Source organism: Pleurodeles waltl, chromosome 4_2 (genome assembly GCF_031143425.1).
Source record: "Pleurodeles waltl isolate 20211129_DDA chromosome 4_2, aPleWal1.hap1.20221129, whole genome shotgun sequence".
NCBI classification, from domain to species: domain Eukaryota; kingdom Metazoa; phylum Chordata; class Amphibia; order Caudata; family Salamandridae; genus Pleurodeles; species Pleurodeles waltl.
The window spans coordinates 1,056,761,713-1,056,905,891 of NC_090443.1; the positions used below are offsets into that span (position 1 = coordinate 1,056,761,713).

General features: G+C 45.7%; 1 protein-coding gene across 2 annotated transcripts; it reads left to right on the forward strand.

Moving 5' to 3' along the window:
* The first annotated feature begins 35,117 nt into the window (after window positions 1-35,117).
* LOC138293746 (glutathione S-transferase P 1-like) lies at window positions 35,118-94,488 on the forward strand. Of its 2 annotated transcripts, none has more exons than XM_069233084.1 (7): window positions 35,118-35,559; window positions 66,670-66,705; window positions 75,332-75,444; window positions 76,578-76,665; window positions 77,031-77,134; window positions 91,140-91,241; window positions 94,147-94,488. In XM_069233084.1, coding segments are annotated over exons 1-7 (633 nt in total). In that variant the 5' UTR covers window positions 35,118-35,558; the 3' UTR covers window positions 94,336-94,488. The 2 variants fall into 2 exon arrangements, with proteins under 2 accessions (XP_069089185.1, XP_069089186.1); XM_069233085.1 differs by lacking the exon at window positions 35,118-35,559 and adding an exon at window positions 52,095-52,203.
* Window positions 94,489-144,179: the final 49,691 nt, after the last annotated feature.

Consider the following 144,179-nt stretch of genomic DNA (forward strand, 5'->3'; position numbering starts at 1 on the left):
TTGCCTGATGACTGCAGAGTCGGTAGAGCACTTTCTGTTTTTCTGCCCAGGCTATGTTCAGCCTCGAAGAAGGTGGCTTCTCCCCATTTGCAAAGGTTTGGGCACAGTACCTCACTGGGAGGGCTACAGGTTCCTTAGATCAGACACAAAGGAGCAAGTTGTATTTGCCGTCTTCAGGTTTATCCTTTGGGTATGCAGGATTGTGAAAGAGAGCTGAAGGTTAGATGGGGATAGCCTGCTGGCTCCTACACAAAGCACCTTTGCTACACTCCCCCCTTCTGCATTTTATTCATCTTGCTGCTATTGCAAATAGGATTGTCTAGAAGTGTCTTTTAAATCGTGATCTTAGCACGGATAATTGCTCTTAGACTAATATGTTTACATAGCTTTTATAGTTTTATCAAACTAGAATAAAACAATACCAATTTAGCTAGGAAATCAGGAAGAAAGTTGTTCTTACACTGCAGAATCAGTCAACCAAACATCACCAATGGAGCAGTCCCAAGTAACTGAGCCTCTATCTTTTTGGTTTATTTTTATTTATAAGTCGCACAGGAACTACATTTCTGCACTTTACACAATAGCGATTTAAGTCTTAGTACCGTATCACCTGACTCCCCCATTTTGTATGATACATTAAACGCAATAACTAGATGTAACTCTCATGCACTTTAACCTAACAGCGGTTTAGTAGTGACAGGGTATGAATTCTCTGGAATCGAAATTACTCCCTTTCTTTCAGTTGTAAATTTGGGTAATCACTACACAGAGGAAGTTACGCCAAAGAATATGTACAAATTCCACCACAGAATATGGCGGGCCATAGTAGGTTTTTGTCTATGGTTGTGTTTTACCTCCTGACTGTGTCATTGTGATATCAGAGAATTACTGTACACAAAGTAGCTTAGGAAGAGGATTACTAGGGTGCATACTCACAATGCTAATGAAATGTATCTTATGCTTGTTCTTTGTGTATCTTTTATGGCCAAAGGCCGAAATACAGTTTCAAGAGAGAGAGAGAGAGAGAGATATCCTAGTGCTTGAGTTGCCCGTTCGGAGACAGCTTCCAACATCTAGACATATCATCGCATCAGAGCTCTGTCTCTTACACAGCGTCCCTTTGATTACATAAATAATGCACTAACCCGAAAGGGGCAGAGGGGCACTCTAGCCGCAACCGTCCTGGCACGAATGCTGTGTTCGACATGCAGCTCTGCTGCCGCTAATCTACCAGCTTCCCGATAGGATTGCCATTCACACTACAGGCTGAAACCTGATGCATGTTCAATGCTTCTTACCACCAAAGCCACTGCCTCAGAAATGGGCTGGAAGTAGAATTCCTTAAAGGTCGATTCAGACAACCAATCTGCAGCATTTGTTATGTCCTCCAGTGTACCACTTACCTGAACTGCTTTAGAAGCCATAGCTCATCTTGTGAAGTGGGCCCTGAACATTTTGATATCTACAGCATCCTACGCCACGATCCACGTTACCCATCTGGTGATAGAAGGGGAGGAAACCACCTTGAGTGGCTTCTTCACTGAAATGAGGAGTTGCCATTTTCCCAGTGGCCTCAGTTCTTCTGTCATGTCCTTGTCGGCCTTGATACATCGAATCACACAAAACTTAGGGGTATCATGAACAAACAGGTACAATATCAACCTGGTGTTTGTTTTAGTCCTCCTAGACACCGTAAACGTCACACCCTCTGGTGTGAACAAATGTGCAGACATAAAAAAATAAAAATACTCAGATGTAACCAAAATATCACAATATCAAATCTTTAGTTGTTGTTCTTTATTCTTTCTTTCTTTAATCACTTATATTTCTTTTTACAGCAAATTCAGCCACCATGTGTTTCATGCACATAGCGCTTCTCCAGGGCTGTTTATAAAATACAGAAATTGTACATCAGTGATTTCTTTATCACAACAAAAGCTATCATACATAAAACAAGTTCTAATCAGAAGAACAATTTTCATAACTAATGAACCCACTGATGATCCATAATACTTTCTCAATAACTGTAGGTACATAACTATTATACTGCATAACACATATACTACTCAGCAAAAATAATAAAATAACATAGCAAAATAAAATGACGTAGTCATATTAGCCTTCCCAGGGGACACAAGGTACTAGTTATACTTGGCAATTGCAGCAAATGTCCACAGTTGACAAAGTTTCTTAGGCTGTATCTCTTATACACATCAATGCCATATGTCTAAATACAGACAGTTACCTCAAAAGTAATGCTTCTTTTTTTAATATATACATTCCACGAAAAGCAACTGTACATCTTCAATCCATAAAATTATTATAACATTCATCTATAATCCAAATTCCTGTGAAGCAATTCACGAGGTATTTAATTTTCCTACAACCAATTCTATACAGAAGATACCACTTCTGTTACTAATAGGAGAGACTTACACCAATGTTGAAAGATAATCTATTCCTTCATATAAAATCTGTTGAAAATATTATGCAGATGAGTTATTTACTAAAAGGAAAAGTTTTTACTTGTAATATTCTGTATTTAATACCTATATTATTAAGCCATTGTCTCACCTTGGCTAAACATCTGAATTGCAATGTGTTGTTCTTGCTCATAATTTACATTTCTGGTCATCTTCATATGCTCCCCATGATACGGGATCCTTTAAAATTAACCTACATGTGTCCTAAGTTCTTAGCATTTAATTAAACCCTTTTTTATTTTATTATGCCCATTCATTTTATTGCTAGTGAGGGGGATATATACCTATCACTACTCAAAGTTGATCAACCAAAACAAAGCACTAAGGCACAATTCCAATCCCAATTCAACTATGTCTATATGCTCACACTCCCCTTACCATAACCCACTGCACGCCATGAGGAATCCAAACTAATATCTACAAGCCCAATTGGGTTTGCCTCTTAAAGTCGCCTTTACAATCTGCTGTAATAGCTCCAAACCATATTACACAATGAGCTGCATTTTATGTTTCCCATACCGCCATAGCCTGTACAGCATTTTCTTTAACCCGATCTGCCTCACTCCCCGAGTCTTTCCTCCACAACCGACTTGACTCACAGGTAAAACCTCTCTCTTCACACCCATAAGTCAGCAAAAATACTCTGTTACTCGAAATTACCTTGTAGGCGGCTGGCCTGGTATGTAGTGGGTACCTTGGGTACTTACACCTTATACCAGGACCAATTATCCCTTATTAGTGAAATGTAGGCAGTGTTCTAGCAGGTTAGGCTGTCTAGAGGTAGCTGTATCAGAGCAGCTTAGGCTGACCCAGGAGACATGCAAAGCTCCTGCAATACCACTATAGTCACACAGTACCATACACAATAAAAGACAATACTCTGTGTTACCAAAAATAAAGTTACTTTAATTTAGTGACACAACGCCAAAAATATCTTAGAGGCAATACTCCTTCTGGAGGTAAGTATTATACACAATATATACAATAGAGACCAAAATTGGGTGAGTAAATAGTCATAGAATAGTGCAAACAGTAGAAACTACAACAGAATGCAATAGGAAAAAATAGGCCTAGGGGCAACACAAACCAAATACTAAGAAAGTGGAATGTGAATCACAAATTCCCCCCTAGACAAGTGTAGTGTGTTAACTAACATGACGATGTGTTCACACGTAGTTGGTGTGTGGTATCACATTGGATTTTAAAATTCACTTTTTGGTGCAAGATGGTAGATTGGTCAAAGTATTTATGTAAAAACAAGTGATATTAAGAAATGATATGATTTGTTTTATCAGCCTTGATAAAGTCCCGTTTGGGACGAAACACGTGTCGGCTGAATTGGATTATGGCTGAATTGGATTGTTGATCTACAAATTAATTTTCTACATCGGTCTGAAATGGATTATTAAATTACATGTTGATCTTCCACATTGGATGACAAGAACTTTCAGTGCAACAAACCAATGAATTGGACATTACTCGGCCACTGATGAACTTATTGCAGCATGAGGCTTGGACATTGCCAAAACACAAAATAGGAGGCTGTGACTAAGTCATAGGTCTTGGGACAAATGTGTGGTGTTCTTGCTTATATTTGACTTGGCTTTATTATACATTTTTTGTTGATCCTTCACAAATCTTTTGTTGTACACATGCACATTTTATAGATATGCTTGGTATTAAAAGTATTGTAACAGTACAGTCTCGGATACATCATACACCATTGTCTTACAGCGTAGGTCTATTTTTTTCTCTTAAATTACAGTACGACTATTTATCAAATTTCTCAACAGTATTATGGATTCCATGTATTGAACTAGAAATTGTAATCCCTTTTCACTTGTTTAGGTGTGCTCCATTCCTAATTTGAGCTATAAGTTGTTGGTACAAGTTCTCTTGTCCCAGAATACATGTTTGACAACAGGCATGTTCAGAATGTATTGAGCACCAATACTACACTCTATACTAATGGGAATGTGAGGCCATATAGCAAGGTTTTCTGTTGTCATGTTAGTTAATTGATTTCTTAAACCGGCCAGCACTTCTCTTATTAGAGGATATATAAAAAATTATTTACTGAACTATCACTCATAAAATTGAACATACTTAGAAAACATGGACCAGTTCAATGATGACAGAGAACAAATCTTCTCTACAATGTTTTCAGAACAAATGGAGACATTTGCAAACACAGGAACAAGGAGCAATCAGTCAGAGGGAATGAGAAAGAAATACATTAGATTAGAAAAATTGAGAAAACAGGAATTGTCCCGTTGGTGGGACGCCACAGTACTAAAGAAATACATAAACGATAAAAAAGTTCCAAGAGGTCTTAGAATTGTAATATTTCCATCTTTTGAAGCTAGATGGATAATCAGGCTAAAGAGCATACTACTAGGTATGAACGTGGATCATGAAATGTACTATTTCCTATGAAGCTATATGGCCAGAGTAATAACGTACTTATGTATGCCTCTCATGTTTTCTAACTACATATGTCGTGACTCTTACTCCGTTATGCATATGAACTGTGAAAAACTAATATGTATCTTAATATGGTTAAAATATGGTTTGCATGACACTTTATAATCTCCACCAACCATTGATACTTCTAATTCACTTCACAATATAGACTAACAGCACTGCAAATAGCCGCTATCTACATTGAGAGACATAATGTGACAAGTGCGTCCAAATCCTCGTAGTCGTATAATAATCTAATATTGCCTTTTGGAGTTCCCTTAACCTTTAGGTCGATACTAGACATTTGCGTTTCCCTGTAATGGGCCGTGTGTGCTAACGAAATATTCGTTGCACACTCTAAGATGGCGGCCGCGGGTAGTCCTATTTCAGTTTCTAACTACTACTAAAGACGCAGTCAGGAGACATTCCGGTTCGCGTTACATACACGGAAGGACTTTCGACACAGTCCGAACGGACTACAAACTAGGTAGGAGACGGCATTAAGGGTTCTGTGTGTGAGGACTTATTGCGTATATGCACTGTATAGCAATTAGCATACACATGTACTTAACAATCTTAAACTGTTTGGATGCCGAGAATTACTTTGACAGTAGGATTTTCTGGCTCTTTTCTATTACTTGCTACAAGACTTTGCGTGATGAACATCCGTTAAGTTTTCTGTTTGTACAACTTATTACAGGTTACGCAGTGTATAAATCACCCATACCTGTGAACTGCACATTCGGATTTTATTGTATAAACAACTACAGGTTAGTGATACTCTTGGGCTTATTGACTTCGGGACACCTTTGTTGCTATCTTCATTTGACATGGTTTACTGACCTTGTCCTTTTGTAGCTCTACAGTGCTGCTGCATCTAAATTGATTCACCCAATCTGAAACAGGACATTCTATTTACAAAGAATACAGAAAAATAAGGTACAGGATACAAACATCTAAATTTTCATTTTACACCACTCAGCTCTTTATTAGAGCCATTTACTCATGGTCAGAATAGATATTTCCTTTCACTTGAACATATGGTGACAGGATATCGTGTTGCTGATTTACTTGGTGCAACAACTAACATTAACTTGCATGAACATAGCATGCACTTCTTTCTTCCCTCTTTCTACCTGATAATTATTGTCTTCTTTCTGGCATTTCAATTAATACAAAAGCTACTTTTTTAGATATATTGTGTAAGTTTGATACTACTTTGAATACATAGAATTTTGTTGGCATGTTGACTGGTGTTTTGATGTAGAGGTCCTTTTCTTATCACACTTTTAGGTGCTTAGATGTGTTCACACGTAGTTGGTGTGTGGTATCACATTGGATTTTAAAATTCACTTTTTGGTGCAAGATGGTAGATTGGTCAAAGTATTTATGTAAAAACAAGTGATATTAAGAAATGATATGATTTGTTTTATCAGCCTTGATAAAGTCCCGTTTGGGACGAAACACGTGTCGGCTGAATTGGATTATGGCTGAATTGGATTGTTGATCTACAAATTAATTTTCTACATCGGTCTGAAATGGATTATTAAATTACATGTTGATCTTCCACATTGGATGACAAGAACTTTCAGTGCAACAAACCAATGAATTGGACATTACTCGGCCACTGATGAACTTATTGCAGCATGAGGCTTGGACATTGCCAAAACACAAAATAGGAGGCTGTGACTAAGTCATAGGTCTTGGGACAAATGTGTGGTGTTCTTGCTTATATTTGACTTGGCTTTATTATACATTTTTTGTTGATCCTTCACAAATCTTTTGTTGAACACATGCACATTTTATAGATATGCTTGGTATTAAAAGTATTGTAACAGTACAGTCTCGGATACATCATACACCATTGTCTTACAGCGTAGGTCTATTTTTTTCTCTTAAATTACAGTACGACTATTTATCAAATTTCTCAACAGTATTATGGATTCCATGTATTGAACTAGAAATTGTAATCCCTTTTCACTTGTTTAGGTGTGCTCCATTCCTAATTTGAGCTACAAGTGTAGTGTGTAGAGGGGCGCTGGGGGGTGCAAGAAAACCACAAAGGTGAGTAAAATACCCCACCTCAGAGCCCAGGAAAGTAGGAGTAAAGTACTGCAAGTTTCCTCAGGACACACTACAAGTTGTGATTAGAGTTATTGCAAGAACCAAGCAAGACTGCAACCAACACATGGTGGATTCCTGGACCTGAAGACCTGTGAAGAGAGGAGACCAAGTCCAGAAGTCGCAGAAGATTCCAGGAAGAACAGGAGCCCCTGCCAGCCTAGAAGATGGTGCAAAACAGGATTCTCCGGTTAGAAGAAGTCTGCAGAAGAGCACCAAAGAAGATGGCTGCAGGTTCCTGCATGATGCAAAGGATGTCCCATGTGGAGATGTTGGATGCAGACGAGCTGAAGCGCTGGATTCATCCAATGAGCCTTGGTTCAAGCAATGTTGCAGTTTGTGTCAAAATTGCGCTGCCTGGACCAAGGAGGCATCTGGGGCTTCAACTCAGACTGATGAGGCAGAGGGGGCTCCCAACACTGGAGGGAACCCACAGATGACCAGGCAGCATCCACGGGAGTCCCAGGACACAGGGACAAAGAAGGTGCAAATTGCAGTTGCTGCATCACTACAAAAAAAGGTCCCACGCCGCCGGATGACAACTCATCGAGTTGTGCGTTGCAGGATAGAGTGCTGTGGACCTGAGCCACGTTGTGCACAAAGGATTCTTGCAAATAGTACACAGAGCCTCAGGAACTAGAGATGACGTGGTGCACAGGGGTACTGTCCCAAACCGGGAAGGCAAGCTCTTACCTCCTCCAAATTTGGAAAGCTGGACCTTAGGACAGTTTGGGTTGAAGGGGTCCACCACCTGTGTTCCAGGGAGCACGCTCGTCATCAGGAGAGGAGTCCCAGAGAACCAGTTGTTGTCTTAGAAGGTGCCTACTGGAGCAGGGAAGGGACTCCGTCACTCCAGGGGAGAATTCTTCAATCCTTCTGGTGCAGCGTGAAGACAGGGAGTCCCCAGAGCATGCACACCGGGGAAAATGTTGCAGTTGCTAGCTGGAGCTGAAGTTGCAGGGTCGCAGTAGCCTTTCTGGATACTTTGTTGCAGTTACAGCAGTTCCTGGAGCAGTCTGCGGTTGATCCAATGGTCAGAGGATGAAGCAGAAGTTTCAGAGGATTCCTGGTGGAAACTTGCAAGCTGAATCTGAAGAGGAACCCACAGGAGAGATCCGAAATAGCCCCAAGAGGCTACCTAACCAGTTATGCACCTATCAGGAGGGGTCTCTGACATCACCTGCTGGCACTGGCCACTAAGAGGCCTCCAGAGTGTCCCCACACCTTGGAAAACAAGATGGCTAACCCAGGGACACACTGGAGGAGCTCTGGGCACCAACCCTGGGGTGGTGATGGACAGGGGAGTGGTCACTCCCCTTTCCTTTGTCCAGTTTCACGCCAGAGCAGGGACTGGGGGTCTCTGAACCGGTGTAGACTGGCTTATGCAAGGAGTGCACCATCTGTACTCTTCAAAGCATTTCCAGAGGCTCTGGGAGGCTACCCCTCCCAAGCCTGGAACACCTATTTCCAAAGGGAAAGGGTGTAACTCCCTCCTCCCAAAGGAAAGGCTTTGTTCTGCCTTCTTGGGACTCAGCTGCTCAGACCCCAGGAGGGCAGAACCCTGTCTGTGGGGTGGCAGCAGCTGTAGTTGCAGTGCAAGCCTTAGAGAGCTGGTTTGGCAGTAGTGGGGGTCAATGGTGGAGCCCCAGGATGCATGGGATTACCCCCCCCAATACCAGATTTGGAATGGGGGCAATTCCATGATCTTAGACACCATACATGGCCATATTCGGAGTTACCATTGTGAAGCTACATAGAGGTATTGGCCTATATGTAGTTCACTCGTGTAATGGTATCCCCCCACTCACGAAGTCCGGGGATTTGGCCCTGGACAGCGTGGGGGCACCTCTGATAGTGCAAGGGTGCCCTCACACTTAGTAACTTTGCACCTAACCTTCAGCAAGTGAAGGTTAGACATATAGGTGACTTATAAGTTACTTAAGTGCAATGAAAATGGCTGTGAAATAATGTGTGCGTTATTTCACGCAAGCTGAAATGGCAGGCCTGTGCAAGGGTTTGTTTGAGCTCCCTATGGGTGGCAAAAGAAATGCTGCAGCCCATATGGATCTCCTGGAACCCCAATGCCCTGGGTACCTAGGTACCATATACTATGGACTTATAAGGGGGGTCCAGTGTGCCAATTGAAATTGGTAAATGAAGTCACTGGACTATAGTGACAAATTTAGAAGCAGTAAGAGCATAAGCACTGAGGTTCTGGCTAGCAGGGCCTCAGTGACACAGTCAAGCACTACTGACAACACACACATAGGCCACAAACTATGACCATTGGGGTCCTGGCTAGCAGGATCCCAGTGACACAGTAAAAACACACTGACACACGCTCACAAACAGGCCAAAAGTGGGGGTAACCATGCTAGAAAGAGGCTACTTTTTCTCATACTATCACTGCTAAAATAATTGTAGCCCAAATAATATAATTACTCTTACAGTGTTCCCTAACCCCGTCACTCACCGCATCTCACATGGCCCGCATCCTCCCTCCTTCCAGATTTCAATGTGCGGTAGTATCCCATACCTGAACTTTTATACGTTAACACTTACTTAATTGAACCCACCTAATTACAATCTGAGCTACTATTCAAATAAATACCCAACTGCACACCTAATGGCAATCAGACAATCACACCCTACAGGCGATCTCACTGTGAAAAGACTGTAAATGAAATATGATCACATATGATTAAAATACATAGCCTTGTCTTTGGGGCCCTCTAACACCCTCCTTTTACACAACCTCATATTGAAATTAAATAAATCAAAATGTACTGGATTATAAAAATCCTACATACTTGGTACTCAAACCTATGATACTTGAAAAAAATATTCTTTAGTGACGCTTTCCCTCTCACTATCCCTCTCCTTTGTGTACTTCATGACCCATTCAGGTTCAGTTCAAATAGTTTCAGCTGTGAGATGAACAAATAAATATAAATTCAGGTCAGTCTCCAGTCCTGGGAATTAAACCCTTGTCTGTATGGATGTCAAACTATCCTCATATTCCCTCACACCACCCAGCTTCTTCTTCTTAATAATCCCTGTATCCTTTGACTAGATGAGCATATTATATGTGTTCCTGACTTCCTTCTACTGGTAACTAGACATAATTAATAGTATTCCTTTAAGTCTTATTTTAAATTGTCACTACTCAGTCAAGCAAACCAGGTTATAAATTTAAGGTTATGTATATATAGCAGAAGATACACTTACCCCAATATCTCCAATGTTGTTTCATCATGAAGTTACTTCACCTACCACAAGATAATACGTCCTCTACACTCCCGACCAATAGGTATTAAAAATTGTGGGTGGCCATCCCATGGAAACCTATATAATAATCTACATCATAGTATGCAGTTCCCTGTCAATATTTTATCCAGAAGATTTCCCTAATTCTTATTTTCTTGTCTAAATCTCCTCCTCTACAATATAAAGTCATGTGTTCAATTCCCATAAAGCGTATACCACCCACATCTGTAATTCTATGATTATCCCTGAAATGTATCACCTTCGGATAGATGTCACAATTTTTATTGCCCTTAAATGTTCCATCCAACGAACCTTAAGTTTTCTCACTTTGGATCCCACATAAATCCTTCCACATATACATGTCATTGTATATACGCAAATACATATGTTACAATTAATAAACAAAGCAATCTCATACTTCCTATGGTTTCTGCTGTTACTAAATACGTTAGGATGGTCTATTACATGTTTGCAACAAACGCAATTGTTGCATCTGTGTGAACCTTTAAGAGGGGCTTTACCCCTCCCCTCTTCTGTGTCAGTTTCAATATCATATAACACCATATCACTAGGGCTGAGTACATTCATAGCTTAGGTGCTTTCCTGTAAACCACCAATGGATTAGGTGGTAAAATCTGCCCTACTAAAGAAACCTACGGCTGACCCGAGCGACCTGAAAAACTTCCGCCCCATCTCTCTTCTGCCTTTCCCAGCCAAAGTAATAGAGAAGACCGTCAACAAACAGCTGACCACCTTCCTGGAAGACAACAACCTGCTCGACCCCTCACAAACCGGATTCCGAACCAACCACAGCACTGAAACCGCCCTCATCTCAGTCACAGACGACATCAGAACCCTGATGGACAACGGTGAAACAGTCGCCCTCATTCTCCTCGACCTCTCGCCTGCCTTTGACACCGTCTGTCACCGCACCCTAATCACCCGCCTCCGCTCCACCGGGATCCAAGGCCAGGCCCTGGACTGGATTGCCTCCTTCCTCGCAAACCGTTCACAAAGAGTTTACCTCCCTCCGTTTCGCTCAGAACCCACCGAGATCATCTGCGGCGTACCTCAAGGCTCATCACTCAGCCCGGCACTCTTCAATGTCTACATGAGCCCCCTTGCCAACATCGTACGCAAGCACGACATCATCATCACCTCCTACGCCGACGACACCCAACTTATACTCTCCCTCACCAAGGACCCCGCCAGCGCCAAGACCAACCTACAAGAGGGTATGAAGGACGTCGCAGATTGGATGAGGCTCAGCCGCCTAAAGCTGAACTCTGAAAAAAAGTCCTCATCCTCGGCAACACCCCATCCGCCTGGGACGACTGCTGGTGGCCCACGGCCCTCGGCACCGCACCGATCCCCACAGACCACGCCCGCAACCTCGGCTTCATCTTGGACCCTCTTCTTACCATGACTAAGCAAGTCAACGCCGTGTCCTCCGCCTGCTTCCTCACCCTCCGCATGCTCCGTAAGATCTTCCGCTGGATCCCCGCCGACACCAGAAAAACCGTGACCCACGCCCTCGTCACGAGCCGCCTGGACTACGGCAACACCCTCTACGCCGGGACCACAGCCAGACTCCAAAATCGCCTGCAACGCATTCAAAACGCCTCGGCCCGCCTCATCCTAGATGTACCCCGCAGCAGCCACATCTCCGCACACCTGAGACACCTGCATTGGCTCCCAGTCAGCAAAAGGATCACCTTCCGACTTCTCACCCACGCACACAAAGCCCTCCACGACAAGGGACCGGAATACCTCAACAGACGCCTCAGCTTCTACGTCCCCACCCGCCACCTGCGCTCCTCTGGCCTCGCACTTGCTGCTGTCCCTCGCATCCGCCGCTCCACGGCGGGTGGGAGATCTTTCTCCTTCCTGGCGGCCAAGACCTGGAACTCCCTCCCCACCAGCCTCAGGACCACCCAGGACCACTCCGCTTTCCAGAGACTCCTAAAGACCTGGCTGTTCGAGCAGCGTTAACCCCCCCTTTTTTCCCCTGGCGCCTTGAGACCCGCACGGGTGAGTAGCGCGCTTTATAAATGTTAACGATTAGTATCTGAATCTAAAGTAAGTATTTACCAATGTTTCTGTAGAGTCTTATTGACTCTCCTATTTCCTTCACTATATGTAGTAATACATCTTGGAGTGTCTTTATTCAAGGATCTGTTCTTTGTCCTATCCCTTAATAGTTCTTCTCTGATTATATTCTGGACTTTTCTTTTAGTTATATTAATTGTAGTCAAATTGTAACCCTGTCTCGAAATTCTTAGTGAAATCTGTTCCGCCACTTTTTCATATTCCTTAACTTCACCAGAATTACTTGGCCCTTAAAAAATCCTCAAATTGAATATTGTCTATTTGCCTCTTTAGATGCCCAGATTCCACATGTAAAATTGAATTAACAGATGCTGTTTTCCTAAATAATATAGATTCCAACCTCCCTTCATGCACAGACAAGTCCAAATCCAAAAAAACTAATTTTATGTCTACTGAATTCCAAACTGAGGCAGATATTAAGGTGATTATCATTAAGATGTACATGGAAAGCTTTCAATGCATCCTCACTCCATTTCAAGATTACAAAGATGTTGTCAATATAACGACCCCAATACACTAAATTTTCTTCCAAATGCTCCTTGATCCTCCAGGCATGCTCCCCCTCATACAATCGGATAAATAGGTTTGCTTAAGAAGGAGCAAACCTGGAACCCATCGCTGTTCCTCTTATCTGATGATAAAGATCCTTTCTATAGAGAAAAAAGTTATTTTTTGAGAACTAACTCTACCAAATCCAAAATCATATTGGAGTGTTCAAAGTAACTCTCCGATTTCATGTATAGGAAGTATTTGACTGCTTCTAAGCCTTTCTCAAGTTGTGCAGATATATCTAATGCTCTCACATCAGAAACTCCCTTACATGATATCTATCAAACACAGCAGAATCACCAGCGTAGCTGATAATTCTTTCGGTTAAAATACTGATTATCTTGCCAGCACAAAAAGGAGTCTTAGAATGAGATTAACATTCCACAGTCCAGAATATCAGGCCTTGGGGGGTTGTCATCTCTATACCTTTCATCAATTTACATATTCAAGGTTGCTACATCATTAATGGAACATGGACCGTAGAGATAGCCAATCTGAAGAAGTTCATTGTGCAGTAGGCCCAGCCTGTCTGGGCCAAATCTGCAAGAAATTTCAGGGTACACATAACCAAGCCCCCCAAGGGATCCAAATGTCTCTGCATACACCAACGAGCCGATTATCTCCATGTCGAACAGTATCTCTTGATGGTGCCAGAGGCCCAGTTGTGCTGAATGAAGTTTGCAGTGACTTCTGAAAGTTGGTTGTCTTCCCGGCCTCCCCTGAAATCCTCTATACCATGAATTTGAGATGACCTTGCAGAACCAGCGGATGCAGACAGCCTTGGCAATCCTGCAACATGCTGGGTGATGACTGCAGTTCTAATAGTAGGTCCCACGATAATTCCATCAGAGTCAAAAACCTGGCCTGTGACCTCCAATTCAATGTCACTAGAGCCAGTGATGCCTTTTGACGTCTGACTTGACACACTGGTCTGGGTTTCATCATGCAAGAGAGAAAAGCATACAACTGTCCTTTTGACTGGATCCTGGGGTGGATTCGCTTTTGCCCCAGAATCCCGTTGCTATCTTACATAGACTGTAAGTTGATTGTTCAGCCTGGATGTGAAAAGATCCAAGTCAAAAGGTCCCTATTTGTTCAGCAGGGCTTTGAATATCCTGTGGTCCAATCACCAATCGCTGTTGTCTGTGATATATTTGGAGTTCCAGTCCATAATCCTTTTCTGGGCTTCTGGAAGATATTCTCTGTAAACCAAAATCTCTCTCTTCAGGCAATAGTGCCAGAAGTCTTTTGCTAAATCCCACAGGTTCTTCAATCCCGTACCTGCTATGCGTTTAGGTATCTAACTGTCGACACATTGTCCATTTTCAGTAGAGTGCAGCAGGCGAGTCTGTCCTTGGTCATGGATTTGATCGCAAAAGAGCCTTCCATTGAGATGTTGCTGCATCTGGAATCTCAGGCCCAATGGCTAGCACCCAATTCTATGATTAAGTCCGGCCATTCTTTGCTTCTGGCGACAACTGAATCACTTCCGAATAGGTCAACCCTCTCCTGCGGTGGGATGCATTGAGTCTCTCCAGTGCTCTGTAGTGGAGTGGACCCTGTAGCGATTAAGATAACAGTCCCACTATCCTGGCAAACTTTTTGTGTGATATCCTGCCTTGTTTTATGACCTTCCTCCTCTCCTTTTACATTTTTGTGATTGCCATCTCTGGAAGACTCAGCGTGGCCTGGGTCAAATCTATCACAAAACCCAGAAAGGACATTATCTGGTTTGAAAACTGAACCAATTTTCTTTTGTTGTTCCCAGGTCTTGCACAAAGGCAAAAGTCATGTTCAAATGGGTTGCAGCCAATAGTGGCATTGATCCATCAAGAGGCTATTGTCCAGATGTATTATCATTCTGATGCCTTTCGTTCTGAGTCACTCCACTACTAGGCGTAAGAGTTTTGTGAAACATAACAGGGCGTATAACCTGAATGGGATTGCCAGGAACTTATGAATTTGTTCTCTCCAAGAAAAGTTGAGGAACCTCCTGTGGGGTCATAAATAAGGATGGTCAGTTAGGCGTCCTTTCGGTCCTACCTTACCATCCAGTCCCCTGCCAAGAGGATGTCTCCCAGGAGGTGGATTCCCTCCATTTTTAATTGACGCTATACCAGCCACTTGTTGAACTCTTTCTGAAACACTTCTCTTTCTTCTCCACAAAGAATATATTGCTCAAAAAAACTATTGGGGGAGTACTGGTGGTAAATCGCTCCTTTGGATAAGAGCTCGTGGACCTCATCATCTATCAGACTCATTTGCTGAACAGAAATTCTCAAGGGCCTTAGTTGTGAAATCTGCGCTGGGAGCCGTAGAACTCTGTGTTGAAACCTCATGCTGTTTCTATCACACATGAATTTAAAAAGATCTCCTTCCAGTTGTCTACAAAACCAGTGTGGCCTCCCTCCTAATTCTCGAGGGGGAAAAGGTAGTACCTACCAGTAAATCTCCTGGGGCAACCTCTGTTGTCTCAGCCGGAGCCTCTATAGGGGAAGAAGGTCCCTGCTTGGCATCCATCATGCCATCCGTTGTTTCTCTTCCCCTATCCTTTAAACAGGCCTTGTTGATCAGGACGGCTGAAGGAGCGGCCATTGCGTTGTGCGACCTTGGGAAAACCTTCCCTGTGAAGATCTTCCTGATGGACATTTGAGCCTTGTCCAAGTCAGAGAAGGTTGAAATTGATTTGCCCAACTTCTTTACAAAAGGTTCTCCAAAGAGATTCCCCTGGGAGATGGCTCTTGCCTCAGTTGTCACCAGATCCCCTAGTTTTGGATCTATTTTTATGAGGAGGGATCAGCATCTTTCGGCTGACAAGGTGCAGTTGGCATTGTTCAAGAGGCAAATTGCCATTTGCGCCCACCCTGCAACATATCAGTAGGCACAGAGGAATTGTTAGAAATGGGGTTTCTGGTTGGCTAGGGTATGCACCTAAGCCAGGCAGAACCCACCCACTCTAGTCAGGGCAAGGGAGTTACATGTCCAAGATAACCCCTGCTCACCCCCTTGGTAGCTTGGCACGAGCAGTCTGGCCTAACCCGGAGGCAATGTGTAAAACGTTTTCACAGCACACACAACACACGTGACGCACTATCCCCACCACAAAGGAAACACAACCAAGTTATATGAAAATATACTGTATTGTACACAATGCAATTATTAGACCAAACATCACATATCAGAATATCCTGCTACCTTAGCAGTTGTCAGAACGTTACACATTAATTACTCTGCAAACTAGCAATAGTCACATATAACACACAGGTTACACAGTATTCTGCAATATAAGCAGTAGTCAGGAAACACGCTATTACACTAAAGCACTTGTCATAAGAATATCATAAATGCCCATATTAGGAACATTATAAAGCATATGACAAGTCAGAAAAACATATTAGCATGTAATGCTCATAGAAGGAACATTTGCATACACATATAAAACATCATGAAACAGGTAAGCAACATATAGATCGATAAAAAGTCACTAAAAAGAACTTATGATGTACATATTGTCCTTTGGTAGTACCTGGTTTTCTGATGAGGCAGCTCCAGTGCCAAGGAACGAAGAAGGGGCCCCTGGTGCTCCTCTGCGCAACGTGTCGGAGTAAGCCTCAGCAAGGCCTACTAGTGCAAGGGGTTCGCCCTTCTTTGCACAAAGTCCTCAGACCATATAGGAAGAAGTTGGCACAGAAACTGAAATAAAAGACTCTGGGGGTCATTCTTACTTTGGCGGGCGGCGGAGGCCGCCCGCCAAAGTAACCCCGTCAGAACACCGCACCGCGGTCGAAAGACCGCTGCGGTGATTCTGAGATTTGCCCTGGGCTGGTGGGCGGCCGCCAAAAGGCCGCCCGCCAGCCCAGGGCAAATCAACCTTCCCACGAGGACACCGGCTCAGAATTGAGCCGGCGTAGTGGGAAGGTGCGACGGGTGCACTGGCACCCGTCGCGTATTTCAGTGTCTGCATAGCAGACACTGAAATACTTTGCGGGGCCCTCTTACAGGGGCCCCGCGGCACCCCTACCGCCATCCTGTTCATGGCGGGTTTCCCGCCATGAACAGGATGGCGGTAGGGGGTTTCTGAATCCCCATGGCGGCGGAGCGCGCTCCACCGCCATGGAGGATTCAGAAGGGCAGCGGTAAACCGGCGGGTGACCGCCGGTTTACCCTTTCTGACCGCGGCTGAACCGCCGCGGTCAGAATGCCCTTCGGAGCACCGCCGGTCTGTCGGCGGTGCTCCCGTGGCCGGTGACCCTGGCGGTCACCGGCCGCCAGGGTCAGAATCAGGCCCAAAGTTTATTAAACCTCATGAGGTGGTACTACAGTTCAAACAGCACCCTTGGGTAATGTTTGAAGTAGCACACTGAACTAAGAGAGCATGGTCCTTTTATACCCACACAGGGGCTAACAGAAGGAGGTACAATTATAGAAGCAAGACTTATATACATATAAGGTCATATGGAAATGCACAGTCGACAGGTAGGAGGGGCTAACAGTTTTCAAGGACTAGTAGACACATTACTGTCAGTTACTAATTACTAACAGCTGCAGACCTTACTGGCCATGTGCAAAATGGGAGATGCTAAATAGAACTTGTCACTAGACAGATTTTCAAGAGTAGTTAACAGGAAGGTAGGACAGAGCACATGGCGAGCACTTGGCAGCATGTGGCAGAGAAAATGGCTGCCATGAATACAAATGGATTCCGCGAAATGTTCACAATAGTTGCTAAATACAAGATGTCTTCTGCTAATGCTTCATCTAATCGCTACTAAATTACGACAGATGACCCTTTCAGCATTAGCTGAAGACATTCGTCTTTCTGGGATAATCTAAATATTCATCTTGTATATTTATGCTCATCATTTCAGCTATTTCCCTATCTAACATGTTTTGTGCTTTCATTTCTGTAATATTTCTTTTGGTAGGAATACAAGCAGTAATACACATGGAGCAGAACATTGGACCACACTGAATACAGATACAGCATGTGAAAAATATTGCAATCATTACACACAGGATAGTCAGTAGTTTCCAGCCCCAAGCGGAAACAAGAGCCCAAAACCATCCAGAAAAAGTCCAAGTACCAGTCTCTGTGAGAATTTCTGCAGCAATTTAATGCAATTTAGATATTGCATCATATACTGAAGGTGAGTGATCTGGAATGAAAACGCAGCAACTACTACCGATGATGCGACATGCATCACCTCGATCAGCTAATATCACATCTAGTACCATACGATTTTGGAGCGCTACAATCCTCGCAATTTGGAGCTCCTCAGTAATATTCCCAAGTGCCAGAGCTGCCTGATTAGTAACAGCTTCCACAACCCTAGTCAATCGTCTCACTTTCCTACTGTTTAAGCACCCACAAAGGAAAACAACCCTAAATTAAAATCAACATGTTGTTGCAGGCTAGTGTCCGTTTGGTCTACCTCGTTTGTACTTATTGTCCTTTTATATCTATTTTTAATGATGTAATTGAACAGTTTAAAATCTCAGTGATATGATGCAGGTGCCAAAAACATAGGGGGTAATAGAAAAGATACATAACACACACGTGACCACCCAACAGGTAATTGGTAATATCCATAGTTACCACAAACAAAATATTTATTATGTGAAGCTGTAAAACTACTATTATTTACACCCTCAATAGTTAAAATCAAGGTACAATCGCTTGTTCCCACTGGAATTCGCCCAATGCTAACTATACATAAATCTGCTTTAGTTTTTGTAACAGAAATAACACATTGTCCTTTCTTGTCAGAGTCTCTTATATTTGTGAAGACATATGGTATTGAAACATTGTCCAGTTGATACTCTTCCCATTCCCATTTAGTTCCTTTGGCTTGGGGATACCCATCTTTGTCTTGGTAGCACACTTTATTAAGGCGAAAAAGAAGTCCGCCCTCTGTACGTTTTCCAGATGCAAACAAAAGCGTATACCAAGCTTGACAAGAACCATTGTGTGAAAAAGGAAGAGGAATGAAATGTGTTCCTCCTTTCTTTTGATGCGCAGGTATCATTCCACATACCCAACAGTTAGTAGTATTTGTAGCATTATGAGTATGATGCAACATCTGAATGAAAGTATTATTGAAGTACGATTGACGGTGCTTCTGCTCATGATAGGGAAGCGTAAAGTAATAGTGATCCTCTGGTACTGGAGTAGTGGCAACAAAAAACTCACGAGCAGGAGCCTTCTTTTCAACAAACCAGGTGATTATTGCTATAACCACCAAAACAACAACAAATCCCATAGTACTAATGATCAGTTTGTTATTCATTTTAGCAACAGTGATAATCGACCCTTTCAGAAATTAATAAAAAACAATAGTTGGAGCTCTTATCCCTAGGCAGCCGCTGATTTCTTCACCATGGGCCAAGACGGGTGTCACTACTCTAATGCATGGCTGATCACCCCCCCCCCCCCTTGCCACATTGGCTCTCCGTTTCACTAACCCAGGGCGGTAGCTCAACCAGTTTTCTCCAGCACTGCAGATTCTTTCCTCTGTCTCAAATTATATCGCGATACTCCAGAAATCGTATGGTCCAGGAAGAACTCCGCAGATTCGTCAGGTGATATAGCATGGCCTTTCTCCGTAGTCAAAATCTCTCGATGATTGGTCAGCACAGCAGGTTCCACCAAGGTAGGTAGCACTCTCTTGCAGTGAGTACTATGGACCCAATTCTTTCGGTTCGTTACTCGAATTGCCGGCCTTGTCGCAAGGAGCACCTGCTCTGGGCCTCGCCACCTTGGTTCCAAGCTGCTTGATCTTTCAAAGGACTTAATCATCACCTGGTCACCAGGTCGGAGTTCCTGGCCTTCACCTGTAGATCTGTCAGGAAGTGCTTCTCAAACCTGTTGATGAATAGAAACCAAATTGTTGGTTAACTGTGCCAAATAATCATTCATCAGGACACAAGGTCCATCATATACAGAATTTGGCTTAGGAACTCCCCAAATGTTCATTGGCCTTCCAAATACTATTTTATACGAGGTAAGGCCTGTTCGAGAGTGTGGCACTGACCTAATAGACAATAATGCCAATGGTAATGCATCCGACCAAGTTAAAGATGTGGAAGCCTGTATCTTCGCTAACTTCAGCTTCAAAGTAGCATTATACCTTTCCACCAACCCTGCTGATTGTGGGTGGAAAACCGCATGGAACTTCTGTTTGATCCCTAATCCTTTCAGGACTAACTTCATAACTTCCCCAACAAAATGAGGTCTGTTATCATTCCATAAAAGTCTGCAAACACCAAACCTAGGAAAACATTATTTCAAAAGCACCTTCGCTGTGGTAATGGCAGTATTATCCTTTGTGGGGTATGCCTCTATCCATTTACTATAGGCACATACCACCACCAAGACATACTTTAAATTGTTGCAGCGTTTGAGCTGAATATAATCCATTTGTAGAACTTCAAAAGGTGCAGTTGGTGTAGCAAACCCTCCCGCAGGAATACGTGTCCCTTTTCCAAGATTGTATTGTAAACAGATCAAACAAGACTGTACTACTCTCTTAGCTGTACTGGAAATTTCTGGATGCTCCCAAACTTGCATAAGCAACTTCCTTATTGTTGAAGCTCCAACATGTGCCAGCCCATGTGCCATCTGAACCATAGGTTGTACAAAAGCTATAGGCAATTTCCATTTATCCATCTGCTTATTCCGCCAACAGCCCTCATCATCCAATTTTCCTTCTTCAGACCATTGCTCACGTTCTTTCACAGAAGCAGATTTCTGTATATCTAATACGTCTTGTCTAGCATTATGCCAACGTTCAGCTTGGGACTTCACTACATACATAGAAGTAGTACTTCGCTGCATCGCAGTCTAACGTGCTATGCGGTCCGCAAGGGCATTACCTTGCCCTATCTTATCGGTCACTCTCTTGTGTGCACTACATTTCACAATAGCTATTTTCTTTGGATATGTCAATGCAGTCAAGAGGTTATGCACTAATTCTCTGAGCATTATCTGCATCCCGTGGAATGTGAGAAAGCCTCTCTCCTTCCAAAGCAAACCAAAATCATGAGCCACTCCAAAAGCATAGCGGCTGTCTGTATAAATGTTCACACATAAATCAGTACTAAGCTCACATGCTTGTGTCAAAGCTATTAGTTCAGCTGCTTGAGCTGACTTCTGTGGTATACGAGCTGTCTCCACTACCGTGTGTATTGTGGTGATTGCATATGCAGCTGAGGTCGTACCGTCTGGCAACTTCAAACAAGACCCATCAACCCACAATTCCCCGTCTACATCTGGAAGGGGCGTATCTTGCAAATCAATACGACCCTTTGTCTGTTCTTCGGTAAGGAACATGTGTTTCTTGTGACTGAGGCTGAGTCACCGGATATGGCAACAAAGTGGCTGGATTTAGTGTTGCATATCTCTTCAGTGTAATGTGAGGAGCCAGCAATGTCAATTCATATCCTGCCAGGCGAGCGCTAGTTAAATGTTGCGTCTTTGTTTGATTTAAAAGAGCATCAACTGCATGGGGTACTAACACCAACGGCTTATGTGACAAAACTATCCCTTCACTCTGACGTATTGACACAGCTGTTGCCGCAACTGAACGAAAACACCCATGCAATGCTCAAGCGACAGGATCAAGTACTGCTGAAAAATATGCACAGGGACGCTGCTTATCGCCATGTGTCTGTACTAAAACTGACAATGCACATCCATCTTTCTCATGTACGTAAAGTGCAAAAGCCTTCGTGTAATCTGGAGTACCTAACAGGTACCTGGTGCTGAACAAAGGGCTTGTAGTAGCTGCCGGAAAGCAGTCTCACATTCATCTGTCCATGGGAGGGGCATTGGAGTATCTTTAGTCAAAAGTGCTAGCAAAGGTTTGACAATGTGTGAAAACCCTAATATCCATTGCCTACAAAAAGAAGTAAGACCAAGGAATGCACAAACATCTTTCTGAGTAGAGGGTACTGGTGTGTCTAAAATTGCTTGAATACGATCTGATGTAAGTGCACGGCCCTCCTTAGACAAAAGGTGACCTAAATAGGTTACCTTTGGTCTACAATATTGCAATTTCTTTCGTGACACTTCATGATGGTGTGAAGCAAGAAAAGAAAGTAAGGACAAAGTGCACTTTTCACATTGCTCAGGGGTATTAGCTGCCAACAAAATATCATCGACATATTGTATGAGAGCCACACCTTCAGGCAAAACAAAAGAATCAAGTTGTTGTTTTAACGCTTGAATATAAATACTAGGACTCTCAGTATAGCCTTGAGGAACTCTGCAAAATCGAAATGATCGTTTATTCAAAGTAAAACCAAACATATATCGGCTGTCAGGATGAATAGGAATCGAAAAAAAAGCATTCTTCAAGTCTATCACAGAGAACATAGTTGCTGTCGGGGGAACCAAAGTAAGAAGTGTTGTGATGTCATATACCACAGGATATTGTGGTACCACAATCTTATTCACTTCTCGTAAATCAATAATGAATCAGTAAATCCTAGTATCAGTATCCTTTTTCAGAATAGGAAGAATCGGACTGTTACAAACATTATACGGAACTTCCTCAACAACTCCAACTGCAATAAGATCATGCACAATTTGTGTGAGTGCTTCTTCGCCCTACTGTGAAATTTTGCATTGAGGCAAACGTGGCAATACAGCTCCCTCCTTGACACTAATATGTACCGGTAGAATAATCATTTGTCCCACATCAGTATCTGAAGTAGCCCACAAAGTACTAGGGAGTGAAGCTAATGCAATATCCTCTTTACCAAGACAAACTCTTTCCATCACAGGATGATTATCATTCAAAATAACACGCACCCCTTCAGGAGAGCATCGTATTGTAGCCCTGAAATACTTGAGCAGACAGGGGAGCCCTTGGAACCAATTGTTTAGACAAGGTGCTATGAGTAGCTCCTGTATCAACCAGAAACTGATCAGTAGAACCCAAAACATGTGCTGTAACTTAGGGACCACTCTGATCTACTGGAACTTTAACTGATTCCTTACCCCATCCTAGGCAATCCTATGCATAAGCAGAATCTTGGAAATCAGGCTGTACATAGTTAGACATCTGATATTGGTTCCGTCTATCAAAAGTGTTAAACCCATCCTGCCTTCGTACATTAGCATCAAACCTAGCATGATCATTCGTGCTTCTTCGAGGCCCTGAATATCCTGAGCGATTTCTCATTTGTCCCCGACCACGTGAACACATCTGAACATGTAGTGCTGGACAATCGGCAGCCCAATGCCCAAATTTCTTACAATACGCACACTGATCAACAGACAAATTTGAACGAGTGTAAGAAGAACCATAAGATCCACGTCCACCTCTATCACTACCTCTAAAAGGCGGACCATAAGCGTGAGCCAAAATAACCTTCGTCTTTAATTCTTTAATCTTTTTATCCTCGCTACCTTTTGCTTCTAATTCCTGATGAGAGGGGGCCAAGGTCAACAGTTACTTTTTGTAAAAGAGGGGGCCCCGCTATGCACCCCCTCTGGTTTCAGGACAGGCCCCTCCTGGGGCCCGCGATCACTGGGGTCCCCCCTAGGCCTCCAGCGGCCCTCACGAGGGGGAGCCAAAGTCAGGGAGAAGTCTAAATGAGGAGGGGGGTGACACCTCTCCCCTCCATTTCAGGAACAGGCCCCTCCTGGGGCCCATGATTGCTGAGGGCCCCCCCCGGGCCTTCACTGGCCCTCCAACGAGGGGTGATATCCAGGTACTGGCCCACAGGGGGCCACAAAAGGGACCGGCGGCGCCCCGCCCATTGTCCAACTGAACTCCGTCAAGGCTCGGAAGGGCAGGTAGAGGCTTCCTTCTCTCCTGCCTGTTTTGGGCCTCGTCCGGGCCCAAGTAAGGGCCTTCTGGTGCCCCGGGGGCGCTCCTCGGAGTGATCATTAACCCGGGGGCACCGCTAGGAGCAAGTGTGCTCCAAAGTCAATTTTACGGTTTTCTTTGTGCCCCGGGGGCACAGAAATCAGCGCGACTCTGGCGCTGTACTCCCTACAGCCCGGGTTGTGGCGGTGATCTTTTTTTCCTGCAATACAGGGCTTTTCCAGCGCTAAGAGAGCAAAAGAGGCAGCGCTTTTCTTCATCAAGCGCTAGGCCTCAAAAATACAAAGTGCTTTCCAAATCGCATAGTCTTGTAGAAATATAGAAGCACACCTCGTGCTTTTGAATCTTTACAGGGGTCAGGGGCCACTGCACCCTGCCCCTGGGGGACAAGAGTCCGAGGAAATGGCCCACAGGTGGAGGGGCCCAGCAACAGGCCAGCACACAGAGGGTGCAAGCAGGTGGCAAATCCTTTCAGTGACCAAGCAGGTCACAGGTCAGCACAGCAGCAGCAGTCCATGGCAATTCCTGGTGAGTCCTTCCAGCCTTTTGTGTCCAGTTCCAAGATGATTCCAAGAGTCTCCCAACTATGGGGAAAACTCCCCTGTACTTATACCCAGTTCTTACAGTGTTTTATAATGGTGGGGGAGAGGAGGTTCCAACCCGTTACAACTGGTTCTGGGAGTGCCCCCTCTCTCCTCCAGCACAGGCTCCAAACATTAGTTGAGGGTAAACAACCCTATTGTGTGATACCAGGGCACAGCCTTTACAAATGTAAGTGTGCCCCGCCTCTCCCTTCTCTCAGCCTAGGAAGACTATTCAGTATGCAGATGCACCTCTGTGACACCTCCACCCTCCCTGTGTACAGGCTGTCTGAAAAGTATGCACAAAGCCCAACTGTCACTCTGCCCAAACGTGGATTGGAGTCAAGCTGCAAAACACCAGAGTCATCAGCACAGAGAAATGCTCACTTTCTAGAAGTGGCATTTCTGTAATAGTAATAAAAAATACACCTACACCAGTAAGCAGCATTTATTATCGCCATCACCATCACAACCATACCAAACATGCCTACGCTTCCCCTCATAAATCAGACAATACCCCTTACACATAAGGCAGGGCATTTTTAATGCAATCCTACGAGAAGGCAGCACTCACAGCAGTGAGACACCAAGGTAGGCTGTTTGTCACTACCAGGACATGCCACGCAACCTGGCACAAGTCCTATCTTCTACATACATGGCACCCTGCCCATAGGGCTAGCTAGGACCTACCTTAGGGGTGACTTACATGTAGGAAAAGGGGAGTTCTGGGCCTGGCAAGTAAATTTAGATACCATGTCCATATGGCAGAAAACTGTGCACGCATGCCTGAGACAGGTTTAAAAGGCTACTTCAGTGGGTGGCGCAAGCAGCGCTGCAGGCCCAGTGGTAGCATTTTATTTACAGGCCCTGGGTATAGAGATACTGTTATGCTATTAATTGTGTTTGACCAATGACAGTAGCACATTACATGTTGTATTCAGTTTAGCTGCCTATTGGCTTTAACATGGCATTAGACATTACATTTGGTATTTAGGTTAGCTGCTTATTGGCTTTAACGTGGAGTTAGACATTGCAGTTGAGACATTGCAGATGAGCTGTGTTTTTCCAAGCTGTATTTTTCCACATGGTTGACCAAGCTGTGTTTTTCACACCAAACCCTAGCTGATAAGAGAGCGTAGATTTTGTGTTTACCTCTCAATCCTTGGAAGTCTTGGAATGAGTGAAGTTTGGAGAACTGGCCACTCTCCAGGTTCATTCTGTTCCCACAATGAGCTTGAAAGATGGCCCTGGGCAGCAGCGAGGGGAGAGGGATCTTGACTTCAGACAGGAATGGACGTCAGTTGTCTGTCTCCCGTTTGGGTGGAAAATCTCTTTCTCGCAGTTGAACCGGAATCATCAACTTGCAGCCCTTAGAAAGATGAAGCGGAGTGATAGGCCCTACGGTAATGCAGTTTTGACTTTTATGCTTTGCTTTGAAGTTATGCTATAATATAATCACATGTATTTGCTGTGTACATTGCAACTGAGAAGTAATTTGATATATTTTGCTTTCATTGCTGCGACTACTTTTAAACGTGTGCTTCCAACCTACTAATCTCATCTTTCAGGAACCTCGTGGTGAAGTAATAATAATAATAAATGTCTTCTTTAAACTAAGAAGTGCATTCCAGAGAAGTTTTGTCAGCTCGGTCATAAGATAAGAGAAGGAAAGCAAAACATTTTGGCGTTAATCGGCAGTCTGGGAGTAGGAGTTAGAGATTGGAAATGCATTATTTGAAAGTGTCATTGTTTTTTGTTGTTTAGAGAATTAAAGTAGCACGGCAGACCGTGTTTGAAAATGCATGTGAAGTGAAACTGCATTATGGTGCTGTGAGAAACATGTTTTCTTGTTTATCAGGACTTTGTGAGTCTTGGGATGAGTGCTTTGTGCCTTTTGAAAGAAATGATGTTCCTTTTGTTCTTGACAGAAGGGTTTGGATACTTTTGTCTGCTTACAGAAAACTGCAGGAGAGATGTAGGCAGTTAGAACATGAAAATAAGAATTTACGTGGGCAAATTAGCCAGAACACATTATTGCAAGATCATTGTGAAATCTATGAAACTGCTGTTTTAGAAGAATCTGGCTTTTCCCATTCCAATAATGAGGAGGTTAAAACAGGTGTGGGCCAGTGTGAGCAGAGTGCATATCTGCAGAGCAGCCCACAGTTTTTGGCAGGTGAAGTGCATTCCTTAACAGATTACACTGTGAACACAGTTGAGAATGTTATTTTCAGGCCGCTTTTGCGAAATATGATGTTTAAAATTAATTCAGACAAGGCAGCATTACTGTCGCAAAATGTGCAGTTACTGGGAATTCAGTGGAATCCAGAAAACAGACAGATGTTGTCACAAGTAAAACAAAAGATTTTAGAGTTTCTTACTATTTGCACTAAGCAAGAGACACCGAGTTTCATGAGCTTGTTTGATTTTTGGAAACACTGTAGCCCTCATCTGAGTGAAATCTTAAAACTTTGGTACAAAGTAACTAGGAAAAAACATGAGCATCTGCGTGCTTTTGATTTGGCAAATGAAATAATTCAGACTTTAGGTTTCTGCACAGTGCAAGAGGGAAACACTGATTTACATGTAAATCAGAATCAGGGGAAGACAAAAGTGCCCCTGGAACTTTGGATTAAGCTTTTGACTTGTTATTTGGCTCTAGTGAATACTGAGCAAATGACATTAAATGATAATGTAATTCTGAAACCTGAAATATCAAGTATTCAGTGGGTGATGAGTTCACCTGAATCTCACAGTATAGGACAGGCACAGGAGGCTAGTATCATACATTGGATCTGGTACATGCAAGACATGGCAAGAGTCACTGCAGCCCTACATGAACAGGTGTCACAAGCCCCTTTTCAGGATGAGGAGAGGGTGCAGGGAGTACCACAGGAAAAGAGTCACAATTGAAATTGAGTGCACCATTTGAATTCCTGTCCCCTGAGGATAAAAAGCGTGTGTGTTTGACTAATGATTACAATCTAGTTACTGAAAAGTTGTTGTCTACCACAGGAGAAGGAACAGAGTTGTACAATGAGTGTCAGACTTTAAAGCAAGAGCTGCTTGAGATGTGTCATTTTTACACTGATTCTTGGTTCACTGCCAATGGTTTAGCCATTTGGTTTTCCACATGGCTTGTACATAACTGGTTCAATTCCCTTGCAGATGTTAAAGAGAACAATTTAAAGAGAGAAGTGTCCACCCAGAAGTCTGACGTAGTGGGGATGGCTAAGTGGGTGCACCAGAAATGTGGACAGCTGGGAGAAAAAGCCACTTACAGGTGGGCAGAGATTAGAGAGATGCACATTCCCCTAGATTTGATAAAAACTGTGCAGCACGCACAACAGCAATCTGTCCCACAAACAGTCAAAGATCAGTTGGGGAGAGGAAAGTTACCAGGACAGATATGGCAAATTGATCAGGTTTTAGGGTGAGTGATTGCTGCGGATTACCAAGGGGAAATCAGAATGATGCTGATAACTAGAAGAGAATCTGATTCATTCATACAGATTGGAGACAGAATGGCCCAACTTGTCAATAGTGCAGTGACTGGAGGTTTGGTAAGGAAGGAGTCTGCCCCAGCCCTTCTGGCAGTGCAAGGAAAGGGAAGCTGTGGTGCAGCAGATAAAAACCTCAGTGCTAAGGCGTGGGTTGAATCCCCAAATGACCCTCCAGAACCTGCAGAAATTATAACAAAGGACCCCAAAAACGTCCTGCTGATTATAAAACAGGGAAAGGAAGAAGAAGGGCACATTTCAGATGACAAATGTTTTTTGCAAGAAAAGTCATGCTTTTTTCTTTTGCAGATCCTACCACGATTCGCCACTGACCATGAGTGTGCTGTGTGGTCTCCCTTCGGGTGTGTGCGTGTGGGGTCGGGGGAGGGACCAAACCCCCAACCTGAACCTGATTGATTAAAGTACAAACCCCATGGATCCATTTTGCGCAACTGACACGTTCAGTTCAAGTTCTACATGGGATCAATATAAAGTTTGTCAACTTGTTTGATTACATTCTTCCACTGGAACTAAGCAACCTTACCAGTTAACTGTCTGTTTTCTTTCGTGTGGAACTCTGACTTTCGCTTACATTCCAGCAAACCTTTCAGGTGGACCGTGCACCTTTACATGAGTAGAACTCGTGCTTCATCCACTTGCTGTTTTAGAGACTCTGCTCAATCAGTTATTATCTCAATCAGAGTATATAAGCTTCAGTCTTTTTATTGTAGATGTATCTGATTTGAAAGGTTGTGCGATCAATATGTTAATCTACTTCCATTGCTTTACAGTGATTGCTTTTATCATTCAAATCTGATTTGCTTATAATGTTTTTTGTTGTTGTTGATGTTTTTGTTTTTTGTTTTTGTTTGAAATAAGAGGTGTGTAAACAAAAATTCATTGGTCATAGGTCATAGGGTGGAGTGTTATGCTATTAATTGTGTTTGACCAATGACTTTGTGTTTCACTACTGCACCTATTAGTTGCTCAATGTTCACCAGTAGCACATTACATGTTGTATTCAGTTTAGCTGCCTATTGGCTTTAACATGGCATTAGACATTACATTTGGTATTTAGGTTAGCTGCCTATTGGCTTTAAGATGGCATTAGCCATTACATTCTGTATTCAGTTTAGCTGCCTATTGGCTTTAACATGGCATTAGACATTACATTTGGTATTTAGGTTAGCTGCCTATTGGTTTTAACGTGGAGTTAGACATTGCAGTTGAGACATTGCAGATAAGCTGTGTTTTTCCACATGGTTGACCAAGCTGTGTTTTTCACACCAAACCCTAGCTGATAAGAGAGCGTAGATTTTGTGTTTACCTCTCAATCCAGTCTGGGAATGAGTGAAGTTTGGAGAACTGGCCACTCTCCAGGTTCATTCGGTTCCCACACTGAGCTTGAACGATGGCCCTGGGCAGCAGCGAGGGGAGAAGGATCTTGACTTCAGACAGGAATGGACATCAGTTGCCTGTCTCCCATTTGGGTGGAAAATCTCTTTCTCGCCCTTAGAAAGATGAAGCGGAGTGATAGGCCCTACTGTGATGCAATTTTGACTTTTATGCTTTGCTTTGAAGTTATGCTATAATATAATCACATGTATTTGCTGTGTACATTGCAACTGAGAAGTACTTTGATATATTTAGCTTTTATTACTGCGACTCCTTTTAGTGTGCTTCCAACCTACTAATCTCTTCTTTCAGGAACCTCGTGGGGAAGTAATAATAACAATAAATGTCTTCTTTAAACTAAGAAGTGCATTCCAGAGAAGTGTTGTCAGCTCGGTCATAAGATAAGAGAAGGAAAGCAAAACAGATACCACTCTATAAGGGACTTATAGGTAAATTAAATATGCCAATTAGGTATAAGCCAATAATAACAACTTTAGTGGGAGAGCACCTGCACTTTAGCACTGGTCAGCAGTGAAACAGTGCTCAGAGTCCTAGAGCCAACAGCTACAGGTCAGAAAAAAATAGGAGGCAGGAGGCAAAAAGACAGAGGGTGACCCTGCATAAGGAAAACAGTCCAACAGGAATACTAAGGGGGTCATTCTGACCCTGGCGGGCGGTGACCGCCAGGGTCACCGACCACGGGAGCACCGCCAACAGGCTGGCGGTGCTCCCGAGGGCATTCTGACCGCAGCGGTTCAGCCGCGGCCAGAAAGGGTAAACCGGCGGTCTCCCGCCGGTTTACCACTGCCCTTGTGAATCCTCCATGGCTGCGGAGCGCGCTCCGCAGCCATGGGGATTCTGACACCCCCTACCGCCATCCTGTTCCTGGCGGGTCTCCCGCCAGGAACAGGATGGCGGTAGGGGGTGCCGCGGGCCCCTGGGGGCCCCTGCAGTGCCCATGCCCATGGCCTGGGCACTGCAGGGGCCCCCATAAGAGGGCCCCGCAAAGTATTTCAGTGTCTGCTAAGCAGGCACTGAAATACGCGACGGGTGCAACTGCACCCGTCGCACCCCTGCAACTACGCCGGCTCAATTCTGAGCCGGCGTCCTCGTTGCAGGGGCATTTCCTCTGGGCCGGCGGGCGCTCTTTTGGAGAGCGCCCGCCGGCCCAGAGGAAATGTCTGAATGGCCGCCGCGGTCTTTTGACCGCGGTGCGGTCATTCAGCGGCGGTACCTTGGCGGACGGCCTCCGCCGTCCGCCAAGGTCAAAATGACCCCCTAAGTCTTGGATTGTTCCAGAAGCTCAATGATCTTAGTGAGAGGGCCCACCACATCCAGGAGTATGTCCTCGCAGGCCATTCACAAGCAATCGATTCCTTTCTTGGGGTCCCTCAGGTTGTACATTTTCAAATCAATCTCCAGGGTGGCTGTCGCTTCCCTAAGTGAAGGTCTGGGGCTCTCAAAGAAGCCTTAACAACCTTTTCTATAGATTGCCTTGTCTTGTTGGTGACATACTCTGCTACATTTTGTTCAGGGACCCGCTCAGAGGATGGGGGGTAATACAGGCCCTCAGGCTCCAGTATATCAGACTGCCTTAAGTTCCCTGCTTGTGAACTTTTTGTAATCGTACCAGGGCCTCCAAAGTCTGCTGCAGCCTGGTGCCTCCTGGGAGGAGCCATCGATATCACCCTCTCCTGATTCAGGAAATCCTGAGTCAAGGTTGGAATTTGGAAGAGCTCAGCTGCCCAGGAGGGAGATGTAGAGACCCTGGTGAATGCTGAAGAGCACAGCTGCCCAGAAGAGAGAGGTGTTGAGACCCTGGTGAGTGCTGAAGAGCAGAGCTGCCAGGAGAGAGAGGTGTTGAGACCCTGGTGAATGCTGAAGAGCACAGCTGCCAGGAGCGAGAGGTGTTGAGACCCTGGTGAGTGCTGAAGAGAAGAACTGCCCAGGGGAGGGGTGTTGAGACCCTGGTGAGTGCTGAAGAGCACAGCTGCCCAGGGGAGGGGTGTTGAGACCCTGGTGAGTGCTGAGGAGCACAGCTGCCCAGGGGAGGGGTGTAGAGACCCTGGTGAATTCTGGAGAGCTCAGCTGCCCAGGGGAGAGAGGTGTTGAGACCCTGGTGAGTGCTGAAGAGCACAGCTACCCAGGAGAGAGAGGTGTTGAGACCCTGGTGAGTGGTGAAGAGCACAGCTACCCAGGAGAGAGAGGTGTTGAGACCCTGGTGAGTGCTGAAGAGCTCAGCTGCCAGGAGAGAGAGGTGTTGAGACCCTGGTGAATGCTGAAGAGCACAGCTGCCCAGGAGAGAGAGGTGTTGAGACCCTGGTGAGTGCTGAAGAGCACAGCTGCCCAGGAGAGAGAGGTGTTGAGACCCTGGTGAGTGCTGAAGAGCACAACTGCCGGGAGAGAGAGGTGTTGAGACCCTGGTGAATGCTGAAGAGCACAGCTGACCAGGGGAGGGGTGTAGAGACCCTGGTGAATTCTAGAGAGCTCAGCTGCCCAGGGGAGAGAGGTGTTGAGACCCTGGTGAGTGGTGAAGAGCACAGCTACCCAGGAGAGAGAGGTGTTGAGACCCTGGTGAGTGGTGAAGAGCACAGCTACCCAGGAGAGAGAGGTGTTGAGACCCTGGTGAGTGCTGAGGAGCTCAGCTGCCAGGAGAGAGAGGTGTAGAGACCCTGGTGAATGCTGAAGAGCAGAGATGCCCAGGAGAGAGAGGTGTTGAGACCCTGGTGAGTGGTGAAGAGCAGAGCTGCCCAGGAGAGAGAGGTGTTGAGACCCTGGTGAATGCTAAAGAGCACAGCTGCCCAGGAGGGAGAGGTGTTGAGACCCTGGTGAATGCTGAAGAGCACAGCTACCCAGGAGAGAGAGGTGTTGAGACCCTGGTGAGTGGTGAAGAGCAGAGCTGCCCAGGAGAGAGAGGTGTTGAGAACCTGGTGAATGCTAAAGAGCGCAGCTGCCCAGGAGGGAGATGTAGAGACCCTGGTGAGTGCTGAGGAGCACAGCTACCCAGGAGAGAGAGGTGTTGAGACCCTGGTGAGTGCTGAAGAGCACAGCTGCCCAGGAGAGAGAGGTGTTGATACCCTGGTGAGTGCTGAAGAGCTCAGCTGCCAGGAGAGAGAGGTGCTGAGACCCTGGTGAATGCTGAAGAGCACAGCTGCCCAGGAGAGAGAGGTGTTGAGACCCTGGTGAGTGCTGAAGAGCACAGCTGCCCAGGAGAGAGAGGTGTTGATACCCTGGTGAGTGCTGAAGAGCTCAGCTGCCAGGAGAGAGAGGTGTTGAGACCCTGGTGAATGTTGAGGAGCACAGCTGTCCAGGAGAGAGAGGTGTTGAGATCCTGGTGAGTGCTGAAGAGCACAGCTGCCCAGGAGAGAGGGAGGTGTTGAGACCCTGGTGAATTCTGGAGAGCTCAGCTGCCCAAGGGAGAGGTGTTGAGACCCTGGTGAATGCTGAAGAGCTCAGCTGCCCAAGGGAGGGGTGTTGAGACCCTGGTGAATGCTGAAGAGCTCAGCTGCCAGGAGAGAGAGGTGTAGAGACCCTGGTGAACGCTGAAGGACACAGCTGCCCAGGAGAGAGATGTAGAGACCCTGGTGAGTGCTGAGGAGCACAGCTGCCCAGGAGAGAGAGGTGCTGAGACCCTGGTGAATGCTGAGGAGCACAGCTGCCCAGGAGAGAGAGGTGCTGAGACCCTGGTGAGTGCTGAATAGCACAGCTGCCCAGGAGAGAGAGGTGTTGAGACCCTGGTGAGTGCTGAGGAGCACAGCTGCCCAGGAGAGAGAGGTGCTGAGACCCTGGTGAGTGCTGAAGAGCTCAGCTGCCAGGAGAGAGAGGTGTAGGGACCCTGGTGAATGCTGAAGGACACAACTCCCGGGAGAAAAAGGTGTGAAGTCCCTGCATGGTGCATCCTAGTGGTGAAACACGGTCTCAAGCAAGTGCCCTCAGTGATTTGAGTGACTGCACAAACCCATGGTAGGGGCACAATCACAACCTCCTTACCTCAATCACACAATGTAGCTATTCAGCTAATTTGCTTGTTTTGTTTGGTTTCTCCTCTGCCTGCTGCTATTGTCCGAGATGTAAGAACCTGCGATGGGGAACAGGACAAAACCCACAATAGACCCAGTTGTCCCTCAAGCAATGAGGCGACTGACGGTTTCGATTGTTATATTGAGAAGACTAAAAGGATTATGTTATATTATGTCGACATCTATCTGGGATAACACTAAGGTCAGTTGTTGGATGTCTAGTAATTATTGTTCTTAAATATTTCTAGATTATCTCACCCTTCACCTTGCACTGGTCTTTACCATTGATTTTGTTTTGCTTAACTCCAGCTGTTTTCTCTTATTTTTCTATAGATAGTTCCAGTAGAAGAATTCCTTGCATGGACACCTTAAAGCTTCTCCACACTGCGGACATGTTGTCCACACTGCTATTTTTTGACTGAGTACACATGTGACTTCTAATACTGATATATATTTGAACTCTGTATCATTCAGTAATGACAAGTTTACCCTCCAGACACAAGTTCCTTCTTATTTTTTGGCCTTGGTAATTATCACTGTTGCCGGAGGAGGGTCAGACAGTGTCATAGGGCCTGATTCACAAAGGTGAAATTACACGTTTGTGTAAGTTTACTACTTTTCGGTATTCACAGAACTAAAGTTAGACCAAAAGTCCACCTTCACTACTTTTCGTTATTCACAAAGGTAAACTTAGACCAAAAGTCTACCTTAGGCCAAAGGTCTAACTTTACAAACAGTAACTTTCTTTGTGAATACCGAAAAGTAGTAAAGTTAGACTTCTGGTCTAACTTTACCTTTATGGATCGAGCCCTCAGGCCTAAAAAACAAGCCCCTACAAACGTGCAAAATGCTCAATGCATGGTGGGCGTAAGGATGTGTGAAAGGGGGGGGTTTGTGGAAGGAAGATGGGTTGAAGGGATAGGTGAAAGGGTGATGGGTGAATAGGTGGGTGGGTGAAGGGCTGTGTGGGTGGAAGGATGCATGGGTGAGTGAAAGAGTAGATGGATGAAAAGATGTCTAGTGGATGAGGTGAAAGGATGGATGGGTGAAAAGATGGATGAATGGATAGATTGATGATAGTTGTAAAAACCTGATCAATGGATGAAAGAATGAACGGCTGACAGAATGTAAAGGAGAAATTGTGGATATCAGTGAGTCTATGGAAGGGTGAAAGGATGAATGATGGATGCTTAGATGGAAGAGACAAGGGAACTCTTCTGGGGAGGGTCGGACGGACTTCCTTAGCTTGCTTGGTGCCATCAGAGCTTAGTTAAACGTGGGGGGTATTTTAATTTTCTGGCTACTCCCTTGCTTCCAGTTCCCCACCCTCTCTCTCCTTCCCCCCTCCTCTCTCTCTTCTGATCTCCCTCCCTACATGGCTCAGCTCCCAGGACAGATAAAGTCAGGCACAAGGTCACACACACACACACACACTCTCTCTCTCTCTCTCTCCCTCTCGCCCTCTATCTCTCTCTCCCTATCTCTCTCTCTCTCTCTCTCTCCCTCTCCCTATCTGCCCTCTCTCTCCCTCCTCCCTGTTTCCCTTCTCTCCCTCTCTCCCTCTCTTTCTCTCTGCCTCCCTCCGTTCCCCAATAACATAGCTCCCAGCAGAGTTCAAGGCTGTCACAGAGTCTAGGAGCTGCAGTCCACTCTCACTTCTCTCTCTCCCCCCACCCCTCTTCCTCTCTTCCTCCCTCCGTCCCTCCCTCTCCCCCTCCCTCCTCCAATAACACAGCTCCCAGCACAGATATAATCTGGCACAGAGTCTAGGCGCTGCACTCCTCTCTCTCTTTCCCTCTCTCTTCCTCCCTCCCGCCTTCTGTCCCCCCTCCACCACTCAGCTCCCAGGACAGATAAAGTCTGGCACAGAGTCTAGGCGCTGCACCCCTCTCTCTCTTTCCCTCTCTCTCCACCCCTCCCTCTCTCTCTCTCCTTCTCTCCCTCTCTCTCCCCCTCCCTATCTCGCTCTCTGTCCCTCTCCCTCCCTCCCTCACCCACTCTCTCTCTTCCTTCTCCCCTCGCTCCCTCCCGTCCCTGTCCCTCCCTCTCCCTCCCTCACCCACCCTCTCTCTTCCTTCCCCCCTCTCTCCCTCCCCTCCCTGTCCCTCCCTCTCCCTCCCATGACTCATCGCCCAGTATAGATAAAGCCTGGCACAGAGTCTAGGCGCTGTACTCCTCTCTGAGAGTGCAGGGGTTGGACGGGTCGGAGAGCCGCTGCTCTGCTCATCTAGAGACCACAAGTGAGTGACCGACCCTTACAGTTGGAGGGGGGGAGGGGTCCTGGACTGTTTTTTAATTGAGTCAGTTGCTATTTAAAAAAACATCCAGCTCACAGGGTCTGTATAGGTGTTTGCATTGGTTGCACCGTGTCATGTTTAATCATTATTTAAGCAAACAGGGGCAGACCTGCCGTGTTAAAGAAGCACTGGCAAGGCCAATAGGTCTCGCCTTTTGTCACCTTTTTCCTTTCTCAATGCAGAACTATTGGCTTTGCCAATGCTTTCTAATGATGCTTTTCCGCCCCGGAAAAAAACACAGAAGCATGATGAAGCCTCCCCTTCCCTCGCTCCGCCTGGCTCCCTCTCTCCAGCCCCCCTCTCTGCTTCTCCCTCCATCTCCCTTCCAGTATCCCTCCCCCTTCCTCCCTCCTCCTCCCCCTCGCTCCCTTTTCCCCTCTTCTCTAGGCATTATCTCCCTCTGTAGGAAGGTAGCCTCTTACTAGCCTTGTTACCCCCACTTTTGGCCTGTTTGTGAGTGTATGTCAGGGTATTTTCACTGTCTCACTGGGATCCTGCTAGCCAGGGCCCAGTGCTCATAGTGAAAACCCTATGTTGTCAGTATGTTTGTTATGTGTCACTGGGACCCTGCTAGCCAGGACCCCAGTGCTCATAAGTTTGTGACCTATATGTATGTGTTCCCTGTGTGATGCCTAACTGTCTCACTGAGGCTCTGCTAACCAGAACCTCAGTGGTTATGCTCTCTCTGCTTTTAAAAATTGTCACTGCAGGTTGATTGGCACACTGGAACACCCTTACAATTCCCTAGTATATGGTACTGAGGTACCCAGGGCATTGGGGTTCCAAGCGATCCCTATGGGCTGCAGCATTGCTATTGCCACCCATAGGGAGCTCAGACAATTCTTACACAGGCCTGCCACTGCAGCCTGAGTGAAATAACGTCCACGTTATTTCACAGCCATTTTACACTGCACTTAAGTAACTTATAAGTCACCTATATGTCTAACCCTCACCTAGTGAAGGTTAGGTGCAAAGTTACTAAGTGTGAGGGCACCCTGGAACTAGCCAAGGTGCCCCCACATCGTTCAGGGCAATTTCCCCAAACTTTGTGAGTGCGGAGACACCATTACACGCTTGCACTACATATAGGTCAATACCTATATGTAGCATCACAATGGTAACTCCGAACATGGCCATGTAACATGTCTAGGATCATGGAATTGTCTCCCCAATACCATTCTGGTATTTGGGGTGACAATTCCATGCATCCCCGGGGCTCTAGCATAGAACCCGGGTACTGCCAAACTGCCTTTACGGGGTCTCCACTGCAGCTACTGCTGCCTGCCAACCCCTCAGACAGGTTTCTTCCCTCCTGGGGTCTGGGCAGCCCAGTCCTAGGAAGGCAGAACAAAGAATTTCCTCTCAGAGAGGGTGTTACACCCTCTCCCTTTGGAAATAGGTGTGAAGGGCTGGGGAGGAGTAGCCTCCCCCAGCCTCTGGAAATGCTTTGAAGGGCACAGATGGTGCCCTCCTGCATAAGCCAGTCTACACCGGTTCAGGGATCTCCCCAGCCCTGCTCTGGCGCGAAACTGGACAAAGGAGAGGGGAGTGGCCACTCCCCTGACCTGCACCTCCCCAGGGGAGGTGCGCAGAGCTCCTCCAGTGTGTCCCAGACCTCTGCCATCTTGGATGCGAAGGTGTGAGGACACAATGGACAGCTCTGAGTGGCCAGTGCCACCAGGTGACGTCAGAGACCCCTCCTGATAGGTGTTTACCTCTCTCTGTAGCCAATCCTCCTCTGAGGGCTATTTAGGGTCTCTCCTGTGGGTTTCTCTTCAGATTCTGAATGCAAGAGCTCACCAGAGTTCCTCTGCACTTCTCTCTTCGACTTCTGCCAAGGATCGACCGCTGACTGCTCCAGGACGCCTGCATAACCGCAACAAAGTATCAAGAAGACTACCAGCAACATTGTAGCGCCTCATCCTGCCGTCTTTCTCGACTGTTTCCTGGTGGTGCATGCTTTGCGGGCTGTCTGCCTTCACCCTGCACTGGAAATCCCGAAGAAATCTCCTGTGGGTTGACGGAGTCTTTCCCCTGCTACTGCAGGCACCAAACTTCTGCATCACCGGTCCTCTGGGTCCCCTCTCATCTCGACGAGTGTGGTCCCTGGAACACAGGAGCTGGATCCAAGTGACTCCCATAGTCCAGTGGTCCTTCTGTCAAAGTTTGGTGGAGGTAAGTCCTTGCCTCCCCACGCCAGCCAGCAATCCTGTGTATTGCGTGACAGCATCTGCTAGGGCTTCTGTGCACTCTTGCAAGGATTCCTTTGTGCACAGCGTAGCCCAGGTCCCCAGCACTCCGTCCTGCATTGCCCAACTCGCTGAGTTGACCTCCGGCTTCATGGGACCTTCTTTTGTGTTGCTGAGTCGACCGTCATGTTCAGCTCTCTTGAACGCCTGTTCAAGTGCTGTTGCTGGTGCTGCTTGTTTCTGCATGGGCTCCCCATATTGCTGGGCGCCCCCTCTGTAGGAAAGTACCATCTTGCCTGGCATGTTACCCCCATTTTTCACTGTATATATGTTGTTTTAGTTGTATGTGTCACTGGGACCCTGGTAACCCAGGGCCCCAGTGCTCATAAGTGTGCCTAAATTTGTTACCTGTGTAGTGACTAACTGTCTCACTGAGGCTCTGCTAATCAGAACCTCAGTGGTTATGCTCTCTCATTTCTTTCCAAATTGTCACTAACAGGCTAGTGACCATTTTTACCAATTTACATTGGCTTACTGGAACACCCTTATAATTCCCTAGTATATGGTACTGAGGTACCCAGGGTATTGGAGTTCCAGGAGATCCCTATGGGCTGCAGCATTTCTTTTGCCACACATAGGGAGCTCTGACAATTCTTACACAGGCCTGCCACTGCAGCCTGAGTGAAATAACGTCCACGTTATTTCACAGCCATTTTACACTGCACTTAAGTAACTTATAAGTCACCTATATGTCTAACCTTTACCTGGTAAAGGTTAGGTGCAAAGTTACTTAGTGTGAGGGCACCCTGGCACTAGCCAAGGTGCCCCCACATTGTTCAGAGCCAATTCACTGAACTCTGTGAGTGCGGGGACACCATTACACGCGTGCACTACATATAGGTCACTACCTATATGTAGCTTCACCATGGTAACTCCGAATATGGCCATGTAACATGTCTATGATCATGGAATTAACCCCTCTATGCCATGCTGGCATTGTTGGTACAATTCCATGATCCCAGTGGTCTGTAGCACAGACCCTGGTACTGCCAGATTGCCCTTCCTGGGGTTTCACTGCAGCTGCTGCTGCTGCCAACCCCTCAGACAGGCAGCTGCCCTCCTGGGGTCCAGCCAGGCCTGGCCCAGGATGGCAGAACAAAGAACTTCCTCTGAGAGAGGGTGTGACACCCTCTCCCTTTGGAAAATGGTGTGAAGGTAGGGGAGGAGTAGCCTCCCCCAGCCTCTGGAAATGCTTTGTTGGGCACAGATGTGCCCAATTCTGCATAAGCCAGTCTACACCGGTTCAGGGACCCCTTAGCCCCTGCTCTGGCGCGAAACTGGACAAAGGAAAGGGGAGTGACCACTCCCCTGACCTGCACCTCCCCTGGGAGGTGTCCAGAGCTCCTCCAGTGTGCTCCAGACCTCTGCCATCTTGGAAACAGAGGTGCTGCTGGCACACTGGACTGCTCTGAGTGGCCAGTGCCACCAGGTGACGTCAGAGACTCCTGCTGATAGGCTCCTTCAGGTGTTAGTAGCCTTTCCTCTCTCCTAGGTAGCCAAACCCTCTTTTCTGGCTATTTAGGGTCTCTGTCTCTGGGGAAACTTTAGATAACGAATGCATGAGCTCAGCCGAGTTCCTCTGCATCTCTCTCTTCACCTTCTGATAAGGAAACGACCGCTGACCGCGCTGGAAGCCTGCAAACCTGCAACATAGTAGCAAAGACGACTACTGCAACTCTGTAACGCTGATCCTGCCGCCTTCTCAACTGTTTTCCTGCTTGTGCATGCTGTGGGGGTAGCCTGCCTACTCTCTGCACCAGAAGCTCCGAAGAAATCTCCCGTGGGTCGACGGAATCTTCCCCCTGCAACTGCAGGCACCAAAAAGCTGCATTACCGGTCCCTTGGGTCTCCTCTCAGCACAACGAGCGAGGTCCCTCGAATCCAGCGACACTGTCCAAGTGACCCCCACAGTCCAGTGACTCTTCAGCCCAAGTTTGGTGGAGGTAAGTCCTTGCCTCACCTCGCTGGGCTGCATTGCTGGGAACCGCGACTTTACAGCTGCTCCGGCCCCTGTGCACTTCCGGCGGAAATCCTTCGTGCACAGCCAAGCCTGGGTCCACGGCACTCTAACCTGCATTGCACGACTTTCTAAGTTGGTCTCCGGCGACGTGGGACTCCTTTGTGCAACTTCGGCGAGCACCGTTTCATGCATCTTCGTAGTGCCTGTTTCTTGCACTTCTCCGGGTGCTACCTGCTTCAGTGAGGGCTCTTTGTCTTGCTCGACGTCCCCTCTCTCTGCAGGTCCAATTTGCGACCTCCTGGTCCCTCCTGAGCCCCAGCAGCGTCCAAAAACGCCAAACGCACGATTTGCGTGTAGCAAGGCTTGTTGGCGTCCTTCCGGCGGGAAAACACTTCTGCACGACTCTCCAAGGCGAGAGGGATCCGTCCACCAAAGGGGAAGTCCCTAGCCCTTTTCGTTCCTGCAGAAACCTCAGCTTCTTCTGTCCAGTCGAAGCTTCTTTGCACCCGCAGCTGGCATTTCCTGGGCATCTGCCCATCTCCGACTTGCTTGTGACTTTTGGACTTGGTCCCCTTGTTCCACAGGTACCCTAGATTGGAAATCCACAGTTGTTGCATTGCTGGTTTGTGTCTTTCCTGCATTATTCCTCTAACACGACTCTTTTGTCCTTAGGGGAACTTTAGTGCACTTTGCACTCACTTTTCAGGGTCTTGGGGAGGGTTATTTTTCTAACTCTCACTATTTTCTAATAGTCCCAGCGACCCTCTACAAGGTCACATAGGTTTGGGGTCCATTCGTGGTTCGCATTCCACTTTTGGAGTATATGGTTTGTGTTGCCCCTATCCCTATGTTTCCCCATTGCATCCTATTGTAACTATACATTGTTTGCACTGTTTTCTAAGACTATACTGCATATTTTTGCTATTGTGTATATATATCTTGTGTATATTTCCTATCCTCACACTGAGGGTACACTCTAAGATACTTTGGCATATTGTCATAAAAATAAAGTACCTTTATTTTTAGTATAACTGTGTATTGTGTTTTCTTATGATATTGTGCATATGACACTAAGTGGTACTGTAGTAGCTTCACACGTCTCCTAGTTCAGCCTAAGCTGCTCTGCTAAGCTACCATTATCTATCAGCCTAAGCTGCTAGACACCCTATACACTAATAAGGGATAACTGGGCCTGGTGCAAGGTGCAAGTACCCCTTGGTACTCACTACAAGCCAGTCCAGCCTCCTACATTGGTTGTGCAGTGGTGGGATAAGTGCTTGAGACTACTTACCACTCTTGTCATTGTACTTTTCATAAGAGAAAAATATACAAAACAAGGTCAGTGTATATACACATAGCCAAAAAGTTTTGCATTTCCTCTTTTCACTCTTTTCTAAGTGCTGAAAAGTACTCCTAAACTTTCAAAAAGTTCTTAAAAGTTTAAAAAGTTTTTTTCTGTCTTTCCAAAAAGTTCTGAAAACTTTTTTCTCTTTTTCTATCACTTTAACTCTCTCAAAATGTCTGGCACAGGAAAAAATGTTGAACTGTCCAAACTTGCATATGATCACCTTAGCTGGAAAGGAGCAAGGAGTCTCTGCATAGAGAGAGGTTTGAGTGTAGGGAAGAATCCTTCTTTAGAACTGTTAATTAATATGCTTAGAGTACAGGATAAGGCCATAAGTGCCCAATCTGTAGAAAAAGTAGCTAATGGTTCTCAATCTGATCCAGGGACTCCCCCAGGAAAAGGTTCAGGAAAGAAACTTCTCAGCCTGCCCATTACTAGACAGTCTAGCATAGTTGGTACAGAGGTTGAATCACACCATACTAATGGTGTGCTCTCACATTATACTGGTAGCCAAGCTGTTAGGGTGCCCTATGTAAGGGACAGGTCTCCTTCTGTTCATTCCCATCATACCTCTGTATCTAGAAATGTCCCTCCCACCCACCCTGATGACAGATTGTTAGAAAGGGAGCTCAATAGATTGAGAGTGGAACAAACCAGACTGAAGCTCAAGAAGCAACAGCTGGATTTGGATAGACAGTCTTTAGAAGTAGAGAGGGAAAGACAGAAGTTGGGTTTAGAAACCCATGGTGGCAGCAGCAGTATTCCCCATAGTCATCCTGCAAAAGAGCATGATTCCAGGAATCTGCACAAGATAGTTCCCCCTTATAAGGAGGGGGATGACATTAACAAGTGGTTTGCTGCACTTGAGAGGGCCTGTGCTGTACAGGATGTCCCTCAAAAGCAGTGGGCTGCTATCCTATGGCTATCATTTACTGGAAAAGGTAGGGATAGGCTCCTTACTGTAAAAGAAAATGATGCTAATAATTTCCAAGTTCTTAAGAATGCACTCCTGGATGGTTATGGCTTAACCACTGAACAGTACAGGATAAAGTTCAGAGAGACCAAAAAGGAGTCTTCACAAGACTGGGTTGATTTCATTGACCAGGCAGTGAAGGCCTTGGAGGGGTGGTTACATGGCAGTAAAGTTACTGATTATGACAGCCTGTATAACTTAATCCTGAGAGAGCATATTCTTAATAATTGTGTGTCTGATTTGTTGCACCAGTACTTGGTGGACTCTGATCTGACCTCTCCCCAAGAATTGGGAAAGAAGGCAGACAAATGGGTCAGAACAAGAGTAAACAGAAAAGTTCATACAGGGGGTGACAAAGATGGCAACAAAAAGAAGGATGGTAAGTCTTCTGACAAGGGTGGGGACAAATCTAAAAATGAGTCTTCATCAGGCCCACAAAAACACTCTGGTGGGGGTGGTGGGTCCAAATCCTCCTTTAATCAGAACAAGGAAAAGAAACCATGGTGCTATTTATGTAAAATAAAAGGCCATTGGACAACAGATCCCAGTTGTCCAAAGAAAGGCACCACAGCTCCTACCACTACAACCCCTACTGCTACACCTAGTGTCCCTACTAATAGCAGTGGTGGTGGGAGCAAACCTACTAATAGCCAATCCAAGGGAGTAGCTGGGCTCACTTTTGGTAATTTAGTTGGGGTTGGTCTGATTAGGGAGACCACAGAGGCTACTTTAGTCTCTGAAGGGGCTATTGATTTAGCCACTTTGGTTGCTTGCCCCCATAACTTGGAGAAGTACAAGCAACTAACCCTAATAAATGGTGTTGAGGTCCAGGCCTACAGGGACACAGGTGCCAGTGTCACAATGGTGATTGAGAAACTGGTGCACCCTGAACAACACATACTTGGACACCAGTACCAAGTAACCGATGCTCACAACATAACACAAAGCCACCCCATGGCTGTTGTAAATCTCAACTGGGGGGGGGTAACTGGTCCAAAGAAAGTTGTGGTAGCTTCAGATTTACCTGTAGACTGTCTATTAGGGAATGATTTGGAGACATCAGCTTGGTCAGATGTGGAGTTGGAGGCCCATGCAGCAATGCTGGGCATCCCAGGGCATATTTTTGCTTTGACAAGGGCTCAGGCCAAAAAGCAAAAAGGACAGGGAAGCTTGGATCCTGGAACAATGGACCAAGTGCTCCCTAAAGCTAGGGCTAGTAGAAGCAAACCACTTCCTACTATCCCTCCCTCTACAGTGGATTCTAATTCTGAGGAAGAAGAATTCCCTCCCTGTGCAGAACCTACACCAGAGGAGCTGGAAGCAGACACTGCTGAGCTTTTGGGTGAAGGGGGGCCTGCCAGGGAGGAGCTGAGTGTGGCACAGCAAACCTGTCCCACATTAGAGGGTCTCAGACAGCAAGCTGTCAAACAGGCTAATGGGGATGTCAGTGACTCTCACAGAGTTTACTGGGAGGACAACCTCTTGTACACTGAGCATAGGGATCCTAAACCTGGAGCTGCCAGGAGATTAGTGATTCCTCAGGAGTACAGAAAGTTCCTCCTAACACTGGCACATGACATTCCCTTAGCTGGGCACCTGGGTCAAATGAAAACTTGGGACAGATTGGTACCATTGTTTCATTGGCCTAGGATGTCTGAGGACACAAAAGAATTTTGTAAGTCCTGTGAAACCTGTCAAGCCAGTGGCAAGACAGGTGGCACTCCAAAGGCACCCCTTATCCCACTGCCTGTGGTTGGGGTTCCCTTTGAAAGGGTAGGGGTTGACATAGTTGGCCCCCTTGACCCTCCTACTGCTTCAGGCAATAGGTTTATCTTGGTGGTAGTGGACCATGCCACAAGATATCCTGAAGCTATTCCTTTAAGGACCACGACAGCACCTGCAGTGGCAAAGGCCCTCCTGGGAATATTTTCCAGGGTGGGCTTCCCAAAGGAAGTAGTATCAGACAGGGGAAGCAATTTCATGTCTGCATACTTAAAGGCCATGTGGAAGGAGTGTGGTGTAACTTACAAGTTCACAACACCCTATCATCCACAAACAAATGGACTGGTGGAGAGATTTAATAAAACTCTCAAAGGCATGATTATGGGTCTCCCTGAAAAACTCCGCAGGAGATGGGATATCCTTCTACCATGCCTCCTTTTTGCCTACAGGGAGGTACCCCAGAAAGGAGTGGGCTTCAGCCCCTTTGAACTTCTTTTTGGACACCCTGTTAGGGGTCCACTCACACTTGTAAAGGAGGGTTGGGAACAACCTTTAAAAGCTCCTAAGCAGGATATTGTGGATTATGTACTTGGCCTCAGATCAAGGATGGCTGAGTACATGAAAAAGGCCAGTAAAAACCTTCAGGCCAGCCAAGAGCTCCAGAAGCAATGGCATGATCAGAAGGCTGTTTTGGTTCAGTACCAACCAGGGCAGAAAGTGTGGGTCTTGGAGCCTGTGGCCCCAAGAGCACTCCAAGATAAATGGAGTGGACCCCACACAATTGTTGAAAAGAAGGGTGAAGTCACCTACTTGGTTGACTTAGGCACTGCCAGGAGTCCCCTTAGGGTGCTCCATGTCAACCGCCTGGAACCCTACTATGACAGGGCTGATCTCACCCTGCTCATGGCAACAGATGAGGGACAGGAAGAAGACAGTGATCCTCTACCTGATCTCTTCTCTTCCACAGAACAAGATGCTCTTGTGGAAGGTGTAGTTTTGGCTGATTGTCTTACTGCTGAGCAGAAAGATAATTGCATAAATCTCCTAGGACAATTTTCAGAACTCTTCTCTACTGTGCCAGGCACCACTTCTTGGTGTGAGCACACTATAGATACTGGAGACAGTTTACCTGTCAAAAGTAAGATCTATAGGCAACCTGACCATGTCAGGGACTGCATAAAGCAAGAAGTTCAGAAAATGTTGGAACTAGGAGTGGTTGAGCACTCTGACAGTCCATGGGCTTCTCCTGTGGTACTGGTACCAAAACCCAATTCTAAAGATGGAAAGAAGGAAATGAGGTTTTGTGTAGACTATAGAGGTCTCAACTTGGTAACCAAAACTGATGCTCACCCTATACCCAGGGCAGATGAGCTTATAGATACACTGGCATCTGCCAAGTATCTAAGCACTTTTGATTTGACTGCAGGGTATTGGCAGATCAAATTGTCAGAAGATGCTAAACCTAAGACTGCATTTTCTACCATTGGAGGACATTACCAGTTTACTGTAATGCCTTTTGGTTTGAAAAATGCACCTGCCACTTTTCAGAGGTTGGTGAACACAGTCCTGCAAGGGCTGGAAGCTTTCAGTGCAGCATATTTGGATGATATAGCTGTCTTTAGCTCCAGCTGGGATGATCACCTGGTCCACCTTTGGAAAGTTTTGGAGGCTCTGCAAAAGGCAGGCCTCACTATCAAGGCTTCAAAGTGCCAGATAGGGCAGGGTAAGGTGGTTTATCTGGGACACCTTGTTGGTGGGGAACAGATTGCACCACTTCAGGGGAAAATCCAAACTATTATTGATTGGGTTCCCCCTACCACTCAGACTCAGGTGAGAGCCTTCCTAGGCCTCACTGGGTATTACAGGAGGTTCATTAAGAACTATGGCTCCATTGCAGCCCCTCTTAATGACCTCACATCCAAGAAAATGCCTAAAAAGGTATTATGGACAGCAAGCTGTCAGAAAGCTTTTGAGGAGCTGAAGCAGGCCATGTGCTCTGCACCTGTCCTGAAAAGCCCTTGTTACTCTAAAAAATTCTATGTCCAAACTGATGCATCTGAATTAGGAGTAGGGGCAGTCCTATCACAACTTAATTCTGAGGGCCAGGATCAACCTGTTGCTTTTATTAGTAGGAGGTTGACCCCTAGAGAAAAGCGTTGGTCTGCCATTGAGAGGGAGGCCTTTGCTGTGGTCTGGGCTCTGAAGAAGTTGAGGCCATACCTGTTTGGCACTCACTTCATTGTTCAGACAGACCACAAACCTCTACTTTGGCTAAAACAAATGAAAGGTGAAAATCCTAAATTGTTGAGGTGGTCCATATCCCTACAGGGAATGGACTATACAGTGGAACATAGACCTGGGAGTAGCCACTCCAATGCAGATGGACTCTCCAGATATTTCCACTTAGACAATGAAGACTCATCAGGTAATGGCTAGTCTTATTGTCCTTCGTTTGGGGGGGGGTTGTGTAGGAAAGTACCATCTTGCCTGGCATGTTACCCCCATTTTTCACTGTATATATGTTGTTTTAGTTGTATGTGTCACTGGGACCCTGGTAACCCAGGGCCCCAGTGCTCATAAGTGTGCCTGAATGTGTTACCTGTGTAGTGACTAACTGTCTCACTGAGGCTCTGCTAATCAGAACCTCAGTGGTTATGCTCTCTCATTTCTTTCCAAATTGTCACTGACAGGCTAGTGACCATTTTTACCAATTTACATTGGCTTACTGGAACACCCTTATAATTCCCTAGTATATGGTACTGAGGTACCCAGGGTATTGGGGTTCCAGGAGATCCCTATGGGCTGCAGCATTTCTTTTGCCACACATAGGGAGCTCTGACAATTCTTACACAGGCCTGCCACTGCAGCCTGAGTGAAATAACGTCCACGTTATTTCACAGCCATTTTACACTGCACTTAAGTAACTTATAAGTCACCTATATGTCTAACCTTTACCTGGTAAAGGTTAGGTGCAAAGTTACTTAGTGTGAGGGCACCCTGGCACTAGCCAAGGTGCCCCCACATTGTTCAGAGCCAATTCACTGAACTCTGTGAGTGCGGGGACACCATTACACGCGTGCACTACATATAGGTCACTACCTATATGTAGCTTCACCATGGTAACTCCGAATATGGCCATGTAACATGTCTATGATCATGGAATTGCCCCCTCTATGCCATCCTGGCATTGTTGGTACAATTCCATGATCCCAGTGGTCTGTAGCACAGACCCTGGTACTGCCAGATTGCCCTTCCTGGGGTTTCACTGCAGCTGCTGCTGCTGCCAACCCCTCAGACAGGCAGCTGCCCTCCTGGGGTCCAGCCAGGCCTGGCCCAGGATGGCAGAACAAAGAACTTCCTCTGAGAGAGGGTGTGACACCCTCTCCCTTTGGAAAATGGTGTGAAGGTAGGGGAGGAGTAGCCTCCCCCAGCCTCTGGAAATGCTTTGTTGGGCACAGATGTGCCCAATTCTGCATAAGCCAGTCTACACCGGTTCAGGGACCCCTTAGCCCCTGCTCTGGCGCGAAACTGGACAAAGGAAAGGGGAGTGACCACTCCCCTGACCTGCACCTCCCCTGGGAGGTGTCCAGAGCTCCTCCAGTGTGCTCCAGACCTCTGCCATCTTGGAAACAGAGGTGCTGCTGGCACACTGGACTGCTCTGAGTGGCCAGTGCCACCAGGTGACGTCAGAGACTCCTGCTGATACGCTCCTTCAGGTGTTAGTAGCCTTTCCTCTCTCCTAGGTAGCCAAACCCTCTTTTCTGGCTATTTAGGGTCTCTGTCTCTGGGGAAACTTTAGATAACGAATGCATGAGCTCAGCCGAGTTCCTCTGCATCTCTCTCTTCACCTTCTGATAAGGAAACGACCGCTGACCGCGCTGGAAGCCTGCAAACCTGCAACATAGTAGCAAAGACGACTACTGCAACTCTGTAACGCTGATCCTGCCGCCTTCTCGACTGTTTTCCTGCTTGTGCATGCTGTGGGGGTAGCCTGCCTCCTCTCTGCACCAGAAGCTCCGAAGAAATCTCACGTGGGTCGACGGAATCTTCCCCCTGCAACCGCAGGCACCAAAAAGCTGCATTACCGGTCCCTTGGGTCTCCTCTCAGCACGACGAGCGAGGTCCCTCGAATCCGGCGACACTGTCCAAGTGACCCCCACAGTCCAGTGACTCTTCAGCCCAAGTTTGGTGGAGGTAAGTCCTTGCCTCACCTCGCTGGGCTGCATTGCTGGGAACCGCGACTTTACAGCTGCTCCGGCCCCTGTGCACTTCCGGCGGAAATCCTTCGTGCACAGCCAAGCCTGGGTCCACGGCACTCTAACCTGCATTGCACGACTTTCTAAGTTGGTCTCCGGCGACGTGGGACTCCTTTGTGCAACTTCGGCGAGCACTGTTTCACGCATCCTCGTAGTGCCTGTTTCTGGCACTTCTCTGGGTGCTACCTGCTTCAGTGAGGGCTCTTTGTCTTGCTCGACGTCCCCTCTCTCTGCAGGTCCAATTTGCGACCTCCTGGTCCCTCCTGGGCCCCAGCAGCGTCCAAAAACGCCAAACGCACGATTTGCGTGTAGCAAGGCTTGTTGGCGTCCTTCCGGCGGGAAAACACTTCTGCACGACTCTCCAAGGCGAGAGGGATCCGTCCACCAAAGGGGAAGTCCCTAGCCCTTTTCGTTCCTGCAGAAACCTCAGCTTCTTCTGTCCAGTCGAAGCTTCTTTGCACCCGCAGCTGGCATTTCCTGGGCATCTGCCCATCTCCGACTTGCTTGTGACTTTTGGACTTGGTCCCCTTGTTCCACAGGTACCCTAGATTGGAAATCCACAGTTGTTGCATTGCTGGTTTGTGTCTTTCCTGCATTATTCCTCTAACACGACTCTTTTGTCCTTAGGGGAACTTTAGTGCACTTTGCACTCACTTTTCAGGGTCTTGGGGAGGGTTATTTTTCTAACTCTCACTATTTTCTAATAGTCCCAGCGACCCTCTACAAGGTCACATAGGTTTGGGGTCCATTCGTGGTTCGCATTTCACTTTTGGAGTATATGGTTTGTGTTGCCCCTATCCCTATGTTTCCCCATTGCATCCTATTGTAACTATACATTGTTTGCACTGTTTTCTAAGACTATACTGCATATTTTTGCTATTGTGTATATATATCTTGTGTATATTTCCTATCCTCACACTGAGGGTACACTCTAAGATACTTTGGCATATTGTCATAAAAATAAAGTACCTTTATTTTTAGTATAACTGTGTATTGTGTTTTCTTATGATATTGTGCATATGACACTAAGTGGTACTGTAGTAGCTTCACACGTCTCCTAGTTCAGCCTAAGCTGCTCTGCTAAGCTACCATTATCTATCAGCCTAAGCTGCTAGACACCCTATACACTAATAAGGGATAACTGGGCCTGGTGCAAGGTGCAAGTACCCCTTGGTACTCACTACAAGCCAGTCCAGCCTCCTACACCCTCTGCCTCCTCTTCCATGTGGCGACCTCCTGGTCCATCCTGGGCCTGCGCAGCACCATTTATCCTCAACTGTGACTCTTGCAGCTAGTAAGGCTTGTTTGCAGTCCTTCTGCGTAGAAACAACTCTGCATCCTCCAGCACTTCGTAGGATATCTTCTGACCAAAGCAGAAGTTCCTGGCACCTTCCATTGTTGCAGAATCTTTGGCTTCTTCCACCCGGAGGCAGCCCTTTTGCACCTTCATCCGGGGTTTAGTGGGCTCCTGCCCCCCCTGGACACTTGTGTGACTCTTGGACTTGGTCCCCTTCCTTTACAGGTCCTCAGGTCCAGGAATCTGTCTTCAGTGCTTTGCAGTCAGTTGTTGTCTTTGCAGAATCCCCTATCTCGACTTTACTCTCTTTCTGGGGTAGTAGGGTAACTTTACTCCTACTTTTCAGGGTCTTGGGATGGGGTATCTTGGACACCCTTAGTATTTTCTTACACTCCCAGCGATCCTCTACACACTACACTAGGCCTGGGGTCCATTCGTGGTTCGCATTCCACTTTTGGAGTATATGGTTTGTGTTGCCCCTAGGTCGCTTTGTTGAAGACATGGTGGGGGCAGGGGGCAGAGGGAGATCCGGAGTGGATGGTGCTCACGGTTTTTGCGGTGTCCTCGTCGTTGATGTGGGTCCAGGAGAGCAAGAGGTTGGTGCGGCTAGGTGTGTGGAGGTTGGTGGTGGTCGTGGTGGGGGAGGAGTTGAAGCTGTTGTGGATTTCCGTGATCTTGCAATGGAAAAAGGTGGCGAGGAAGTCGCAGAGGTCTTGCGATGGAGGGGGGTCGATGGAGCATGACCTGGGGTTGGTGAGTTCTTTGACGATGCTGAAGAGCTCTTTGCTGTTGTGGGCGTTGTTATCGATGTGATCTTTGTAGCAGGATCTTTTGGTGGTCTGGATGAGATGGTGGTGCTTGCGGATGGCTGTCTTGAGGGCTGAGTGCTTGCTCTCTGTTGGTTAGCGGCACCACCTCTTCTCGATTTTCCGGCACTCCCGCTTTGAGGTCTGAAGGTCGGTGGTGAACCAGATGGCCTTGGCGCTAGTGCGGTTGTTGTAGGATTTCCTGAGCGGGGTGAGGGTGTTGGCGCAGTTGTCTAACCAGTGACTGAGGTTGAGGGCAGCTGTGTTGGGGTCAGTGGTGCTGGGTGGCGGGGCCGAGGCGAGGATGGAGATCAGTTGGTCTTCCGAGATCTTTTTCCAGTTGCGGCGTTGGATCTGTTGAGGGCGGTGGTGAGTGGCGGGTTTCTGGAAGGTGAAGTGGATGCAGCGGTGGTCGGTCCAGTGGAGTTCGGTGGTATGGCTGAAGGTGATGTGGCTGCTGGTGGGGTCTAGTGTGTGGCCGGCGGAGTGGGTGGGCGTTGTGACCAGTTGTTTGAGACCGAGGTTGGCGAGGTTGTCGATCAGAGCAGTGGAGTTGCTGTTGTTGGCGTTCTCGAGGTGAAAATTCAAGTCGCCGAGGAGAATATAGTCTGTGGAGGCCAGGGCCTGGGTGCTGATAATGTAGTTTGTAACAGTCTTTAATGAATGAACTGAGGGCGGGGTTACATGAATTCAGATACATTTCTGCTTAGCAGGAGTAAGTGAGATGGTTTGCTCAGAATCACACAATGTTGAGCCAAGGCCGGGATTCAAGCCCCCTTGTAGGGTTCTAAAGTAGACAGTTCTGGTCTCTGGGACCCACCCAGTTTTCGGCACATGTTCAGAAACTTTGTTTTGCAGTTGGACATCCACATCTGTTTGTTACCACGGTCTGAGCGGGGGGGAAGAGGGGGTTTGTACATTAATTAAACTGGTGTGTGGTTTAGTGTTTAGGTCTTCAAATCCGTGTAGATGCTTGGCTGAGATATGAGCTTCTGTGATATTTCATCAGACAATCTCAGGCATTGTGGTAATGCGGGAGAATTACCGAAAATGCATCATTTTAACACGAGATGCGTGACACTTGAAAGGGCTGCTCTCCCTCTCTCTCACTTCCTGATCCTGGCTCACTTTCTCCCTCTCTCCCTTCCTCCTTTTCTCCTCCCTCCCTCTCTCCATGACTCAGCTCCCAGGACAGATAAAGTCTGGCACAGAGTCTAGGCGCTGCACTCCATTCTATCTTCCTCCTTCTCTCCTCCTGACTTCCTCCCTCTCCCTGTCTCCTCCAATCCCTCTCTCTCACCCTCTTTCTCTTCTCCTGACTCTCTCTTTCACTCCCTCTCTCTTTCACCCCCCTCTCTCCCTCTCTATCTCTCCCTCCCTCTCTCTTCTCTCTCTGCTCTCTCTCCCCCTCTCTCTCTCTCTCTCTCTCTCTCTCTATGTCTCTCTCTGCCTCCTCCATCTCTCTCTCTCCCTCCCCCCTTCCCTCCCTTTCCATGACAGCTCCCAGCACAGATAAAGTCTGGCACAGAGTCTAGGCGCTGTACTGCACCCACTCTCTCTGTCTCTCTCCCTCCCTCTCCTCCTGGCTGCTTCCCTCCTTCTTCTTCCCTCTCTCAGTGACTCAGCTCCCAGCTCAGATAAAGTCTGGCGCAGAGTCTAGGCGCTGAACTCCACTCTCTCTCCCTCTCTCTCTCTCTCTCTCTCTCTCCTAGTACCTCCCTCTCTCTCTTCCTCTCCCTCCCTCTCCCTTCCAGCCCCCCTCGCTTTCTCTCTCCTGTGACCTCCCTTTTTCTCCCTACTCCTCCCTCCCTCTCACTCTCTCTCTGTCCCTCCTTCCCTCTTTCTCCCCTCCCTCGCTCTCTCCATGACTCAGCTCCCAGCTCAGATAAAGTCTGGCTCAGAGTCTAGGCGCTGCACTCCTCTCTGAGACTGCAGGGGTTGGACGGGTCGGAGAGCCGCTGCTCAACGGGGGACCACAAGTAAGTGACCGACCCTTGCATTGGCGGGGGGGGGGGGGGGCTCCTGCACATTATACTACTGACACAGCTGGGAGTTTACTGTGGAGACCAGTACAGAACTAATGGAGAAATTATCAAACAAAGAAACCATTTCAAATAGGATTGTTTGCATTAGTCCTAAATAATTATTGAGGCAAACTAAAGCATAAGTGCAATGTTAAAGGTGCATTGGCAAAGCCTGGAGGTCTCACCTTTTGGTCTCTTCTCTGCAGAAATATCGGTTTTGCAACTGCTTTTTTTTGAATGATGCTACTCAACATCGACAAAAAATGTGACTATCAGCATCGGCAAAAAAAGAAGGGTGATGATACATACGCTTCATGCATCATCCATGCGTGTGTTGCATCATGGTTGTACCGCAGCCACCACATGATGATCGGAACACATACATGAACACACGAAGACATGCATACTACATGACAGCGCTCATTTTTTAGGGTCGAGCGCACACGCTTTCTGGCCTCTGTTGAATCTCTCTGGGCTTTAAACCACGCCCATGCCACGTCAGTCACTTCCATTGGTTCCTGGGCTTGCCTTTTAAAATTCGCTTGATTTCATGGTGTAAGGCACGCAAACGTCATGCCTTTTCCAGTGTTTATCCCGCCTCCAGCGCACCGGCCAACTACTGAAAACTTAGGAGGCTCCATGTTTTCAGCCTGGCTTATGGACTACTTTATCTTTTTATTTTCCAGGCAGCGGCAGCAGGAGCTCTGGGCACCTCCCAGAGGAGGTGCAGGTCAGGGGAGTGGTCACTCCCCTTTCCTTTGTCCAGTTTCGCGCCAGAGCAGGGCTGGGGGATCCCTGAACCGGTGTAAACTGGCTTATGCAGAGATGGGCACCATCTGTGCCCATCAAAGCATTTCCAGAGGCTGGGAGGAGGCTACTCTTCCCCAGCCCTGACACCTTTTTCCAAAGGGAGAGGGTGTAACACCCTCTCTCTGAGGAAGTCCTTTGTTCTGCCTTCCTGAGCCAAGCCTGGCTGGACCCCAGGAGGGCAGAAACCTGTCTGAGGGGTTGGCAGCAGCAGCAGCTGCAGTGAAACCCCGGGAAAGGCAGTTTGGCAGTACCCGGGTCTGTGCTAGAGACCCGGGGGATCATGGAATTGTCTCCCCAATGCCAGGATGGCATTGGGGTGACAATTCCATGATCTTAGACATGTTACATGGCCATGTTCGGAGTTACCATTGTGAAGCTATACATAGCTAGTGACCTATGTATAGTGCACGCGTGTAATGGTGTCCCCGCACTCACAAAGTCTGGGGAATTTGCCCTGAACTATGTGGGGGCACCTTGGCTAGTGCCAGGGTGCCCACACACTAAGTAACTTAGCACCCAACCTTTACCAGGTAAAGGTTAGACATATAGGTGACTTATAAGTTACTTAAGTGCAGTGGTAAATGGCTGTGAAATAACGTGGACGTTATTTCACTCAGGCTGCAGTGGCAGGCCTGTGTAAGAATTGTCAGAGCTCCCTATGGGTGGCAAAAGAAATGCTGCAGCCCATAGGGATCTCCTGGAACCCCAATACCCTGGGTACCTTAGAACCATATACTAGGGAATTATAAGGGTGTATCAGTATGCCAATCTGAATTGGTAAAATTGGTCACTAGCCTGTTAGTGACAATTTGTAAAGAGAGAGCATAACCACTGAGGTTCTGGTTAGCAGAGCCTCAGTGAGACAGTTAGGCATCACACAGGGAACACATACATATAGGACACAAACTTATGAGCACTGGGGTCCTGGCTAGCAGGATCCCAGTGACACATAACAACCACACTTACAACATAGGGTTTTCACTATGAACACTGGGCCCTGGCTAGCAGGATCCCAGTGAGACAGTGAAAACACCCTGACATATACTCACAAACAGGCCAAAAGTGGGGGCAACAAGGCTAGAAAGAGGCTACTTTCTCACACAACCCCCACCCCAAACGAAGGACAATAAGGCTAACCTTGGCCAGTTGAAACTTTATTGTCTAAGTGGTGATAAGTAGAGAGTAGCTCTGCAATAGACTGGTTACTCCCTTTATCATCCACTTGTGGGGATGTAAACCACCCTGTTTGAAGTTTTTTAGCTAAGCAACAGTGTGAATATATATTTTCAGAGTTCCTATCAGTAAGTTTTAGTTTAGAACAGTGGGGAGTATCCACTGGACCTATTTCTAGTGATGAGAATGCCAGACAGGGATGCTGTCTCAGTAAAGCCATAGCTGGGCAAAAACTTTGTCCATATGGCTGGAAGAGAGAACAGGGATGCTGTTTCTCTTTAGTTGGAGCAGGGCAGGGATGCTGTCCTATGAGCTCCACACTAGGGCAGGGCTGCTGTCCTAAGTGTTGTGAGGCAGTGCAGGTTTTCTGCACTAAAGTTTCTCTGGGAGGGTTGGAGGGATGCTCCATGTTAACTATAATGGTGGGTTTATCACCAATATTAGTTATCCCACAGAGAGGTACTTCCACCTCAGGGAGTACAGCTATGCCAGCTGTTGATTCCCTTGGTACAGGTGCCACCCCAGGAGAGGTTTCTCCCACCACAGGAATGGTATCCTGTATGGCAGGGTGGTTAGGGGATACTGTGATACCCTTTTTACCTGTTGTTGGAGAGGGGTCTTGAGTTTTCAGGCCTTCTCTCCTTTGCTTTTTCATTTCAGTAGAAATGAGAGGGAACAATTCCTCAGGGATACCCAGCATGGCTGCATGGGTATAAAACTCTACATCAGCCCAACCTGAGGCCTCTAGGTCATTACCTAAGAGACAGTCTACAGGTAAGCTAGGTGATACCACCACCTGCTTAGGGCCAGTAACTCCACCCCAACTAAACTGAATTATAGCAAAGGGAAGAAACTTAGTGGAGTTATGGACATCAATAATCTTATACTGTTGTCCAATGATGTGTTGTTCAGGAGGCACTAGGTTTTCAGTCACCAAAGTGATACTGGCACCTGTGTCCCTGTAGGCCAAGGCCTCAACACCATTTATTGAAACTGTCTGCCTGTACTTATCCATTGTAAGGTGTAGGAAAGTACCATCTTGCCTGGCATGTTACCCCCATATTTCACTGTATATATGTTGTTTTAGTTGTATGTGTCATTGGGACCCTGCCAGCCAGGGCCCCAGTGCTCATAAGTGTGCCCTGTATGTGTTACCTGTGTTATGACTAACTGTCTCACTGAGGCTCTGCTAATCAGAACCTCAGTGGTTATGCTCTCTCATTTCTTTCCAAATTGTCACTAACAGACTGGTGACGAATGTTACCAATTTACATTGGCATACTGGAACACCCTTATAATTCCCTAGTATATGGTACTGAGGTACCCAGGGTATTGGGGTTCCAGGAGATCCCTATGGGCTGCAGCATTTCTTTTGCCACCTATAGGGAGCTCTGACAATTCTTACACAGGCCTGCCACTGCAGCCTGAGTGAAATAACGTCCACGTTATGGTGCCCATTTCTGCATAAGCCAGTCTACACCGGTTCAGGGATCCCCCAGCCCTGCTCTGGCACGAAACTGGACAAAGGAAAGGGGAGTGACCACTCCCCTGACCTGCACCTCCCCTGGGAGGTGCCCAGAGCTCCTCCAGTGTGCTCCAGACCTCTGCCATCTTGGAAACAGAGGTGCTGCTGGCACACTGGACTGCTCTGAGTGGCCAGCAGGGCCAGCAGGTGACGTCAGAGACTCCTTCTGATAGGCTCCTCCAGGTGTTGCTAGCCTATCCTCTCTCCTAAATAGCCAAACCTCCTTTTCTGTCTATTTAGGGTCTCTGCTTTGGGGAATTCTTGAGATAACGAATGCAAGAGCTGATCAGAGTTCCTCTGCATCTCTCTCTTCACCTTCTGCCAAGGAATCGACTGCTGACCGCGCTGGAAGCCTGCAAAACCGCAACAAGGTAGCAAAGACTACTTCTGCAACCTTGTAACGCTGATCCTGCCGCCTTCTCGACTGTTTTCCTGGTGGTGCATGCTGTGGGGGTAGTCTGCCTCCTCTCTGCACTAGAAGCTCCGACGAAATCTCCAGTGGGTCGACGGAATCTTCCCCCTGCAACCGCAGGCACCAAAAGACTGCATCACCGGTCCTCTGGGTCCCCTCTCAGCACGACGAGCATGGTCCCTGGAACTCAGCAACTCTGTCCAAGTGACTCCCACAGTCCAGTGACTCTTCAGTCCCAGTTTGGTGGAGGTAAGTCCTTGCCTCCCCACGCCAGACTGCATTGCTGGGTACCGCGTGATTTGCCGCTGCTCCGGCTCCTGTGCACTCTTCCAGGATTTCCTTTGTGCACAGCCAAGCCTGGGTCCCCGACACTCTAACCTGCAGTGCACGACCTCCTGAGTTGTCCTCCGGCGTCGTGGGACCTCCTTTTGTGACTTCAGGTGAGCTCCGGTTCACTCTTCTTCGTAGTGCCTGTTCCGGAACTTCTGCGGGTGCTGCCTGCTTCTGAGTAGGCTCTTTGTCGTGCTGGGCGCCCCCTCTGTCTCCTCACGCAATTGGCGACATCCTGGTCCCTCCTGGGCCACGGCAGCATCCAAAAACCCTAACCACGACCCTTGCAGCTAGCAAGGCTTGTTTGCGGTCTTTCTGCACGGAAACACCTCTGCAAGCTTCTTCACGACGTGGGACATCCATCCTTCAAAGGGGAAGTTCCTAGTCCTCTTCGTTCTTGCAGAATCCACAGCTTCTACCATCCGGTGGCAGCTCCTTTGCACCCTCAGCTGGCATTTCTTGGGCATCTGCCCACTCACGACTTGAGTGTGACTCTTGGACTTGGTCCCCTTGTTCCACAGGTTCTCTCGTCTGGAAATCCATCGTTGTTGCATTGCTGGTGTTGGTCTTCCTTGCAGAATTCCCCTATCACGACTTCTGTGCTCTCTGGGGAACTTAGGTGCACTTTACACCTACTTTTCAGGGTCTTGGGGTGGGCTATTTTTCTAACCCTCACTGTTTTCTTACAGTCCCAGCGACCCTCTACAAGCTCACATAGGTTTGGGGTCCATACGTTATTCGCATTCCACTTTTGGAGTATATGGTTTGTGTTGCCCCTATACCTATTTGCTCCTATTGCAATCTTTTGTGACTATACATTGCTTGCACTGTTTTCTATTGCTATTACTGCATAATTTTGGTATTGTGTACATATATCTTGTGTATATTTGCTATCCTCATACTGAGGGTACTCACTGAGATACTTTTGGCATATTGTCATAAAAATAAAGTACCTTTATTTTTAGTATATCTGTGTATTGTGTTTTCTTATGATATTGTGCATATGACACCAGTGGTATAGTGGGAGCTTTGCATGTCTCCTAGTTCAGCCTAAGCTGCTCTGCTAAGCTACGCTTTTCTATCAGCCTAAGCTGCTAGACACCTCTTCTACACTAATAAGGGATAAATGGACCTGGTACAAAGTGTAAGTACCCCTTGGTACCCACTACAAGCCAGGCCAGCCTCCTACACGCACTCACAATGTCCGGGGAAATTGTCCTGAACAATGTGGGGGCACCTTGGCTAGTGCCAGGTGCCCTCACACTTAGTAACTTTGCACCTAACCTTCACCAAGTGAGGGTTAGACATATAGGTGACTTATAACTTACTTAAGTGCAGTGTAAAATGGCTATGAAATAACGTGGACGTTATTTCACTCAGGCTGCAGTGGCAGTCCTGTGTAAGAATTGTCTGAGCTCCCTATGGGTGGCAAAATAAATGCTGCAGCCCATAGGGATCTCCTGGAACCCCAGTACCCTTGGTACGTAGGTACCATATACTAGGGAATTATAAAGATGTTCCAGTTTGCCAATCAGAATTGGTAAAATGAGTCACTAGCCTGCAGTGACAATTTTAAAAGAAAAGCAGAGAGAACATAAACACTGAGGTTCTGGTTAGCAGAGCCTCAGTGATACAGTTAGGCACCACACAGGGTACACAAATAGGCCACAAACTATGAGCACTGGTTCCTGGCTAGCAGGATCCCAGTGACACAGGCAAAAACAAACTGACACACAAGTAAAAATGGGGGTAACATGCCAGGCAAGATGGTACTTTCCTACACTGGGCACATTGATCATTTGTGGCACAGAATCCGCCCATGTGCAGAGCTGCAAACTCTTCCAAAATGTGCTGCTTCTCTTTCCTGGTTGTTCAACAAATGGCCGTCATGAAGGCTTTCACATTTGTAAGCGGCACTGTTGATCAGGGCAGATGCTGAAGGAGATGGAAACGCTGTATTGATATTATCAGAAGGAAACCAAACTGCTAAAGGCCAGGTTTTTGTTTTGAATGTGCACCTTGAAACGTGTGCATTCAATCTTATCCTCACAGGCTGCTCAGATGAGTTTTACAGTTATTTTTTGTGAATCCTCATCTGGATTTCGTCTTACTCACGAGCTGCTGTTTTTATGACTTCCTTCCTGGTGCTGTGGGAATTCCCCCATACTAGTTAAGTTGAGCATAGCAGCGCGCAAGCGCTGCTTTTCCGAAGTGTTAGTATCTAGCAACGCCCTCCTCATGCCCATCACTACCACTCGTTCGTGGGCTTGTCTTTCAAAAATCTTTTGTTATCATTGGTGAATGTTTTACGTTTGTCCCTCCTTGGGGATGTTTTGTTACCGCCTTGGACATCGCCCCTGTTACATGGATAATTGCACGTTTGCCGATACGTTGGACTGAGGGCACTTCTTCTTCCTCTTGTGTGCTGCTTCGCGCTGATGCTCATGGCGGCCGTGGCGCTGTGAATTGGCTCGCTTATGTGAAACTGTTTTACTTTTCATTCTCAACTTATGTGGCACAGAAAGTCCGGTTAGGAGTTTACAATGCTAATAGCTCTTTCCCATAGGAAATAATGGGTTTTATATTCCAGCGGACGGAATATCCGTCACCATTGTGATGGAACAACCTGTCGCCAAACTCTAAATTAGCCCTAAATAACGGCAATGAAATCTTTCCTGATTGACAGAGTGAAATATTCTTTAAACGCTGCTGTTACATAATACACAATAATTATTTTTAATAATTGTGTTGATACATATATGTATATATATATATCTATATATATATATATATATATATACACACAGATATATATGCAACAGTAGGGAAAGCGTTGGATTTCAGAAGGGTTACATTTACTATTCCCACCCTAGTTAGTGCAACAGCAGGGGAAGCGTTGGACTTCAGAGAGGTTAAATTTACTATTCCCCCTCCATTCTGTGCAACAGTAGGGAAAGCGTTACACTATGGAGGGATTACATTTGCTATTCCCCCTCCAGCCCAAACAAAATGTAAAAATGAAACAAATCCTATAAAAATCCCTCAAATAATCCAAAAACGATTTCCGTTAAATTTAAAAAAAGTAAACTCCTAATGCCCCTCCTAATGCCCATAACACACGTTCGTAGAAAGAAACCTGTAAAGAAAATTAAATGACCATCCACAAAACACATTACAGTCCCAAAAATGCAAAGGCTTAACAATTAATCATCAAAATAGAACTAACATAACTTATTTTAACATAACATAGAGATACATTACTAAACTAGTGTAGAAAAATACTAACCAACAAACTAGTGAAAAACAAGAACAGTAAGGCATCTAAATATATTTTAAAAAAACACAACAACCCCCTTCTAGACCTACCCTCCTCAACTTCCCCTATACTCGAAACCCTTAACAAATGCTTAAAAAAAGACTTACTTGTTCTGATGAACAGCAGCACCTTGCCATGACCTGGTTGCCGGAAAATAGATTAAAATTAATATAAGTAGACTAAAAGATAGAAGGTAGCTGTAAAAAAAAAATGGCCTGCTAAATTAAACTAAAAAAAGACATCATGGGCCTGATTACAAGCTTGGCAGATGGGATTCTCCATCACAAATCTGACGGATAATCCATCTGCTGAATTACAAGTTCCAATATATCCTACGGAACTTGTAATGCGGTGGGCGGCATATCCGTCATGTTTGTGATGAAGTATCCCGTCCGCCAAGACCGTGATGAGCCTCTATCACTCCATTGACATGAATGGGAAATATTGTAAAAATGTTGAATAAATTATAAAAAAATTCAAAAAATTTCAAACGTAAAACATGCCTGTATATAAGTACACTTTGCAGACTGTGGCAAGGTGGTAAATTGAAGTTTTTTTTCAGGTCGCAGGAAACACCCAATCCAGCTGCATCAATCTCCACCTGCTGTCCACATTTCAAGTATTAACATTATTGGAACCCTCAAGACTATTACGATCATGCCGCCCAGCTGCATCACGTTCCATGCGCGTGCATGGAACTTACACTCCAAGATACCACACAGTCAAATTACGTTGTGATAGCATTTTTAAAATGTATTAAGTATAAATTAAATAATATCATAACATATATACAATTATCTAATATACACTCAAAAAATGTGTTAAAATGATGTTAAAGATGTTTTTATTAAACATTTAAGAAATATTAGAAAACTGTTAACTAATCTAAAATAAAAGATGGAAATGTACAACATACAATACCATGTAAATACATTTTAGATTTTTTATTATTTAAAAAATAAAAGAAATGTTTTATTTACTTAACTCTATACAAATGATTGTTTTTTTAGATGAAATATGTATAATAAAAAATGTCCAAATGAACAATTAATAAAGTTTGAAAACAAAACAAATTTGAAAAATTTGTCATTACTTTTGTACATAATAAATTAATTAGTATTATTGTTTGCAAATATACAACTAACTATTTTTATTATATTTCTAATCACCAACAATACCAATAAAATAACAAAGCATTCCTAATACATACAATTACAAGTTTATTAAAATTTCAGAATAAAATAAAAAAAATTAGATATTCTTTAAAAAAATAATATTTGGAAAGCATTCAAGGTGACAAATTATTACAGATTAAACATACATTACCAAAATAACATACACGGCAGCAGTAACAAGACTTACAAGGAAAGAGAAGGGGTAGAAAGAGAGATAAAGAGGAAGAGAGAGAGGACATCCAAGTTGTACAGACCTAGCTGTGGTAAATATGCCATACCCTTGTAAGCAAGATGAGTTTCAGTCAGTCTTAAAATGTGCAATTTAGAATGTGCAACTTCTTCCTTGACCAATCTACGCCTTAGAGGCCGATTTAGGCCTGCAACATTTTTACGTTGTGACATATTAGCGGATATAAACCCAAAACAGTGTAGACCTAGTGTAGCAATGACTCCAATAACATGTTAGTTCAAATGAAAATGTATTCATAAACAGGTGCCGCGCTGCAGCTAGACCTGCGTACAGCAACGGTGCCCAACCAACTGCCACCCCAGTTTAATACGCACATTCACATTCCAAGTTGGAATGTTACTACATCATAATGCCTCACAGGGGCATACGCAAGGCAGCATACATATACAGCATAGACCACTACACCTAGTTTACCCCCCCAAGGTCAGAAGTATATTTAGTACCTCCCCTTCTCTCCCTCTACACCTATTGGCCTATTGTACGTACAAAGCTGAACTCCTCTGCTTGAATTTTGAAGTATAGCAGAGAAACTCAAAACTTTTAGCCAATTTGACTCTTTCCATTTTTTAAACCCACTGCATGCCCCAATAAACTCACACACAGCCATACAACAGCAGAAAAGGACCCAAGCTGAACCTTCCAAACAACCTCCCCCACAACCCTGACCTAGGACCCCACCTCCACCCTGAAGAAAAGGGAACAAAATCATCCCCACCTTGCTGTCAGAAGACCGACACTCCCACAATTCAGTCTCTCTCCACACACCCTCAGCCAATGCCCTTAGGCCTCCCCATGCTGATCTCATTTCTGTCACTGCTGGAGAACATCCTTAGCTTCATTTTCAGAGAAGCAGAGCCTAGCCCGCCCACTTCTTTGAACTTTATGGCGCACAGGTTCTTGTAAGAACGCCTCAATACTGGCAGCCTAAAGAATCAATCATTTGTTTAAGTCTCCATCTGGATCAGTAAATAATTAATTTACAGAGATCTGAGGGAACAAAGGAGTTAGAATCCTCTGTGACTGGAGCAGAGGGCCTGACATTAAAATAGATAGCCTGTCAGAACAAACATTTTCCAACATACATTAGGATGGTGCGTGGCCTAGTTTCAGAGCCAAAGCTGACTGCTTGAACCCAGTTAAGAAGTCGATGCGCCCTTTGTACCTGAAAGTCCCAGACCCAGTTCACCAGGCTGGTGAAGACCTTTTGAAACAATTGAACCATAATTTGACCAACATCACTGCCTTCCCTGCCCTCACGCACACCCATGATCCAAAGGTTACATACACGCAGTTTTCAAGATCCTTTAGCTTAGATTGTATAGACGAAATCTGAGTATTGTGCACCTTAACTGGAGTTTATGTGGAAGTTGTTGCTTCTTGGACTTGGCCCCCCTCTGCTGCAGATCATGAAGATGTGATGTCAGCGTCATTGTTTTGCCAGTGAGATCAGTAATCATGTTCTGTAGTTGTGAGTTATCAGCTGTGACTTCAGCATAGTGAGTACTGAACAACTACTGTCTAAACAACAATTGTGCCTGAATAACAATTGCCTGAACAACTAATATTTATATATATATATATATTCTAAACAACTAATAAACCATAAAAACCAAAAAGAAAACCTTACCTTAAAATTCGTTGTTCAGGCAATTGTTATTCAGGCACAATTGTTGTTTAGCCAGTAGTTGTTCAGAACTTAGTTGTAGAGACTTTTTAGTTGTTTAGCAGTAGTGGTTCAGGCAAGTAGTGGTTTAGACCTAGTTGTCCAGGATGTTTCCCCTCTAGGGCCTTCTGTCAGTATCATGGGGGGCCATCAGATACACTGGAGACCAGGATGCCTATAGTTCCTTTGGGAGGTGGACTGGCCATCCTCTAAGTGATGTGGATGTGGCTGCCACTGGTGGCGATTTGGGCCCTCATGTAATTAGCCCCACTATTCCCACTCCAATCTAGATCAATTTGAGGAAGGTGTTGGACACTAAAGGGGTGACATTTACTATTCCTACCTCAATCTACACCTATTTGGGGAAGGTGTTGGATTTGCTTGTAATGGTGGAGAAATATCCCTGCTATCATTCGCTATTGACTTCCATTGCCCTAGTAGCTGTATCTTCAATTTGATTGGTTAGCTGCCAACTCTTCTGCATTTTGTTGACCATGCCAGGTACTTCCCAACATGCTGGCTCTCTTCATAGAGCTTCTGCTGGAAAGCTTTCCTCCCTGCGATCAGCTCTGGGAGAAATAAGTCTCTAAGCTCTTGCTTAGCTCTAATAAACTGGTCTCATGATGCTTGCCTAGCCGTTGGGTGGATTGGCTTTGAAGCTTCGCTCCTTGTGATCTCAACTGCAGCTTGAAGACTCCTCGGCATGCTATGGTTCCAGGCCCTAGCTTGATTGACCTTATAAGATATCGACTGTCCCCTGGATGCGGCGTTATCTGACTACTTCACCTCAGTGCAGCTACCACAGGTAAAGTGTTTTGTTGAGGAAAATAGTGACGGGGAAATAGCTGTCACCCTTAAAAGCAGCGCAAATGCTAAAGCCAGCGGAAGTGATGGCATACCCACCAAAGTTTATAAGGTTTTTGAGGCGGAATTACCCCCTTTTCTAACAATATATCATATAAAGGAAGCTGTGTCCCTTCAAAAGACTTTCAAAGAGTCTGTGGTAGTGACCTTCCTGAAAGAAGATGAGAATCCATTAGATCCTAATTCCTACCGCCCGTAAACCTGCTTAATGTGGATTATAAATTATTTATGAAAGTCTGGGCTGAGCATCTTGCACCTTGTGCCCACCAGATAATCCATCAGGACCAGCATGGCTGCCAATACCCATTGTCTGATTCAAGCTATTGACTATTTTATAACTAACAAAGAAAAGGCAGCAATTCTAATGATGGACACAGAAAAAGCAATCCATCTCGTCAACTGGCGGGCACTCTTGTTTAACCTGGGAAAATCTGGATTTCCATCTCCATTTGTCTCTTTAGTTGAAGAACCTTTCAATGGATCATCATTAACTCCAAAGAAGCTGGGGCTCTAAGAATAAATCGGGGTATCTGGCAGGGTTGTCCTCTGTCCCCACTGCTTTTTGTCTTTTTATAGAGCCCCTTGCGGTTAGGATTCGCCCAACCCTTTGATTTTGCCTCTTAGGGCTGGGATGGTGAAGATCACGTTGTTTGCCGACGTCACAATTTTATATTTGAAGACTGAGAAGGTAAACATTCAGAATGCCACTGACGAAATCACCTGCTTTACGCAAATAGGCGGATACAAAGTCAACCAAGCAAAAACTGAACCTCTTTTGTTTAATGCAGCTCGTTCCACACTTCCCGCCAGCCTGCAGATGTTTTCCAATCAACCTATAAGATACTTAGGAATTTTTGTGTCACACAACTGCTCTCCTATACCGTCAATAGTCCTGTCGATGATATGTTTGATGTCCCAATATTCTTGACCTGATATTTGTGTAATATGATATATTTTCTGATATTCTGTCCAAACACCCTTAGTATAATGAGTGACCATTTGTTGCACCTCTCCAGGTCACAGGATAGGTCCCGGGACAGACCTGGGCTTCTGCGCATGCACTAGATTGGAGTGAAGCTAGGGCCAAAAATCCATAGGCAGTATACCATATGTACAAAGTCAGGAGCGTGGGCAGGAGAATGCAACTGTGCACCATGCAGAGGCATTACCATCCCAACTGGGTGTCTGAGAGTCCTTGGAAGGTCTGGCTACCGGCAGCATTAGCTCTCTGACACACGTATTGTCAATGCTTCTCTGAACAAGCCAGAGAGGGGTCTTCAGTGGAGTATCTGTCACTATCTGGTATCGGCTGTTAGGTTAATATTCCTCTTCCTAGGGAGTGCTTCCATGCAGAACATGAGGAGCTTTGTTCAGGAGCAGCATCTGGCAGGTACTACTAGGTGAATGCAACAACCATCTTGGAAAGAAGGTGTTCCCTACTGCAGTGCTACAGATCATCAGTCTAGGAAATTAAATCAGTTTACTGAACACATAGGATAATACATTTGGGAGCAGTGCTGCACCTAATGCAAACGCTTTACTGTTGTTTATTCCATACTATGTTTTCTATCAGTACATGCGTTCCTAAATGCCATTGTGCAAGGTGCAGCCTTTCTGCAGCTCTTTTTAATATAAAGTTGTTTTTTAACTGTCATTTTCAGTAACATAGCTGAGAAGGCGCCTTTATTTTATGTGTGCTTGTGTTAACTTTGATGCATTAACTCTGTTGTCTCACTTTCTCACTGTTCCCCTCTGCCTCACCCCAGTCTCCCAAGAAACTGAACTATAAACACACTGTCATTTGTGCTTCCTCTAAGCTCATACAAAAACTAGACCATTGATCTGGCATGTGAACTCCATTGGCTCACACGAGGAATCCCCTCATCAAAGATGGCTGCTGCATCAATAAGATAAGGCTCCACCATCTTAGTTGACAAGCTTTGACTCACGAGCCAATGGCGATCGCCAACCTCGCTGCAATGTTTCTTCTCTTTCCATGATAGCGCATCTCCTGCTGCAGGTGTCCCATGCACTGTGGTTGTGCTCATCCAGAACCTGCAACAGGCTATCAGCCACGTTCACTGTGGCCTCCTCCCTTTCAAGAGTACACCACCTCAGCCAGCTGCACTCCTCAATACAAGAAACATTTTGTCAGCCTGAGGATGATGAGTCACATTGCTTTCCCTGCATCATAACCAGACTTATGACAATCTAATAGGGAAACTGCTTTATCAGAAGTAAGGATGTTCCCAAAACCTTGCCCCATTCATCCTTCCGTCCAGTCCATTGGTATGCCCCTCCCCTCATCGGCTCTGGGGTCTGTCATTCATCTTCTTGGTCAGTCTCTGCGTCTGATGCCACTTCTCTCTCCCGCTGCTGCCTCCATGCAGCATCCCACCTCGGGCCTGATCCTTGTAACTGGCTACAGCCATCAGCCCCTTTCTTCCTTCCATCCATCCCCCATGTGTGCCTGCACCTCCACCCATCCGGGAATGCCTCTGTGCCCATTTCTTGTCTTTCACAGTCTCTGCATCTGACTGACATACAGATCAATCCTACTCCTGTGTCCATGTCCTAGAGGCCTGTGCCACATCTCTACCTATCCCTGTCAACGCCTGTCCCGAATGCCAAAGCTAGACCTCTTGGCTCTGCAAATGCTTGATGCTCCTGGGGCTCCTTCCCCACTTTAGGCTTTCTTCCATGCTCAGTTTTCACCACAGAGTCACCTTTTCTAAAGCAGAAAAATTGTGACCAGAGGGTGGCAAGATGTCCATGTGCGCCCAACGAGACACCTTGAACTGCAGTCAGCGCTGCCTCTATGATGTTGACCAACAAGTATTACTTGTTATATTTGTTTATATGTGTACATTACATATCCTAATTATTTGTTTTCCTTCTTGCAGTGACGCAGTACACCATCACCTACTTCAACATCCACGGTAAGTGCCATGTCATCTCCTCTTTTAAATGCAGAGGGAAACACAGAGTAAGGTGGACTGAGGAGCACCATGAGCTGCGTGACCTCAGCCGGCTTAAAATGGCCGCTGGCACCTTTCTTGGCCCTGAGCTCAAAACAGAGAGTTGGTCCCATTTCTCTACTGAGTCTAGAGCAAAGGAATAGTTAGAACCCTCCGGAAGGACCACTTTGTCTAAAGAGAGGTGATGTCATTGACTACCCTCTGTGGCTATGACACCGCCTCCCACCTGTGGCATTGAGTACTACAACAGCTGTGGACGTGACTGCCCTCTGTGGCCAACAGCGTGTACAGCAGCAATGACACCACCTCCCACCTGTGGCATTGAGTACTACAGCACCCTTGGACATGACTGCCCTCTGTGGCCAACAGCGTGTACTGCAGCAATGACACCACCTCCCACCTGTGGCATTGAGCACTACAGCAGCTGTGGACGTGACTGCCCTCTGTGGCCAACAGCGTGTACTGCAGCAATGACAGCACCTCCACCTGCGGCATTGAGTACTACAGCAGACGTGTCATTGTCTGCCCTCTGCGGGACTGAGTACTACAGCACCTGGGTAATGGACTTCCTTCCATGGCCCCATTAGCACTGCAGCTATTTCATGAGCTTCCCTTCCATTCATTTAATGAAGTCTACAATGATTTCCTACTCTGCCCTCTTTTGTTATTGAGTAGAACTGTAGCTAGGTCAGGCCCTCTCACCCAAGGGCAGAAGACCAGGTAAGCTCACCATGTTTATGTGGTTCCTAATACTGGTGAATAAGGTGCTTCTAAGTACTAATTTTGCAAAGCAATAAAAATCAACATCAAGTTGTTTTGTGAATATAAATAGCTGAGTTTGGTGTGCTTGTCTCTGAGTTCCAATCTCTTTTGTGCATTCAAGAGGCATAGGTGTGTATAACCCCCTTACTAAGTCTAGGCTCATGGAGACTATGTATGCAGGTCATGTAAAGCATCTGTAAGTATGTGTAAGTCTACAGTATTGTGTGTGACTATGTAGTGCAGATTTAGAGCAAAAGAAACCACGAGGACTGTAGAATTCTGCTTAGCTTTTGTGGGAACAGTCTTTGTGGGTGGTATGTTCACTAGAGAGCAGGTATTTAATAACTGACCACCCCGATTAATGAAAGTCTGTTGATGAGTTTAATCAATTAATCAGGATTTGTAAAGCACAGCCAATCACCTGACAGGGTATCAAGGCGCTTGCATGTTCTGGAGGCTCATTCGAACAGCCAGGTCTTTAGAGCTGTTCAGAATTCTGGAAATGAAATGATGGATGGTCCAGAGTTGCGAGGGAAGGCTGCAGAAACAAACAAGAGAAATCAGTGAAAATGAAGGAAAAGGAAGGTGAAGGCACACAAAAATGGGGGGAAAAGCAAGGAGAAGGCAGTGAGAATGAGGGAAAAGCAAGCAGAAGGCAGTGAGAATGAGGAAAAAGCAAGCAGAAGGCATTGAGAATGGGGGAAAAGCAAGCAGAAGGCAGTGAGAATGGGGGAAAAGCAAGCAGAAGGCAGTTAGAATGAGGGAAAAGCAAGCAGAAGACAAGATCAGGAGCGATGCAGCAGCACAAGGAGAGCTGGACCTGGGAGTTGCATCTTAGCTGGTGTTGTCGTAGTCTTCCCGTGGGGTTAAGGTGAAAGGACTAGCATGCTGTGATGGCATGTGCTGGAATAAGCTTAATAGCCTTGGGTTGAGACATTGTGCGATGTGACATTATATGATTGGGCGTGATGCCTGAGGGGGATGGAGTGCGTGCTTGTGATAGGGTGTTGTTGTTAGTCAATGCTTGTTTATTGGCTATGTCCCTGAAGCACAAAAGCATATTAAGTTGGCATAAAAATAAAAAATGAACTTGAATTAGGTAGAAAGATAATGCGTACTATAGCATACTGCATAGAGGAACATACATGTGTCAAGTACATTAATACACTTTCAATGGCAACATTAAAAAGTGTGGAGAAAAGAACAGACCAGCAGCTGAGTGCAGTAAAACTAAGGCTCGTCAAACAGCAGAATGAAACTCTATGGTTTATTTAGGGGGTTGTAGACCGAGCTATGATTTCTTTTGGTCACTTTGGAGTTCTGTGATTGGTGAGTTAGAAACTAGCACAGAGGGGGAGGTAGTTAAGTCCAGTCAGATCTAGTGGAGGTGGGTGGAGGGGCTCCTGAAATTCTTCAGTCACACACCTCTTCCAAGAATACTTCAGCTGGATCCTTGTTTGAAAAGCTTTGGGTTCAGTGTGTGTCTGTTGATTGCAGTGACATTGGACCTCATCTTTGCATCCACTGGAAGAAAGTGATTCACTTCTAGGCTGGAATCCTAGAATCTGTTTATCATGCTGAACATAAGGATATTTGTACTACGTGAGGCTGAACTGGAAGTACGCCTTCCTCACAGGTGTGCATAAGGCAAATGGAGTCATAATGATTTTGAAATATTTTAAACTAGATCCTTGTGACAAGCCCAGAGTTTTGCATTTTCACTCTGATTTCCCTCATGGTGCAAGGAGGCATGTGCTGAGGGTGTGCCAATTACATATTGAGCTGATGAACAGGTATGTTAGTCCTCCAAAGAATCTGAGCTCAAAGATGCCTTCTTCAGCAGCTGAGTTCATCCACACCGACAGACCGTGGAGATTTATAATCTGATAACCAAGGCTTAGCAATGTTCCATAGCTCATTCCAGGCCTGGAAAACATATAGAAATGAAAAAAAGACTTTCCTTTCTAAATGCAGAAACAACCTGCCTTAGCCATTTTAAGAGGTATGCAAAGCATAATAGTGTGCAATTTAGTGGATCAGCTTAGCTCTAAAAATACTTTTAAAGGAAGAATCAGTTATCATACTTTTGTTTATGTTAATACTGCAGGACTGAGAGCGTGTCAAATGGCAGTTTTTCCTATATTATGGCCCCACTGAAAGACCAAATCATATTTGAATGAATATTCCCAGAATATACTTTGATCATGGAACTGCACAGTATGTGTGGAGAGTCTGTAGGTGCAGCAGTTGTAAGGAGATGTACCGGTGTGGAGGAGAAGCTCAGTGGGAATGCACTGGTCGCAGTAATGAAGGGTGGGGTTGAAGCCACGAAGACCGAAGGTTCCCCAAACAGGTGAACAAGCGCCATGAGGCCCACCTGTGAGACTGTGAGACCCGAGAAAGGCCAGCAGTTGAATAAGGCCAGGCAGCAGCTGGAGCCCACTGCAAAGCTTGACTCTACTTGAGAGGAGGAACTCAGTGGAGGATTGAGTAGCTTGAAGGGTCAGAGTGTGAAGGATCCAAGCACCGAACCTCGAGGGGACCTGAGTAGATCTGAGTGGACTTGAGTGGCCCTGAGAGGACCTGAGTAGACCTGAGTGAACCTGAGTGGACCTGAGTGAACCTGAGTCGACCCGAGTGGACTTGAGTGGACTGGAGGGCACCTGAGTGGACCTCAGTGGACCTGAGAGGACCTGAATGGACTGGAGTGGACTGGAGGGAACCTGAGAGGACCTGAGTGGACCTGAGAAAACCTGAGTGGACCAGAGGGGACCTGAGTGGACCTGAGAGGAGCTGAGTGAACCTGAGTGGATCTGAGAGGACCTGAGTGGACTTGAGTGGGCCAGAGGGGAACTGAGTGGACCTGAATGGACCTGAGAGAGCCTGAGTGGACCTGAGGGGACCTGAGTGGACCTGATTAGACCTGAGTGGACCTGAGTAGATCTGAGTGGACCCAAAGGGAACTGAGTGGACCTGAGCACAATGGAGTTAAAAGGGGCAGGTGTGCTGATGCCAGGCCCGGCAGACCATCTGCCTTCTCTCCATTGAGTACCACGATAAACCCAACCCCAGGGGTTTCCTCCAAGCAGCACGAGTAGTTGTTGGCACCCCAGGAAAGATGATAAAGACATTTAAAGTTGATACAGCCAACGCAGTAAGAGATTAGTGGCTGGGGTAAAGGCTAGGAGTATGCGTTGCATTGCAGAGGTCCAGTAGGCATAGGGCCAGCATGCAATAAGACTATATTATTTCACCAAACACTAAAACCAGACTTTGGTGCAATGTATGCATTTTAGATAATTCCATATCCATTCACTTTACTATCTGCTGTCCCATCAACTTGTCGTAGGAGAACCTATGCCATACACCAGAGAAGAGTGTTACTAACATGTGGACTCAATCTAAAATAAGAATAAAAACTCTACGGTAATCGGGAAGGTGGCTACCGAGATCACCCTCTGAAGGAAAAAAAATAATTTAAAGTTCAGGATTAAATATATTCTCACCCCCAACCAACAAATACTGTTACTACTTAACCAAGTTAGACCTATAGAAGAATGAGAAGCAGGTGGGTGATATAGAAAATAACATTGATAATGCAAAAAAAATATAAACATAGTAACCACCACCCAGGAATAACTCAGTATTATTCAGGAGAGAAAATCCACTGGAAGAATAAATGCATGGCAGGTAAGTTGCCACCTAAATGAAGTATTGGTTATAATATAGTGAGTTATAAATCTATCCTAGAAACATAGAAGTGCCTCGGAGCAAAAGCAACCAAAGAACATAGTGGTTTGTTCAACGCTTTCAGGGAAACTAATTTACAAAATCATTAACTTCAGGAAGGACAAGTCCCAAAACAGAGGAGATTTTTGTTCCATACATCACTGATTAATTAAGCACAAATAGTAGTGTGCAATGGGATATGGTGGGAGCACCCCTCTCCCCCAGGTCCTACAAGGGCACAGGAGACATTGAAATCAAACCAATTCTAGGATCTCAAATGACAGTAGAAATATAGAACATTTTGCAACCCATTTTTAATCAATCAATCAATCAGGATTTATGAAGTGCAGCAAATCACCCGTGAGGGTCTTAAGGTGCTGGCATTGCTAGCTGCTTTGCAGTGCTCTGTTCATTCAAACAGCCAGGTCTTGAGTCCTTTTCTGAATTTCTGGAGTGATGCGGCGATCCTGAGGTGCAGGGGAAGATCGTTCCGAGCTGTGGTCATTAGGTGAGAGTAGGAGGATCCTCTGATGTTGGATCAGCAGATTTGGGAGGTGTCAGTGAGGAAAAGGGAGGTGGATCTCAGGTGTCTGATTGGTTAGTGGAAGGTCATTCGTTAGTTTGTTGATGTATGATAACCTGCTGAATGATTCTGATCACTATATTGAATGAGGTCACATCAGCTATATTGAAGCATCTCCCAGACATAGGGGGTCATTCCAACTTCGGCGGGTGGCGGAGGCCGCCCGCCAAAGTTCCCCCGCCAGAAGACCGCACTGCGGTCAAATGACCGCGGCGGTCATTCTGACTTTCCCGCTGGGCAGGCGGGCGGGCGACCGCCAAAAGGCCGCCCGCCCACCCAGCGGGAAAGACCCAGCAACGATGAAGCCGGCTCCGAATGGAGCCGGCGGAGTTGCTGGGGTGCGACGGGTGCAGTGGCACCCGTCGCGATTTTCAGTGTCTGCTAAACAGACACTGAAAATCATTATGGGGCCCTGTTAGGGGGCCCCTGCACTGCCCATGCCAGTGGCAGGGGGCCCCACGACACCCGCCAGGAACAGGATGGCGGGAAGGGGGTCGGAATCCCCAAGTGCCTCATATCCTCTTCTCCCACAGACAGCATTGAAAAGAATGACAAGATGTCAAATGAAGAGGTCGATTCCAAGAGACCCTTCGTGAAGGTAGAAACAGAGAAAGGCAGCGCAGGGCCACACTTAGATACCAGGAATGGCAGAGACGCGTATCAGAAGAAACAGATGAACATCTCATTGAGCTGCAATTCACGCAGAGCCTTGATGACATTAGAGGAAAACACTGTATCTGCAGATATAAATCACAAAGGTTACCTACAACTCTAAGAAGAATTCTGGACTGCACAAGGACCACACCTGGTGGAGGTACCTAGTGGAGGTATTTGCAATGTGGGTCCCAGATCCATTCCAGGTAAAATGGGGGGGGGCATGAGGCTCCCTCCCAGGCCGAATTTGGCCCTGGGAACCCCATCCCCAAGGGCCTAGCCTTAATTCAATAGAGGAGGGGGGTGCGCTGCCCCGCTCCCTGGACCGATCTTGTCCTCGGGGGGGACCCTATAAACTGGGACCCGGCCTTCAATAAATGGAGGAGGAGCATACATGCCAACCCTCCCGATTCGGGCGGGAGACTACCGGTTTCAAGGCTAGTCTCCCTCCTGCCTATTTCTGCATGTAAAAACCCGACTCCTCTGCGGGCTTCAGCTGACAGGGCCCGGTCTTGTGTAACTCGCAGTATGCACTGCCAGTAACTTACTCCTGCAGGCCAATGCACAGCACTTGCATCGTGCTTTCTCGGTATGCCATAGCGCTTTCTCCATGCACCTGACAGGTAAGGAAAAAAAAACGTACATTTGCATATCTAATATCCTACTCTGCAGCACCAGACTTCCAAATCCCATACATAACAGTAACTCGATTCAGGCTCCAGTAGAAGTCAATGGGGGGAATACATTCTTCAGATTTGTTTCTACATATCTCCCACTTTTCTCTTCTAAAATGTTGCCCTGTATGGAGGGGGTTTGCACGCCCCCCCACGGCCAATTTTGACCCCAGGGATCTCATTCCTGGGGCCAAGCCATCTGTTCTGGTTGCCTCCCAGAGCACTCCGTGGGTAATGGGACTGCAGGTGGAACTTCAAGGGCCCCCGCGGTCCCAGCCAGTTGCCCGCATCCTGCTGGTGCAGGCATTGATTTTGCACACAGGCACTACTAAACATGCAGCTCCCTGTCTGTAAAAGCAATTGTTTCATCTGCTTTCCTGCCCGAATCTCTGTGGGCAGGGAAACAGAAGAAACTTCCACTTCCACTGGGCAGGAGCACTTTAACAGCTCCCGCCCGCTGGAGCCAGAGTGTTTGCTCTGACTTGGTGGGAGCTGTCAAACCTCCCACCAAATCACAGCAAACAGCTATGTACTGGGGGTTGGCACCCTGTGACATAGCAGGAGGCAGCCCTAGAAGGGGGCACGGTCCCCACGGCCATTATTGGCTCCTCAAGGGGGATGCGTGGCTCCCCCTCTAATCTTTAATTTAGCCCCAGGGAGGCGGTGGTCCCGGGGGTCCACAGTGGACCCCTTCATCATCTTATTTCAGCCCCAGGGAGGTGGTGGTCCCTGGGGCTGCGGGGGGGCCTGAGCTAAGGGGTCAGGGTGTTCCTACCCTGCCCCCCTATTCTTTTTTTTCTTTTTTTCTTCCTAGTTGGAGTGTTGGCAGCCAATGAGATCTCAGCATGAGATTGGGGGTATTGGTAAAGCCTTCACACCTCTAGATATTTATATTTATTTTTCTTTTAATATCTCAAAAACTACTGAACCGATTTACACCAAACAACAAAAGGGCTTAAAAGCCACTTTCTGGACCAAAAGCTACCTTTCTGCCAAATTTGGTATAATTCCATCCAGCAGTTTGGGCTGTAGTTGTGTTCAAAATTCCTATTGGAATTATAATAGGAAATGCACTTTTTGTGAGCTCCCCCCCTTTTCTTAAAACAAAAGTCTTGAAGATTTGTCAAACGGCGCCAAAGGTATAGCCAAGTCAAAAAAAGCTTTTTGTATGGTAACTAGGTCCTAACTATAACAACCTACTGGTGGCCGCCGGTAGGTAATATATGTATAAGTATATGTCAAGTTGGGTCTTGTTGGTAACAGGGATGTTATACTTATGCTCACATTTTAAATGTACCAAACTATAGAAGTTCACCTGTTATAGTTAACTATAACTAGCGCTCCCACAATGCAGTTGTTTATGAATAACAGTACAACAAATGTTGCAATGATAGTAGCAATGATGTTATAAAAGATGTAACGAGAGCTGTAATATCTGAAGTGATTTGCAGTGCATGGCGAGTGTGAGCCATAGATTCCTCAGAGCACAAGTTATAGTAACTCGAAATAACTCTAACTGTAACAGCTGAATTTCTATGGTTTTGTAGTTTTAAAATGTGAGCCTAACTATACCACTCCTTTAACCACACAATATACTATGCTTGCAGACATGGAGAATAAAAACAGAAAATGTGATGGTAAAATATACGCATGAGAATGTAGTGAGCAATTTCTTTCAACATATATTAAAATCACTTTAATGTAAATCAGATTTAAAAGGAGCTGTGGCTCAGCATGCGCTATAACTTACAGAGACATTCTCTTTCCTGTGATCAACTATGTACAGAAAATAAACACATTGTCATACATCTCTCCTTTCTGCTCATCACTGTTCCTTTTCGAAAATTAGATAATAAGGTTAAAAAGCAGGTTCTTGTTTTCTTTGTTAAACTGCAGCTGTAATGGTGCTCCGTGACCCGCCTGTATCTTGGCAGCTGGTTCTGGCAGGAGGCATTATGAGTCGCTACTCAAATGTAAAGAAGCATTACTGTTGAGCAAGTGAAGTATTTTGTTATCGCAGGTGACTATAGCAGTCACATCTTGAGTGTTATAAGGAAACTGGAGGGTGGGATTCAGACTCCCATGTGTTATATGGCTCTACAGTGCAGCTGGTATGTATTCCCACATGCAATATCTTGTAACATGTTTGGAAACTCCTAACCTTCCTCTGTCTTTTTCCCTGTAGGCCGCTCAGGGGCCATGCGGTACCTGCTGGCAGACCAGGGCTGTGAGTGGAAGGAGGACAAATTCTCCTTTCAAGACTGGAATGATGGAAAGGTTGAGCTCAAGAAGACGGCGGTGAGTATTTATGAAGAAGGATTTGGTTCTTATCACGCCTCTCGCTACGGTGAGTCATTGTCGCAAGGTGAGCAAGTGTCCAGCACCTCTTACAGGTCCATTAGTATCTTCCTTGCCAGCTGTTAAGTGTCCGCTCATTCTAGGATGTCACCAAGGAGATCCAGAGGAAATGTGCTTGTATTGAGTGCTCGGTCCTAAGGTCCATAGTTTTGGGTTTTGTGACACCTTGCTGTGTAACAGGGTAAGGGCAGGAGTGTGTGGTATTTAAAATAATACATCTGTGCAGACGCCCTCTTAGATATAATTTCAAGGCTTGCTCCACTTTTGCATCACAAAAAGTGATGCCACTGCGGCACGAGGGGCTCATATATACACCCCTAAGTGTTGAGTGGAGGTGGTGCAGGAAATAGTGGACTTCCAAACTGGGACATGAGCTGGGGTTATTGGAAGACAATCCTTTTTCTAGGAGACCGCCCGGAATGTGCAAACCAAAATACTTTATTTAGGGGGAGGGATGCTAGTACTGACTGAAGGGGGTAAATAACACACTTTTCTGATGCAAGCTTTGATTGTAGCCTGGATGAGTGGAGATACTTGTACTGAGAAAAGATCATGACCTTGAAAGCCACAGGGTCACCTTCCAATGATGTATGATGATATTTGTGACTTTACCTCAGGGCTAGGATGTGAACAGCGTTCACTGGTCTGAAGAAAGCAGGATGTGGACATAGTGATTATGGGGCGTGTCTGTCTTCCAGCTAGACAAGGCCGCATGGATGGCTTGTTTGGGGCACAGCATTGCGTGCTGAGACTGTGCTATATTGGTCTCATTGCAAACCCCTCGACTCTTACAGATAGGGAGGGAATCCCATAAACATTGCCACATGGGCCTGGAGGTTCTATGAAGTGCACATGATTAACAGCACACATTGGTACTCATGGGGTGACCAGGCTGAGGATTTGACTACCCCTGGTTATAGTCCCAGGTTACCACCTGGAGCTAATCCGTAACTGACAGGTTCTTGAGCGGATCCCGTCAACCGCTGAGCTTTGACCTATAACTGTTAAATTCATCAGGATCCGCTCACTGCTCCCAGTGCATTGACTGTTTTTTCATTCTCCTGCTTTTTCAGATTTTTGGGCAGTTACCCATGTTTGCCGATGGTGATTTTATCCTGTTCCAGTCCAATGCCATTCTCAGATATCTTGGGCGCAAACACGGTAAGCACCATACAAGGAGGTGTGGAGCACTGTCTCATGATGGGCTTTGGGGAATCCTTCCTTTTGATAGAAGTAAGGAGTGAGGTGAACGTAGAGGGATTTGAAGGTCTCACAAATGCTCAGTTCAACAAAATCTTCAGTGCTTCAAGAGCAATGAAGCCCTCAGTACACCAGGGTTCAGCGAAGGTTTTAGCACCAGGACGTGGAGAAGCCTAACAGGGGAAGGTTTCTAATCTGGCTTGCTGTGCTCACAGGAGGCTGAACAAGCATAGACTGGTTGTGAACCCTGCCTCTATGCCTGACTATTCCTGGTTTAGTGTGTTGCCTCCTTTCCATCCTCTTAAAAATGTCACATTCCCTCACAGATCTCTACGGGAAGAACAACAAGGAAGCTGCGCTCATTGACATGGCCAACGACGGGATGGAGGACCTGCGTGAGAAGATTTATAAGTGCCTTACCCAAGAGTGGGTAAGTTTTTCTTTATGTTTACTTCAAGGTGGCCTCTAGTATGATGGGTCCTCTCTTAAATCAATTCATGGTGCCAAAAGAGAAATCTTCAACAGTGCACAGAGGTGGCTGGCCTATCCGGAAATGAGGTGACTCCCCCAGTCTATCTTTCTGTGAGGTGCAGAGTAAATCATGTCAGGCAAGAACGTAGAAGCCCACCCAGCTATGACAAATTGTGACGCTTCTTGCCTCAATTACTTATCAGTAGCATTCCTCTTGCCAAGGTTAATGACAAATTATGAGGCGTTGAGCCTCCAAGACACAACCCATATGAGTAAAAAAATTGTCGGTGTATAAATCTCTCCCACCTTCCTTACCTTTTTTATTTGTTGAATCAAGCTACTGATCAAAGTTGGCCTGGTCAAGGAACTTTGCAAGAAATCTTGGCAAAGGAAGTGCTCAGAGTAATGTAATTGCCAGTAAGTAATTGAGGTATTACCGCTTCGTACTCCTTTGCTGCAATGAATTACCAATTGCGATATAGCAAGCAAAAAAAGATACCAGGACAACAGAGATGCAGAATCACTTCCAAAAAAATGTTTAATCAATCAACTACCTTTCTTTGTTGCATCACAGCAGATAAGACTTTCAAGCCAAAAGCATCTTGTATTTCTGGCTTCTGTAACCCTTTGTAAAGTTTCACAAATGATGGTGACAGTGCCTCCCATGGGGCAGCTCTGCATATTTCTGTCACAGAGGCACCTTAGGACTCTGCTACTGAGGTTGACGAACCACTTGTCAATCTGCCTCGAAAGCTTGGGGAAGAGGCCTTCCTGCCATCTTGTATGCTAAGGTGATCATGGATTTGACATATCTGCTAAGTGATTGTCTCAATGGTTTTAAACCTTGTTTGAGAGGACCAAAGCTTCAAAAAGAGAATTTGACTCCTCATATCTAGTCACAGCAACCCTTTCCAAATAAGTCATGAGAGCCATCTTAACATCAAGATGGAGACCCTTCTCCTCAGTCTTGGGGTAGGGAAAGACCGGTAAGACCATCTCTTGCTCTGTATGAAAGGTCGAATAAATCTTGGGCATGAAGGAATGGCTCAAATGCAGGACAACCCCAATCATGAACATTTTGAAAAAATAGATGTTGAAAGGACAGAGAACCTAATTCTCCCAATCGTCTTTCAGAAGTTAAAGCAACAAGACAGAATGCTTTGAATGTCAAAAGCAAAAATCAGTGAAGTGAAAGAGTTCAAATGGTGAATCCTGCAACACTTGTAGGACCAATAAGGACCGAATGAGGGTCAAGAAGAAGGTCAGTATTATTAAAGCCTTTTAACAGTCAAGAAACTAAATTATTGTCATTGTCCAGGTTTCCTCCTGGACCTCAAAAGACTTTGCCAACCGCCCAGTACAACTTCAAAGTTGCAACTTTAAGGCCCAAACCAAAGCCGCCCTGGAGATACTCCAGAACCTGACCTAAAGTTGTTGTTTGTGGACATTGTTGTTTCGATGTGTACCATCTAGAAAAGGTACCCCAATGACCATCATATGAGGATAGATTGGACATTTTTCTTGAGTTGTGGACAGATAATCGTCTATCCACCAGTGCAGACCTCTCAGACACTAGGCTGCCAATCTAAGCCTTCTCAGGCTGCTGACATGAAGATGAGGGTAAACAGTGTGGAAGTGACCTAGGGAAGAGGTTGTCCCCAATCGACTTTCATAATTGCTACCAGAGTGAACCAGGCGAGTGAGGCCAGGCTGGATCAATAAGAATCATGTCTGCCAACTCCCTCCTCAGACTGATCAAGAATTTCTGAAGAAGAGGGAATTTTTAAAGAAGAGGCCCTGTGATTGTGGTCAAGACAGAGCATTGAGGCCCCAAGTGCATTCCTCTCTTCTCCTTGCACAGAAAAGTGGAACTAAGGTGTTCTGCTGGGTGGTAAATAAGTCTATGATTGTGTTAGAAATTGGGTCTCCAGTTGGCAGAGGTATGTACACTGGCCAAGTCGGGACCACAACCTTAGTCACGGTAAGGCAGATACATAACCTAAATTAACCTGTGCTCACCCGCTGGTTGCTTGACACAGAGCAGACAGGCTTAACTTAGAAGGCAATGTGTAAAGTATTATGCAACACTTAAATCACAGTGACACAGTGAAAGACACCACAAAAAGACTCAACACTAGGTTAGAAAAATAGAGAATATTTGTCTAAATAAAAAAGAAGACCAAAACTACAAAAATCCAATGAAACAATCAACAGTTATACTATTTCCTCACAGAAGAGTTGAATTCATTAAATAATAGCTGAAAATCTCCTTGTGGTATTACAGGAGTGCTTAGAACCTCTGTAGTGCCCAAGTTATAATGTTGAGCAAGGGAAAAGTGTTTCCTCCAGCGTTCCCCCCAATAAATCAATGTGTTAGCAGAACAGGCTTGTGCTGGAAAATATGCAGGCACTCCCTTTATGGGGAATACGGTAGTACTCTAGGTGACTTACGGAGTGCAGCCACAGCCTTCCTGGTAGTGTTTGGGCTTCACCGAAGTCCGGCTTGGACCACGCAGGCAGTGGCACCAGCACAATCCTTGAGATAAAGGGGGAACTGTGGCCCGGTTGAGGGTGGGCTCTGCAACATTGGCAGGCCCTGTATAAGGGGCCTGTGTCCTCGGAAGTGAGATATCTATCTCCAGCCCGGTGGCCAACATAGTACCGCCCATGGCATTATGAGCTGGTCTACCGCCATGGTTTAATGGAGGCATGCTAGGGTCAGGTACTACCCTGCTACGCTCTGCAGTCTGCAGCTTGGTCAGCTGTAATGTGCAATTTATTAACTCACCTTCATACAGATGGCCTGCCCTTCTCCGACTGTCTTTCAACTCTACCCGGACTCCAAGGAGGAAGATGAGTACTGATAATAATACTACGTCACACACATCATGTATAAAATGTGGATATCCTGTCTGGTGTAAGTAGACTGTGAACAAAACGATGCACTGCAGCACAGGGAAAGGAACGGGATATAGATTTTATTTGAAACATTCGTCACAGGGTATCCTATCTGCCAAGTTCTAAATCAGGCCCTTAGTCCCACTTTACTCCCCAGGCTTCGATCTCCACTACAAGTTATTTTCAACAAATACCTTCACTTGGCAGTAAGGAAAGTTAATCTACTGCAGGGCTAAACTAGAAGGATCAGGCTAGGTAGAGGTTTTGGAACAGAATAGTGGGGTATCAGTGATCACCATGTGCTAAGCTTTTGCTTATTCACTCACTTTAGTTGATGAATGACAAAAGGGACAGAACTTATCAGAGAATGACAGAGTGAAGTACTAGTAGGAGGAGACTGAGAGGGTGTTGGGAAACACACCTTGTTTTTGGTTTCTAATGCATTGAAAACTTTGTAATGCCACATTAACTGAGGCAGACGCTCATTACACAGCCAGCACTCCAGTGCTGAATTGAACCATGCTGCAATTAGGTCACGGGTGGCAGCATACCATGGGCAGGGAGGTGATGAACAATGATGACCCAAGGTTGGATATCTGCCTTACCTAACAAATGCAGTATTCTTAATTTGTCAAGAAGCAAGCAATGTGACTCACCATCAACCATCCCTGCTGCCGCCGGGCCTCCCGCTCCAACCGCCTCTCGGGGGCACTGACGCTACTGACACTGCCGGCCCTGAGACTGGTGGTCTGTGCGACGGGAAAAAATGTAACATTTTAGATGCCGGATTCGCCTCCCAAGTGATTATTTTAATTTTTGAAGTACAACCTCAATACCTCACTACAGTCCGGTTAGCAGTATCTTCTACTGAAGCTATTACTTTAGGAGGTTTGTTGGTTGACAATGCTTGAAAACCAAGGTAGTTAAGCCAAACTAAAACTTTTTGTAATGGGGGGCAGAGTCCATTATATCCTATGGAACTCGTAATACGGCTGGTGGTATATCCGTCACTTTATTATCACTTTTGGGACGGATTAACACCTCCTCCAAAGTTGTAATAAGCCCTATGGTCGTAGTTTGCAAATGCAATGAGATCTCATACTTTCTTGCCGTGCTGCACTGTCATGGAAACTGCTGGTATACTGCACAAATGAACTGATAACACAACATTGTGGGTGTCCATGACCATGGCCACTCTCTCATTGATTGTTTGACCATGAGCAAAAAAACATTTTCACTTACTTGGGCCTGCAATCTTCACAGTACCAAAAATCAAATCTGTTCTATTTGTCTTAAAGTACAACACGATATATGAGGGGAGAGGGAAAGCTTACTAGCAAAGCAGAAGAAAGCTACAGAGTACAGACAGGAGGAAATCAGCTACAGAAACATGAAATACAGAAAAAACGATAATGCAGGGATAACAAGAATTTATTAACAAACATTAGATAGAGGATAGAAAAAGGAGACAGTATACAAAACAAACAAAGCACTATGCAAAATACCTGGTGTCTAGTGATCTTTTCAACCTCCTGGGGGGTAGATTTGGGGCAACCACCCCAATTGGGGCAATCTTGCTAACTGTCCCAGGGGTGCTGAAAGACTGTCTACCTCGTTGTCGGGGAGGGTCCTGGGCATGCCCATGCCCATGGTGGACAGCCCCCCTAACCTTATATTTCTTTTAAAAGTTCCCTGGTGTCCACTGGGCTTTCTGTTTCCAGGGGGATTTTAGGGGTAATCATGGGGTAATCTCTCCCATCTGCCCCAAGGAGAACAGAAAGACAGCTTTTTTTGTAGGGGCATTGCCCTTCTTTCCATTGTGGGCAGCCCCCCACTGCTGTATTTGTATTTAAAAAAAATAACTTGGTGACTAGTTGCCTTTGTGCCCACCAGGGGGGCAGATTGGGGGTAATTACCTCCATCTGCTCTCTTGGGGGGGACATAAAAACTTTTGCCATATCTACTTAAGGTGGGGCATGGCCGTGCCCTGATGGGCAGCCCTTATTTAAAAAAAATCCCTGGTGTCTAGTGGGCTTTCTCTCCCCCCAGGGGTGGATGATTGAGAGTAATTACCACATCTGCCCCGCCCCCAGGAGGAAGAAAGATAGATATATTTGAGGAGGTTTGGGGGAGCACAAGCCCTTGCCTAAGGGGCTGTTCTCCCTATCCCTGGTGCCTAGTGGGTGGATCCTTGCTTGGGGATTGCCCTTCTGTGGTGATGCCCAAGCAGGGTCCACTGGGCAGAACTGGATAATACAGATTTTTTCCTTTCCAACAAAACTTCTCCCAAAAGAATTAGTGCTAGGGTGGCTGAGATATGCCCCCAAGCACTGATTCACTGAAAGTGAAACTAGCCCTTCGGTGCGCTGGGTGCGCTGATCATCATTACAAACAATAAAAAAGCCCAGACTGCCCAGGAAGCTCTTCTAGAGCAGCCAGAGCTGCAGAAGAAAAGAAACCCTCTGGTGCAAAGCACCAGAGGAGCCTTTCTAGCCATCCCCAGTGACAGCCAATGGCTGACCGATGCACCAAAAGGTTGATGTCAGAATCCTCAGCTTTCAGTTACCCATAAATCAAGCGATGGGCTGACATCTCTGATCCTCTGATTTCCAGGTACAGGCCTCAAACACAAGCCTCATGAATTTAGAGCCACAGCTATTAAACGCATCAAAATTAATTAGCTGTTTGTTTAAGGACCGGTGTATCATCTGTTTTTTCCTGAATTAAAAGGCACCACGCCTCTGTCAGAATTCTTCTGATGTGCCCTTATTGAACCCTCTTTATTTAAGTGCATAACTAACATTTTAATCACAGGGAGTATCTGCGCCTCTGTCGCAACAGTGATAGGAAAATAAAAAAGCACTTGAAGAGTTTAATGCTGGCTGTGTAATAGCGCTTTTTTTTTTACTTTAACCCAGGTTGCACAGCAGCTCGTGCTGCTGTGCAACATATAAAAAAAATGTATAAAGCCAATAGAGCATGCCTAAGCGAACCCTATTGGCTTTGCCAATGCTTGTTTCACCTTTTCCACTTCTATTTTTTGCCAGCCTTTTTTTATGAGCTTACTTTGTTCCTTTTGTTAATCTGTGTTCCTTCCTTTGCTTCCCTCTGCCCACAGCTGCATGGCTCTTATGCGTTCTGTAACATTGGACGTTTCTCCGTTTCGGTTGTGGCCATTACTATTCGGTCACGTCACATCGCTGTCACTATCTTTGCTGTCAGATTTATAGTAAACCAGTCCTGGGATCTTTTGTTCCAGTTCATAGAGGACTGGGCTTGGCAGTTCAGCCTGGTCTATTCCTATTGCAGCAGGGTCAAGACTGATTTGCATATAGATGGGTCCAAACTGAGGTGGCATGGTGTGCAAAATAATGATGGATTAGGGTGCAGACTGATTGATTACCAGTGTCTGAAATTATTTCAAGCAGTCCATCCCTTACTGTTTTGTATATTCATTGTGTCACCCTAAGTAGGACAGGTATGCCCAGCCATGGGTGCCATGCACACTGAGTCACTGCAACTAAGCTGTACCCCATTACTAATGCAAAACTGGTCCTGGGCTGCTTGTGTTCTGGTTCAAGAAATACCTGGCTTGGCAGTTTGGGCTGGACTGATCCTATTGAAGCAGGGTTGAGACTGATTTGCATATAGCTGGGTCCAAACTGAAGTGGTATGGTCGGCAAAATAGCAATGGATTGGGAGGCAGCCCGAGTGACCACCAGCTGCTGAGATTCATTCAAGCATTCCATCCATCACTGTTTTTCATACTTGTTTTTCATACTTGTCAGATTTTTCTCTTCCACCGTCGTGGGATAGATTTTTCACCTGGAAATTGTATGTTTCTTCATTTCTCCCCTGCAAGATTGCTTCACTTTCTCCCCGGTGTCACTCTTCAGAGGTAACAGCATTTCATTGAACTGGTTTTTAATCTGTTCACTATATTTACTCAGGAGGGTTCTTTCTTGGCTTCTGGATTTTTCCTTAGTGTGACACTGCATGTTTTCTGATTTCAACGACCTACGGTGTTGACATTTACTAGACCTGTTGTCATATTCAGATGGGTTTACTGGCCCTGTTGACATGTGGATGGGTTTACTAGCCCTGTTGACACATTAGAATGAGTTTACTAGAACTGTTGACCCATTAGGATGGATTTACTAGACCTATTAACACATTTTGATGGGTTTACTAGACCTGTTGACACATTAGAATGGGTTTACTAGCCATGTTAACACATTTTGATGGGTTTAGTAGACCTGTTGACACAATTGAATGGGTTTACTAGACCTGTTGACACATTAGAATGGGTTTACTAGCCATGTTGACACATTTTGATGGATTTACTAAACCTATTAGCGCATTTAGATGGGTTTACTAGACCTTTTGACACATTAGAATGGGCTTACTAGCCATGTTGACACATTTTGATGGGTTTAATAGGCCTGTTGACACAGTTGAATGGGTTTACTGGACCTGTTGACACAGTTGGATGGGTTTACTGAACATGTTGACACATTGGGATGGGTTTACTGGACCTTTTGACACATTTGGATGAGTTTAACAAACCTGTTGACACATTAGGATGGGTTTACTAGCCATGTTGACACATTTTGATGGGTTTAGTAGACCTGTTGACACATTTTGATGGGTTTACCGGACCTGTTGACACAGTTGAATGGGTTTACCAAACCTGTTGACACATTAGGATGGGTTTACTAGCCATGTTGACACATTTGGATGGGTTTACTAGACCTGTTGACACATTGGATGGGTTTACCGGACCCGTTGACACATTTGGATGGGTTTACCGGACCCGTTGACACATAAGACCTCCAAGGACATAATGAGGGCCTTACTTTCTTTAGGAAAACCTTGAGGGATATACATAGATGGCCTCTTTGTGAATTTAGAATTCTGTCTACTTTTCAGAAATCCATAGCTTTCCTCGACCACCCCTAGGTTTCACACTGGTTTCTACCTGAAAATAGATGCAGGTGGAAAGCACAAAAATAAGAAAACTGGCTGCCTCTTTGAAAAAAGCCAAAACTGTGGTAAATAGTTAGATGCATGTTCCTAAAAGCTGGGGCAGTGGTAACTTTAGCACAAAAGGCTTTTGGTTGATGCCATTTTTAAGAAAAAGAAAAGACACTTATCTGGAGCACTTTTTCCTACGTTTTCAAAAAGACTGAAAATTTAGCTCTATTTTACCTATTTTCTGAGTCCCATCCAGGGGAGTCCACAAACCCTGGGTACCTTTAGAGTCTCCAGGATGTTGGAAAAAAATATGCATATTTTGCATGGATACCTTATGAGGAGAAAAAGTTAAGGAAGCCTAAATGTGAACTACCCCAAAATAGTCAAAAAGGGCTCAGCGCTTGAAGGGGAAAAGGCCCAGCAGTTAAGGGGTTAAACCATGCACTGCTGTGCAACATGTATGTGTAAATGTAACGTGGAATCTGCAAGCAACACAAGGCTGAGGGAGTGTGGGACAACATAGAAGATGGGAATCCACTGAAACAGTCGCCCACCATTCACAGGAACATTCCGACTTTTATCTGTGTCGTGGGGGGTGTTCATTCTTAGAATTGTGGAGATGTGTTCTTTGGGAAGTTTGCTAGCTTCTTTCTCAAGGTGGTGTCCCGAGTAGAGAATCTTCCTCTGGCAGTACTGCATTTTGAAGGGCGCACCTTGTGTCTGTTCTCTGCAAAGTGACTCAACAATGCAATTGTCTCTTGTTTGCAGTCCTCTCAAGATATTGACACCACCAATGGGTTATCAATGCACAGCACTAAAACCAAACTGCAAGACAGCTGTAAGGTCTCCAGATTTCTCTTTAATGTATGATTAAAGATTAAGGGGCTTTCTGTATACTCCATTTGGACTCTACACCACACAACAGTTTTCTCAAAAAAAGCAAAAAGTAGTTGGCCATCCTCATGTAAAGGAATGGAAAAGAACGCTCGACAAAGATCAATGAACGAGAAATACTCTGCATCCCCTGGAATCTGAAAGAGATTCTCTGCAGCATTCATTACTACGAAACGTCATGGGACTAACATTTGGTTCACATTTCTAAATTCCTGACCGATCCACCATCTCTTGTTTTGTTTTTCCAAACCCATCTCTGGTGAGTTGCAAGGTCTCACTAGCACTTGCTTCAAGATAACATGGATCTGATGACAGGAGTGATTCCTGCCCCATGCTCAGGGGTGAGGTTACAACGAGGCATTAAGGGATACCCTGGATTAGGTCTCACTTTGATTCTCATTGCATTGACATTTTTAATCAATTAATGTTTTGCCTGTAAAATCCCAGACTTCCTATTTTACTGTACCTTATAAATCAGGAGGTAAGTCTTCCTTGGTTAGAACTGGGAGGAACCCAACTGCTGTTCCTCATGTTTTCAATTTAAAATCCACTCCCTTTATTTTGCAGATTAAATCCCTCCCCAGCGTGTTTACTGGACTAGAGTCACATAATACAAACTGATGGCCATTTTCAAGGATACCTATCATTACAGGGACTTTAGTTGAAACTGGGTTCATACTCTGTTGTGGATGCCTACAGCTTGGACTTGTTCTCCCTAGAGGGTTAGAGTTGGGACCTCTACTGTTCTCACATTAGAGCGGGTGGCATCATTATCGATTAAAAATGATACAGAATGGTAATTTACTTTTCTCTCCACTTATGGTTGACTCTGGTCTACTTCTAGAACTGTTCCAAGTAGGCATTCCTCTTCCCCTCCCAGGCACTGTCATTGTGACTGATTAGTACCCAGTCCAATTGGACTGTTAAAAGTTAGAAACTGTTAGGAATTGTCAGCAAATATGAAAGGGTTGGTTTTGCTGCATTGTAGAGTTTGGATTTAGACTGTACCTTCTGTTTCCCATATTTTGTTGCCTCAATAGGCTTGGAGCACATTAGCATTAAATTACATTTGAACTTATTCTGCATTGGCACTGCATTCCCTTTTAATTTTTACTCAATTTGGGTTCAGCCTTCATTCTCACTTCCAGTGACCCACCTTGTTACAAATATGATAAGCAGTGGTTTTCTTCAACATTTTTATGTCCATCCCTGTATTTGAGTCGGCAGCCAGCCCTTGGGCTGTACCTCGCGGACCAAAATTCCCTGTCTACACCAGCTGAACACCACCTTGAAAACCAACTCCCTGCATTCCTGCACCGACACAGGGAATAGAATTAAACCCTGAATCTGTCACATCCTTTTTGAAGCAGCTTTGTCTGTGCTTATATGAATTTCTACTTAATCTTCTTTTGCTTTGCTTCCAAATTGTCAGTGCAATATTTTGCACAGGCAACAATCTCGTCTAGTGGCTTTGGCTGCCAACAAATTACATTTTGCTCCATATGGGAACTAATTTCTGTAGGCAAACTGAGTATGCACTTGGACAACAATCCACCAAGATTCTCCTTTTCTGGATATTCAATGCCACTACGCTGTCTGAAAACATGCATCAACCTCCTATAATAAACATGCACCAACTCTTTAGACTGTGAATTTGTCCTGGTTATTTTGAACAAACCTAGATCTATCCGAGGGACCTTCATTTTGAAATGAGGAATTACCTGGTTACATGAGAGCAGGAGAATGCACATTCTCTGTGGTTCATTATTGGGCCAACCCACAACTACATTGCATTCTGCCCACAAATCCTTGGGACAGCAATTTCAAACCGAAAGCACCTTTAAGATTTTTATAATCCTTTCAACCTCGGTGTACCATTTGTCTGGATTCTTTGTTAACTTTGGAAACTGATGTGTGAATAAATAAGACCAGAGTGACTCCAGAGCACATGGACATACTCACCTCCGTGTACCTCTGTCAAAAGAACTCTCCAACCTGAGTCACTTCCACTAACTCTCACTTACATTCCTCCTGTTCCCCTCTCTTTTTCATCTTATTCCCTTCCCACTTCAACCATTAATTCTTCTATTTTTGTACTTTGTCCCACACTCTATTGCATTCCCCCAACTTGTTAAGAGTGCTGTACAGGAGTCATCCAGAGCAGGTAAGTTGTGCACATACCTTATTTTTGTGATAAGTACACCAAGCAAAGGAGCAGTGCCAGCTTGCTCCCAGCTCTTCATCTGCTCACAGCCAGATGCCATCCTCAGAATTCCCACTACATTCTGATTCCCCCCAACATTCTCTCAATCTTCCTAACATTCTGGCCAGAATGTCCCACACAACTCCTTAACATGCCCTTTCAAACTTGCCAATCTCGTTTTCTTTATTTCACCATCTGTCTCCACCATCCTGAAATTTGTTTGCATGCTCTTATTTTCATTCAGATCAATCCCAAAATCCTCAGCCAACTCCTCCAATCTAGCATGTGCTTCACAGGTGTATTGTGAGGTCTCTCCACTCAAGAACATAACCCCAGCCCCAATGAACATTTTTATCAATTCTAATTCAAGAATCTGCTTCACTAGCTCTTCAAATTCTGCTGTTAATTTTATGACATCTCTGTCTTTTTGGAAATCTCTTCTGATTGGGATTGTGTTTCAGAAGCAAAAAGCTGTAGTGATAACCGGTACAAGGGTCAAACCAAGATGGACTCAAAGTAGCAGGTTGGAAACATCCCTGTGAGGGTCCTTGTGCCAAAGGGCCACTCGCACCTTCTATGAGCCCCCCCCTTCTGCTGTGGAGATTGCGCTACACATTGAGGGGCAGCATTGTATGGAGTTGTTCAGGAAATCAATAAACCATCCAAGAACTAATCTTCTGTATCATTGTCATTCACAGGCTCTCCCTTGTCGCCCGACCTCCCTTTCTCTGTATTTTTGCCTGGTCTCTTCCTTTACAATTGCAGGATAAAGACCCATGCCCTTAAGCACACTCTCTCATCACCTCTGTGCCTTGCGTTCTTTTTTGACCCCTTCAACCTGCTTTTCCTTTTTGTGTGCAGCATGTGCTTCAAACTGCATGGGTCTTGGGTGAGGGTTCATCGCATTCACCACTTTTCCCAAATTTTTCAATTTTTCTCACATTGAACGTGCCATAAAGTGGGAATAGCAAATACGCAACTCGCTGTTATCTTATTGTTTGACTCCAAACACTTTTGTGAAGTTCGACATCAGTGGCCAGATTGCAGATGGGTGTCCTCTCCGATGGAACTTATTCAGCCTGGCAAGCAGATGCATCATCATTTCTAATTTTTTTCTATTTTGCTATTTTCTTAAACAGATTTAGGGCCAGATTTTTAAAAAAGTGGCACTGCACGCAGTGCAACATCATTTTTCTTGCACCCCTTAGCGCCCCCTAACTACCATGGCAGTAGTTAGAGAACTAGCGTCAAAATCTTTGACGCTAGTTAGCTCTACAGGATTAGCGGCACAAATGTTGATGCTAATCCTGCAAAGCCCTTTGTAAACAATGGTGTGCCTTCTTATAACTCTCTGAGCAGGCATTGAAAGTACCCAAAAAAATAACGAAAAGAAATCTCATAGATGTTCTTGGCCAATTTGTTTAGCCCCCCCCTAACGGGGGAACACCCCCTTTGCATACATTATGCCTGGCGCAGGCATTATGTAGCACAAAGGGTTACCAAGTGGCACAAGGTATGCATTGTGCCACTTTGTAAATTTGGCACTGCGATTTTGGCCTCGTTGGGCCACATTAGTGTAAAACAAATGACACTAATGTGGCCAAAGAAGGCACTAGGGGTCTTAAATCTGCCCCTTAGTTTCCCTATTCACACAAAATAAACACAGAATGTTTCAATCCCAAATTAAATGACTACCAGTTTCCAGCAAATCACAATGCGATATTCAGTGACACAAATGCCCAATCCCAGTGCGACTCCATGTAACCAACCAATTGCAGTACAGCACCAAATGACATAACGATGAATCCTAGCACTGCAATCAAAGCTGAACAACCAATCTCAGCATGACACCTAAATGATATAGCACACAACACAGCAGAGGGCGATTTTCACTTCACTCCCTTCTGCTTAGCATAAACAAAATATCACAAAGTACAACAATTCTCGTCTGCTTTACCTAAAGGAAAATAGAATCCGCAATCTCTATAAGGGCAATAAGGAATGGCATCCTCCTGGCACTACCAAAAGTACAAAGCAAGCTCCTGGCCAGCAGTAGCCCATTCCGACCTGCGGGATCCATTCCTGTGCACAACTGAACACCAATCTCAGTTAGTACAATGCCACAGCAGACATTTAATACGTCCTTATCTATGGTGAGGCCATAGTGCCTCACAGTCCAATACCTGAACCTTAAGAGACAAGTTAAATGCCGGTTACTTTTATGCTTATATGTCTGCTGGTCTATTTGCATGGGTACCTGTTTGGCTGTTGACCTTTGAACACAGACACCTGTATGTCGGTTGGTCTGTTTGCATTAGCACCTGTGAGCTTGTCGGTCTGTGTAAATGAGTGCCGATACATTTGTTGTTGACTATGTTGTCTATAACATATATATTTTTCTGGAAACGTCACTTGTGCATGTGTGTTGGTACTTTTGTAGAGAGTTATTTAATTGGATTCCTCTGTGTGTTTAGTGTGTGCTCATTGGTAGGTGCATGTGGTTGTGGGCCTTAAAATTGTTAGGTCTGCACGCATGGGTAAGAGTTTTGGTCGATGTACAAGGAGTATTTGTTCTTATGAAGGCGTGTGTGCTTGGCTACCTACAAGTCTGTTTGTCACTGTACATAAATGCCCATATGCATGTTGAATATTGCACATGGATATGTGTACTCCTGCTCTGTGTACAGTGGTGGTTGTGTGACTGCTCATCTAGTTGCTTGGATTTCTGTATGGGTTGTTGGTCTGCATACAGAGATGCTTGCATCTCTAATGGTCTTTATACCGTTGTGTCTGTGTGTCTGCTGGTATAATCTCATGACTGTCTCTGTTGGTCTGGGTACACAGATGCCTGAATGTCTGTTGGTCTCTTTGGCTGGGTTCCTGTATGTTTTCTGTTCTGCACACATGGCTACCTGTATGTATATTGGTCTGTTTGCATGGATAGTTGTTGGTGGTGCCTGTTGGGTATTTCAATGTTTGGCTTATTTCAACACAGAAAACCAACAAAGAGAAGTACTTAGAAGAGCTGCCGAATCATCTGAGGAATTTTGAGCGTCTTCTCTCCCAGAGCTCAAGTGGATTCATCATTGGCAGCACGGTGAGCTAAGCTGAAGGTCCATGATTGCCCTCTGAAGGGGTGACACCAACCTGCAGGTAAAAGAGAGGTTGGGCTTTGGAAAACTAAAACGCTGCAGACTTCCAGTTTATCGTCCTATGGAACTGTCCCTTACAATGCATTTTGGTAACAGAGACATTTACTGCCAGATTTACTAAGATTGTGCCTTACCTTTGCATCGTAGTGTGTGTATAGTAAATATGGTGCATCCATGAGGCACAAACGTACATAGCAAAATGATTTCCCATGCAACGCAACCCAGCACTGCATGAGTCTTAGTAAACCTGCATCATAGTGGGCGAGCGGTCTGTGGAGTCTTCTCTGCCATAATGTACAGAGTAACAGAGAGTGGCAGGTACAGAGGGGCGTATGGTCTAGGCCAGTGATTCTCACAGTATGACCTGGGGCCTCATACAGCCCATCCCGACCTTCACATGTGGTCCCAGCAGATCTACTGCACTGGACTGTCGTGTGCTTGATCGAGCAGTAACATTCAGAAAGATATTGAAGAAACAGCTAGCATTTATTTACACTAGCTGAACTACAAGAGGAGAAGCCGCTAAGGTGTCCTGGAACACTTAACTTTAGGAAAGCATTATTTTTATAAATACATTTTGCAACAAACGTGTAAAAATATGATAAAGGGCCTGATTTAAAGGTTGGCGGACGGGTTACTCCGTCATTAACGTGACAGACATCCCATCCTGTGTATTACTATTTCCATGGGATATAATGGAATTGTAATATGGTGGACGGGTTATCTGTAACATGTGTGACAGAGTAACCCCATCCACCAAACTCTAAACCAGGCCCAAAGTCTCTCCAAAATTGAAAAAGTATATTCCATGAATATGCAGATGTGTTTCCCCCCAGGACATCTGATCAGATCAGTGCAGTTAGAAGTATTTGTCAAACTTATAGTTTTCAAAAATGAACGTAGAAATGTTAATGCCTCCGCCCACCCTGACAGTGCCAATAGTGAGCTAAGAGGCAAGTCAGTTGCCACATAGAGCCTTCTGGGTGGTCCAGGTTGTTATTATACATGGATAACATTATAGTTTGTTGCATAAAACTCAAGAGGGAAGGTTTTGTACAGCGCATATCCTGAACTCATGTATTTGAAGGTGGCCCTATATGTCATAACAAAGAAAAAAGAGGCAAAGTAAAATTAGACAAATGTCAAGAATCACACAACTTGGGCTAATGGGGAAGCCGGGATTGATCCCACGTTTTCTGGTTCCACATTGCGCAATGGATTCTATTTGATTCCAATTCAATAAACAAGCTACATCTTGATTTACACTTGAATCTTCCAAGCTAGCGATAGCACCCACCAAAGCCCCACTTCCACCTTGCTGGCATCAGAGCGGCCCGCGGGCACACTACAGACCACCCTTTGTTTGTGAGAACCCACGGTCTTTGCAGTTGCTCCCTCACACAGCATGGGGATGACTGATTCACGCAGTGGCAGAGTGGGCATATAGTGTACTTGGCCCAACCAATATGTGTGGGTTTAGGAAACCGGAAACAGAAGAGACCAGGGAGGGTAGTTATGAGGGGAAACTAGCTTTGTTCATTCATGTTTTCCATCTCTTTCCGGTCCCATGGACCACTCCTTTTTTCTCCTCAGTGTCTTCATCTCTGGATAAATTCTCTTTGTCCTTCCCCTTTTCCATCCCTCTCTCTGTGGTCTCTATGGAAAGTTCCTTCATCTCTGCCATTTCTTCTGCTCCTTCCCCTCCTTCGCCATACATTTCTTCTCCTTGATTTGCCATACAGTTGCTGTATCACTCTCCCTTTCTCCATCACTGTCTTAAACCACGGGGGCTGCCTCATGCCGTAGGAGTCCCCTTGTTCAGAAGGATCTTCTTCACTTAACTGTTCTATCTGTCTGCTTCTGACAGGTCCACTTTCCTTTTCCGTTGCACAATCTTGTCCCTTTGTGTTTCCTTCATCTCCATTGTTCTCTTCCTCTCCTAGGTCTCTTTTCCTTTCTCTTATTACACGTTCCTCTTGATGATTCCTTCATCTCCAGTGCATTCTTCTTCTGACAGGCCTCCTTTCATTTTCCACTATTACTTGATCTTGACTCTTGGTGATTCCTTCATCTCATGGGTCTTTTCTTCATCTTCTTTCAGGTCCCCTTTCTCCTGTTACTCTCTGTTGCCCCTTGGTAACTCCTCCATCTCCAGTGTCCTCTTTGTCTTCTGTCAGATCACCTTTCCTTTTCTCCTGTTCCTCATTCTTGTCCCATGGTGTCCTCTTCAGGTCCACTCAGTGATTCCTTAATTTCCTGAGTGTCTCCTCCTCACAAGACACCTTTCCCATAGTGTTCTTCCTTTCTCTTTCTCTCTATGTGGTATGATTCTTCAATCTTTTTGTATTCTCATTTAGAGACCTCCCCTCCAAATAAACAGAGTCATCAAGGGTAGGGTAGGTTAAAGCTGACAGCTGCAAAAGATCCCTTGTGTTTTTTTCCAGGAATTCAATGCGATCTTATGCTTCTTACAATCCCTTGCAGAAAATGCAAAAGACACAGGAATCTAAGATTTTTGATCCTTGATCACAGATTATGAATACTCTTGTTCTTTATCTTAGAAAGGAAAATATACTACTGCCCATTCATGTGACTTTTCTCCGCCTTCCTTTAACCACACAGTGGTTGCTTACCCAGTGCTGAGGTATGATATGGTTTGTTTTGAGGGTGGTACTAACAGATCAACAGATCTCCTTTGATTTTTGTCTTATTATTCATGCTGGTCACACAGAGGGTCACTTTTCTTCCCTATCTTGTCCTCTGAAAAGGTCTCTTTTGCTGAACACCTTTTGCTATCTCTTATCTCTTGAGCGATCTCCTCCTCACTTGGATGTCTTTTCCACTTGACAGGTCTCCTTTGCCGATTACAATCTCCTGGACATTCTTCTCTTCCATCTGTTCATCGCCCCAGACTGCCTGAATAGCTTCCCCCGTCTGAAAGCCTTCAAAGAAAAGATGGAATCTCGTCCCAAACTGAAGGCCTTTCTGCAGTCGAATGAACACAAGAACCGTCCCTTCTTACCTGAAAATATGCTGTAGTTGGATCATCATCCAATGGGCCATCGGTCACCTCAGAAAACCTCTCTTCCACCTCACCAGGAAGCTGTGACTGACCACTTCATCCAGGGGAAAGAGCTGATCAATCTCTGGGCTCATGGAAGGAAACTGAAAAATAAAAAGCTTTATCAAAAAGTCTTGTCTGCCCATCTGCAAGACTGTTATTGAATGTTATTTGTATTTATTTAAAAAAAGCCCTTTGAAAAGAAACAATACACTTTCAAAATGGCGGCACAAAGGAAGATTGTTGGTAACAGATAGAAATGATGCTATAGTGCAGTTAATTAATACAGATATAAGGCTTAGGTAATATATATTTACGTTCAGTTACAAAGGCTAGCAGGGATGGGACGAGGAGTCTGGGGGTGTTAACAGTGCTGACTGTCCAGCCTGAAAAAGCTTCAAAAGCAGAAAAGGAGGTCTTTATCCCAGATTTGCAGGCAAGGGTGCTCCAGTGAAGAAGTCCAAGTAATTTGTAGGACCTTTTCGATGTGGGTTCTGGCTGGTGTGAGAATGGGCAGAGGTTCTGGGAGTCTAGAATCAGTGAGTGTGCCTGGGCATGGCATGAATATGCCATAAGAAACAGGGAGTGGCCATGCCATGTACTGCCTTCTAGGCTGTAGTGGGGCGTTTGTGTGGCGCTATGTCTGGTGACAACTATCTTGGTGCCTCTTGAAAGTAGTGGGGGAGAGGCTGGGAACTTAAAGGGCATGTGTTTGGCAAAATGTACTACGTGCTAAGTGTCAACCAATCAAGTGGCAATCACTTAAGGTACTCAGATAGTGGCTGTTGCACACATCCAATTTACTCAAGTCCAGTATTTGTATGTAGTAACTACACAAGGAGATAATAGTTGTGCCCTGGTGTTCAGCGACTAGAATCTGACCTCATTTATCCTTTGAGTTAATCAATTATTCCTGTCCAGTGCTGGAGTAGAATTGCACACCAGGCTCCCGGGCAGAAGGTGATGATGATACCGCATCATGGCAGTGAAGGAGGAGCCGTGAAAGGCAGGCTGATTCCAAACTCTGTATGAAACACTTACACCCACTGGATGGTGTCATCAATGATGTAATATGAGATGTCAGAAGTGATGTCACTGACCATGTCATGAGTGATGCAATATGTGAGGTCATAAGCAATGCATTGCGGGGGCGTACGTTATCGTTAGCTCAGGTAACTATAACTGCTGAATTTCTATGGTTTTGTGTGTATTAAATCTGAGAATAACTGTAGTGTCCCTGTAACCTTTGTTTTTTCTGTGAATTCCTAAGGTTTTTTTCATTCTATTTCCTAACTATAAAGTCCCTGTAACTGTGGGTTTTTTTAGCGAATTGTATAGGTTTTTATTGGTATTTCCTAAATATAAAGTCACTGTAAGTCTAGTCTAGTCTTCTGGATTTGTAAAGCACATGGCTACCCTAAGGGCTTCCCAGCGCTAAGCAGAGTTGAGATACGTGACTAGATAAGCTACGTTATGTAAACAAGAAAGTTTTTAACAATTTTCTGAATTGGAGTTCAGATTCAGTCCTTGTGATTTGAAGTGGTAGGGTATTCCAGAGCTTTGGAACCATGAAGGTGAAAGAGCGGCCTCCAGCTCTTGCCCTGTTGATCCTTGGCACTGTAAGTAGTTGCTGATTTGATGAGCGCAGAGGTCTTGAAGAATGATGGGATATCAATAATCCCTGTATAAGTGCAGTTCCTTTTTTATATATTGCTTTATATGCCAGGCAAAGCAGTTTGAAGTGAATCCTTTTCTATACTGGAAGCCAGTGTAGTGCCGTCCTAGCGGCAGTCACTGGCTGAGATGTTGGGATATTCAGCACTGTTAGAACTGCCACATTTTGTAAAGTTTGCAGTCTTTTGATAGCTGATTAAGGACTTTCTAGATGTAAGGAGTTTCCATAACCAAGCAGTGAAATAATCAAGCTTTCCACTGCAAACCTTCGGCTTGAGTTTGGCAACCAGCTCAATAATCTCCTCACAGGAGGCCGAAGCAAGTGGCCATCAGTTTTTAAACCTGGGTTGGGCCAGTTGGCTTCTTATTGATCTAGACTCCAAGGCTTTTCACCTCTTCCTTAGGACTGGGTTGATGCCCAGACATAGAGGCCAGTTAAGCTCAAACCACTGAGCCGGATTGTTTCCTACCATCAGCACCTTAGTTTTGTCTCCGTTAAGTTTGAGGCTGTTGGCAGCCATCAAGTCAACTACGTGCTTCAAGATTTGTCAAGGAGGGCGGAGGTCCTGTCTATTTGATGCAAAAGGCTTGATTATTCGAGTATCATCCACGTATGATATGGCTGTAAAGCTGTATGTTTTGATGATCTCCGCCAATGGACGGACATATATATATTAAATAGTGTTGGACTAATTGAGGACCCCTGCGGCAATCCACACTCCAGGGGAAAGATCTCAGATTGTTTATCTTCTTCACAGACTTGAAAAGTTCTGTTCTGAAGAAAGGCAGCAAGTCACTTTAATGTTGACCCGGAAATCTCTCCACCTATTTGATAAAAGTGGTATGTGAGACCATATCAAAAGTAGCTCTCAAGTCCAGAAGGATCAGGGCAGCTGAGCCCCCAGTGCCCAGGATTCCCCTGAGCTTCGCTGTGGCTGCTGAAAGGGCTGTTTCCCTGCTGTTACCTATTCTGAATCATTTGGGAGAGATGTAAAATCTCATTCCCCTCAAGGTAGCTAGCAAGGGCTTTGTTAACAATTGGTTCCAGCATTTTGCTAGGTCCTGGCAGGAGGGAAATGGGGTGCTAATAATAATAATAATAATAATAATATTAATAATAATAATAATAATAACCTTTGTATTTTTACAAAAATATATATTTATTAAACACAACCAACTATAACATTATTTTAGCCTTAGTTTATTTTTAAGTGATGGTAATCTAGAAATATTTTATGTAAAAAAAAATATTACAAAATATTGTTAATTCTTGTGAAATCAAAAATTATGTTTTTTTCCGCATAAATGTTGTCCATCAATGGAGACTATAAAATTGATGTTTGAGGTAAGCGATTTAGTAAAATAACATAGACACTTACATTCCAATAAGTAATTCCAGCTTACAAGGCTGTTTAATACATATTTCTGGATTCACAATGATGTCACAGTACCGCCTCGACGGCCATTGAATCCCACGTGACAGAGCTACAGATACATGTCATTGGTCCTTCCCATTTCTCCTTAGTGGGTCTCCTTACTCTTCACACCTCTGCAGCTCAGGAGGAACTCTGCCTGTTTTTTTCTGGTGTTTTTTTCTAAACAATCATTGAGAATAGCATCAGGTGGAGCAGGAACAAGAGGAAGGAGAACTGCTGAAAAAAGGAATCTATTGTTGGAAGTTATTCTCCATGCCATCAGTAGAAAGGTAATAATGATAGCAAATGTAGTAAAATGCAGCCTTTGCAATAAACAACTCTCCAGAGGGATAACCGAAAAGTACTTCCAGGGTAACCCTATGGGATGCTGCATTTATTTTGCCACCCATAGGGAGCCCATGAAAAGGCTTCTACAGGACTGCCATTGCAGCCTGTGTGAAAAGGTGCATGCACCCTTTCACTGCCATTTACACTGCACCAGGTCACTTATAAGTCACCCTTATTGCAGGCCTTCCAGCCCTAAAGGCAGGGTGCAACGTACCTGTGTGTGAGGACACCCCTGCACTAGCAGAGGTGCCCCCAGGACCTCCAGGACCACTTTCCCAGACTTCATGAGTGCAGGGATGCCATTTTATGCATGCACTGGACATAGGTCACTACCTACTATCTATGTCCAGCTTCACAATGGTAACTTCACAATGGCCATGTTTGGTATCAAACATGTTGGAATCATGCACCAAGGCTTTTGCAAGCATTGGTTGTATGATTCCATGCACTCTGGGGGTCCTTAGAGGACACCCAGTACTGCCATTACAGCCTTCTGAGGTTTTCCAGGCAGCCCCATCTGCTGCCACCTCACAGACAGGTTTCTGCCCTCCTGTTGCTTGAGCAGCCCAATCCCAGGAAAGCAGAACAAAGGATTTCCTTTGGGAGAGTGATGTTACACCCTCTCCCCTTGGAAATAGGTGTTACAGGCATGGGAGGGGTAGCCTCCCGGAGCCCCTGGAAATGCTTTGAAAGGCACAGATGGTGCCCTCCTTGCATAATCCAGTCTACACGTGTTCAGGGACCCCCAGTCCCTCCTCTGGCATGAAACTAGACAAAGGAAACTCCAGGGGTGGTGCTCAGAGCTCCTCCAGAGGGTCCCTGGGTTTTGATATCTTGGGATTCCAAGTTGTCGGGGAACTCTAGGAGCATCTGAATGGCCAGTGCCAGCAGGTGACGTTAGAGCTCTCACCTGATAGGTGCTTACCTGTTTAGCTGACCAATCCTCCTTTCAGGGCTATTTAAGGTCTCTCTTTTGGGTGGTTCTTCAGATTCGTATTGCAAGACTCCAGCTGGAATCCTCTAGATCCTTTACTTCACCTTCTTACCAAAGAAACTGCATCTGGACCCTCCAGGAACTCTACAACAGCAACAAAGAAGCAAAGACGACTTCTGCAACACTGTATCTTCAGCTCCTGCCAGCACCTGCACTGTTTCCCAATCATGCATCCTAACAGGACAGCCAGTCTTCAGCCTGCACCAGAAAAACGAAGGAATCTCCCTTGAAGTGAAGGAGTCACTTCCCTGTTTCAGCAGGCACCCCTCTGCAGCGACGACTGGTGGCTTGGGTCCCCTCTCCTGACAAAGTGCGTGGATCCAGCATCAAGGGTGGTCCCGACGGTCCTGACGGCTAACTCTGGTGGAGGTAAGAGTTTGGCTCCCCACGCAAGAAAGTACCCCTGTGCACCACGTGTTTTGTAGTTGCCAAGGCTTGTTGGCAAACTTCCACAAACTTCTTGGCGCACCATGCAGATCCAGCCCCCAGCACTCCTTCCCAAACTGCCAAGCCAGGTCCTCCCTGAACCGGAAACAAGCATCCTGGGACCAATTTCATGTTATCACCACTCATCAGCCAGGATAACTTGAATCCAATGGTTATTGTGCTTGCCATGTCACCCCAGTATGGACCCAGCCTTATGCAAACGAGTCTTGACACTGATCCCCATGGGAACAGGTCCTCCCTGGGCCGGAAACAAGCATCCTGGGACCAATTTCGGGGTATCACCCCTCATCAGCCAGGCTAGCTTGAATTTAGGGTTTGTCTAAGGATCTGATTGCCTATGCAGTGTGCAAGAGAATCTGTTGAGAGTGAAGGGGTTTGAGTTTCTTCATGGTGAGATATGAGGGAATATTGACGGGAGCGCAGATAATATTTTCAGGGTCTAGCCAGTGGGGATGATCAGTTTCATTGTTTGATACCCACTCGTGTTGCTAGAAAAGTGGATTGCTAGTGTCCAGTTTTGGAAGTTGTACCCTCCTTCAGAAGAGTTTCACCCTAAGGCTTTTTAAGAGATTCTGGCCCTCTTCCCACTCCACAGAAAATTTGTTGTTATTTTATCAGTTGTATGAAAGAAGTTATTTGATCATCTCAAAGGGAGCATTGAGGAGGTAAAGTTTTTAATCGGGGTAATCATCATTTTCAAGGTTTGGATTAGACGCCATCAGGAGATATACTTGGGCGACCAAGATGAATGCAGGTTTTTTACTTTGTCAATGGTTTTGGATTCTTTATTTGAAGAGTCCCTGCTAAGTCACTGGAAAATCTAATTCGTAGGTATTTGAGCTGTTTTGCCATTAAGCCCAGAATCCCCCAGGTGGACAGCGAAGCAGCATGAATTGAACGGGAACACCTCTATTTTTTCTTTATCTAGAGTGTATCCCAAGACTTGGGAGGAGTTCTCTATAATTTTAGTTAGTGCGGGGATCGTCCTTAGAAAAGACAAGTATATAGTCCACGTAGGCTGCAGTCTTATAAGATTTGGCACCAAATTGGAAACCTTTGATCTCAGGCGAGGAATCAAGTAGCAAGAGCAATGGATTGATGACAAGTAAAACAAACATTGTCATAGCCAACAGGTCTCACTCTTTGGACCTTATAAGTGTTTAGCCAGAGCTATTGGTTTTGGCAATGTCTTTAAAGGATTTTATTTAGCAGTAGCAGGGTTTTTGCCGATCTGGGTCACTTGATTTTTGAGTGAATGATCAGAGGTGATAATACCCAAGCTGCGCACTGTCTAAGAAACCTCACAAATAACACCTAATAAAATAAATGCTATGCATGTTATTTTAAAAAGGTGCAAAACCGAGAGGTAGGGTGCCGGGCTGACGGGCGTGGGGAGGGGGGCTTGTTCAGACTGAGAAGGAAAGGGCACTGCAGAGAGTAACTATCAGACAGGGAAGGAGTAATAAACCTTGACTAGCAAGGAAGGGGTACGCTGAGCCAGCTCTGCACGCCAAGAGGTACAACAGCCGCCTGAGCAAAGCAGGATGTTTGTGCAACGGGCAACCAGCTGTGTGTGCAGAAGAAAGCGTGTGCTTTGCACAGTGAGCCTGTGGAGAAGACACTTGTGTAGCAGCCAGTGGGAGCAGCGGCAGTGGGATGCGCAGGAAGCAGCGTGAGCAATGTGCGGGGAAGGCTGATGGGCACTGTGTGCAGCGCCACTTTTCTTAAATATGCCCCTGTGTGTGCAGGAGAAAGCGTGTGCTTTGCACAGTGAGCCTGTGGAGAAGGCACGTGTGTAGCAGCCAGCGGGAGCAGAGGCAGTGGAATGCTAAGGAAGCAGCAAGAGCAATGTGCGGGGAAGGCTGATGGGCACTGTGTGCAGCGCCACTTTTCTTAAATATGCCCCGGTGTGTGCAGAAGAAAGCGTGTGCTTTGCACAGTGAGCCTGTGGAGAAGACACGTGTGTAGCAGCCAGCGGGAGCAGCGGCAGTGGGATGCTAAGGAAGAAGCAAGAGCAATGTGCGGGGAAGGCTGATGGGCACTGTGTGCAGCACCACTTTTCTTAAATATGCCCCTGTGTGTGCAGAAGAAAGCGTGTGCTTTGCACAGTGAGCCTGTGGAGAAGGCACGTGTGTAGCAGCCAGCGGGAGCAGCAGCAGTGGGATGCTAAGGAAGCAGCAACAGCAATGTGCGGGGAAGACTGATGGCCACTATGTGCAGCGCCACTTTTCTTAAATATGTCCCGGTGTGTGCAGAAGAAAGCATGTGCTTTGCACGGTGAGCCTGTGGAGAAGACACGTGTGTAGCAGCCAGCAGGAGCAGCAGCAGTGGGATGCTAAGGAAGCAGCAAGAGCAATGTGCGGGGAAGTCTGATGGGCACTGTGTGCAATGCCACTTCTCTTAAATATGCCCCGGTGTGTGCAGAAGAAAGCGTGTGCTTTGCACAGTGAGCCTGTGGAGAAGACACGTGTGTAGCAGCCAGCGGGAGCAGCGGCAGTGGGATGCTAAGGAAGCAGCAAGAGCAATGTGCGGGGAAGGCTGATGGGCACTGTGTGCAGCGCCACTTTTCTTAAATATACCCCGGTGTGTGCAGAAGAAAGCGTGTGCTTTGCAGAGTGAGCCTGTGGAGAAGGCACATGTGTAGCAGCTAGTGTGAGCAGCGGCAGTGGGATGCTAAGGAAGCAGCAAGAGCAATGTGCGGGGAAGGCTGATGGGCACTGTGTGCAGCGCACTTTTCTTGAATATGCCCCTGTGTGTGCAGAAGAAAGTGTGTGCTTAGCAGCAGTGAGCCTGTGGAGAAGACACGTGTGTAGCAGCCAGTGGGTGCAGCCGGCAGTGGGGGGCTGTTAAGAAAGCAGCGTGAGCAATGTGCGGGGAAGGCTGATGGGCACTGTGTGCAATGCCACTTTTCTTAAATATACCCCGGTGTGTGCAGAAGAAAGCGTGTGCTTTGCAGAGTGAGCCTGTGGAGAAGGCACATGTGTAGCAGCTAGTGTGAGCAGCGGCAGTGGGATGCTAAGGAAGCAGCAAGAGCAATGTGCGGGGAAGGCTGATGGGCACTGTGTGCAGCGCACTTTTCTTGAATATGCCCCTGTGTGTGCAGAAGAAAGTGTGTGCTTAGCAGCAGTGAGCCTGTGGAGAAGACACGTGTGTAGCAGCCAGTGGGTGCAGCCGGCAGTGGGGGGCTGTTAAGAAAGCAGCGTGAGCAATGTGCGGGGAAGGCTGATGGGCACTGTGTGCAGCGCCACTTTTCTTAAATATGTCCCGGTGTGTGCAGGAGAAAGCGTGTGCTTTGCACAGTGAGCCTGTGGAGAAGACACGTGTGTAGCAGCCAGCAGGAGCAGCGGCAGTGGGATGCTAAGGAAGCAGCAAGAGCAATGTGCGGGGAAGGCTGATGGGCACTGTGTTCAATGCCACTTTTCTTAAATATGCCCTGGTGTGTGCAGAAGAAAGCGTGTGCTTTGCACGGTGAACCTGTGGAGAAGACACGTGTGTAGCAGCCAGTGGGAGCAGCGGCAGTGGGATGCGCAGGAAGCAGCAAGAGCAATGTGCGGGGAAGGCTGATGGCCACTATGTGCAGCGCCACTTTTCTTAAATATACCCCGGTGCGTGCAGAAGAAAGCGTGTGCTTTGCACAGTGAGCCTGTGGAGAAGGCACGTGTGTAGCTGCCAGTGGGAGCAGCGGCAGTCGGATGCTAAGGAAGCAACAAGAGCAATGTGCGGGGAAGGCTGATGGGCACTGTGTGCAGAGCCACTTTTCTTAAATATGCCCCTGTGTGTGCAGAAGAAAGCGTGTGCTTTTCAGCAGTGAGCCTGTGGAGAAGGCACGTGTGCAGCAGCCAGCGGGAGCAGCGGCAGTGGGATGCTAAGGAAGCAGCAAGAGCAATGTGCGGGGAAGGCTGATGGGCACTGTGTGCAGCGCCACTTTTCTTAAATATGTCCCGGTGTGTGCAGGAGAAAGCGTGTGCTTTGCACAATGAGCCTGTGGAGGAGACACGTGTGTAGCAGCCAGCGGGAGCAGCGGCAGTGGGATGCTAAGGAAGCAGCAAGAGCAATGTGCGGGGAAGGATGATGGGCACTGTGTGCAGCGCCACTTTTCTTAAATATGCCCCGGTGTGTGCAAAAGAAAGCATGTGCTTTGCATGGTGAGCCTGTGGAGAAGACACGTGTGTAGCAGCCAGCGGGAGCAGCGGCAGTGGGATGCTAAGGAAGCAGCAAGAGCAATGTGCGGGGAAGGCTGATGGGCACTGTGTGCAATGCCACTTTTCTTAAATATGCCCCTGTGTGTGCAGAAGAAAGTGTGTGCTTCGCACAGTGAGCCTGTGGAGAAGGCACGTGTGTAGCAGCCAGCGGGAGCAGCGGCAGTGGGATGCTAAGGAAGCAGCAAGAGCAATGTGCGGGGAAGTCTGATGGGCACTGTGTGCAATGCCACTTCTCTTAAATATGCCCCGGTGTGTGCAGAAGAAAGCGTGTGCTTTGCACAGTGAGCCTGTGGAGAAGACACGTGTGTAGCAGCCAGCGGGAGTAGCGGCAGTGGGATGCTAAGGAAGCAGCAAGAGCAATGTGCGGGGAAGGCTGATGGGCACTGTGTGCAGCGCCACTTTTCTTAAATATGTCCCGGTGTGTGCAGGAGAAAGCGTGTGCTTTGCACAATGAGCCTGTGGAGGAGACACGTGTGTAGCAGCCAGCGGGAGCAGCGGCAGTGGGATGCTAAGGAAGCAGCAAGAGCAATGTGCGGGGAAGGATGATGGGCACTGTGTGCAGCGCCACTTTTCTTAAATATGCCCCGGTGTGTGCAAAAGAAAGCATGTGCTTTGCATGGTGAGCCTGTGGAGAAGACACGTGTGTAGCAGCCAGCGGGAGCAGCGGCAGTGGGATGCTAAGGAAGCAGCAAGAGCAATGTGCGGGGAAGGCTGATGGGCACTGTGTGCAATGCCACTTTTCTTAAATATGCCCCGGTGTGTGCAGAAGAAAGTGTGTGCTTCGCACAGTGAGCCTGTGGAGAAGGCACGTGTGTAGCAGCCAGCGGGAGCAGCGGCAGTGGGATGCTAAGGAAGCAGCAAGAGCAATGTGCGGGGAAGACTGATGGCCACTATGTGCAGCACCACTTTTCTTAAATATGTCCCGGTGTGTGCAGAAGAAAGCGTGTACTTTGCACGGTGAGCCTGTGGAGAAGACACGTGTGTAGCAGCCAACGGGAGCAGCGGCAGTGGGATGCTAAGGAAGCAGCAAGAGCAATGTGCGGGGAAGGCTGATGGGCACTGTGTGCAATGCCACTTTTCTTAAATATGCCCCGGTGTGTGCAGAAGAAAGCGTGTGCTTTGCACGGTGAGCCTGTGGAGAAGACACGTGTGTAGCAGCTAGTGTGAGCAGCGGCAGTGGGATGCTAAGGAAGCAGCAAGAGCAATGTGCGGGGAAGGCTGATGGGCACTGTGTGCAGCGCCACTTTTCTTAAATATGTCCCGGTGTGTGCAGGAGAAAGCGTGTGCTTTGCACAGTGAGCCTGTGGAGAAGGCACGTGTGTAGCAGCCAGCGGGAGCAACGGCAGTGGGATGCGCAGGAAGCAGCAAGAGCAATGTGCGGGAAAGGCTGATGGGCACTGTGTGCAATGCCACTTTTCTTAAATATGCCCCTGTGTGTGCAGAAGAAAGCGTGTGCTTTGCACGGTGAGCCTGTGGAGAAGACACGTGTGTAGCAGCCAGTGGGAGCAGCGGCAGTGGGATGCGCAGGAAGCAGCAAGAGCAAGGTGCGGGGAAGGCTGATGGCCACTATGTGCAGCGCCACTTTTCTTAAATATACCCCTGTGTGTGCAAAAGAAAGTGTGTGCTTTGCACAGTGAGCCTGTTGAGAACGCACGTGTGTAGCTGCCAGTGGGAGCAGCGGCAGTGGGATGCTAAGGAAGCAACAAGAGCAATGTGCGGGGAAGGCTGATGGGCACTGTGTGCTGCGCCACTTTTCTTAAATATGCCCCTGTGTGTGCAGAAGAAAGCGTGTGCTTTGCACGGTGAGCCTGTGGAGAAGACACGTGTGTAGCAGCCAGTGGGAGCAGCGGCAGTGGGACACGCAGGAAGCAGTGAGAGCAACGTGCGGGGAAGGCTGATGGGCACTGTGTGCAGCGCCACTTTTCTTAAATATGCCCCTGTGTGTGCAGAAGAAATCATGTGCTTTGCACGCTGAGCCTGTGGAGAAGACACGTGTGTAGCAGCCAGTGGGAGCAGCAGCAGTGGGGGGCTGTTAACGAAGCAGTCAGTGCAACGTGCGGGGAAGGCTGATGGGCACTGTGTGCAGCACCACTTTTCTTAAATATGCCCCGGTGTGTGCAGAAGGCGTGTGCTTTTCAGCAGTGAGCCTGTGGAGAAGGCACGTGTGTAGCTGCCAGTGGGAGCAGTGGCAGTGGGATGCTAAGGAAGCAGCGAGAGCAATGTGCTGGGAAGGCTGATGGGCACTGTGTGCAGCGCCACTTTTCTTAAATATGTCCCGGTGTGTGCAGAAGAAAGCGTGTGCTTTGCACAGTGAGCCTGTGGAGAAGGCACGTGTGTAGCATCTAGTGTGAGCAGCGGCAGTGGGGGGCTGTTAAGGAAGCAGAGGGAGTAATACGCAGCGAAGGCTGACGGGCACCGTGTGGAGCTGATAATATAGACACAAAACTTCTTTTTTGGAACAAGATTCTTTGCAAATAAGATGTGAAGACCCGTAATTGTTTGAATGCGGAAGATCCTATAAAGAATCCAGAATCGTGTTTTTTGGCGTGTGTGGGGGGGTTTAAATGTAAAGTCTCCTGATAAACCAAGGAGCATATTTTAGAGTCCCTAGAGCCACATATAGCCCCACCATACAGTCATTTGTTTTACGCTACGGCGGAGCTGATGTGCCATTTTCCCTGCACCATATTTAGACAGTGGTGCAATGCTTGCATTGTGCCACTTTGTAAACCCTTGTGCCACATTATGCCTGCGCCAGGCATTATGTATGCCAGGGGTACGTTTCAGCGCTGGGGGGACCAAAAAAATGGTACAAGGAAATCTAAGAGGGCACTGCTTAGAGCAGGAATTAAAAGGGGGCATGCCATTATTTTGGTGTTACTCCTGCAGAGTACATTAATAGCATTAAAAAATGACGCTATTGGCCCTTACCCTACTCCAGGGTGTATCGTATTTTAAATACGGCGCACACATGGTGGCGGTAGGCGGGTGCTAAGGGGCGCCAGGAAAGAGGCCCTGCCCTGGGTGCAGCGCCACTTTACTTAAATCTGCTCCCAAATGTCATTGTGTAGCCAATGGCTACATCTTCTGTCCTGTTAATTATCCTACTATTAACCACAGAGGGTGGGGCACCCATGGTACTATGCACTCATAGCACGCGCCTTCAGGAGTATAAGCCTTGCAAAGCGCACAAAATGGTCTTGAGCAAGGCACCCCTCTAAGTACTGTTTCCCTCAATTCTCCCAAATATTACCACCCCTTTTCACACCCTCTCCCTTCTCCCCCAAAGTGCATGCTGTGCTTGCAGACACCCTAAAACAGAAAGCACCCACAACCGCAGCAGGAGGTGGCATGAGCTAGTGCCACTCACGGTGCCCCACTGATATAGTTTAACTTTCTACAGAAACCTGTTGGGCTAAAAGCATATTCTGTATGGACAGAACCCAACACATACAGTGATTCTGTGCAGATTCACCTGAGCCTTAAAGGAAAACACTGAGGTCCTGATTTATGAAAAGTTAGCACCTCCTTGGTGGCATATTCTGATGCAAAAGTGGTGCGAACTTACAAAATAAGGCCCATATTTATAGGAAAATGACAGAGCGCAACGATGCACCAAAATTGGCAGGGCACGCCCACAGCAACACTCATTGCACGCCCCTCTGACAACTGCGCCGGAGGGCCCATATTTAGAAGGAGGTGTAATGCCACAAGAAGTAGCGTTACACCTCCTGTTTATGGAGCCGAGGTTAGCGCCACTGGAGTGTCACGTAACACACGTAGACAACAGTAAAACTCTAAAGCCAAACAAAAACAGTTATAAGAAACCTTCGCTTAAACTGACAAATAAATAGAGTCAATAGAATTATAGTAATCCTTTTGCAAACATTTTAAACCAAACCAAAAAATAAAGGCACCCCAAACAATGCAAATAAAGCACTGAAAACGTAACGCAAACACGGCGCTAAGCCAGTGAACGGAAACACAAACACTTCTCACCTTCAAAAGTAAAACAAAAAGTCCCTAAGGCAGGATATAGGAAAAGATAGTGGAAGGGTACAGTACTTCGGCCACGCTCCATGGGAGTAAACAACTGTCAAAAAGGTGGGACAAAGAAGACGCATTGACCCCTTACAAGCGACCAAATTTAAACGACATTGACAAAAAGAAACAAAAATCAGAAGGCGGGATGTGAGCCCACAAAGTATAAAAGAGCCGGCTGCCAAGTGACCGCACAAGCGCTCTCCAGGCTTGACCTCAGAAGGAGAGGGGATAAAGGACATCCTTGCCTTGTGCCTTGATGTAACTCCAAGGGGAGGAGAGTTCACCATTTCTTCCAATCTTCGCTCTATGATTGGCATAAAGAGCCCAAGGAATGTTGATAAAGGGCATGTGCCTCCAGGACCACCTGAAGGGAAGGCCAGTATCACTCGCTGCAACAGGCATAGAGGAGACCCTCGCCTTTTCCACAACATGGCAAAAGGTACAAATGTTATCTCTGGCCAATCTGCCCTTAACAAAGACCACTCGAGAGTTGTGGATGAGTTTCAGAATAACAGTTTCTATTCTCATTGCCCAAATGTCAGCAAATATTTTTGCTTCCAAATTGATCAATGAGACAGGGCGATAGTTTTTGGGTTCTGAGTGGTCTTTATCTTTTTTAGGAATTACCGCAATGGCGCATCTGCTGCGGTACCGGAGACGCAACCCTTCAGATGGAAGTAATCTAGGGTGTTCCTGAGCTACCCAATCAGGGAATGTTTGAAGGTTTTTTAGATGGTAATGGGGAAGCCAGCTGAGCCTGGAACTTTCCCAGAACGGATGGAGTTGCTGGCATTTAAAATTTAGGACTGGTCAATGGGTTTATTCAGCTTAGATTTATCGGGTTCTGAGAGTTTGACAATATAGAGTCTACTTAGGAAGCTTTTGCAGTCGAGCTTCTCGCAAGGGGCACTGGGTGTATATAGTTTAGCGTAGAAATCTTTATATATCTCTAATATCTCATTTGTTTCGTGTTTGAGGGAACCACTTGCGGCTTTGATATGTGTAATGCTATTAGAGGCGTTCTTAAATTTGAGAGCGGCCATTAAGGTTTTACCAGCCCTAGTAAGAAGTAGAGGTTGCTTGGATTTTTGGGCGTGTACCCAGAGGTAGGCTCTTTTACTGACATTGGAATTGAAATTGTATTTTAATATTTTGATATAATTGAGTGCACCCTTAGCTTTCGTGTTCCTGAAAACTGGCTCTTTATTTTTCATTTCAGTAGCCAGCTTTTGGAGGGTTTCTTTAATCTCATGATTTTTCTTGGTCTTGAGTTTTATGATATGGCCCCTCATCCAGCATTTGAACTCATCCCAGAGAACTACGGGTGAGGAGATCGATTTTGCGTTCTCTTTGAAGTAGAAATCAATATCTTTTTTTTAGATCTGTTATATCTTTTGGATTTTCCAAAATGTCTCCATTCACGCACCAGATCCTCGTTCTCCGTCTATTGAAAGTGTTTTGGATGTTCATAGAAATTGTGGCGTGGTCAGATATCAAGATGGGATAGTTTTGGTCACTGATGTGGATTGAAAAAGAGGGTCTGAGACCTGTAGATAATCAATAGAAAAGAAACTGGATTGTTGGGGAGAGAAAAAGGGAAAAGTCATTACTGGTGGGATTATGGAGTTTCCAAACATCTCTTAGTCCTTGTTTAGTGCAGAGGTTAATCATTTGTTTGTGGGATCCGGGGCTCCTGAAATTGAATGCCGAATGTCGATCAAGGATCGGATCCATCGGGAGATTAAAATCTCAACCTAGGATCAGTTTTGAATTGACCATCAGTTCCGTCTGTCTCCTATTGATAGACATCCAGAATGCCCATCATCTGCATTAGGGGCGTATATGTTCATGACTTATAACTCTTGTTTCCCAGCATTCAACCTAGTGAGCAACCATCCACTGAGAGTGTTGTGTTCAGCTGAAATTACTGCTAGTCCTGAAGCCTTCGAGATAAGGGTAAACACACCATTTTTCTTCCCACATGCGTCTGAATTTACCACCTCAGCTACCCACCCTCTTCTCATTAAGGGGTGCGTTTCTATAGCTAATTTTAGCTTCTTGCAGCGGTATGATATCCCCTGCTAAACTTTTACAGTAATCCAGGGTTTTTGTTCTTTTTGAACTGTTTAGTCGTTGTTCGTAAGCCACTGGTTATTTCGCCTGATGTTTAGATGTGCTTCTCAGTGTCACCTCATGTTTCCAGATCCATATGAGGAGGTCTTCCTCAGTCCAGAGGCATGCCATTGAGTCCATCGAGTGGCCAGGTGTAGAAGGGCAAGCGCTGTACAGGTGGGGCACTGGAAGCCGGATCTGTCTGCGGGCTTCCGATGGTGGTGCTAAGAGGCAGCGATGTTTCCAGAAACCCTTAGACAGGTGTGAGAGCAGGGATTAAGCAAGGCCTTAGTGATGTGCAGGGCCACCTAGGCCATGCACATGGGAGTACACAATCTAACAAGCAGACGTGTTCAAAATAGCTTGGCACCAAGAGCTGTGTCTCCTACTCAGGCCTGTTCCCTTAAGCAGTGAAAATGACGTGGATCAGCTCGGTTGGCACAGGGAGGGCAGGGTGCCTGAGAGCTATGTACAATATCTCACCACCATCCTCAACATCAGCGCGTCACTGCTCGTACAGCAGGCCTCACTTGGCTTCAAAGCTCTGGCCGAGAGGATTGCAGAAATGTTTGCTGATTGCCGCCTCCGTGTCCTTGAGGTCATATTCACTACTCCAGCTTGCTCTGGGAGAACGCGTTTCGTCCCCTCACTCCTCCGGCCCCCCGCTTCACTCCGCTCCGTCTGCCATCTTAGGTGAGCACACAGGTTGTGGCAAAGCGGGTCAGGTACAGCGGGCCATCGGTACCTGGCAAAACCAGCTGCAAAGATCTCTTTCTTCACATACTAGGCTTCGGCCATGATGGTGTGGGCAGCAGAATTAAAAATCCAAAGATGAGGCCGGCATTGCGCAGAGCGCTCTCCGGAGCGCAAGAGTGAGCCACCATCTTGCCTGGTACCAGGCCATGTCCCCTACCTGTTTAAAAAAAATATATATCTAAACAGTAAACATGCAACAGTGGCTCTTTAAATATTGGTTACCTTGTCAGACCGTCACACCTTAAAGGCCCAACCATCTTGGCAGTGTTCCCGCCTCATTTACATCATGGAACGGAATTACATTCTACCATTGACAGGAGTGAATATCCAACGATCTCTGGAGTGGGGATGGATTGGGGAAAATGTTCTGTACATATAGAAACTTGTGAGTGCAGCCAAACAACTAGTTTTACCTGTTGACCCTTGTGTGCCCCAGACCTACAAACATTCCTAGAGATACTATCTCTCAGACTGTTCAGATGGCTTGTGATCCAACTTCTCCTAAACTCCAGACACACAAGGCTGGCGACCACCCCCACCAGAGCCCTCACCACATAGCACACACTAATTCACAGCCATTTTCACTGCACTTAAGTAACTTATAAGTCACCTATATGTCTAACCTTCATTTACTGAAGGCTAGGTGCAAAGTTACTAAGTGAGAGGGCACCCTTGCACTAGCAAAGGTGCCCCCCACACTGTCCAGGACCAATTCCCCGGACTTCGTGAGTGCGGGGATACCATTACACGTGTGCACTACATATAGGTGAATACCTATAGGTAGATTCACAATGGTAACTCCGAATATAGCCATGTAAGGTGTCTAAGACCATGGATTGTCCCCATTCCAAATCTGGTATTGAGGGGCCAATCCCATGCATCCTGGGGGCTCCACCATGGACCTCCAGTACTGCCAAACCAGCTCTCTGAGGCTTGCACTGCAACTACAGCTGCTGCCACCTCACAGACAGGGTTCTGCCCTCCTGGAGTCTGAGCAGCTCAGTTCCAGGAAGGCAGAACAAAGCATTTCCTTTGTGAGGAGGGTGTTACACCCTCTCCCTTTAGAAATAGGTGTTACAGGCTTGGGAGGGGTAGTCTCCCAGAGCCTCTGGAAATGCGTTGAAGGGCACAGATGGTGCCCTCCTTGCATATGCCAGTCTACAGCAGTTCAGGGACCCCCAGTCCCTGCTCTGGCGCGAAACTGGACAAAGGAAAGGGGAGTGATCACTCCCCTGTCCATCACCACCCAAGGGGTGGTGCCCAGAGCTTCTCCAGTGTGTCTCTGGCATTCGCCATCTTGCTTTCCAAGGTGTTGGGACACTCTGGAGATCTCTGAGTGGCCAGTGCCAGCAGGAAGGCTGGCCTGGCTTGTAGTGGATACCAAGGGGTACTTACACTCTGTACCAGGTCCAGTTATCCCCTAGACCGCCAGGGTCATAATGACCCCCTTTGTCTGTGATCCTGCACTACAAACTCAAGAATTTCTCCAGTATGAACAAGAATACTCCATGCCCACTAACATAATGCCTCTAGATCAGTATAAATGTATAATATATACTGACGGATCAGCTCAGCCTGCTATAGGCACCATGCACCAATACTCTGCAGCTTGCTCAGCTGTATATGGAGTAATGAGGGATGAAGAATTCCACCCACAACAGACCTTCACACAGTCTCTAGGGGATTGCACTGCATAACTGGATGATTCTGGCACTAGAAGACACCAATCCTGAATTCCCCACACTAATAGTGTGTGGTTCGTGTTACTGTCTCCAGTCTTTTAATGAGAATGTGCACTATTGGCACCTACATGGATTCAGAGACTCAAAAGGGAATACTATGAAGCATAAAGTGCTTTGGGGAAAGGTGGCAGAGCTCAAACACAGTCTGCCACGGGCTCATGCAATTCATACATTGAGGGCATGATGTAGAGTTTGGCGGATGGGGTTACTCCATCACGAATGTGACGGATATCCCATCCGCCATATTACAATCCCATTAGATCCTATGGGAATCATAATACGGCAGACAAGATATCCGCCACGTTTGTGACGGAGTAACCCATTCGCCAAATGCCGAATCAGGTCCTGAGTCACCAACATGTTGGAATACACGTGGGGAATTCACTGGCTGATGAAGCAGCCAAATCTGCAGTTACGACACCTACAGGAGCTTCAATTACTCGTTCCCATATGAGGGTGGATGAAGAAATAATGGCTTCGTTAATGCTTCCGGCAACGGCACCCTTTACCAAAAGCATATCCAGCAAAAGTGTCCTACTACTTAAGTGCTTTTGCTACCATTCCAGGTAGGGGGGTAAAGAGGGAGGTAGGGTGATTGAGTGATGCCCACTAAGACCGTAGGTTAGAATAGAATTAATTAAAGCAGCACATGAGGGCGTAGCATTTGCCCATGCTTGTGTGGCGGCCACAGTCTCTGCTAATGGTGCCATGGTGTGTACAACCAGACAAAGCAGTGTGTCCTCAGTTGTAACATTTCCCATCAAATTAAAGCTCCACCATTGCACACCCACTGCAGACACCCCTCTTAGTTGCAAACAAACTGCACAATGCGTGTGTCTAGACCATACAAATCCCGGATATGTTTAAAGTTGCTATGGGTGATGTGATAACCCTATGTGTAGTTTCCAATGAATGGGACAGTAAAACTTTTTGTTCAGTGCCGACTGAGCTTGAATTTTATACTATATTTGAAAGGGAGGGTATGTACATGAGTTCAGCAAATTATGGTGAAATGTTTTTCTATTATCCCTAAGCACATCATTACCTACATAGAGCTAGGACTCCATGTAAAGTTTTTAATTACACACAATGGGAACATTGCCCGACTCCACCAGTGGGAAGCTCCAAACCATATTTAGATGAATTCTCATATTTGTCTGGGCATGATGCTTCATAACCTGTGTCTTATTATTTTAAATTAACACCTTCAAAAGCAAAGAAAAATATGTTGTCCCGCACAATACTAATTTATTAAAATTCATTTGTTTCCTAACTAGCAATTAAAGGCTATGAGTATTGGAAAGAAACACTTGTTTTAAAATCAGTTTGGGGAACATAAAAGCAGGCAAGTGCAGGGCCTGGATGCCTTATTTAAAGTGTGTCGAATTCCACTACAGACGATTTTTCTGAATGACCTAGTACAGCAAACCACTTACTTGCATCTAGCCAAAATTAAAGAAATGAAGGTGCCCAGTATCCCCTCACCTGCACAATTTGAAAATTGGCAACACTTAGTAAATCACACTGAAGAACAGTTCAATGAAATGATGCAGAATTGTACATTTAACTTTAAACTTTCAGGTCCTCACTGGTGGTTATTGTGGTCAGTGGTCAGTGGACAGATATGGCTGTCATGCACATTTTGTAAACTCTTCACAGAGCTTCAAAGCAAGCAGACCAGACCCTCGTTATATTCAGTCTTATCATTCAGAGATGGTCACCACTTATAGCGTCAGGAAGTTATGCCAGCACTGGTTGCAACATTCCACTCTATCTACAGTAAAAGATCACTTCTCTCTCCTCTCTGATGACATGGATTTACAGGATTTCTTGTTAGGCCCCAGGTCATCATGTTCCAAAAACTTTCTTTATGCTATTTACAATGAAATATGGACGCTTTCTCAAATGGAAACTGCTGCTCGTTTAAGGCAAATCAATCAGGCTAATTTGGAAAAAGCACTGATTGTTGTGGATAATGGAATGAATACAATAACTAACAATGTATCATCTGCAATTGATTTTATCCAAATTGATGTCTTTTTTACAGCATGGGCAAAGTCAGCTTAGAGCTATTATGCAGTTGAGTTGAACACTACAAGTTTTGAAATTGAACCGTGTGCCCATTTTTAATTTTACCCCTAAACAATAAATGATGGCAAATAATGAGGATATAAAGCTGCTTTTCACAGTAGCCAAAACACCATCCACAGAATGGCTCCTTTATGGAGTTAAACAACAAAAGCACTGACTCCTGAACGAGAGCAGCATCCCTTCAGTGCACAACGGAACACCTCCACTGAGGTTTGATATGTTAATCCTCTTTTTAAGAAACATACCTCATTGCTAATTTCAATGTTTCAGTTCACATCATGCTTGAAACTATTTCCAGCAGGCAGATTTAGAGGAGAGCTTTATTCATGAGGTGTTGGAATTACCCTTCGATTACAGATGTGTGGGTGGGGACAAAAAGGTTTTTCTTAGTGGAAACAAATGCAAAACTTCTCTAAGCCAATCAATGACTTGTAAACCGGTGACATTGCACAATGCGTGTAATGTGTCCGTGTTCACTCTGGCACCTTACTTCAAGGCAGTACCAGGTTCCTTGATTCACCCAGTATTTCAGCTACTGTCAAATGGAAGATATTTGATGCTGAATGATCAAGGCTGTTGTGGAATGAGAGCAGGTGTCTCCTACGTGGTTTCTGTTTCTCAAATAGTGTCCGTCTGTAATAACGTATTGTTTATTCCCACAGATGAGATAGGGTAGCTAGTCTGTAGTTTTCCATTCCTACCTTTAATGCTAATTTTGACAAGCTGAGCAGGCTGAAAGCTCTATTGTTTCAGAAAAACGCAGCTCTTACATCTGCCTGTGAAACCTTTGAACTGCAAGTTGTAAGGTCATCCTCTGAAAGAAAATTGCTGTTAAACAACAACTTTCCCTGACATTTCGGCATCTTTAATTCTTCCAGCACCGCTGGTGTTCTACACTTTTTTAAAGCGGATGGGTCTGGTTTTGTCTGCACGTTCCAGATTGTTTTGGAGTGAAACCATCTTTTATACACTCTTCGTTTTCAAGTATATTTGGAGGCAAACCACTTATGTTATTCTTAATTGGTGGTATTTTAATTGTACTTTTGCTGCCCCACAATGGATGTCCCATCTCAAAGCCAAATGACGGAACTGCTGCACATCCTGCTGTGTCGTGAGCGTATGACACAGTACTTTGGGGTACCTTTATTGGACAAACGAAATGATAACTGGGCCTTGTCTTTGTGGCCAGTATGGTTCTATTGTATGCAGCCTGTGTTTGATTGCCTTTGGTGCCCTTTTGATGTCTGTCTTGCAATGCGATTGGTACAGTCTATGGACATGAATCTGCTGATGTCCCCGTTGAGGGTTAATTTTTTGGTGTTGTCCTTTGAGACTGCCATTGCTTCTGGATGCCTTGTATGAGCCATTGTAGTCTATAGATATGGATTCCTTACGTCTGGCTCACCCACTGTGGGCACTGCACAGGATGTTACTTCCTGAGCAGAGGCTCTTGACCATGCTTGTTCCTTCTACTTGCTCCCCGAGGCTCTTGTGGTACTGTCTACAGAAGCGGGATTCATTCTGGGTTCCATTGGCGCTGACAAAATGGATGACATCTTGGAAGCCTCCACTAGCTTTACAATTTGGCTCTTGTTTTTTTACAGAATTTTTTTGATTGATCTTTGTTTTTAATTGGCTCATTTTTAATACAGTTTGTTGCTTTACTTGTTGAAGTGAAAATTGTATTCCTTTTATTTCTCTGCAGCATGTTTTTTTTTAGAATATGTCTTTTTACGGCCATGTAGAGGGTGTAGTGAGGCCCTCTTGGACATAGGTTGGTTCCCTATTTTAACTTTATTTTATAATCTTACATTTTACACATTTTAGCTGCATCGCTTTTAGAAGTGACATTTTACATACTTTGCTTGCATGATATGATTCTAAGAATATATTGTACCGGATGCTTGTTTTAGTTAGCCTTTTCTCTACATAAAATCAGTACATTCTGTTCAAGGTAGGAACAGTAGACAATACCCTTCTCTCCAGAGCCCCGATGGGCCTCCAATCTCTTTTGGACCACTTTGCTTCCTTCTGTAAGTCTCAGACCTAGAGATAAATTCCACAAAATCTAAATTTATGGTATTGAATCCCAACCATTCTTTTGGAAGTAGGATGGTGGTTGAGGAGGTGCCTTTGAAACAAGTGAACCATTTTTATCATCTGGGCATTAAATTACCCAGATAGCAAAAAGCAGGGCTGGATTACACCAAAGGTAATCTGCGGTGGTAAGGAAACACAGGGCCACATCTAACGGTGCGGTCGCCCCAGGTCTTGAAGTTCAGAAGGCCACAGCTGTGACCACTCTGGAGTAGAGATTTGGGGATGTGCCGATCTGTCTTCCATAGCCCAAACTTGAAAATAAATGCATCAGGTCATTGCTCTGCTTGCCCCCAAGTACCCCTATACACCCTTACGTATCGACCTAGCAGAAACGAAGGATGACCTGGTGGCTTTCTTGAAATCCTTGATGTACTGGGTACGCCTCTTCACCACACCGGACCTCCTTTAGGCATGCCCTGGTGGAATTAATTACCTTAGTCAAAAGACGATGGATTCCTTGGCTCAAAAAGGTTAAACAGCTCGGTGAAGTCCCTGGAATGGATGGAGGAAGCATGGTACTCCGGAATTGAAAAGAGCAAAGTTCCAGCCACCAAGCTAATGGAATCCTTTTGGGAAGTTACATTGACTCGAATATGGAACGATGCAAAAGAGGGGGGCATTTCTGAAAAATGACTCCAACGTATATGCATCCCCCTGTTTGAGCCTTACTTGGATGGGATCAGACCTAGGTATGCCAAGAGTTTGGACATCTGACTTAGAATTGGTACTCTACCGCTGAGGACCCTTATACGCAAGTGGGAGAAGAGTACAGTTCCAAAAATTAATTGCAGTTTTTGCCTGATGACTGCAGAGTCGGTAGAGCACTTTCTGTTTTTCTGCCCAGGCTATGTTCAGCCTCGAAGAAGGTGGCTTCTCCCCATTTGCAAAGGTTTGGGCACAGTACCTCACTGGGAGGGCTACAGGTTCCTTAGATCAGACACAAAGGAGCAAGTTGTATTTGCCGTCTTCAGGTTTATCCTTTGGGTATGCAGGATTGTGAAAGAGAGCTGAAGGTTAGATGGGGATAGCCTGCTGGCTCCTACACAAAGCACCTTTGCTACACTCCCCCCTTCTGCATTTTATTCATCTTGCTGCTATTGCAAATAGGATTGTCTAGAAGTGTCTTTTAAATCGTGATCTTAGCACGGATAATTGCTCTTAGACTAATATGTTTACATAGCTTTTATAGTTTTATCAAACTAGAATAAAACAATACCAATTTAGCTAGGAAATCAGGAAGAAAGTTGTTCTTACACTGCAGAATCAGTCAACCAAACATCACTAATGGAGCCGTCCCAAGTAACTGAGCCTCTATCTTTTTGGTTTATTTTTATTTATAAGTCGCACAGGAACTACATTTCTGCACTTTACACAATAGCGATTTAAGTCTTAGTACCGTATCACCTGACTCCCCCATTTTGTATGATACATTAAACGCAATAACTAGATGTAACTCTCATGCACTTTAACCTAACAGCGGTTTAGTAGTGACAGGGTATGAATTCTCTGGAATCGAAATTACTCCCTTTCTTTCAGTTGTAAATTTGGGTAATCACTACACAGAGGAAGTTACGCCAAAGAATATGTACAAATTCCACCACAGAATATGGCGGGCCATAGTAGGTTTTTGTCTATGGTTGTGTTTTACCTCCTGACTGTGTCATTGTGATATCAGAGAATTACTGTACACAAAGTAGCTTAGGAAGAGGATTACTAGGGTGCATACTCACAATGCTAATGAAATGTATCTTATGCTTGTTCTTTGTGTATCTTTTATGGCCAAAGGCCGAAATACAGTTTCAAGAGAGAGAGAGAGAGAGAGATATCCTAGTGCTTGAGTTGCCCGTTCGGAGACAGCTTCCAACATCTAGACATATCATCGCATCAGAGCTCTGTCTCTTACACAGCGTCCCTTTGATTACATAAATAATGCACTAACCCGAAAGGGGCAGAGGGGCACTCTAGCCGCAACCGTCCTGGCACGAATGCTGTGTTCGACATGCAGCTCTGCTGCCGCTAATCTACCAGCTTCCCGATAGGATTGCCATTCACACTACAGGCTGAAACCTGATGCATGTTCAATGCTTGCTTACCACCAAAGCCACTGCCTCAGAAATGGGCTGGAAGTAGAATTCCTTAAAGGTCGATTCAGACAACCAATCTGCAGCATTTGTTATGTCCTCCAGTGTACCACTTACCTGAACTGCTTTAGAAGCCATAGCTCATCTTGTGAAGTGGGCCCTGAACATTTTGATATCTACAGCATCCTACGCCACGATCCACGTTACCCATCTGGTGATAGAAGGGGAGGAAACCACCTTGAGTGGCTTCTTCACTGAAATGAGGAGTTGCCATTTTCCCACTGGCCTCAGTTCTTCTGTCATGTCCTTGTCGGCCTTGATACATCGAATCACACAAAACTTAGGGGTATCATGAACAAACAGGTACAATATCAACCTGGTGTTTGTTTTAGTCCTCCTAGACACCGTAAACGTCACACCCTCTGGTGTGAACAAATGTGCAGACATAAAAAAATAACAATACTCAGATGTAACCAAAATATCACAATATAAAATCTTTAGTTGTTGTTCTTCATTCTTTCTTTCTTTAATCACTTATATTTCTTTATACAGCAAATTCAGCCACCATGTGTTTCATGCACATAGCGCTTCTCCAGGGCTGTTTATAAAATACAGAAATTGTACATCAGTGATTTCTTTATCACCACAAAAGCTATCATACATAAAACAAGTTCTAATCAGAAGAACAATTTTCATAACTAATGAACCCACTGATGATCCATAATACTTTCTCAATAACTGTAGGTACATAACTATTATACTGCATAACACATATACTACTCAGCAAAAATAATAAAATAACATAGCAAAATAAAATGACGTAGTCATATTAGCCTTCCCAGGGGACACAAGGTACTAGTTATACTTGGCAATTGCAGCAAATGTCCACAGTTGACAAAGTTTCTTAGGCTGTATCTCTTATACACATCAATGCCATATGTCTAAATACAGACAGTTACCTCAAAAGTAATGCTTCTTTTTTTAATATATACATTCCACGAAAAGCAACTGTACATTTTCAATCCATAAAATTATTATAACATTCATCTATAATCCAAATTCCTGTGAAGCAATTCACGAGGTATTTAATTTTCCTACAACCAATTCTATACAGAAGATACCACTTCTGTTACTAATAGGAGAGACTTACACCAATGTTGAAAGATAATCTATTCCTTCATATAAAATCTGTTGAAAATATTATGCAGATGAGTTATTTACTAAAAGGAAAAGTTTTTACTTGTAATATTCTGTATTTAATACCTATATTATTAAGCCATTGTCTCACCTTGGCTAAACATCTGAATTGCAATGTGTTGTTCTTGCTCATAATTTACATTTCTGGTCATCTTCATATGCTCCCCATGATACGGGATCCTTTAAAATTAACCTACATGTGTCCTAAGTTCTTAGCATTTAATTAAACCCTTTTTTATTTTATTATGCCCATTCATTTTATTGCTAGTGAGGGGGATATATACCTATCACTACTCAAAGTTGATCAACCAAAACAAAGCACTAAGGCACAATTCCAATCCCAATTCAACTATGTCTATATGCTCACACTCCCCTTACCATAACCCACTGCACGCCATGAGGAATCCAAACTAATATCTACAAGCCCAATTGGGTTTGCCTCTTAAAGTCGCCTTTACAATCTGCTGTAATAGCTCCAAACCATATTACACAATGAGCTGCATTTTATGTTTCCCATACCGCCATAGCCTGTACAGCATTTTCTTTAACCCGATCTGCCTCACTCCCCGCGTCTTTCCTCCACAACCGACTTGACTCACAGGTAAAACCTCTCTCTTCACACCCATAAGTCAGCAAAAATACTCTGTTACTCGAAATTACCTTGTAGGCGGCTGGCCTGGTATGTAGTGGGTACCTTGGGTACTTACACCTTATACCAGGACCAATTATCCCTTATTAGTGAAATGTAGGCAGTGTTCTAGCAGGTTAGGCTGTCTAGAGGTAGCTGTATCAGAGCAGCTTAGGCTGACCCAGGAGACATGCAAAGCTCCTGCAATACCACTATAGTCACACAGTACCATACACAATAAAAGACAATACTCTGTGTTACCAAAAATAAAGTTACTTTAATTTAGTGACACAACGCCAAAAATATCTTAGAGGCAATACTCCTTCTGGAGGTAAGTATTATACACAATATATACACTAGAGACCAAAATTGGGTGAGTAAATAGTCATAGAATAGTGCAAACAGTAGAAACTACAACAGAATGCAATAGGAAAAAATAGGCCTAGGGGCAACACAAACCAAATACTAAGAAAGTGGAATGTGAATCACAAATTCCCCCCTAGACAAGTGTAGGGTGTAGAGGGGCGCTGGGGGGTGCAAGAAAACCACAAAGGTGAGTAAAATACCCCACCTCAGAGCCCAGGAAAGTAGGAGTAAAGTACTGCAAGTTTCCTCAGGACACACTACAAGTTGTGATTAGAGTTATTGCAAGAACCAAGCAAGACTGCAACCAACACATGGTGGATTCCTGGACCTGAAGACCTGTGAAGAGAGGAGACCAAGTCCAGAAGTCGCAGAGGATTCCAGGAAGAACAGGAGCCCCTGCCAGCCTAGAAGATGGTGCAAAACAGGATTCTCCGGTTAGAAGAAGTCTGCAGAAGAGCACCAAAGAAGATGGCTGCAGGTTCCTGCATGATGCAAAGGATGTCCCATGTGGAGATGTTGGATGCAGACGAGCTGAAGCGCTGGATTCATCCAATGAGCCTTGGTTCAAGCAATGTTGCAGTTTGTGTCAAAATTGCGCTGCCTGGACCAAGGAGGCATCTGGGGCTTCAACTCAGACTGATGAGGCAGAGGGGGCTCCCAACACTGGAGGGAACCCACAGATGACCAGGCAGCATCCACGGGAGTCCCAGGACACAGGGACAAAGAAGGTGCAAATTGCAGTTGCTGCATCACTACAAAAAAAGGTCCCACGCCGCCGGATGACAACTCATCGAGTTGTGCGTTGCAGGATAGAGTGCTGTGGACCTGAGCCACGTTGTGCACAAAGGATTCTTGCAAATAGTACACAGAGCCTCAGGAACTAGAGATGACGTGGTGCACAGGGGTACTGTCCCAAACCGGGAAGGCAAGCTCTTACCTCCTCCAAATTTGGAAAGCTGGACCTTAGGACAGTTTGGGTTGAAGGGGTCCACCACCTGTGTTCCAGGGAGCACGCTCGTCATCAGGAGAGGAGTCCCAGAGAACCAGTTGTTGTCTTAGAAGGTGCCTACTGGAGCAGGGAAGGGACTCCGTCACTCCAGGGGAGAATTCTTCAATCCTTCTGGTGCAGCGTGAAGACAGGGAGTCCCCAGAGCATGCACACCGGGGAAAATGTTGCAGTTGCTAGCTGGAGCTGAAGTTGCAGGGTCGCAGTAGCCTTTCTGGATACTTTGTTGCAGTTACAGCAGTTCCTGGAGCAGTCTGCGGTTGATCCAACGGTCAGAGGATGAAGCAGAAGTTTCAGAGGATTCCTGGTGGAAACTTGCAAGCTGAATCTGAAGAGGAACCCACAGGAGAGATCCGAAATAGCCCCAAGAGGCTACCTAACCAGTTATGCACCTATCAGGAGGGGTCTCTGACATCACCTGCTGGCACTGGCCACTAAGAGGCCTCCAGAGTGTCCCCACACCTTGGAAAACAAGATGGCTAACCCAGGGACACACTGGAGGAGCTCTGGGCACCAACCCTGGGGTGGTGATGGACAGGGGAGTGGTCACTCCCCTTTCCTTTGTCCAGTTTCACGCCAGAGCAGGGACTGGGGGTCTCTGAACCGGTGTAGACTGGCTTATGCAAGGAGTGCACCATCTGTACTCTTCAAAGCATTTCCAGAGGCTCTGGGAGGCTACCCCTCCCAAGCCTGGAACACCTATTTCCAAAGGGAAAGGGTGTAACTCCCTCCTCCCAAAGGAAAGGCTTTGTTCTGCCTTCTTGGGACTCAGCTGCTCAGACCCCAGGAGGGCAGAACCCTGTCTGTGGGGTGGCAGCAGCTGTAGTTGCAGTGCAAGCCTTAGAGAGCTGGTTTGGCAGTAGTGGGGGTCAATGGTGGAGCCCCAGGATGCATGGGATTACCCCCCCCAATACCAGATTTGGAATGGGGGCAATTCCATGATCTTAGACACCATACATGGCCATATTCGGAGTTACCATTGTGAAGCTACATAGAGGTATTGGCCTATATGTAGTTCACTCGTGTAATGGTATCCCCCCACTCACGAAGTCCGGGGATTTGGCCCTGGACAGCGTGGGGGCACCTCTGGTAGTGCAAGGGTGCCCTCACACTTAGTAACTTTGCACCTAACCTTCAGCAAGTGAAGGTTAGACATATAGGTGACTTATAATTTACTTAAGTGCAATGAAAATGGCTGTGAAATAATGTGTGCGTTATTTCACGCAAGCTGAAATGGCAGGCCTGTGCAAGGGTTTGTTTGAGCTCCCTATGGGTGGCAAAAGAAATGCTGCAGCCCATATGGATCTCCTGGAACCCCAATGCCCTGGGTACCTAGGTACCATATACTATGGACTTATAAGGGGGGTCCAGTGTGCCAATTGAAATTGGTAAATGAAGTCACTGGACTATAGTGACAAATTTAGAAGCAGTAAGAGCATAAGCACTGAGGTTCTGGCTAGCAGAGCCTCAGTGACACAGTCAAGCACTACTGACAACACACACATAGGCCACAAACTATGACCATTGGGGTCCTGGCTAGCAGGATCCCAGTGACACAGTAAAAACACACTGACACACGCTCACAAACAGGCCAAAAGTGGGGGTAACCATGCTAGAAAGAGGCTACTTTTTCTCATACTATCACTGCTAAAATAATTGTAGCCCAAATAATATAATTACTCTTACAGTGTTCCCTAACCCCGTCACTCACCGCATCTCACATGGCCCGCATCCTCCCTCCTTCCAGATTTCAATGTGCGGTAGTATCCCATACCTGAACTTTTATACGTTAACACTTACTTAATTGAACCCACCTAATTACAATCTGAGCTACTATTCAAATAAATACCCAACTGCACACCTAATGGCAATCAGACAATCACACCCTACAGGCGATCTCACTGTGAAAAGACTGTAAATGAAATATGATCACATATGATTAAAATACATAGCCTTGTCTTTGGGGCCCTCTAACACCCTCCTTTTACACAACCTCATATTGAAATTAAATAAATCAAAATGTACTGGATTATAAAAATCCTACATACTTGGTACTCAAACCTATGATACTTGAAAAAAATATTCTTTAGTGACGCTTTCCCTCTCACTATCCCTCTCCTTTGTGTACTTCATGACCCATTCAGGTTCAGTTCAAATAGTTTCAGCTGTGAGATGAACAAATAAATATAAATTCAGGTCAGTCTCCAGTCCTGGGAATTAAACCCTTGTCTGTATGGATGTCAAACTATCCTCATATTCCCTCACACCACCCAGCTTCTTCTTCTTAATAATCCCTGTATCCTTTGACTAGATGAGCATATTATATGTGTTCCTGACTTCCTTCTACTGGTAACTAGACATAATTAATAGTATTCCTTTAAGTCTTATTTTAAATTGTCACTACTCAGTCAAGCAAACCAGGTTATAAATTTAAGGTTATGTATATATAGCAGAAGATACACTTACCCCAATATCTCCAATGTTGTTTCATCATGAAGTTACTTCACCTACCCCAAGATAATACGTCCTCTACACTCCCGACCAATAGGTATTAAAAATTGTGGGTGGCCATCCCATGGAAACCTATATAATAATCTACATCATAGTATGCAGTTCCCTGTCAATATTTTATCCAGAAGATTTCCCTAATTCTTATTTTCTTGTCTAAATCTCCTCCTCTACAATATAAAGTCATGTGTTCAATTCCCATAAAGCGTATACCACCCACATCTGTAATTCTATGATTATCCCTGAAATGTATCACCTTCGGATAGATGTCACAATTTTTATTGCCCTTAAATGTTCCATCCAACGAACCTTAAGTTTTCTCACTTTGGATCCCACATAAATCCTTCCACATATACATGTCATTGTATATACGCAAATACATATGTTACAATTAATAAACAAAGCAATCTCATACTTCCTATGGTTTCTGCTGTTACTAAATACGTTAGGATGGTCTATTACATGTTTGCAACAAATGCAATTGTTGCATCTGTGTGAACCTTTAAGAGGGGCTTTACCCCTCCCCTCTTCTGTGTCAGTTTCAATATCATATAACACCATATCACTAGGGCTGAGTACATTCATAGCTTAGGTGCTTTCCTGTAAACCACCAATGGATTAGGTGGTAAAATCTGCCCTACTAAAGAAACCTACGGCTGACCCGAGCGACCTGAAAAACTTCCGCCCCATCTCTCTTCTGCCTTTCCCAGCCAAAGTAATAGAGAAGACCGTCAACAAACAGCTGACCACCTTCCTGGAAGACAACAACCTGCTCGACCCCTCACAAACCGGATTCCGAACCAACCACAGCACTGAAACCGCCCTCATCTCAGTCACAGACGACATCAGAACCCTGATGGACAACGGTGAAACAGTCGCCCTCATTCTCCTCGACCTCTCGCCTGCCTTTGACACCGTCTGTCACCGCACCCTAATCACCCGCCTCCGCTCACAGGGATCCAAGGCCAGGCCCTGGACTGGATCGCCTCCTTCCTCGCAAACCGTTCACAAAGAGTTTACCTCCCTCCGTTTCGCTCAGAACCCACCGAGATCATCTGCGGCGTACCTCAAGGCTCATCACTCAGCCCGGCACTCTTCAATGTCTACATGAGCCCCCTTGCCAACATCGTACGCAAGCACGACATCATCATCACCTCCTACGCCGACGACACCCAACTTATACTCTCCCTCACCAAGGACCCCGCCAGCGCCAAGACCAACCTACAGGAGGGTATGAAGGACGTTGCAGATTGGATGAGGCTCAGCCGCCTAAAGCTGAACTCTGAAAAAAAGTCCTCATCCTCGGCAACACCCCATCCGCCTGGGACGACTGCTGGTGGCCCACGGCCCTCGGCACCGCACCGACCCCCACAGACCACGCCCGCAACCTCGGCTTCATCTTGGACCCTCTTCTTACCATGACTAAGCAAGTCAACGCCGTGTCCTCCGCCTGCTTCCTCACCCTCCGCATGCTCCGTAAGATCTTCCGCTGGATCCCCGCCGACACCAGAAAAACCGTGACCCACGCCCTCGTCACGAGCCGCCTGGACTACGGCAACACCCTCTACGCCGGGACCACAGCCAGACTCCAAAATCGCCTGCAACGCATTCAAAACGCCTCGGCCCGCCTCATCCTAGATGTACCCCGCAGCAGCCACATCTCCGCACACCTGAGACACCTGCATTGGCTCCCAGTCAGCAAAAGGATCACCTTCCGACTTCTCACCCACGCACACAAAGCCCTCCACGACAAGGGACCGGAATACCTCAACAGACGCCTCAGCTTCTACGTCCCCACCCGCCACCTGCGCTCCTCTGGCCTCGCACTTGCTGCTGTCCCTCGCATCCGCCGCTCCACGGCGGGTGGGAGATCTTTCTCCTTCCTGGCGGCCAAGACCTGGAACTCCCTCCCCACCAGCCTCAGGACCACCCAGGACCACTCCGCTTTCCAGAGACTCCTAAAGACCTGGCTGTTCGAGCAGCGTTAACCCCCCCTTTTTTCCCCTGGCGCCTTGAGACCCGCACGGGTGAGTAGCGCGCTTTATAAATGTTAACGATTAGTATCTGAATCTAAAGTAAGTATTTACCAATGTTTCTGTAGAGTCTTATTGACTCTCCTATTTCCTTCACTATATGTAGTAATACATCTTGGAGTGTCTTTATTCAAGGATCTGTTCTTTGTCCTATCCCTTAATAGTTCTTCTCTGATTATATTCTGGACTTTTCTTTTAGTTATATTAATTGTAGTCAAATTGTAACCCTGTCTCGAAATTCTTAGTGAAATCTGTTCCGCCACTTTTTCATATTCCTTAACTTCACCAGAATTACTTGGCCCTTAAAAAATCCTCAAATTGAATATTGTCTATTTGCCTCTTTAGATGCCCAGATTCCACATGTAAAATTGAATTAACAGATGCTGTTTTCCTAAATAATATAGATTCCAACCTCCCTTCATGCACAGACAAGTCCAAATCCAAAAAAACTAATTTTATGTCTACTGAATTCCAAACTGAGGCAGATATTAAGGTGATTATCATTAAGATGTACATGGAAAGCTTTCAATGCATCCTCACTCCATTTCAAGATTACAAAGATGTTGTCAATATAACGACCCCAATACACTAAATTTTCTTCCAAATGCTCCTTGATCCTCCAGGCATGCTCCCCCTCATACAATCGGATAAATAGGTTTGCTTAAGAAGGAGCAAACCTGGAACCCATCGCTGTTCCTCTTATCTGATGATAAAGATCCTTTCTATAGAGAAAAAAGTTATTTTTTGAGAACTAACTCTACCAAATCCAAAATCATATTGGAGTGTTCAAAGTAACTCGCCGATTTCATGTATAGGAAGTATTTGACTGCTTCTAAGCCTTTCTCAAGTTGTGCAGATATATCTAATGCTCTCACATCAGAAACTCTCTTACATGATATCTATCAAACACAGCAGAATCACCAGCGTAGCTGATAATTCTTTCGGTTAAAATACTGATTATCTTGCCAGCACAAAAAGGAGTCTTAGAATGAGATTAACATTCCACAGTCCAGAATATCAGGCCTTGGGGGGTTGTCATCTCTATACCTTTCATCAATTTACATATTCAAGGTTGCTACATCATTAATGGAACATGGACCGTAGAGATAGCCAATCTGAAGAAGTTCATTGTGCAGTAGGCCCAGCCTGTCTGGGCCAAATCTGCAAGAAATTTCAGGGTACACATAACCAAGCCCCCCAAGGGATCCAAATGTCTCTGCATACACCAACGAGCCGATTATCTCCATGTCGAACAGTATCTCTTGATGGTGCCAGAGGCCCAGTTGTGCTGAATGAAGTTTGCAGTGACTTCTGAAAGTTGGTTGTCTTCCCGGCCTCCCCTGAAATCCTCTATACCATGAATTTGAGATGACCTTGCAGAACCAGCGGATGCAGACAGCCTTGGCAATCCTGCAACATGCTGGGTGATGACTGCAGTTCTAATAGTAGGTCCCACGATAATTCCATCAGAGTCAAAAACCTGGCCTGTGACCTCCAATTCAATGTCACTAGAGCCAGTGATGCCTTTTGACGTCTGACTTGACACACTGGTCTGGGTTTCATCATGCAAGAGAGAAAAGCATACAACTGTCCTTTTGACTGGATCCTGGGGTGGATTCGCTTTTGCCCCAGAATCCCGTTGCTATCTTACATAGACTGTAAGTTGATTGTTCAGCCTGGATGTGAAAAGATCCAAGTCAAAAGGTCCCTATTTGTTCAGCAGGGCTTTGAATATCCTGTGGTCCAATCACCAATCGCTGTTGTCTGTGATATATTTGGAGTTCCAGTCCATAATCCTTTTCTGGGCTTCTGGAAGATATTCTCTGTAAACCAAAATCTCTCTCTTCAGGCAATAGTGCCAGAAGTCTTTTGCTAAATCCCACAGGTTCTTCAATCCCGTACCTGCTATGCGTTTAGGTATCTAACTGTCGACACATTGTCCATTTTCAGTAGAGTGCAGCAGGCGAGTCTGTCCTTGGTCATGGATTTGATCGCAAAAGAGCCTTCCATTGAGATGTTGCTGCATCTGGAATCTCAGGCCCAATGGCTAGCACCCAATTCTATGATTAAGTCCGGCCATTCTTTGCTTCTGGCGACAACTGAATCACTTCCGAATAGGTCAACCCTCTCCTGCGGTGGGATGCATTGAGTCTCTCCAGTGCTCTGTAGTGGAGTGGACCCTGTAGCGATTAAGATAACAGTCCCACTATCCTGGCAAACTTTTTGTGTGATATCCTGCCTTGTTTTATGACCTTCCTCCTCTCCTTTTACATTTTTGTGATTGCCATCTCTGGAAGACTCAGCGTGGCCTGGGTCAAATCTATCACAAAACCCAGAAAGGACATTATCTGGTTTGAAAACTGAACCAATTTTCTTTTGTTGTTCCCAGGTCTTGCACAAAGGCAAAAGTCATGTTCAAATGGGTTGCAGCCAATAGTGGCATTGATCCATCAAGAGGCTATTGTCCAGATGTATTATCATTCTGATGCCTTTCGTTCTGAGTCACTCCACTACTAGGCGTAAGAGTTTTGTGAAACATAACAGGGCGTATAACCTGAATGGGATTGCCAGGAACTTATGAATTTGTTCTCTCCAAGAAAAGTTGAGGAACCTCCTGTGGGGTCATAAATAAGGATGGTCAGTTAGGCGTCCTTTCGGTCCTACCTTACCATCCAGTCCCCTGCCAAGAGGATGTCTCCCAGGAGGTGGATTCCCTCCATTTTTAATTGACGCTATACCAGCCACTTGTTGAACTCTTTCTGAAACACTTCTCTTTCTTCTCCACAAAGAATATATTGCTCAAAAAAACTATTGGGGGAGTACTGGTGGTAAATCGCTCCTTTGGATAAGAGCTCGTGGACCTCATCATCTATCAGACTCATTTGCTGAACAGAAATTCTCAAGGGCCTTAGTTGTGAAATCTGCGCTGGTAGCCGTAGAACTCTGTGTTGAAACCTCATGCTGTTTCTATCACACATGAATTTAAAAAGATCTCCTTCCAGTTGTCTACAAAACCAGTGTGGCCTCCCTCCTAATTCTCGAGGGGGAAAAGGTAGTACCTACCAGTAAATCTCCTGGGGCAACCTCTGTTGTCTCTGCCGGAGCCTCTATAGGGGAAGAAGGTCCCTGCTTGGCATCCATCATGCCATCCGTTGTTTCTCTTCCCCTATCCTTTAAACAGGCCTTGTTGATCAGGACGGCTGAAGGAGCGGCCATTGCGTTGTGCGACCTTGGGAAAACCTTCCCTGTGAAGATCTTCCTGATGGACATTTGAGCCTTGTCCAAGTCAGAGAAGGTTGAAATTGATTTGCCCAACTTCTTTACAAAAGGTTCTCCAAAGAGATTCCCCTGGGAGATGGCTCTTGCCTCAGTTGTCACCAGATCCCCTAGTTTTGGATCTATTTTTATGAGGAGGGATCAGCATCTTTCGGCTGACAAGGTGCAGTTGGCATTGTTCAAGAGGCAAATTGCCATTTGCGCCCAGCCTGCAACATATCAGTAGGCACAGAGGAATTGTTAGAAATGGGGTTTCTGGTTGGCTAGGGTATGCACCTAAGCCAGGCAGAACCCACCCACTCTAGTCAGGGCAAGGGAGTTACATGTCCAAGATAACCCCTGCTCACCCCCTTGGTAGCTTGGCACGAGCAGTCTGGCCTAACCCGGAGGCAATGTGTAAAACGTTTTCACAGCACACACAACACACGTGACGCACTATCCCCACCACAAAGGAAACACAACCAAGTTATATGAAAATATACTGTATTGTACACAATGCAATTATTAGACCAAACATCACATATCAGAATATCCTGCTACCTTAGCAGTTGTCAGAACGTTACACATTAATTACTCTGCAAACTAGCAATAGTCACATATAACACACAGGTTACACAGTATTCTGCAATATAAGCAGTAGTCAGGAAACACGCTATTACACTAAAGCACTTGTCATAAGAATATCATAAATGCCCATATTAGGAACATTATAAAGCATATGACAAGTCAGAAAAACATATTAGCATGTAATGCTCATAGAAGGAACATTTGCATACACATATAAAACATCATGAAACAGGTAAGCAACATATAGATCGATAAAAAGTCACTAAAAAGAACTTATGATGTACATATTGTCCTTTGGTAGTACCTGGTTTTCTGATGAGGCAGCTCCAGTGCCAAGGAACGAAGAAGGGGCCCCCGGTGCTCCTCTGCGCAACGTGTCGGAGTAAGCCTCAGCAAGGCCTACTAGTGCAAGGGGTTCGCCCTTCTTTGCACAAAGTCCTCAGACCATATAGGAAGAAGTTGGCACAGAAACTGAAATAAAAGACTCTGGGGGTCATTCTTACTTTGGCGGGCGGCGCCAAAGTAACCCCGTCAGAACACCGCACCGCGGTCGAAAGACCGCTGCGGTGATTCTGAGATTTGCCCTGGGCTGGTGGGCGGCCGCTAAAAGGCCGCCCGCCAGCCCAGGGCAAATCAACCTTCCCACGAGGACGCCGGCTCAGAATTGAGCCGGCGTAGTGGGAAGGTGCGACGGGTGCACTGGCACCCGTCGCGTATTTCAGTGTCTGCATAGCAGACACTGAAATACTTTGCGGGGCCCTCTTACGGGGGCCCCGCGGCACCCCTACCGCCATCCTGTTCATGGCGGGTTTCCCGCCATGAACAGGATGGCGGTAGGGGGTGTCTGAATCCCCATGGCGGCGGAGCGCGCTCCACCGCCATGGAGAATTCAGAAGGGCAGCGGTAAACCGGCGGGTGACCGCCGGTTTACCCTTTCTGACCGCGGCCGAACCGCCGCGGTCAGAATGCCCTTCGGAGCACCGCCGGTCTGTCGGCGGTGCTCCCGTGGCCGGTGACCCTGGCGGTCACCGGCCGCCAGGGTCAGAATCAGGCCCAAAGTTTATTAAACCTCATGAGGTGGTACTACAGTTCAAACAGCACCCTTGGGTAATGTTTGAAGTAGCACACTGAACTAAGAGAGCATGGTCCTTTTATACCCACACAGGGGCTAACAGAAGGAGGTACAATTATAGAAGCAAGACTTATATACATATAAGGTCATATGGAAATGCACAGTCGACAGGTAGGAGGGGCTAACAGTTTTCAAGGACTAGTAGACACATTACTGTCAGTTACTAATTACTAACAGCTGCAGACCTTACTGGCCATGTGCAAAATGGGAGATGCTAAATAGAACTTGTCACTAGACAGATTTTCAAGAGTAGTTAACAGGAAGGTAGGACAGAGCACATGGCGAGCACTTGGCAGCATGTGGCAGAGAAAATGGCTGCCATGAATACAAATGGATTCCGCGAAATGTTCACAATAGTTGCTAAATACAAGATGTCTTCTGCTAATGCTTCATCTAATCGCTACTAAATTACAACAGATGACCCTTTCAGCATTAGCTGAAGACATTCGTCTTTCTGGGATAATCTAAATATTCATCTTGTATATTTATGCTCATCATTTCAGCTATTTCCCTATCTAACATGTTTTGTGCTTTCATTTCTGTAATATTTCTTTTGGTAGGAATACAAGCAGTAATACACATGGAGCAGAACATTGGACCACACTGAATACAGATACAGCATGTGAAAAATATTGCAATCATTACACACAGGATAGTCAGTAGTTTCCAGCCCCAAGCGGAAACAAGAGCCCAAAACCATCCAGAAAAAGTCCAAGTACCAGTCTCTGTGAGAATTTCTGCAGCAATTTAATGCAATTTAGATATTGCATCATATACTGAAGGTGAGTGATCTGGAATGAAAACGCAGCAACTACTACCGATGATGCGACATGCATCACCTCGATCAGCTAATATCACATCTAGTACCATACGATTTTGGAGCGCTACAATCCTCGCAATTTGGAGCTCCTCAGTAATATTCCCAAGTGCCAGAGCTGCCTGATTAGTAACAGCTTCCACAACCCTAGTCAATCGTCTCACTTTCCTACTGTTTAAGCACCCACAAAGGAAAACAACCCTAAATTAAAATCAACATGTTGTTGCAGGCTAGTGTCCGTTTGGTCTACCTCGTTTGTACTTATTGTCCTTTTATATCTATTTTTAATGATGTAATTGAACAGTTTAAAATCTCAGTGATATGATGCAGGTGCCAAAAACATAGGGGGTAATAGAAAAGATACATAACACACACGTGACCACCCAACAGGTAATTGGTAATATCCATAGTTACCACAAACAAAATATTTATTATGTGAAGCTGTAAAACTACTATTATTTACACCCTCAATAGTTAAAATCAAGGTACAATCGCTTGTTCCCACTGGAATTCGCCCAATGCTAACTATACATAAATCTGCTTTAGTTTTTGTAACAGAAATAACACATTGTCCTTTCTTGTCAGAGTCTCTTATATTTGTGAAGACATATGGTATTGAAACATTGTCCAGTTGATACTCTTCCCATTCCCATTTAGTTCCTTTGGCTTGGGGATACCCATCTTTGTCTTGGTAGCACACTTTATTAAGGCGAAAAAGAAGTCCGCCCTCTGTACGTTTTCCAGATGCAAACAAAAGCGTATACCAAGCTTGACAAGAACCATTGTGTGAAAAAGGAAGAGGAATGAAATGTGTTCCTCCTTTCTTTTGATGCGCAGGTATCATTCCACATACCCAACAGTTAGTAGTATTTGTAGCATTATGAGTATGATGCAACATCTGAATGAAAGTATTATTGAAGTACGATTGACGGTGCTTCTGCTCATGATAGGGAAGCGTAAAGTAATAGTGATCCTCTGGTACTGGAGTAGTGGCAACAAAAAACTCACGAGCAGGAGCCTTCTTTTCAACAAACCAGGTGATTATTGCTATAACCACCAAAACAACAACAAATCCCATAGTACTAATGATCAGTTTGTTATTCATTTTAGCAACAGTGATAATCGACCCTTTCAGAAATTAATAAAAAACAATAGTTGGAGCTCTTATCCCTAGGCAGCCGCTGATTTCTTCACCATGGGCCAAGACGGGTGTCACTACTCTAATGCATGGCTGATCACCCCCCCCCCCCCTTGCCACATTGGCTCTCCGTTTCACTAACCCAGGGCGGTAGCTCAACCAGTTTTCTCCAGCACTGCAGATTCTTTCCTCTGTCTCAAATTATATCGCGATACTCCAGAAATCGTATGGTCCAGGAAGAACTCCGCAGATTCGTCAGGTGATATAGCATGGCCTTTCTCCGTAGTCAAAATCTCTCGATGATTGGTCAGCACAGCAGGTTCCACCAAGGTAGGTAGCACTCTCTTGCAGTGAGTACTATGGACCCAATTCTTTCGGTTCGTTACTCGAATTGCCGGCCTTGTCGCAAGGAGCACCTGCTCTGGGCCTCGCCACCTTGGTTCCAAGCTGCTTGATCTTTCAAAGGACTTAATCATCACCTGGTCACCAGGTCGGAGTTCCTGGCCTTCACCTGTAGATCTGTCAGGAAGTGCTTCTCAAACCTGTTGATGAATAGAAACCAAATTGTTGGTTAACTGTGCCAAATAATCATTCATCAGGACACAAGGTCCATCATATACAGAATTTGGCTTAGGAACTCCCCAAATGTTCATTGGCCTTCCAAATACTATTTTATACGAGGTAAGGCCTGTTCGAGAGTGTGGCACTGACCTAATAGACAATAATGCCAATGGTAATGCATCCGACCAAGTTAAAGATGTGGAAGCCTGTATCTTCGCTAACTTCAGCTTCAAAGTAGCATTATACCTTTCCACCAACCCTGCTGATTGTGGGTGGAAAACCGCATGGAACTTCTGTTTGATCCCTAATCCTTTCAGGACTAACTTCATAACTTCCCCAACAAAATGAGGTCTGTTATCATTCCATAAAAGTCTGCAAACACCAAACCTAGGGAAACATTATTTCAAAAGCACCTTCGCTGTGGTAATGGCAGTATTATCCTTTGTGGGGTATGCCTCTATCCATTTACTATAGGCACATACCACCACCAAGACATACTTTAAATTGTTGCAGCGTTTGAGCTGAATATAATCCATTTGTAGAACTTCAAAAGGTGCAGTTGGTGTAGCAAACCCTCCCGCAGGAATACGTGTCCCTTTTCCAAGATTGTATTGTAAACAGATCAAACAAGACTGTACTACTCTCTTAGCTGTACTGGAAATTTCTGGATGCTCCCAAACTTGCATAAGCAACTTCCTTATTGTTGAAGCTCCAACATGTGCCAGCCCATGTGCCATCTGAACCATAGGTTGTACAAAAGCTATAGGCAATTTCCATTTATCCATCTGCTTATTCCGCCAACAGCCCTCATCATCCAATTTTCCTTCTTCAGACCATTGCTCACGTTCTTTCACAGAAGCAGATTTCTGTATATCTAATACGTCTTGTCTAGCATTATGCCAACGTTCAGCTTGGGACTTCACTACATACATAGAAGTAGTACTTCGCTGCATCGCAGTCTAACGTGCTATGCGGTCCGCAAGGGCATTACCTTGCCCTATCTTATCGGTCACTCTCTTGTGTGCACTACATTTCACAATAGCTATTTTCTTTGGATATGTCAATGCAGTCAAGAGGTTATGCACTAATTCTCTGAGCATTATCTGCATCCCGTGGAATGTGAGAAAGCCTCTCTCCTTCCAAAGCAAACCAAAATCATGAGCCACTCCAAAAGCATAGCGGCTGTCTGTATAAATGTTCACACATAAATCAGTACTAAGCTCACATGCTTGTGTCAAAGCTATTAGTTCAGCTGCTTGAGCTGACTTCTGTGGTATACGAGCTGTCTCCACTACCGTGTGTATTGTGGTGATTGCATATGCAGCTGAGGTCGTACCGTCTGGCAACTTCAAACAAGACCCATCAACCCACAATTCCCCGTCTACATCTGGAAGGGGCGTATCTTGCAAATCAATACGACCCTTTGTCTGTTCTTCGGTAAGGAACATGTGTTTCTTGTGACTGAGGCTGAGTCACCGGATATGGCAACAAAGTGGCTGGATTTAGTGTTGCATATCTCTTCAGTGTAATGTGAGGAGCCAGCAATGTCAATTCATATCCTGCCAGGCGAGCGCTAGTTAAATGTTGCGTCTTTGTTTGATTTAAAAGAGCATCAACTGCATGGGGTACTAACACCAACGGCTTATGTGACAAAACTATCCCTTCACTCTGACGTATTGACACAGCTGTTGCCGCAACTGAACGAAAACACCCATGCAATGCTCGAGCGACAGGATCAAGTACTGCTGAAAAATATGCACAGGGACGCTGCTTATCGCCATGTGTCTGTACTAAAACTGACAATGCACATCCATCTTTCTCATGTACGTAAAGTGCAAAAGCCTTCGTGTAATCTGGAGTACCTAACAGGTACCTGGTGCTGAACAAAGGGCTTGTAGTAGCTGCCGGAAAGCAGTCTCACATTCATCTGTCCATGGGAGGGGCATTGGAGTATCTTTAGTCAAAAGTGCTAGCAAAGGTTTGACAATGTGTGAAAACCCTAATATCCATTGCCTACAAAAAGAAGTAAGACCAAGGAATGCACAAACATCTTTCTGAGTAGAGGGTACTGGTGTGTCTAAAATTGCTTGAATACGATCTGATGTAAGTGCACGGCCCTCCTTAGACAAAAGGTGACCTAAATAGGTTACCTTTGGTCTACAATATTGCAATTTCTTTCGTGACACTTCATGATGGTGTGAAGCAAGAAAAGAAAGTAAGGACAAAGTGCACTTTTCACATTGCTCAGGGGTATTAGCTGCCAACAAAATATCATCGACATATTGTATGAGAGCCACACCTTCAGGCAAAACAAAAGAATCAAGTTGTTGTTTTAACGCTTGAATATAAATACTAGGACTCTCAGTATAGCCTTGAGGAACTCTGCAAAATCGAAATGATCGTTTATTCAAAGTAAAACCAAACAAATATCGGCTGTCAGGATGAATAGGAATCGAAAAAAAAGCATTCTTCAAGTCTATCACAGAGAACATAGTTGCTGTCGGGGGAACCAAAGTAAGAAGTGCTGTGATGTCATATACCACAGGATATTGTGGTACCACAATCTTATTCACTTCTCGTAAATCAATAATGAATCAGTAAATCCTAGTATCAGTATCCTTTTTCAGAATAGGAAGAATCGGACTGTTACAAACATTATACGGAACTTCCTCAACAACTCCAACTGCAATAAGATCATGCACGATTTGTGTGAGTGCTTCTTCGCCCTACTGTGAAATTTTGCATTGAGGCAAACGTGGCAATACAGCTCCCTCCTTGACACTAATATGTACCGGTAGAATAATCATTTGTCCCACATCAGTATCTGAAGTAGCCCACAAAGTACTAGGGAGTGAAGCTAATGCAATATCCTCTTTACCAAGACAAACTCTTTCCATCACAGGATGATTATCATTCAAAATAACACGCACCCCTTCAGGAGAGCATCGTATTGTAGCCCTGAAATACTTGAGCAGACAGGGGAGCCCTTGGAACCAATTGTTTAGACAAGGTGCTATGAGTAGCTCCTGTATCAACCAGAAACTGATCAGTAGAACCCAAAACATGTGCTGTAACTTAGGGACCACTCTGATCTACTGGAACTTTAACTGATTCCTTACCCCATCCTAGGCAATCCTATGCATAAGCAGAATCTTGGAAATCAGGCTGTACATAGTTAGACATCTGATATTGGTTCCGTCTATCAAAAGTGTTAAACCCATCCTGCCTTCGTACATTAGCATCAAACCTAGCATGATCATTCGTGCTTCTTCGAGGCCCTGAATATCCTGAGCGATTTCTCATTTGTCCCCGACCACGTGAACACATCTGAACATGTAGTGCTGGACAATCGGCAGCCCAATGCCCAAATTTCTTACAATACGCACACTGATCAACAGACAAATTTGAACGAGTGTAAGAAGAACCATAAGATCCACGTCCACCTCTATCACTACCTCTAAAAGGCGGACCATAAGCGTGAGCCAAAATAACCTTCGTCTTTAATTCTTTAATCTTTTTATCCTCGCTACCTTTTGCTTCTAATTCCTGATGAGAGGGGGCCAAGGTCAACAGTTACTTTTTGTAAAAGAGGGGGCCCCGCTATGCACCCCCTCTGGTTTCAGGACAGGCCCCTCCTGGGGCCCGCGATCACTGGGGTCCCCCCTAGGCCTCCAGCGGCCCTCACGAGGGGGAGCCAAAGTCAGGGAGAAGTCTAAATGAGGAGGGGGGTGACACCTCTCCCCTCCATTTCAGGAACAGGCCCATCCTGGGGCCCATGATTGCTGAGGGCCCCCCCGGGCCTTCACTGGCCCTCCAACGAGGGGTGATATCCAGGTACTGGCCCACAGGGGGCCACAAAAGGGACCGGCGGCGCCCCGCCCATTGTCCAACTGAACTCCGTCAAGGCTCGGAAGGGCAGGTAGAGGCTTCCTTCTCTCCTGCCTGTTTTGGGCCTCGTCCGGGCCCAAGTAAGGGCCTTCTGGTGCCCCGGGGGCGCTCCTCGGAGTGATCATTAACCCGGGGGCACCGCTAGGAGCAAGTGTGCTCCAAAGTCAATTTTACGGTTTTCTTTGTGCCCCGGGGGCACAGAAATCAGCGCGACTCTGGCGCTGTACTCCCTACAGCCCGGGTTGCGGCGGTGATCTTTTTTTCCTGCAATACAGGGCTTTTCCAGCGCTAAGAGAGCAAAAGAGGCAGCGCTTTTCTTCATCAAGCGCTAGGCCTCAAAAATACAAAGTGCTTTCCAAATCGCATAGTCTTGTAGAAATATAGAAGCACACCTCGTGCTTTTGAATCTTTACAGGGGTCAGGGGCCACTGCACCCTGCCCCTGGGGGACAAGAGTCCGAGGAAATGGCCCACGGGTGGAGGGGCCCAGCAACAGGCCAGCACACAGAGGGTGCAAGCAGGTGGCAAATCCTTTCAGTGACCAAGCAGGTCACAGGTCAGCACAGCAGCAGCAGTCCATGGCAATTCCTGGTGAGTCCTTCCAGCCTTTTGTGTCCAGTTCCAAGATGATTCCAAGAGTCTCCCAACTATGGGGAAAACTCCCCTGTACTTATACCCAGTTCTTACAGTGTTTTATAATGGTGGGGGAGAGGAGGTTCCAACCCGTTACAACTGGTTCTGGGAGTGCCCCCTCTCTCCTCCAGCACAGGCTCCAAACATTAGTTGAGGGTAAACAACCCTATTGTGTGATACCAGGGCACAGCCTTTACAAATGTAAGTGTGCCCCGCCTCTCCCTTCTCTCAGCCTAGGAAGACTATTCAGTATGCAGATGCACCTCTGTGACACCTCCACCCTCCCTGTGTACAGGCTGTCTGAAAAGTATGCACAAAGCCCAACTGTCACTCTGCCCAAACGTGGATTGGAGTCAAGCTGCAAAACAGCAGAGTCATCAGCACAGAGAAATGCTCACTTTCTAGAAGTGGCATTTCTGTAATAGTAATAAAAAATACACCTACACCAGTAAGCAGCATTTATTATCGCCATCACCATCACAACCATACCAAACATGCCTACGCTTCCCCTCATAAATCAGACAATACCCCTTACACATAAGGCAGGGCATTTTTAATGCAATCCTACGAGAAGGCAGCACTCACAGCAGTGAGACACCAAGGTAGGCTGTTTGTCACTACCAGGACATGCCACGCAACCTGGCACAAGTCCTATCTTCTACATACATGGCACCCTGCCCATAGGGCTAGCTAGGACCTACCTTAGGGGTGACTTACATGTAGGAAAAGGGGAGTTCTGGGCCTGGCAAGTAAATTTAGATACCATGTCCATATGGCAGAAAACTGTGCACGCATGCCTGAGACAGGTTTAAAAGGCTACTTCAGTGGGTGGCGCAAGCAGCGCTGCAGGCCCAGTGGTAGCATTTTATTTACAGGCCCTGGGTATAGAGATACTGTTATGCTATTAATTGTGTTTGACCAATGACAGTAGCACATTACATGTTGTATTCAGTTTAGCTGCCTATTGGCTTTAACATGGCATTAGACATTACATTTGGTATTTAGGTTAGCTGCTTATTGGCTTTAACGTGGAGTTAGACATTGCAGTTGAGACATTGCAGATGAGCTGTGTTTTTCCAAGCTGTATTTTTCCACATGGTTGACCAAGCTGTGTTTTTCACACCAAACCCTAGCTGATAAGAGAGCGTAGATTTTGTGTTTACCTCTCAATCCTTGGAAGTCTTGGAATGAGTGAAGTTTGGAGAACTGGCCACTCTCCAGGTTCATTCTGTTCCCACAATGAGCTTGAACGATGGCCCTGGGCAGCAGCGAGGGGAGAGGGATCTTGACTTCAGACAGGAATGGACGTCAGTTGTCTGTCTCCCGTTTGGGTGGAAAATCTCTTTCTCGCAGTTGAACCGGAATCATCAACTTGCAGCCCTTAGAAAGATGAAGCGGAGTGATAGGCCCTACGGTAATGCAGTTTTGACTTTTATGCTTTGCTTTGAAGTTATGCTATAATATAATCACATGTATTTGCTGTGTACATTGCAACTGAGAAGTAATTTGATATATTTTGCTTTTATTGCTGCGACTACTTTTAAACGTGTGCTTCCAACCTACTAATCTCATCTTTCAGGAACCTCGTGGTGAAGTAATAATAATAATAAATGTCTTCTTTAAACTAAGAAGTGCATTCCAGAGAAGTTTTGTCAGCTCGGTCATAAGATAAGAGAAGGAAAGCAAAACATTTTGGCGTTAATCGGCAGTCTGGGAGTAGGAGTTAGAGATTGGAAATGCATTATTTGAAAGTGTCATTGTTTTTTGTTGTTTAGAGAATTAAAGTAGCACGGCAGACCGTGTTTGAAAATGCATGTGAAGTGAAACTGCATTATGGTGCTGTGAGAAACATGTTTTCTTGTTTATCAGGACTTTGTGAGTCTTGGGATGAGTGCTTTGTGCCTTTTGAAAGAAATGATGTTCCTTTTGTTCTTGACAGAAGGGTTTGGATACTTTTGTCTGCTTACAGAAAACTGCAGGAGAGATGTAGGCAGTTAGAACATGAAAATAAGAATTTACGTGGGCAAATTAGCCAGAACACATTATTGCAAGATAATTGTGAAATCTATGAAACTGCTGTTTTAGAAGAATCTGGCTTTTCCCATTCCAATAATGAGGAGGTTAAAACAGGTGTGGGCCAGTGTGAGCAGAGTGCATATCTGCAGAGCAGCCCACAGTTTTTGGCAGGTGAAGTGCATTCCTTAACAGATTACACTGTGAACACAGTTGAGAATGTTATTTTCAGGCCGCTTTTGCGAAATATGATGTTTAAAATTAATTCAGACAAGGCAGCATTACTGTCGCAAAATGTGCAGTTACTGGGAATTCAGTGGAATCCAGAAAACAGACAGATGTTGTCACAAGTAAAACAAAAGATTTTAGAGTTTCTTACTATTTGCACTAAGCAAGAGACACCGAGTTTCATGAGCTTGTTTGATTTTTGGAAACACTGTAGCCCTCATCTGAGTGAAATCTTAAAACTTTGGTACAAAGTAACTAGGAAAAAACATGAGCATCTGCGTGCTTTTGATTTGGCAAATGAAATAATTCAGACTTTAGGTTTCTGCACAGTGCAAGAGGGAAACACTGATTTACATGTAAATCAGAATCAGGGGAAGACAAAAGTGCCCCTGGAACTTTGGATTAAGCTTTTGACTTGTTATTTGGCTCTAGTGAATACTGAGCAAATGACATTAAATGATAATGTAATTCTGAAACCTGAAATATCAAGTATTCAGTGGGTGATGAGTTCACCTGAATCTCACAGTATAGGACAGGCACAGGAGGCTAGTATCATACATTGGATCTGGTACATGCAAGACATGGCAAGAGTCACTGCAGCCCTACATGAACAGGTGTCACAAGCCCCTTTTCAGGATGAGGAGAGGGTGCAGGGAGTACCACAGGAAAAGAGTCACAATTGAAATTGAGTGCACCATTTGAATTCCTGTCCCCTGAGGATAAAAAGCATGTGTGTTTGACTAATGATTACAATCTAGTTACTGAAAAGTTGTTGTCTACCACAGGAGAAGGAACAGAGTTGTACAATGAGTGTCAGACTTTAAAGCAAGAGCTGCTTGAGATGTGTCATTTTTACACTGATTCTTGGTTCACTGCCAATGGTTTAGCCATTTGGTTTTCCACATGGCTTGTACATAACTGGTTCAATTCCCTTGCAGATGTTAAAGAGAACAATTTAAAGAGAGAAGTGTCCACCCAGAAGTCTGACGTAGTGGGGATGGCTAAGTGGGTGCACCAGAAATGTGGACAGCTGGGAGAAAAAGCCACTTACAGGTGGGCAGAGATTAGAGAGATGCACATTCCCCTAGATTTGATAAAAACTGTGCAGCACGCACAACAGCAATCTGTCCCACAAACAGTCAAAGATCAGTTGGGGAGAGGAAAGTTACCAGGACAGATATGGCAAATTGATCAGGTTTTAGGGTGAGTGATTGCTGCGGATTACCAAGGGGAAATCAGAATGATGCTGATAACTAGAAGAGAATCTGATTCATTCATACAGATTGGAGACAGAATGGCCCAACTTGTCAATAGTGCAGTGACTGGAGGTTTGGTAAGGAAGGAGTCTGCCCCAGCCCTTCTGGCAGTGCAAGGAAAGGGAAGCTGTGGTGCAGCAGATAAAAACCTCAGTGCTAAGGCGTGGGTTGAATCCCCAAATGACCCTCCAGAACCTGCAGAAATTATAACAAAGGACCCCAAAAACGTCCTGCTGATTATAAAACAGGGAAAGGAAGAAGAAGGGCACATTTCAGATGACAAATGTTTTTTGCAAGAAAAGTCATGCTTTTTTCTTTTGCAGATCCTACCACGATTCGCCACTGACCATGAGTGTGCTGTGTGGTCTCCCTTCGGGTGTGTGCGTGTGGGGTCGGGGGAGGGACCAAACCCCCAACCTGAACCTGATTGATTAAAGTACAAACCCCATGGATCCATTTTGCGCAACTGACACGTTCAGTTCAAGTTCTACATGGGATCAATATAAAGTTTGTCAACTTGTTTGATTACATTCTTCCACTGGAACTAAGCAACCTTACCAGTTAACTGTCTGTTTTCTTTCGTGTGGAACTCTGACTTTCGCTTACATTCCAGCAAACCTTTCAGGTGGACCGTGCACCTTTACATGAGTAGAACTCGTGCTTCATCCACTTGCTGTTTTAGAGACTCTGCTCAATCAGTTATTATCTCAATCAGAGTATATAAGCTTCTGTCTTTTTATTGTAGATGTATCTGATTTGAAAGGTTGTGAGATCAATATGTTAATCTACTTCCATTGCTTTACAGTGATTGCTTTTATCATTCAAATCTGATTTGCTTATAATGTTTTTTGTTGTTGTTGATGTTTTTGTTTTTTGTTTTTGTTTGAAATAAGAGGTGTGTAAACAAAAATTCATTGGTCATAGGTCATAGGGTGGAGTGTTATGCTATTAATTGTGTTTGACCAATGACTTTGTGTTTCACTACTGCACCTATTAGTTGCTCAATGTTCACCAGTAGCACATTACATGTTGTATTCAGTTTAGCTGCCTATTGGCTTTAACATGGCATTAGACATTACATTTGGTATTTAGGTTAGCTGCCTATTGGCTTTAAGATGGCATTAGCCATTACATTCTGTATTCAGTTTAGCTGCCTATTGGCTTTAACATGGCATTAGACATTACATTTGGTATTTAGGTTAGCTGCCTATTGGTTTTAACGTGGAGTTAGACATTGCAGTTGAGACATTGCAGATAAGCTGTGTTTTTCCACATGGTTGACCAAGCTGTGTTTTTCACACCAAACCCTAGCTGATAAGAGAGCGTAGATTTTGTGTTTACCTCTCAATCCAGTCTAGGAATGAGTGAAGTTTGGAGAACTGGCCACTCTCCAGGTTCATTCGGTTCCCACACTGAGCTTGAACGATGGCCCTGGGCAGCAGCGAGGGGAGAAGGATCTTGACTTCAGACAGGAATGGACATCAGTTGCCTGTCTCCCGTTTGGGTGGAAAATCTCTTTCTCGCCCTTAGAAAGATGAAGCGGAGTGATAGGCCCTACTGTGATGCAATTTTGACTTTTATGCTTTGCTTTGAAGTTATGCTATAATATAATCACATGTATTTGCTGTGTACATTGCAACTGAGAAGTACTTTGATATATTTAGCTTTTATTACTGCGACTCCTTTTAGTGTGCTTCCAACCTACTAATCTCTTCTTTCAGGAACCTCGTGGTGAAGTAATAATAACAATAAATGTCTTCTTTAAACTAAGAAGTGCATTCCAGAGAAGTTTTGTCAGCTCGGTCATAAGATAAGAGAAGGAAAGCAAAACAGATACCACTCTATAAGGGACTTATAGGTAAATTAAATATGCCAATTAGGTATAAGCCAATAATAACAACTTTAGTGGGAGAGCACCTGCACTTTAGCACTGGTCAGCAGTGAAACAGTGCTCAGAGTCCTAGAGCCAACAGCTACAGGTCAGAAAAAAATAGGAGGCAGGAGGCAAAAAGACAGAGGGTGACCCTGCATAAGGAAAACAGTCCAACAGGAATACTAAGGGGGTCATTCTGACCCTGGCGGCCGGTGACCGCCAGGGTCACCGACCACGGGAGCACCGCCAACAGGCTGGCGGTGCTCCCGAGGGCATTCTGACCGCGGCGGTTCAGCCGCGGCCAGAAAGGGTAAACCGGCGGTCTCCCGCCGGTTTACCACTGCCCTTGTGAATCCTCCATGGCTGCGGAGCGCGCTCCGCAGCCATGGGGATTCTGACACCCCCTACCGCCATCCTGTTCCTGGCGGGTCTCCCGCCAGGAACAGGATGGCGGTAGGGGGTGCCGCGGGCCCCTGGGGGCCCCTGCAGTGCCCATGCCCATGGCCTGGGCACTGCAGGGGCCCCCATAAGAGGGCCCCGCAAAGTATTTCAGTGTCTGCTAAGCAGGCACTGAAATACGCGACGGGTGCAACTGCACCCGTCGCACCCCTGCAACTACGCCGGCTCAATTCTGAGCCGGCGTCCTCGTTGCAGGGGCATTTCCTCTGGGCCGGCGGGCGCTCTTTTGGAGAGCGCC

Excerpts from the sequence above, each read along its gene's own strand:
- LOC138293746 (XM_069233084.1), top strand. Across the intron at positions 66,706-75,331 it reads CACCTACTTCAACATCCACG|GCCGCTCAGGGGCCATGCGG; the intron begins GTAAGTGCCATG and ends TTTTCCCTGTAG. Across the intron at positions 76,666-77,030 it reads ATATCTTGGGCGCAAACACG|ATCTCTACGGGAAGAACAAC; the intron begins GTAAGCACCATA and ends ATTCCCTCACAG.